At 36.9% G+C, this 144,179-nt stretch overlaps 1 protein-coding gene across 1 annotated transcript; it reads right to left on the reverse strand.

Moving 5' to 3' along the window:
- Window positions 1-565: 565 nt before the first annotated feature.
- RNF32 (ring finger protein 32) lies at window positions 566-59,741 on the reverse strand. Its single transcript, XM_036760538.1, has 9 exons — window positions 59,642-59,741; window positions 57,303-57,334; window positions 56,963-57,212; window positions 44,011-44,153; window positions 37,898-37,930; window positions 37,216-37,340; window positions 36,693-36,801; window positions 4,570-4,737; window positions 566-808 (listed from the first exon to the last, which is right to left on the reverse strand). The coding sequence occupies exons 1-9, from the start codon at window positions 59,739-59,741 to the stop codon at window positions 566-568; spliced, it is 1,203 nt and encodes a 400-aa protein (XP_036616433.1).
- Window positions 59,742-144,179: the final 84,438 nt, after the last annotated feature.

Here is a 144,179-nt window from a genome sequence, read left to right on the forward strand (position 1 = left end):
ATTAAGAAAATTTATGCCCAGATTTTCAGGAAATGTATTTCCTTGCAGAAAGCATGTTAGGCTTATTCTAATGTCCTAAAGATGAATTGAGATTTGACTTTTAAAAAAGCATGTTATTTGAAAACATTTAGCTCTCATAAAAAAGGAATCTCAGGTGGGATTTGATCTCAGGTCTTTTTGACTCTATGCCTGGCATGCTGTCTGCTGTGCCACCCAGCTGCTCCTGTAATAGCTATCTGGAATCTAATTTCTGAAAGGATGTTGACAATTTAATGACTGGAAATTTCCATTATCTAACTGCTCCTTTTTCTGTATTAAGTGACCCAGTCTTAAATTTGAACATAACTTTTAAGAAAACTGAGACAATTTGCTGGCAGATCCCATCATTTTTGAAATATGGTTTGAATTTCTAAGAAGAATGAATGCTGCCTTGTGCTTCTCTGGGGATGAGCGGTGTGTACTATTCAGTCTTAAGCAAAATCTCTGGCCATTCTTTTAAAATTAAGACAAACTTCTCAAAATTGTGTAACTTTTCTTGAGTAGAACCATATAATTTAATGTAAATCTAACATTCAAGAATTCTCTTTTGATAATAGGAGCGGCATAGGGGACAAGTATGTATTTCTCCCAAGGAAAAATCCTCCAAAGCCAGAAGACAAGTGTGATGAAACATGTGTGAACAAGACAAGAGAACAGTCTCTCGGGAACGTTGGTTATCAGTTTTTTCTGAGGGTGTAAACTGAAGATGATTGCTCAAAGAGAGGGGTGTAAGGCAAATGGAACAGTCAAATATCTCTTGATGAAATGCCTGCAACACAAGAAAATTTTTAAAGGTCTGTTACTTGGGCAAAGATTCAAACAACAGTAGTCAAACATGTCAAAAAATAGCCTATGTGGTAAGATCCATAGAGCATTCTTCTCCACTGCACAGTATTAGACACTTAACAATTTACAAAATACTTTCCTTAAAACAAACCTGTAAGGTTAGACAATTTACTGACTGGAAATTTCCATTGTCTATTTCTGTACGAAGTAACCCAGTCTTAAAATTGAATACAACTTTTAAGAGAACTGAGAATAAAATTTGTGGGCAGATCCCATCATTTTTCAAAAATAAACACTGCTTATTAGATCTCACTGGTCATGAGCAGTGTATACAATACACACAATACAAACTTAAGCAAAATCTCTGGCCATTCTTTTAAAATTGGGATAATCTTTTCTCAAAATGATGTGTATAATTTTGGGTGTGTGGGTGTGACTAATGGTCAGACCCTGTGGTTTTACTGGTGTAAAAGATCGCAGGCTCATAGATCTAGAGTTGGTAGAGATCTCAGAGGCCATCTAGTCCAACTTCTCCCTCCCCCATTTTATAGATGAGGAAACTGAGGTTCGGAATGATAAAGTCATGGTGACTCCAAGCCTATTGTTATTTCTACTATACTTTCTTGCTAGGTGGTGCAGTGGGGACAGAATGTTGGGATTGGAATCAGAAAGACTTGAGATCAAGTCACTTAACTGCTATTTACCTCAGTTTCCTCATTTGTAAAATGGGGATAATCATAGAACCCATCTCCCAGGGGTGTTGAGGATCAAATGAGATGACAATATTTGTGAAGTGCCTTATCAACCTTAAAGTGCTATATAAATGTTAGCCATTATGTCTATAATAATAATAATGAAGAAAAATAGACTTAAACAGTCTTAAAAATAGACTCATCCTATCTGGGGTTATTTTTTATGAGAAGCTTAAATAGTCTACCACAAAGTTGTGATAAGTTGCTGTGAAAAAGCAAACTGCTTCATACATTCTGAATATTTCTTTTTTTTAATATTTTTTTGAGGGGAGAAGGTGGGGCAACTGGGGTTAAGTGACTTGCCCAAGGTCACACAGCTAGTAAGTGCATCATGTGTCTGAGGCCAGATTTGAACTCAGGTCCTCCTGACTCCAGGGCCAGTGCTCTACTGACTGCACCACCTAGCACCACCCTATTCTGAATATTTCTAATAGATGATTCCTTTTTACTAAGTAGCAAGAAGTAATTTATTCATGAACATAATGGAAAAAAAACCACTTGGTTATAATGTGTCTACTAGCTGGTAATTACCAGCTTCTTTTGACATCTTCACATTTCAAGGTTCTCTGTGCTTGATGCTTTTTTCCAGTCCAGTTCCTCGTAATCTTCCTCCTTGTTTGTCTTTCCCTGTGCTTTCTGTCAGCTTCCAGGGTTGTTTTTAGAGTTGTCAGAGTTGAAGATGTGCAGGACTTTGCACAAAAATAAAACTGTATGGCTAGTCTTCCCTTTCACATTTCCATTTTTTAAGTAATGAGGAATCTTTGAGAGCTAGAAGTTGATTTTAAAAATCATCTATGTTAACCCACACATTTTATGGGTGAGAAGATGAAGGCCCAGGGTGACAATCAGTCTCAGAGTTGAGAGGTTGGGATTCTGACTCTGAATCCCTGAGCTAGAAGTAATTTTGTCTTTGTTGTCATTGTTATCATCATCATCGTCATCATCAATAAACATTGATTTATTAAGCATTTACTATATGCGAGGCACTGTTATAAAGAAAAGTAAAAAGCAATTTCTTTCCTCGAGAAGCTCACAGTATAATGGGGGAGATAGCACACACAAAAAAATATGTACAAAAACACTATACATGGGAAGAATTGGAAATAATCAACAAAAGGAAGGCACTAGAATCAAGAGGAACTTGGAAAGCCTTCTGTAGAAGATGAGATGTTAGCTGGGACTTGAAGGAAGCCAAGAGGTAGGATGAGGAGGAAGATTGGATTGAGGAGGGTGGGCTGGGAGGGGGGCTGCCAGTGAAACTGCTGGTAGTTGGGAGATGAAATTTATTTCAGAAAAAAAGGCCAGTGCCACTAGTTTGAAGATTAACTGTGGGGGAGGAGACATAAGGAACTGCGATAGTTGTGGGTTAGGAAAGACCAACTGGTCCAAGGACACTTTTCCTTTGGATGTGCTGGCTGAGCAACTGGCTTCTAAGAGTAGAGGCTGAGACTTCTGTGGGGTTGGATGGATCATTCCCAACCTTTCCAAGGATGGGAAGCATTGAGGAGACTCATTTGCATATGAGTAATCTAGATTAGGAAAGCAGCTAAACAAGGGGAAGAGACAATGAACTTGTCTTCAGAGCATGTATTATTTTGGTACCTTTCTCTGCTAATTTGCATGGATTCATAGGAGAAACAGTTTTAAAGAAACAAAAACTAAACAACCAAACAAACGGGTCATCCAGAATCCCAGAGTTGTTTGGCCATTTGGTCAATGGCTATTGTCTGGTGGTAGCATAGCCTACAGAGATGAAGATTTAGAATAATGTACTAGATAATCACCGTAAGTTAATATGCAGTCTCTCAAGAGGAAGAATTGTTGAAGAAAAAAATCTAAGCCAAAAAGGCATGCAGTCCCAAGGGAGCAGAACAGGGAAAATTTCTGATAGTCCCTTAGGACTAAGGGTTTTGATCTTTTTGAATGAGCACAGCAGTATCTCAGCTCAGAATTGAAGGTGATTCTACACCTAGTGAAGGTGGGGGATCAAGAAAGTGGGTGGAACCTGGAGAGTGGAAATTCAGATAGAGAAAGCTGCCTGAAGGGTGGGACTGGCCTGGAAATCCTCAAGACTGTAATAGGATATCTCCATCTTCTCCTTGGACTTTCTAATGGGAGCCTGAACCTAAATCCCTTAAGCCTGGGAAAAGTTTGTTTACATTTCTTTGTTTTAAAGTTTATATTGTCTTTATAAAGTTGTCCACAAGCATTTGCTAGTTTAGGTGAGAATGCAGTTGAGAAGAGGTAACTGAAGGGAAAGAAGAAAGAAGAGATTTTACACTAAGATGTTTTGTTAGAATACTAGCTTTGGCTAGGGGTTTGAAGAGAGGGAGAGACAGAGTGAATTATAGATCCTTTTTGTCACAACTCCTGTTGTTTAGTCGTGTCTGACTCTTCATGACTCCATTTGGGGTTTTCTTGGCAAAGATACTGGAGTGGTTTGCCATTTCCTTCTCCAGCTCATTTTACAGAGGAGGAAACTGAGGCAAACAGGTTTAAGTGACTTACCCAGGGTCATATTGCTACTAAGTTAGTGTCTGAGGCCAGATTTGAACTCAGAGAGATAAATTTTCCTGACTCCAGGCCTTGCACTCTACTTTCTGAGCCACCCAGCTGACCTACAACTTCCTAGAGAGTTTTTATAACAGGAAGCCTATTTAGGAAATGAATTAGTAGACTGGAGAGGAGAGCAAATATGAACGGCTTACCACCCCGCCTCACCACTCCAAGAATGAGGTCAGGTCCTTAAGAGAGAAGATTAGGAGAAAAGGGTGCCATGAGAATCTGGAGAGAAGAAAAGATTTGGAACAAATATTTTGATGAATACAAGTGATAAAGGAGAAAAGGGTGCCATGGGAAAACTTACCCTCTTCTCCCCTGCAGAAATGTGTTGCTTTCTTACTGGTAGTCAGTACAGCTAGAGTTTACTTCAATAAAACAAAACAAACCAAACAAACAAACAAACAAAAAAATAGCAACTTTCTAAGCCAACCTGCATTTGTATTTTCTCCCAGTCATCTTCTGTAATTTCCTGATCATGCCTTTTTTCAAACTGCCGAAGAATGCTTCTATTTGCAGCTATGCAGTAATCAATTTCTGAAAAGAGCTCTTCTATGTGTGTATCATATGAAGACAAGATCCTGTTGCTGATTTCTGTGAACTAAGAAAGGAGGAAAACTTATTTATTAATTTTGAAATTTCTGATTAGTTTAAAGCAAACAAAATGTTGAATTTGGTTTAGGTAAGAAACAAACAATTCTGTGAGCTCAGCTGCCCTAATGGCTGTGGGACATTTTAGTAGTATATACTATGTGCCAGGCATTGTGCTAATAAGCACTGGGGATACAAATACAATAGAAATAATAAAAATTTCATCAAAGAAAGTGACACTTTTAAGGCATTGTGCCAAAGCTTATGGGGTGCAGCTAAAGCAGTCCTAAGGGGGAAATTTATATCTTTAAATGCTTTCATCAACAAAAGAGAAATGAATCAATGAATTCGTTCTGCAATTAAAAAACACTTGAACAAATAAAAAAGTCCCCAACTAGAAAATAAAGAAGTAGAAATTTTGGAAGTCAAAAAAGAGTGTAATAAAATTGAAAGCAAAAAAAAGCCACTGAATTGATCAATAAAGCTAAGAATTAGGGTTTTTTTTTGAGGGGGAAACTAATAAAGAGTTAGAAAACATGATTAGAAAATGAGAGAGAAAAACCACAATGTTCACATTAAAATGAAAAAAGGAAAACAACAAAGAAAATAAAGGAAATTATTAAAAATTATCTTGTTCATTTATGTATTAACAAAACTGAACTTGGAGGAAATATATAAATAGACAAAAATATGAAATACTCAGATTAGGAAAGAAGTATGTTACTTAAATAATCCAATACCAATGAAAGAAAATGAATGAATGAATCAGTGAATTCCAAAAGAAAAAACTCTAGGACCAGATGGATTCACAGTGAAATATATTAAACATTTGAAGAACAACTAATTCCAATGATAGTAAACTATTTACCCTAATAATTGAAGGCACCTGTTAATTCTCTTGCTATGATACAAATATGCTTTTGATACACAAAGTAGGGAGAGAAAGCAGACAAAGGAGATTACAGATTTCTAAAGAATATTGATACAAAAATTTCAAGTAAAATATTAGTAACTAGGTTACAGTAACATATTAAAAAGATCATTCAATATGACCAACTTGGGTTTATACCAAGATTTCAAGTCTGGTTCAAAATAAAGAAGATGACAAGTCATGTTAATGATATAAATAATAAAGCTAATATGATGATGTCAATAGGTGCTAAAAAAGCTTTTGGCAAAATCCAATACTTATTTCTATTGAAAACTCTGGAAATCATAGGAACAAATGGACCTTTCTTTAATACAGTACATAGTATTTTATTTAAATCCAAGAGATGTAATGGAGAAAAGTTAGAGGCCTTTCCAGTAAGATCAGGGGTAAAGCAAGGGTGCCTATTATCTCTACTATTTAACATAGTGCTAGAAATACCAATGATAGCTAAAAGAAAACAAAGAAATCAGAAGGATAAGCATAAGCAATGAGGAAACAGAATTATTGATTTTTGCAGATGATATGGTGTGCTTAAAGAACCATAAAGAATCAACTAAAATTAATTGAAAATAATGCACTCAGTGCATATAATGAATGCTGTGAAATGGGTACTTATATTTGAATTGGCACTATTAAGTTATAATTACGTAAAATATAGTAATTGATTCTAGCCCAATGCTAATATGCAGTACAAATTTGAACAATGCAAACACTGTGGAATTAATTATTTGCCCTAATTGGGACTTACTTATATAGCATTTCTTGGCTTATACCCCTAAAGAAATCAAAGAAAGAGGAAGAAGATCTATATGTACAAAAATATTTAAAGCAGCTCTTTTCACAGTAGCCCAAATTTGGAAACTAAGGGAGTATCTTTCTAATGGGAAGTGCCTAAACAAATTTAGTATATGAATGCAATGGAATATTATTGTGCCATAAGAAATGATCAAATAGAAAATATGAGAAGAAACTGAGAAAACTTCAATGAAGTGAAGCAGTGTGAAGTGAAAACCAGAACAATTCAACGATAACCTTACAGAGAAAATTAACTTTGAGAAACTTTAGAATTATGATCAATGTAATGATAAATTATGTGTTCAAAAGAATGAAGATGAAATACTCCACTCACTTCCTGCCGTAATGAACTTAAAATGCAGAAAGAGACATACATTTTCAGACATGGCTAATGTGGGAATTTATTTTGCAAGACTATGCAACTATGTATTAAGGGATTTGTTTTTTATTTGCTCAGTGGGGGAAGGGTAGATGAATGTTACTTGAAAAAAAAGAAAAGGAGATGAGATTAAGGGACATATAAAGGGGATGGCCTTGCCAAAGAGAAGGGCTGCTTCTTAATCAGAGATCTGAAAGAGGAGATAGTGGAGATGATGTCATGGATGTAAGATGAGAAAAACTGAAGGAGAAGGAGGTCAAGGTGAATGCTTGCGCTCTCTCTCTCTCTCTCTGAATGTCTGAAATAGGGGGAGGGGACAAAGCAGTTATATGGTACCTACTATGTGCCAGGCACAGTGCAAAGTGATTTTTACAAATATATGTTATTTGATCCTCACAATACCCCTGGGATGTAGGTGCTTTTATTATCCTCATTTTGCAGTTGAAGAAACTGAAGCAAAGAGAGGTTAAATGACTTGCCCAGGGACACACAGCCAGTAAGGCTGAGGCTGGATTTGAACTCAGCACTTACTGACTCCAGGGCCCATACTCTAGCTACTGTGCCACCAGCAGCCTCCAAGTATGAAGTCAGGTCCTTAAGAGAGAAGATTAGGAGGAAAGGGTGCCATGGGAATCTGGAGAGAAGAAAAGATTTGGAACAAATACTTTGATAAATGCAAGCGATAAAGGAGTAGGATTGCCTTGCTTCAGAGAGAGCCTATTTGAGATTACACATTTGTAGTGGATCAGTTGGCATGGTTTTGTGACTTCTTCCAGACCCACTGAGCATTATGTGAATAGGAGTGGAGGAAGGAGATGGTGGGAGTAATACAAGGTTGGGGTTTAGAAAGGCTTGATCAACAATATGACAAGTGTCCAGGGGATATGAGAGCAGAACATAATATAGACTGCACTGATGCACCAAGAGGTCAAGACTGGGGAGAAGAGGGTAGCCAGAGCATGCATGATGGCTTGGGAAAGCAAAGAGTGTGTTTGTGAGAGGGAATAAGACAAAAAGAAAGATGGAATAATAAAAGATTATGGACAGATAAAGGAATTTTGGAGTTGTTGAACACAGAGGTGGAATCCTTTTGGGTGACGGCAAGATCAAAGGGTATGACCATCCCTGTGTGTAGGTCACGGCATGTTGAACAGACTGAAGAACTGAGAAATTAGGGCATTTGATGGAACATCAAATATGTTGAATCTCCTAGTACAAGGGCAGAAGATGGAGAGGAGAGAGAGACTTTGAACAAGTCTATGGACTCAATGAGGAAGAAAGAATGTTCTGGAAATTGGTCAATAACTGCCACCAGGATCTGGATTGGGCGATATATTTGGATGGTATACGTGTCAAAAGAGGAGGCATTGCTAAGTGATGATGGCAGTTTTACAGATGAGGAAACTGAGATTCAGAGAGGTTAAGTGAATTGCTCATAGTCACATAGCTAGGTAGAATTTGAACCCACAACATGCTATCTACTACTCCACACTGCCTCTCAGCAGATACCTGGCTAAAGATCTAGCAAGCAGTTTTTAGTTGCAAAAATCACCTAAACATTAATTGGTGAATCACCAAGTTAACTATGGTGTGTCAGTGCAATGAAGCACAATGGGGATGTGTAAAGTGAGCTCATCAGTCTGAGTGCTCCATGGTTCCCTAGGTACAGATGCACAACTTCTCATTCCCTATGATTCCTATGTCCAAATATCCTCTAGTGAGGATCCACCCAACTTGCTAAAGACCTTCCCCTGGGTGTTTTAATATTCCATAGACAACATTGATATGTGGTTCAGCTTCTCTCATAGCATGTCAACTGTCTGGTTGTTGGACAGATGGAGTACACACAGTTAATGTTTGTAGATTATGTGAAAATTGTGCGCTTCTTAATTATTCTCTGCTGCCTTTTTGGTGGCCACTCTGTCAGCACTATAGCAGTAGAATATTGCTCAGGAATGACAGTTATTTAGAATTTTTATCTGTTTCAAGAATTGACAGAGGCAAATTGAAAATAACAGGAATATAAAGATTTTTTGAAAGATGTGTATGAAATGATATAAGACAAAGAAAATAAAATGTGCAGAACAGTACATGTACTGACTGACTACATAAAAGGAAAAATGTGTACATATTGAACTGAGTAGACACAGAATGGTAAAGGAATAGAGAGGAATAACTAATTAGATGCTTTGGATTTACCATATGTAAAATGAATTACACACACACACACAAACATACACACACATAAATATCTGTTTTATTTAAAAATAAGTGCATGATAAATTTGTGTTTAAAGTTCTATGAGATGGATGGGAGAAATGCAGATAAGTATAATAAATTTTTTTTCCAGTTCACTCATCCATTATGATGCTGTGTGTTGTGCCCTTGGATCTCTAATTTCAGGAAGGAGGTTCTCCAAGGGGCATTAAAAACTTAATCATTCTAGTAGGCATAATGCTGGAGGGAAAAAAAAAACTAAGAAAGAGGAATTCGAGAGGCACCATGTTGCAAAAGAATGAACACTGGACTTGGAGTCAGAAAATGGGAGTGGGAGTTGAAGTTGGCTTTGGCCATTTCCCAGACAGACCATGGCCAATGTCACTAAGTTTCAGTTTCCTTATTATATGGGGATTATACCTGTGGTTGTGAATATCCACTGAGATTATAAATGTAAAGCTTCAATGGTAATCAAGGTGGTGCTTTTTGCAGTTCTTCTCTTAAGTGCCTTTAATGATTCTGGCTTTTGTTTGAATGGGGCTGGTAAAGTGGGATCTTTTTGTCTTGGCCTGTTTCTCAGCCCTAAGACAATGTAATGGTAATCAGGGCAGGACTTTTTGTTGCCTTCTCCTTTGGAATGCTAAGGTAATCAAGTACCTTTGATGAGTCTTGCCTTTCAAATGTAATGGCCAGCAAAATGGGAATGTTCACTGTTCTTTGTTTGAGTGCTTCTCAGCACTGAGGTAATCAAGTGCCTCAGGACACTGAGACTGGTATATAAGATCCAAGGTTGGTGTTTGACCTTTGGGGCAGACTCATGGAAGTAGCATTGAGACTCTGGGCAAACCATATCTTCCCCCCCATCCCCCCACCTTTGTAACCCTGATAGATGTTGGTGATTCTCTGGTAACTATGAATTGTGATTTGAATCAGACAAGGTCTGCCTGTTGATGTTTGTAATTTGTTTGTATTTGCTCTGAAGTTCAGGTTGCTTGCTTTCCTTAGAAAAGCAGATCAAAGAACTTGTATTATGTTAGCAGCCCTTCCGTATGCTGGTCTTGTTGTGTTTTACACCCCACAACAGCTGCTAGCCAAAATGTTGTTACAAAAGCACTCTGTAAAACTGTGTAAAACTCTAAAGTCCTAGGAAATTATTAGAACCCAATGTGAAATAAGCTACTTGGGTTTTGATGCCAAACGATGTCTCTGGAGAAGGGGAGTCTTGTGCATGTCTTTTTTTTTTTAAATATCAAAGGCCTTCAACAGTAAAGAATGGGAATGGTAATAGTTATGTGGATAGTGAGAAAAGACGTCAGAGAGCTGCTGTTTTTAAATTTTGCTCATAAATTATTACAGTTTAATTTTTCTGTATTTAAAAATTTTTTGTTTATCTTTTTATATGACTCATATTTCACTTCTCATAGAGCCAGAACTCAAGGTATCTTGGAGGCCATCTAGTCTAACATCCTCATTTTACATGTCCCAGAGATCCATCCTTCAGATCAAGGGGGAAAAAGCCAGTTTAGCAAAACCAACTTCTAAGTCTGACTATAATTATAGACTGTGTTCAGTCCCCCACCATCCCCCAACTCTCTACAAAGAAGGGGGAGGGGTGCACGCTCATATCTCTTCTTTGTGGTCTAGCTTTCTAATTATAGTTTCACAACATCCAGTTTGGATTGTTTTGGTATTGTTCTTTCCATTTGTTGCCGTTGTCTTTGTGTACACTGTTTTCTGGGTCCTTTTTCCTTCATTTTGCAAAGTTTTCCTGTGCTTCTCCATACTCATAATTTCTTACCAAGAGATAATAGTCCATTACATTCATGTGCCACAATTTGTTAGCCATTCCCCAATCTGGGGGTATCCACTTTGCCTCCCAATTTTTACTATTACACTAAGTGCTTCCATATTTTGGTGTATACAGGGATCTTTTTCTTTATCACTAAACTCCTTGGGTTATATACCTAGCAACGGGATCTGCTAAATATTCCAAAAAGGCATGTTTCCCATGTATGTTTTAAGAGACTTTTTTTTTTTCGAAAAAGATTTAGAAAACCATGCTAATCTCTTTTCTTAAACATTGACTCAAGATTTACTTTTTGAAGTATATGGCTGTAACACACAACTTCAACTTGGTGGCAAATTACCTAAAATTGTAGGGAAAACTTTTTTTAAGAGGAGTCAATACATCCATAAAGGAAATGAATCTTTAAAAACTAGGCTTATAAAGTGACACATTGTCACAAAGTATTGTCCAAAGTATTAGAACTATATGAACAGAGACAAATGGATATATATATAGGAGATGTTATGATGGCAGAAATGACAAGATTTGGCAACTGATTGGCTATGTGGGGTGATTACCAATAAGAGTTCAAGGATGGTATTGATGTTTAGAGTCTGAGTGACTGGAAGGATTGTGGTGCCCTCAACTATAATGGGGAAATTCAGAAAGCAAGAGAATCTGGGGAGAAAGACAGTGAGTTCTGTTTGGAGTATGTTGAGTTTGAGATGTTTATGGAACTTCCAGGACAAGATATCTAAAAGATATCTTCATGGCTAGCTTGGGAGAGAGGCTGGGACTGGACATGTAAGTCTGGGAGTCACCTGCTGTTGCAACAATTCGGCTAGCAGCTGCTGTGGGGTGAAAGACCCACACAAGCCCAACAACAAGAATGCTGCCAGCACAGGTTCTTTTGATCTGCTTTACTAAGGGGTTAACTAACTTTAAGGGGTTAACAGTCTTATTTCAATCCAAACAAATATCACTCACTTAGTTCAGGGGAAAAAGCCAGCACCCTGAACTTCAGAGCAAATACAAATTACAAACATACATTATAAACAGACCAAATACAATTCATATTTACCAAGAAACCAACGTCTGAGTTCAGTAGCTGGGGAGCTCATAACAACAGCTGGCCCAGAGTCATGCACCACTCCTCCTGTGGCTCAGAGCCCCAAGGGAGAACACCAACTTCTGGGTTTATATATCTTGTTCAGGGTCCAAGGTGAGTCACACATGTGACTCACCCACATGACCTAAAAGCACCACAAAAATGTGACTTAAACCCATGTGGTCTAAAAGCCTCTGATGTCACAAGTGTGTCACTCAAACCCATGTAAACTAGGCTTTCCCTTGAGGCAAGGAGGTCATCAAGGACTCCTAATTTAATCAAGGAAACAAAGGCCAAACTCTTCAAAGGCACCTGACTGAATAAGTGTTAAAAGCCCATCTTAATTACCAATGCACCTGCATAGAAATAATAACTGAACCCAAATGAGATAGTATAGAGGGAGGAAAGAAGAAGGCTCAGTACAGGACTCTGGAGGACACCAAGTTAGTGATCATAACCTGTGGGAAGAATGAGCAAAGAAGCTGAGACAGAGCAGTCAGATAGGGAGGAGGAGAACCAGAGAGAGCAGTGTCTAGAGAGTGTCTCCAGGAGGAGGCAGAGGTGACTGACAGAGAGGCCAAGGAGGAGGAGGATAGAGAAAAGGCCACAGAACTCTCATTGCACTGACTATAATTTCACTTGGCATTTTTTGCCTGGCATTGTTATGATGTCCTGTATCTTTGTCTCATCTTCCCAAGCAGACAGTAAGTAGACAACTAGAGGGTTAAAGTCAACTTTCGGCTCCACTCTGTGCTCTTAAGAATTGTCATTATGCTTCACACATAGTAAGTACTCAATTGTTATTGATTTGAAGAGGAAACTGATTTAAATTGCAGACGACTTCTTGGCTATATAGGTGGTAAGATTTTGGAAGATGTCAACATGAGTTCTGAATTTTCTCTTTTAAGGTTTTAGGGTAGAATAGGGTAGAACACTACAAAGTCCAAAGCATCAAGATTTCAAGTAGCCTAAAGGGTAATGCAAAAGTCACATAGTAGGTCTAAGTAGGTATAGCATATTATTGATGATAACTTGCAAGTAACAAATGACATGAAAATATTAATCAGATTTGATGAGCAAAAAAATGTGGGCCAGTTATTTAGTGAAAATAAGAGTTAATAAATGGGCAGCTAGAATACTTCACTGCTGTCCATGGAATGTTAGAAGACTTAAGAGGAAGGTCCATAGAATGCCTTTCCTGAGGGCAGAGATTTTCTTTTTGTATCCCTAGAACCTGTTGCCCAGTGGGTGCTTAAATGCTTATTTGGGTGTAAATGGACTGATTGAAAAAATGTGACTAACATATTAAGTAAATCTTCTAAGGAGAACTGATGGGTAGCAATGGACAATAATTAGGTAGGATAAGAAGACATGAGTGAAATTGTGAATTGCACCATTTGAGATCATAGATTCATTGAAGTATTTAAAGAACAGGGTAAAGAGCTTTATTTTCATGATTCTTAGGGTATATTACCTCTACTGCAAATTTTTACCACACATTATCTAACGTGTATAATGATATTTCTGATTGAAAAGTAAATTAACTTGACTTATTTTAAAGTATTAGAGGAAGATTCACAAAACACTATACATTTTTTATCTCATTGGTCCTCACAAGGACCTTAGAGAGAAGGTGCTATTATCACACCCATTTTATAGTTGAGGAAACTAAGGCTAACAGAGGCAAGATGACTTGCACAGGGTCCCACAGTTACTCTCTGAGGAAGAATTTGAATTAAGGTCTTCTGCTCTAGTGCTTTTACCTAGCACTCCCCTAACCTCCCAACCCCAGTTGCATTTCAGCATATATTTATTTCATCCTGCTTGTATGCACCATATTAGGCATTATTGGGTATGGGGGCTAAGGGTGGTGAGAGGGGTTGTGGTAAAAGTGGGAAGGGAGCAGGGCCAAGAAGAATCAGTCTTATGTTAGCTGTCAAATCCTGATGTTTAATTTTTTTCCTTCCTTATTCTGTTACTTCACTAAATATTGTATTTAGATTATCTCTGGTAATTTGAGAAGCAGAATTCGGTAAAAAGAAAAAAAAATTCTAATTGATTTTAGTAAAGAGTAATGCTTAAAACAATTCAACTCAGCAGAAACATCCCAATCAAAGGAAAATAAAAGTTTGAAAAAAGAGAATTCCTGTTTTAAGTATGTGTTTTTCTTCATGTACATAAAAATATCCTATATATTTGAAATATATGATTTAGCTAAGTAACCAAGACATTGCACTATTAATACATGAAGCAATTATCAGTCATTTACAAGTAACATACCAGATATACGTTAAAAAAAAATTATCCTAACAAAAGTACCCAGGTGAACTTTGTCTACCAAGGAGACCTTTTAAAGTGATCCATCTTAATGTCAGCAAATTGCTTACTAATGTGTTGACTTATGGAAACTCTCAAAAGCAAAATGAAAAGGCTGGAATTTACAGCATATCAATGCATCAGTTGATAAGCTTTTACTGGTTTAATATCCTCCAAGTCTTGGCTGCTTGGAGCCACTTCAAGTTAGCAACAGAATGTTTGCCATCTCCGGGTGATAAAGGAAGTCAAAGGACTAAACAAACTTCGAGACCATTACTCTGTTTGGTGAGATTTAAATGAAAATTGTCTAAGAAATCACATGCAGGCGGTGTGGGGAAGAGGAGGGAGCCTAAAGTCCACCACATCATCTTACAAATTACTTACCTAACTTCTTAAACAATGGTCAGGACTTTTAGCTAAGGTGGAGATAATGTAATGTGTTTGAAAAGATTTAATTGCAGCAATAAAAGACCATACCTCAATCAAATGACATATGCAAGCAAGGTTTCTAGATAAGGATCAAAGAAATTCAAGGACCAAACACACTACATTCTAGGCAACACTTGGGGGTTTCTGTACACACTGGTGACAGATATTAGCATAACATGGTTTCAGTGACCTTTCCAAGCTGCTTTGATCTAAATTGAATGAATTAGTACTACTGTATCAGACAACTTAGCTCAACATTTGACCTCTGCTGTATTGCCACAATTTTTTGTTATTATTATTATTATCTTGCCACAAGATTTCAATATATTCTGAAGGAACCAACACTATTTCTTTGTGAGTCGGTTTTCACAAGTATTGTGAATTGGTTTTGACCAACTCTATTTCTTTGTGAGTCGGTTTTCACAAGTATTGTGAATTGGTTTTGTTAGGACTAGAGCGGTAACATTTGAAAGCACAGCAAATTTTGTACCACTAGTTATGAAAAACAATTCTTTTTTACTATTGTGCATGTTCTTCAAGGAGATAAAAGTAAGTTCCCATACAGAACAAAATATTCACAGTCCTTTCAGTGGTATCAGAAGACTGGAAACAAACCGGATGCCATTCATTGGAGAATGGCTGAAAAATTGTGGTTTGTTAATGGAATGGAATGTTGTTGTGTTAAAAGAAGGATAAATATGAGGAATTCAGAGAAACATTGGGAACACTTGAGTGGCCTGGTGCAGAATGAAGTAAGCAGAACCAGGAGAACAATAAACAATGACTATAATAATGTAAGAAAATAACACTAAAAGGCATCTGAAATCAGATTAATTGCAATGACTAATCTTGGTCCCAGAGAACAGATGATGGAACAGACATCTCTTCCCTCAATAAGAAGGTGGGGGTACTGCAGGTGCAAAATACTGCTTATTCTACCAGAAATGATAGTTTTGACAGATTTCTTTAACTGTTTTTCTAGGTTGTAAGGAAAGATTTAATGGATGAAGAGTATATCAGGAAATTACTGTGGTTGTGAAGCCAAAACGCATCAATAAAAAAGAGCAAAAATAAAAACAAAGCAACTCTTACTGTCCAGAACATTTCTATTTGTGGAAATGTAACACATATGAAAACTAAAAGTGAAGAAAAACTTCAAGTACAGAGAGCAATAAAAACTTAAGCCTATAGGAAGCTAAGTTCATTTATAAGAACTCTACATTTTGAACTAGTCCAAAGGACACACACATAAACATTTTGGTCAGAGCCTGAAACTTTAAATAGTCAAGGAATATTCCCTAAAAGATTTAATATGCTTAAAATACTAAATCTCCATCTATCCTTCATTCCCTATCTCTTAGAATCACAGAATTTGAGAATTTAACTTGTTGGGGATACGACTGATAGGATTCTTCAGAAAGCACATTTTGGATTGGATAGCCCCTAAGGTCTGTTCTAGTTCTAGAGTCTGTGATAAACCCCTTGAGGACAGGGAGTATTTCATCTCTTTCGTTGTATTCCAATGGGGCCATCTGCAGTTGTCCTGATCTATATCTTGCCACTGGATCCAGATGGCTCTGGAGGAGAGAGAGAAGCTCATGGCTTTGCACAGTCTTGCCTCACTTAAATCCAGTTCACTTGTAAGTCATGACATCACCTTCCCAATGTCATAGTCTTCTTGGAGAATGAAGTACAAACAACAAACAACAACTGTATCCCAGTGCCTAGCATAGTGTGTGGCAAATAGCAGGCTCTTAATAAATGCTTGTTGATTGATCTAGTCTAACTGCCTCAATTTACCCATCAGTACACTGAAGCCCAGAGCTAAGTATCTTATCTTAGGTCACAATGGTAGGTAAGTAGTCAAGTTAGGGTTTGAACCTAGATTCTCTGACTCCAGTTACAATATTCTTTCCAGTATAACATTCTACCTCCTTTATCCTTCCTTATCAAAGGGACCATATTTTATGTAAACTCCTGTTATGTTATTTTACTTTGATAATTGTTAAGCCATGTATGGAAAATCTCTAAAAACTCTATAAAGTATTAGGCATGTTTTAAAAGTTGGAGACTGGTGGTGGTGAATACATGCTGTCAAAAGGCCAAATTGGAAGGGGCCAATAAAGAAAAAAAGAGTCATTTTTGGAATGCTGGTAACTACCTAATCACAAGTGAAATTTAAAGGGACTCATGGCATGATGAAGTTATTTTCCTTTTAGCTTTCAACCTAGTTTTAAAAATGAATGGGCCACTGGGAAAGCAATTTTCTATCTATTAAGCCTAGTTTTAGTCTCAGGGGCTGTGCTCTGTGCTTTATGCTCTAATTTTATACTTTTATTTAGTGCAAATTTTCAATTCAGAAAACCTTTTTGTAATGTATACATTAAAATGAAATGAGCAGCTGAATTCTGAGTTGGAATTGACAGTCTATATTTAATTCAACAAAAATTTATTAAGGCTTACTATAGGCAAGACACTGTGCTAAGCAATGGGAGTAAGGGGGTAGGGAATCCAGAGAAGACAGGGTCTCTTCCCCTTAGGTGTTAACAATGTAATTGAGGAGATGAGGGAGGTATACGTAAAACTACAATGTAATATAATCATCATTATTATTATCACCATTATTCACATAGTGCCTAAAATGGGTTAGGCACTGTCCAAAGTGCTTTACAAATAAAATCTTATTTGATCCTCACAACAATCCTGGGAGGACAGTGCTATTATTATCCTATTTTTACAGTTGAGGAAACTGAGGCAAAGAGGTTGAATGATTTGCACAAGATTAAATGGCTAGTAATATATTTTATTGGTAATAAACAGGAATACTGATGATTTGTATAGATTTGTTAGATATTCTGCAAGTTTGCTAAAGTTTTTGTTTCAATTAATTTTTTAATTGACTCTTTAGGATTCTTTAAGTATACTATCACATCACCTGCAAAAGTTATAACTTTGCTTCTTCATTAATTATGTTATTCCCTCAATTTCTTTTTTCTTCTCTTATTGCTATAGTTAGCTTTTCTAGTAATTTGTCAAATGGAAATTATGATAGTGGTCATCCTTGTTTCACTTCTGATTCTATTAGAAAGGATTCTAGTTTATTTCCATTACATATAATGGTATCTCTTGGTTTTAGAGAAATACTATTTATTAGTCTAAGGACCATTTACTCCTATGTTTTTTAGTGTTTTTGAACAGAAATGGATATTGTATTTGTCAAAGGCTTTTTCTATTGATGTGATCATATGATTTTTTATTTTGTTATTAATGTGATTTAATATGATTAAGTTTATAGTATTCCTAATATTAAACCAATCTGGCATTCTTTTTATAAATACAACCTGGCCATAGTGTAGAATCTTTGCGATATGCATATTTTATTTAAAATTTTTGCATCAATGTTCATTAAGGACATATATATATATATACATATATATATATATATGTATATATATATATATCTATGGATACACACACACACACACATACACATATATATCTAGATATGTAATCTAGACCATATCTGTGTAATTGAAGGAATTTTGTAGGATCCCTTGTTTGGTATGTAACTGCCAACAGTTTATTGGAGTTTTTCTTTTAATTATTTATTTAATTTAATTATTGTTCCTTTAATGCTTGATAGAATTCTCTTGTGAGTCAATCTGGTGGTGGAGTTTTTTTCTTCAGGTGCATTTAAGATTTATTCACTTTCTCTCTTTAAAATTGTGTTGTTTATTCTCTATTGTTATGTTTATGTAGATATTTATACTTATTGTAAATATTCATTTATTTTATTTGTCAGGTTTTTTTGGTCATCGAGTTGGACAAAATAATTTGGAATAATATCCTTATTTATTATTCATTTGTTTTGAGTTCTTTCTTATTTTTCATACTAGTAATTTAGTTTTCATCTTTCTTCTTTTTAATCAAATCAACTAATGGTTCATCTATTTTATTTTTTGAAGTCATCTTCTAATGCAATGGTTTTGTTGTTGTTGTTTGTTTTCAATATTGTTAATCATGTCTTTGATTTTCAGATATATATCCTAAATCTCTAATCCTCTAATCCAAATTATACATTTTTGGTATTTAATTGGCTTTTTAAAAAAGGGCTGTTTTTGTAGTATTTTTAGTTGTATTCCCAATTCACTGATCTGTTTTTTCTCTATTTTGTTTATAAAAAGGTTGGGACACATTTTTTTTAAATAAAATGAATATAAAATAAAATATTTTTTATAAAATATAAATCTTTTAAAAGATTGCTTTGGCTGCTTCCCCAAAATTTTGGTATGTTGTCTCTTGTTGTCATTATCTTTATTGAAATTACTTGTCATTTTTATGATCTGTTCTTTGATCCATCAATTTTTTAGGATTAAGTTATTTAGTCAAGTTGATTTTTAATACTTTTTCATTAGTTTCATTATTTCATATAGTTTTTATTGCATTATGGTCAGTGAAGGAAGTGTATAATTTTTCCTGCACTTATTTAGGAGGTTTTCATGTCCCAAGACATGATTAGTTTTTATAAAGGTACAGCTGAGAAATATGGATATTCTTTTCCATTTCTATTCAGTAATTCCCAGAGGTCTAGCATGACTAATTTTTCTGAAATTCTATTCAGGTTTCTAACTTCTATCTTGTTTATATTTTGGTTAGTTTTTTTTTAGGACTGCCTGATAGTGGTAAATTGAGTTCCCCCACTATTGTAGTTTTACTGTTTATTTTTCTTCATAATTGATTTAGTTTTTCCTTTAAGTACACAGAAGCTCTTTCAAGTATGTCTCTTGTGAACAACATTTTGTTGGCGTTTGCTTTCCAATTCTTTTTGCAAATCTTCTTTGTTTTATGGGTGAATTGATCCCATTCACATTCATAATTGTAATAGTTCCCATTCACTAGTATTTATTTTCCTCTATCCTATTATGTTTCTTTTCTTTTCTTTCTTTCTTTCTTTTTTTTTACTGTTTACTCCCTATTTCAAGTTGTTACTCTTTCCTTCCCCTGCCCCCTCCCCCCCCATTTAACCTCTCCACTGTCCTTTCTCAAAGCTTAGGGTTTATTTTGCTCATGACTAATCAATCACTTCATGAGCCTACCCTCCCTTTTATGTTCCCTTTTCCTCACTTCCAATTTCTATTTATATCTCTGTTAAAGGGAAATATATTCTTATGCTAAACTCATGTGCGTGTGTGTGTGTGTGTTCTGACTCCTTTTGGTCAGTTTAGATGAAAGTGAAGTTCAAATGCTGCCTGTTCCCTCTACTCCTTTAATTTTTTTATATAGTTCTACTTGCACAACTCAATTATGTGTGTTAATAAATTTCTTCATCTTTTGTCCCATTCTTCCCTAATGCATCTTTTCCCTTTCCCCTCCATTTCCCCCCTACATATTTGTTGGTGGATTTAACCAATGGATACAACCATTCTGGAAAGCAATTTAGAATCATACACAAAATACTATTAAACAGTAGATGCCCTTTGACTCAACTATACCAGTGCTAGGCCTATAGCTCCCCCTGCCCCCAAGATAAAAGGAATATAAAAAGGTACTAGATATATAATGATATTTATATCAGCTGTTTTTGTGGTGACAAAAACTGGAAACTAAAGGAATACCCATCAATTGAGGAATGACTGAATAAGTTGTGGCATGTGAATGTGATGGAATATTATTGTAATATAAAAATGAGGAAATAGATGATTTCAAAGAGACATGGCAAGACTTATATGAACTGATAGAGAGTGAAGTAAATAGAACTAGAAGAAAAATTAACACCAGAACATCAATGTTTTTAAAAAGGAATAATTTCGAAGACTTATAAAAACTGATGAAGAATGAAATGACGAGCCAGGAGAACAATTTGCACAATAATAACACTGCTGTAAAGACAAATAACTTTGAAAGTTATAAGAACTATGATTTATATGATCTATATGAACTATAAAGCTGTAAGAACTATGATCTATGTGAACTATGCAGAACATAACATATACATTTTTGTATGTAGTCAAGAAAGGAATTTCAATTTGGTTGGAGAGTTGGAGAGAGAGAAAATAAATTTTTGTTAATTAAATTTTTTTTTTTAAATAGAGAGGTAGAAGTTGCTACAGATAGGGAGTGTTGCATGCACTTTTCTATGAAGTCACCACATTACTAGTTTTGTTATCCCTCTCTAGCTCCTCTATATGAATCATCTCTCTTCTCCCTGTAAGCTCTCCAGGGCAGGGGACTGTCTTGCTTCCTTGTATTTGTATTCTCAGCTCTTAGCTCAGTGCCTGGCACATAGTCAAGTGTTTAAAATGCTTTGTCTATCTGTCTACATTAGGAAGCCAAGCAAGATAGGAATAAATGTATTTTAAATCCTTTGTGAGCATTGGACAGGTAAGAAACCCATGAGAAAAATGCTACTTTAGCCAATGGGCTGGATTTCAGTAGTGGAAGTGATGGTAGGAAGAAAGGGAAATTGATTTGAGGAAAATTGCAGGTAAAGAAATTATACAGGAACTTATAACTCAATGAATGTGGTTGATGAGGATAAGAGAAGTTCAAAAAGATCTGAAGTTTTGGACCTGGGTAAGTGGGGAGGATAATATGTCATCAGCAGATATAGGTAAATAAGGAAGGAGGGGTGGAGTTTTAGGACAGGTTTAGCTGAGTTCCATTTTGGGCATATTGAGCTTGAGATGCTAATGAGATATTCATGTTGAGATGTCAAGGCTATCTTGATTATCAAATTTTTAAAAATTGCTGGCCTCTTAAATAAAAAAATGTATATCTATCTATATCTGTATCTATATCTATATCTATAGACATCTAAAGGAAAACAGCTAATGCAAACATGCTATTCATATTGATCCTCACATAGATTTAGTTTGGTATTAGTGCTAAAATACTACAGTTCTCCTTAAAATAATTATCTTCTAAGTAGTTGATAAATTTATAACCTAAGACATAATTTTAAGTAAAGCTGGAAAGTGAAAGACTTTTGTAGAAGCTCACATGTGTGGATGATGGCTAATTCCTGTATTTACTGACCTAGTCATGGTACTTGGTCACTTTTCCTACAGGCAGCTAGTGGCAGCACTGGCCTAGAGTTGGGAAGATGTCAGTTCAAATTTGGCTTGCCCCTGGGCAAGTCACTGAACATCTTTTGTCTCAGTTTCTTCATCAGTAAGATGGAAATAATAATAGCACCTACTTCCCAGGGTTGTTGTGAGGATCAGATAATATAATAATTGTAAAGCCCTTAGCACAGTAGTTATTATTTATAGCCATGATTGTTGTTGTCATTGTTAAATTACCAGTTTTTGTTGTTAGGCTGATCTAGTTTTTAAATATTACTTGATACATATTTCATTCCCTCATGACTAAACTGAAATAACTTTACCCTTTCCATAAATCAAAACACAAGAAAATGTACCACCACGACATGAAAATTTTGATATAGGTATTAGCAAACATACTTGCTACTGGTTATTACCAACAGGAATTTAGAATACCCTTTTGCTTTGTCAACAAAGACAATATAAAATAACCTTTATTTTTTCTAAAAACTAGCCCTTTAAATTACGTTGCAATCAACGCCATTAAATGGCTCCTACACAATACAGTTAGGTCCTGATTATTGTGAATAAAAAAAATCCCCTGAAGAGGTTGTATGCATTAGAATTCATACTATTTGAAGTTATAATTATGTAAAATATCTTAATTGGAAATATCCCATGGAAATATGCAGTGCCAATTGGAATAATGCAACCACTTTCAAGAGATTCATTATTTGCACTAATCAGGACTTGCCTGTATTTTCAAGGTCTAATAATATGGAGGTTGAGTCAATAGTAGCTTTCACTACCTTCCATCTAACCGAACCTACTTCCTATGCTATATTTTGTATAGTATCAATTTTTTATAGTGTCAAACATGAGTTATTTAGTACACACAAAGTGAATAGTATTACTGTACACATTCAAAGGCTACAAAGTAAAGGTTAGGCTGGCTTTCTGCCCTGAAAAAGGTGAATTAACTAATGGTAGATGAAAACTACCACTAATATAGATCAGGAATATGTTAGGAGTCCCAAAGTAGATCAGAAATGATATCCTGAGTTTGAGAATAGTGTTAGTTGTTAATGATTAGAAGTTCTGGAGGCAGTGGTCCTAAACTACAGTTTAAAAGAAGTGGGGGCTTGTTTGATGGATGGGAAAAAGACTTTATTTTATGAATATGGTTAAATCAAAAACTCCAAGGTAGAAAAGTCTCAAGGAGAGGAGTAAGTAAGATGGCAAGTTTCAATGGAAACTGGACAACTCAAGAAATATTTATTAAAAGCCTACTATAGGGGTGGAGCCAAGAGGGTGGCTGGAAAGCAGGGACTTGTTTAAGCTCTCCCCCAAATCCCTCCAAACACTTGTAAAAAATGGCTCTGAACAAATTCTAGAGCTGCAGAACCCACAAAATAGCAGAGGGAAGCAGGTCTCCAGCCCAGGACAGCCTGGATGGTCACTGGGAAGGGTCTATCTCACGGTGCTGGGAGCAGAGTACAGCCCAGTGTGGGCTGCACCAGGACAGACCAGACCGGGAGTAGGTTGGAGCAGGCCTTAGGGCCATGAATCATTGAGCTGTGGCAGTTACCAGACTTCTCAACTCACAAATGCCAAAGTTCATGCAGCAGGTTAGAGAGCTGTCCGGCCTCAGCCCTGGGGGTGGCGGAGGTGGCATGCTGGTAGCAGCAGCATCAGCAGGAAGCTCCTGCGGCTGCTTCCAGAGCTCCAGCAGAGGCTGCTTCTGGAGTCCCTGACTCACAAGATGGGCAGAATCAAGCAGTGGATCAGAGTGGGAGTGCAGAGCTTGCTTTGCCCTACTTGGATCTGGGTCGCAATCCTGGTTGGCGGTTCTTGGGGGAGGAGGAGCACTGCTGTGGCAGAGTTTGCAGTGACAGTGGGGTAGAAGTAGCTCTGAAAACAGCAGTGCAGCCCCTAAAGCTTGGGACAAAGTACTCTCTACTCTACAAGCAGTCATACCCTGACAAAAAGCTCAAAGGTCAAGTAGTTGGCTGGGAACATGGCCAGGCAGCAAAAAAGGACACAGACTCAGATTCAGACTCTAGAATCTTTTTTTGGTGACAAAAAAGATCAAAACATATAGCCAGAAGTCAACAAAATCAAAGAGCCCACATCAAAAGCCTCCACGAAAAATATGAATTGGTCTCAGGCTATGGAAGAGATCAAAAAGGATTTGGAAAAGAGAAGTAGAGGAAAAATTGGGAAGAGAAATGAGAGTGATACAAAAACACCATGAAAAACAAGTCAATAACTTGCTAAAGGAGACCCCAAAAATACTGAAGAAAATAACACCTTAAAAAATAGACTAAACAAAATGGCAAAAGAGCTCCAAAAAGCCAATGAGGAGAAGAATGCCTTGAAAGGCAGAATTAGCCAAATGGAAAAGGAGGTCCAAAAGATACTGAAGAAAATACCACCTTAAAAATTAGATTGGAGCAAGTGGAAGCTAATGACTTTATGAGAAATCAAGATATTCTAAAACAGAAACAAAGGAATGAAAAAATGGAAGACAATGTGAAATATCTCATTGGGAAAACCACTGACCTGGAAAATAGATCCAGGAGAGATGATTTAAAAATTATTGGACTACCTGAAAGCCATGATCAAAAAAGGAGCCTAGACATCATCTTTCAAGAAATTATCAAGGAAAACTGCCCTGATATTCTGGAGCCAGAGGGTCAAACAGAAATTGAAAGAATCCACTGATTGCCTCTTGAAAAAGATCCCAAAAAGAAAACTCCAAGGAATATTGTCACCAAATTCCAGAGTTCCCAGGTCAAGGAGAAAATACTGCAAGCAGCCAGAAAGAAACAATTTCAGTATTGTGGAAACACAATCTGGATAACACAAGATCTAGCAGCTTCCACATTAAGGGATGGAAGGGCTTGGAATATGATATTCTGGAGGTCAAAGGAGCTAGGATTAAAACCAAGAATCACCCTCCCAGCAAAACTGAGTATCATGCTCCAAGGCAAATTATGGATTTTCAATAAAATAGAGGACTTTCAAGCTTTCTCAATGAAAAGATCAGAGCTGAATAGAAAATTTGATTTTCAAACACAAGAATCAAGAGAAGCATGAAAAGGTAAACAAGAAAGAGAAATCATAAGGGACTTACTAAAGTTGAACTGTTTTGTTTACATTCCTACATGGAAAGATGATGTGTTTAATTCATGAGACCTTTCTCAGTATTAGGATAGTTGAAGGGAATATACGTATATATAGACAGAGGGCACAGGATGAGTTGAATATGAAGGGATGATATCTAAAAAAATGAAATAAAATTAAGGGGTAAGAGAAGAATATATTAAGAAAGGGAGAAAGAGAGAGATAGAATGGGGTAAATTATCTCACATAAAAGTGGCAAGAAAAAGCAGTTCTTTTGGAAGGGAAGAGGGAACAGGTGAGGGTGAATGAGTGAATCTCACTCTCATCAGATTTGACCTGAGGAGGGAATAACATATACACTCAATTGGGTATCTTACCCCACAGGAAAGTAGGGGGAAGGGGATAAAAAAGGGGGGAGGATAGAAGGGAGGTCAGATAGGGGGAGGAAGTAATCAAAAGCAAACACTTTTGAAAAGAGACAGGGTCAAGGGAGAAAACTGAATAAAGGGGGACAGGATAAGATGGAGGGAAATATAGTCTTTTACAACAAGAGTATTGCAGAAGTGTTTTACATAATGATACATGTGTGGCCTATGTTGAATTGTTTGCCTTCTTAGGGAGGGTGGGTGGGAAGGGAAGACAGAAGAGAACTTGGAACTCAAAGTTTTAAAAGCAGATGCTCAAAAAAAAAGTTATTTTTCCATGCAACTGAGAACTCAGATATATAGGGAATGGGGCATAGAAATCTATCCTGCCGTACAAGAAAGTAAGGGGAAAGGGGATGAGGGGGGAGTGGGGTGACAAAATGGAGGGCTGATGGGAATGGGGCAATCAGAATATATGCCATCTTGGAGTGGGGGGGAGGGTAGAAATGGGGAGAAAATTTGTAATTCAAACTCTTGGGAAAATCAATGCTGAAAACTAAAAATATTAAATAATAAAATAATTGTTAAGGAACCCCCCCCCCCCCAAATAAAAGCCTACTGTGTACAAAGTATTGTGCTAGCCACTGGGGATAAAGACAAAATAAAATAAAGCCATCTCTTGGCTTAAGAAGCTCACTTCTCCTGTTGCTGATAACACACAGACAAGTAAATAGAAAGTATAGACAAAGTAACAGCAATTTCTAGGGATAAAGACTGTTAACCACCAGAAAGTGGTAGGTATGCTGGTAAACAAAGCTGGCTAGGTTTTGAGGGAGCCGGGGAAGTGGGGGCCACGGTGGCTCTCTTTTGGAGTCCACAGTCAGAATGGTTTTGAGGAGGGAGCAGGTGGGAAGTCACCAGGAAGATGACAGTAGTTAATTTATAAGGTAACAGAGAAGACAGAAATGAAAGGGGCACCATTTTGCATGATGTAGCAGCTAGAACTTCTCAACTTTGCCCTGAGGTTTTATCACCCGTAATGGGTGTCAACAGGCAATCGCAATGTCACAAGACATGTGAAAACCAGGTTTATTACAAGAGAAATGCACATGCGCATGGAACCCACAGGGTTCGCAGTCTTTACACAAATTTACATTTTTCTAATAGCAGGACAAAGAGAGGAAGGGGTACCAGGAAGGAGTGTCACATAGGAGGGGAAAAGGTGCAGCAAAGGTGGGGAAAAAAGACAAGACCACTCCCCTTTGGGGAGGAGCAAGGAGATGCTAAAAGCCAGGAAGATAAGAGGGTCTGCTTATTTGCAAAGGATTCCAGCTGCATAAGCATTATCCCAGCGTGGCACGGACTGACTGGTTCCTATCTTGCCTCCCAAAGACACACAGAGAGTCCAGCTTGGGGTGCAACAACAAATTATGTCAGCGCAAAGGGAGCTTCGTCCTTGATGCATCCAGGGCCTCCTTCATGCTCTGGGTCCAATGTTTCTGGGAGATATGGCAACTCAAAAAGACACGTTCAGGGGACTGTTTAACATGGGGTGGTGGAAAGAGTAATGACTTTGGAGTAAGAGGGGACCCGGGTTGGAATTCCAGCTGGGACATTGCCTACTTGTGTGACTTTGAGCAGGTCATATCCCTATCTATAAAATGAGTAGGTAGGATTAGATAACTCCGAAGTTCCTTTCCATCTCAAAATCCTTTGACATGAAGCTCAGTGAGGTAGTAAATGCCCACAGTAACTGGGAAGTACTATGATTAGGAAGTTATTGCAAAAGGAGTTTTATTTTTACCATACTGAATCTGAGGTGACAGTCAGATATGTAACTTCTAAGTTTAATGTCAATTATGGTTGATTTTCATGAGGAAGGTACAAAACCATTTGCCCTCTTCTGATTGCCATTTATTCCATTAAAATCCATAAACACAGACACAATCTGTCCTTAAATAATGGTTCTATTGACACCTACTGGGCTCCAAGGGTCTTGCAATTAATTTTTAGAGGAGCAAGTTGGGGTGTTTTTTTTTTTATTTTAAAGAAAGTATGAGACTCACAAAATTATATCTTAGCATGCAACATTTATTATAAGAATTTTAAATACTATTCATTATGTAATAAGATTCAGAATGGCCTGTGCAGAGAAATGGAGTTTTAAGTTTTCTAATTATATGTCTCCTTAATGGTGTATGTGGTCACTAAGGTGACACCATCTTGGGCAGATCACTTAACTCCTCCAGGCCTGTCATCTGTAAGAAGAGGGATTGAACTAGATGGCCTCTGAGGTCCCTCTCAGTTCAAAAGCTATGATCCAATGATTATTAACTTTAAAAAATCACACAGGACAATAAATCCCACTAAAAAAGAAGTTTCCAGCTGTCTGAAGGCTTCAGGTTACTTTTATTATTACGTTGATTAATACATTGTCTATGTTAAATATAAATGAGTATATTAAAAGAAAAAACATTTATACATTCCCTTTTCAATGGAGGGGGAAAAAGAGGATTTACCTTAAACTCAAATTGTGCCTTTACAACCAATCTTTTTTTTTTTTTAATCCATGTTGAAGTACACATTCTCATGGTTCATATCATGGTGCCTCAGAGGTTAATGTAGCTTAGCCCCTCATTTTACAGACCAGACCCATGGAGATGTTAAGTCCACCTAGAGGCAGCTAGAGCTAGGCAGCTCAGTGGATGCTGTGCTGAGTCAAGAGGCAGACCAAATCCACTGGCCACTCATCTTTGAATTATTCAAGATACTGATATTGTAAAATATGTTACGGGGGAAGTAAAGAGACAATAAAATAAATATAAAAAACACTTGGTTGCGACAATATTTAAGGTACTTGAATTCTTTGATTTTAATATTAGTGAATTTCTTAAGACTACTGATAGATTTGGGGTGAAATACGTCTGAATATAAACTGGCCAATCAGTTGCTATGGGCATATCGATTTTTATTGGTTTGCCTGGAGTCTCTTGGAAGTCAGTTGACATGTGCAGTATATGAAGAATGGTCTGTACATGGATAGGAGATGAAATTGTGAGAGGTAGTCTATTGTATATTTTCCTCTGGAACTAGCTGAGGGAAGATTTTTAAAGTTTTATTCTTATTTTTTTGCACATATTTATAGAATGTGATAGATTTTTAGAACTTTAGACCATTTCAAGAATCACACTGTGCTGTGGATTGCAGTCAAGACTGGAGATACATGTGTATGCATCACAATTGAAAATTAGCTGTTGTGGATGAGCTTCTCACATTCAGCATATGAGCTTTATTAGATTGGGAAGTTCAGACTTCATCAAACTGTAGCAGCATAGTGACGTAATACAAAGACATCAAGTACAGGGCTTTGAAATCTTATTTAAATGTACAATTGCAACTGGATGTATCAGCGAAGGTATTGTTTCCCTATTGCTACTTGTATAACATAATAAATATAGGTTTCATTTGAATTTATTTCAAACTGGCATATATATTTTTAATCTATATTGAAGTATGCATTCTCATGGGTCGTATCATGGCGCCTCAGAGGTTATGTAGATTAGCCCCTTATTTTATATGTGCGTATATATAGACATATATGTGTGTATATATATATATATGTATATGTAGTATAGATTTATGTGTGCATAGGGTAGATAGGAATAGTAAGGCAGAAGCAGGATGCTATACCAGGAAAGCTTTAGGCTGTGGACATGGGCTCTAAGGACAGCTAGTAGTTACTGAAACACAGGAGCTACATCACTTCTAAGGCCTCTTTTAACTCAGAGATTCTAATGAATCTATATGGAAAACCAAGGCAATTAGAAACTTTTACATTTGTATCACATATAAATAAATATAACTTCATGGACTTAAGTTGATTGCAGAAAACCCAATGTAAATGAAGGAAATATTATAAAATGAAGTTTATTATTTTAAGTATAATAAATCAAACTAGGCTAACAAAGTGTTGCCTAGAAGAGGTCATTTAGGAACCTGCTTTAGCAAATACATAAAAGTGCTTTGTTCAAAAGCATCTGATAAATAACTTGTTCTCTTAAGTCATTAAATATACTTCATTTTGGGATATTATTCTGCCTTCAAGTCAAGAGGCTTACATTCTACTGGGAAAGATAACATGTACACATATGTACGTACATACACACACACAAAAGAAATACAATGTAATTTTTTGAGGGGAGAAGGCACAAAGAGCTGTGGGAATCAGTAAAAGTCTTATATACAGGACTTGTACTTTTCCCTACCCCTCATCCTTTCTAGCTTCCCCTTTTGTTATCTTTTCCTAATAGAATGTAGGCACCTTGAGAGTAGGGAATATCTCATTTGCTTATAGTTGTATTTCCTCTGCATAGCACAAAAACTAGTATATAGTAGAGCTTTAAAAAGGTGTTTTCTTTCTCTCTCATGTCATATACAAGGTGAACTTTGTTGTTGTTTCTTTCTTACAGGGGGGAAGGCAGGGCCAATTGGGGTTAAGTGACTTGCCCAAAGTCACACAGCTAGTACATGTGTCAAGTGTCTGAACCTGGATTTGAACTCAGGTCCTCCTGGCTCCAAGGCCGGTGCTTTACTCACTGAGCCATCTAGCTGCCCCTGAGCTGAACTTTGAAGGAAATCAGGGATTCAAAGATATAGAGAAAAGAATGGAGTGAAGTCCAGGCAAGGGGGAAAGCTTATACAAAGGCCTGGAGGATCCTGTTGAAAGAGCCACAGGAGCAGGAATCAGGCTGCATAGCTACACTCCCACAGAGAGTCTTCAGCAAAACCCTGAAGTTTGCACCAGACCAAATAATGATCAAGGAATCCAATGAGAAATGACAGCAACTTAAATCTTCCACCTCAGAACCACATGAAAAGTTAGCCAGAAGCCCAAGAGCAATTGGAAAGGGGCTCCTCCAGCAAAGATAATATAAAAGTAAAGAACATGCCAAATAAAATGTAGACTGCAATGGTTTTGAAACTTTCTAAAGAAAAATAAGTCTACAAAGGGTTAAACACAATTTCTAAACTTCTCTATTCATAATTTGTATAGCAGAGTAAACTTTTTTACAATGATATAGTGCTTTAAATATATATTATTTGATTCTCAGAATAACCCTACTAAGTAGAAATAACATATATTATTATTTCTACTTAAAGATAAGAAAACTGAGCAAGTCACTTAACCACTCTATACTTTGAAAACACATAGCTAGTTAGCGATAGAGTCAAGACTAGAATCCAGGCTTCCTGATTCTCAGTTTTTATATATAAATAGAATTATATGTAAGTTTTAACCTAAGTATCTCATTTTCAGAGGTTTCTATTTGATAACTTAATTCTTATTACTAAATGGAGTATAGTTAAAGTCTGAATTTAGACTCAGAAAGTAAAGCTATTTATAAAAGTATCTATAAAAAAAGTATCTATAAAAGTAAAGTAAAGCTATTTTTAAAAAAAGTAATAAAATTATTTAAAAGGAAGAAGAATGAATAAGGTGTATTTCTTTCTTTCTTTCTTTCTTTTGAATAAGGTATATTTCTGATGTGACAGTCAGCATAATTTAGAACTTACTGAGCATGGTTCAGAGAACGAGTGAATAACAGAAGAGAATTTATCAAGAAACTCTAGAGAATATAAATATAAAAGTATGAAAAACTGAAGTCTCTTTAGTGGACGGTCATTTCTTGAAAACAGAATAAATTAGCATGGATACTGATTAACTACTTGCAGGGGAAGGTGAAAGATATTGTTAAGAAAGTGATAAATTAGCCAAGAGAATTATGGATGTCATGATGAGGGAGTGTAGAGTTACAGAGAGAGTATGGATCAGGTTGAGGCTATTGTCTTTAGTAGGTGCTTAATAAACTATCTTTTCACTGGAAAAAATAAATTGAAAAGATTTAAGAATTAAAACTAGCTTTTGAGAAATAGTGTGTTTACTTTCCAATCAGGGAAGACTTACAAGTCTCAGAGGAATGAGAAAAAAAACTAATTTCCTTTTTTCTAGGGAAATTACCATGTATGTTTGAAAATGGATTAGGAACAATCTGTTTTTAGATACAGACTGTTCCCCCAAACAGGAACCTGATTCTGGAATGACCTGGATATGGGAGCAGGGACAGAAATATATAGGAAGTTCAGGGTCACTTTCCATGTACTCTGTCTGCATCTTGTAGGTATTTATTCCCATATGTTGTTGTCTCCTCATTAGAATGTGAACTCTTTGAGGGCAGGGACTGTTTTTGCATCCCAACAATAAGCCCAGTGCCTGGCACATATTAAGACCCAAGTGAGTTGATTGCTGCTTGATTATATGACTTCCTTCACTACTTGTGCCGTCTTGGGCAAGATACAACATTTTAGGCCTTCATTTCCTCAACTGTAAAAAGATAGGCTTTTGACTAAATGACCTGTTAAGTACCTTCTGACTCCAAGTCTTATGAATCCATGACCTAGTCCAACTCTGTCATTTCACAGACTAGGAAATGGGTTCAGAAAGGTAACTTGTTCAAGGTCACACAAATATTTAGCAGCAACACAGGGACAATACTGGGAGCTGCTGTATTTGAAATCCCAGGAATTGGGTTCCAATTGTGCTTTGCTCCTGGAGGTCTCAGGCAAGGTATCTAGGCTCTGGGGACATGAGGAGTGGGCTTCGATAACCTTCCAGCTCAAAATCAAAGAGTTCATGAACTCAGGTTTGTCACCTCACTACCTTCCTTTCACTAACTCCTTTCTCCTTTCCCAGAGACATGGAGCTTTCCTAGGGCTGACATGCCTTGTAAGCAAGGTCACAGGGACACTTTTAGGGGCTACTTATTTATCTCAGGGATTCAAAAGTATTTTTGTTACTTCCCAATATGCTAATGTCACTATTAGACAGTTTGAGGATGTAGATTCTTGATTATAATTGAACTGTAATGTGATCCCAGTAAACCAGAATTTTGATTATGTTCTGTACCTAATAAACACTTATGACACTTGGAAAAATTACTGATTAAATGCTCTAGACAAGCATTAGGGGAAAAAAAGAACACATGAACATTTATCATGTGTTTTTGTTATCTGTGTACACATCTTATGTTTTCTAGAAAATAGTAAGTTTCTTGAGGGTGGAGGGCATGTCTTTATATATCTACCTCAGTGCCCAGCATAGCATTTTACACAATGTTTGCTGATCTAAATTCACTTTAAAATCATTCGAATCTGACACTGGGTTTTCTTTGTGAAGGTAATATTGTTCTTCTGCAAAAATAACATTAATATCTAAAATTTTATATGGCTTGTACAAATCATGGTTCATCTTTGCCTACCTTGAATGAAATGTCTGGTTGTGGGTAATATATCTCAGCAAACATGTAATAGAGAAGGTGCAGAAAACAAAATTATATAATCATTCTAGAAAGCAATGTGGAATTACGCAAATAAAATGTCTAAAATCACTGAATGGGCTTTGCCTTAGACAAACTGAGACCTGGGAAAGACCTTACCTTCAAAAGGTCAAGGTCTCCACTGCAACCAGGGCCATTTCCATTTATCCTGATTTATATCTTATCTCTAGATACAGATGGCTCCAGAGAGTGGGGCTGGTGACTTTGCACAGCTCTGCCTCACTTAAATCCAATTCACTTTCAAGTCATGACATCACCTTCCAGATGCCACCATTCTCTTTGAGAAAGAAGGACAAACAACAACAGTCTAAAATGTCCAAAGTCTTTGATTTTTATATACTCCTGTTAAAAATATACTCCAAGGAGATTATTGATAAAGAAAGGCCTAGTATACACCAAAATATTTCGAGCCATTTGTCATAGCAAAGAACTGTAAACTAAATATATACCCGTTGATAGATGAATGACTAAACAGATTGTGGTACATGAATGTAAAGGAATATTACTGTGCTATAAGAAAAAATATGATGAATAGAGAAAAGCATGGACTTATATGAACTGATGTAGAGTGAAGTGGTGGAGCCAAGAAAACAATATGCATGTTAACTACAGCAATCACGGTCACCAAACAATATTGAAAACAAAGGTTGCAAAATTACAAAGAATGAGTTTGGCCCCAAAGAAGAGCTATGAAAAGATACTTCTCTCTACTCCTATCCAGGGGTGGGAGGGTAGTCTAGAGGTGGGGAATATTGAATATATTATCAGATTTCCTCATTGTGTTTGTTGGTTTCACTGATTTTTTCTCTTCTTGCTCTTTTTTACAAAATTCTTTGGGTAGCTCTCTGAGATGGTGTCAAGCAGAGGGAAACTTGAGTGATTTGAAACAAACGACATCAATAATATTTATTTTAAAAAATTAAATTACCAAGGGTAAAGGAAACTATTATATAAGTACAGACTATAATGATTACTTAAGTCTGTAAAAATTATTAAGGATAGGATTAGGATGAACATGTACTTATTCACCAAATAATGGAATTAAATTCATTTTATGAAGCCGAGGAGACAAATTTAAGACAAATAAAAGAAATAATTATTTTACATAATGGGAAGTAAATATATGGAATAATTCATTCTTAAAGTTTTAAAGGCTGAAAAACTGAGTAGATTCAGGTAAACTAATGAATGATAGCTAAAGAAAAATTTAGGGGTACCACCCAAAATTTTTGAAATTGATATTATGGAGGACAACAATTCATGTCCTTGGTGCTATTGTAAGAGACCTAATATTGGGCTAGGTGAATCATGAATCTGACCAAATAGTGTAGAATGAACATTATGTACTTAAACAAACAGTATATTAATTATCATGGGAAAAGTAGGAGACATTTAATATATTATTAGATAGTTAAACTAGACTAAAATATAATAATAATAATAATAATAATAATTCAAGAGTGAGAATAACAACCAGTTTTTAAAAGAGTGAGAACTAAAATTATTTACTTGAGGCAGCTAGGTGGCACAAAGGAAAGAAAGCTAGGCTGGGAGTCATGAAGACCTGAGTTCAAATTTGACCTCAGACACTTACTAGCTGTGTTACTTGGTTGTAACACTTCTGTTTGCCTCAGTCTCCTTGTTTGTAAAACGGGTATAATAATAATATCTAGCTCCCTGGGTTACAGGGAGGATCAGATGTGATATTTCTAAAGTGCTTAGCATAGTGTCTGGTATATAGTAAGCACTTAATAAATACTTATTAGATCGAAGATCCTTTTTCTTCATTTTTCTTGGATTTTTTTATGTCTGTGTTTCCTTTCACAGAATGACTCACGTGGCAATGTGTTTTGCATGATTGCACACGTGTAACCTATTTCAAGTTGCTTGCCTTTTCAATGGAGGAGGGAGAGAATTTGGAACTCAAAATTTAAAAAAAAGAATGTTAAAATCTTTTTTACATCTAATAGGGAAAAATAAAATATCGAATTAAAATAGAAAAAATATTATTCCTTCTGTGTTGGTAACCAAAAATGGGCTCCTTAGCACTTAGTCAACAAGTGCCCTTGAATAGTTTGGCTTTTCCCCCTGAACTAACTGAATGCTGTTTGTATGTTGTATTGGAGTAAGCTTGTCGGCCCCTTCACCTTGCTTCCCTTGCTTAAGCAGATCGAAAGAACCTGTGCTTTCCCGGTCAACCCCTTCACCTTGCTTAAGCAGAACGAAAGAACCTGTGCTTTCCCTGGCGTACCTTACACCCCTGCAGAAGCCAGATGGTTAAAAACAGCTTCCATTGGAGCCAGAGGCTGCTACAGCTACAGCCACAGCCGAAGCTGAAGCAGGAGCTGCCGGTAGCAGAGCTGACCTATGGGAGGAAGCTGAACAAGGACTTGAGGCCAGTGGGTAATCTTTTTACCATAGAGGGGAAGCATGTATATGATTTTGCTTTACACCATCATGCTTCTCTGTGGCCTCCTGGTTACTCTTGTGAGGTGGACTTATTGGGCCTGGAAGCTTTTGATCAATATATCAAAATGGGGATGCTGGTTCATGGGTTGGTTACTGTGGAGCCTGAATCTATGCTTTGATTCTTCTGCCTCCTACTTTGAGAGTTTCTTATATCTGGCGGTTCCGAACCTTTCAGACATATATATGATCCTCTTTGAAATTATAAACTCTGCCCTCCTAATACACCTTCTTTCCTTTCTTAATGTGTTACTGTTAAATCAACTGCATATTAGTGAGGCCAAGAGTTCCTAGTATGGTATCCTATACATCTTAGGCCCTTGAGATTTACTGTTTATGATGATGACGGTGAGGACTTACAATTGTGATTCTCTGCTTTCTCTTTCAATTTTTACCATATGATATACAAAAACCAGATCATTAATTTTTCCCCAAAAGAATATTACTTGCACAAAGATGTATCTGAACAATTTCAGGGTAAATTCAATTCAAAAGCCACTTGTACAAAATACTGTTCTAGAGATAGACAAAGCTAACGTGTGTCTCCCTCAAGTCTTTCCACAGTGTTTTGTACAAATATTTGTTCATGCATAAAGCTAAATAAGACATAGTTCTCCCCTCAAGGAACTTATGATTTCATAGGGGAGATAAGATATGCACAGTGGTAACTACAGCACAAAATAGGACAATAACCATGCTGTGCACTGAGTCTTGAGAGAGAGAGAAAGTATAGTAGGGGAAGAAAACAGAATGGTAGCCAATGTCTCTATGTAGAGGTTGGAGTAAGAAGAGGCATGAGCAAAGGAGAGAGAAACAGTGGTTAGTTAGAAATGTAAAATGGAGATCATGGTGCCAAAGAAGCCAAGGGAAGAGAGAGACAGTGATTGATGTCAACTGCTGCAGACAACTTGGAGGAATAGTATAAATTTAGGTTCTTTCAGCACAGAATTATTGGTTCAACTAGGTCAAATGAAATTGGTCAATCAATTCAAACAATTAATTTCAATTTACTGAATCAGCTGTAGTTTATTCAAATTGTCCTAGATATAATCTTATTTTAAGTGTTAAGAAAAACTTTAATGAAATATTTTATGAAGGACTATCATGAAATTGTCAAAAAATTAATTTTAATTCAATTTAATTTGCTTAAAAATCATACAGCCCTTTTTAGTAGGGCACAGAAGTGAAATGAAATAAATATAAAGTACTGAAAGCTAAAAAGCTGAAGAATCACTACTTCAATACAAAATGAACTGGAAAATATTATAAAGAAAATGTGGCATGCTTTTAAGAGCCAGTGGTATGGGGTAGAAATGGAAAAAAGTCACTAGGAAATATCTTTCATTTTTACCTTAATAACAGCTTAAAGAAGAAACCCAATAGGTTCTTCTACATTAGTTTGTCTTCCTCAAGAGAAAATAACAACTGGAAAACTTGTCTAACTGGACAGAATTGAAAAAAAATTAAACTCTGAATGAGATATGACTAATAGTTTGAGTGTTTATGTAGGTTAAAAGACTCTAATGCCAAGCCAATGTGGTATAGTTAATAATTCTAAGCACAGATCCCTAAGAGAATGTAGGAACCTTATTTATAAAATTCATATCTACCTTTTCTTCAAAGAATTTTCTTCTTAATTTGGGATCTTTGGGAGGTATGGTTTGCCTCAGTTTTCTGTACCATTTTTGAACAATATATCCTCTCCAATAGGCCTGTATCCTAAGAACAGAGATATTTTATTGAAGAGATTTATAATGATCAAAAAGTTCCTGTTAAAGCATATATGTAAGTCATGAACCAGTAATCTCGTCAGTGCAGGATGATACAGACTGCAAACCCTTCTCATGCTACATAGTCTTTTAGAGTAGATGTGGAAGAAAAATTCATCACCCTGAGGCCCAGCTGGTGATGTGGTTCTCTGGATTAAATTAGGCTGGTGCTTGAAAAACGTAGAATCACTTTGTCACTTGATCATACTACAAAGCCTTTCCAGATTGTTCAGACCACGCACATATTTTAAAATTATTTCTAATTACATAGATCACAATGCTTCACATTTGAGTTTACTATGGATTTATTTTAAATTGGGTATTGGAATGATTTATGTTATGATTAATTTAAAATAGTTCTTACCTTGTTGCACATTTTATTTTAAAAAGCCGAGCTCCATCATGTATCACTCTTGTCTGATACTGCTGCTTTCTACACAGAGGGCAAGTTTTTTTACCTGTGAACTTTTCAAAAGCCTGGAGACATGCCTGAGGAAAAAGTTCATTTAAGATTTTGTGAGTAATTACTTATAAACAACACATTTACTTCTAATGTAATTACAGTGTTCTTTTCTCTCATAATTATGAGAATGTCTAATTTAGATTATGATGTAAAAAAGTTTCATCAGATATTAACACCTTCTTCATGAATCTTGTTCCAAAAATCATATTTTACAGGAATAAACATGAAGACATCAAAAACTTCTGGAAATCAACTACTGTAAAGGTATATTGTTATGTGTGAGACTAACATGAAGTTAAATCATGTGAATAAAGCTATCATTCACTTTGATGTACATTATTAATAACAATCTGTTATACAAACATTTGTGGTTCTTTTGTCACATAAAATTCACCATTTTAAAAACAGGATGAATTGTATTGTAGCCTTAAGTCATGTTTCCAACTATAAATGGTGATTAAGGATAAAATAAATGGCTCTTTTTGGAAGACTTTAAATTGAGTAAGGCTAGGCTAGATTCTTTAAGTTACAAGAATGATGTATTGCATACTTTATTGTAAGAGTTAAAACAGGATTTACTTACTTTGTGAAATACATGAGAACATGAAAGCAGCACCTGTTGTTCACAGGAAAACAAAAAGTTGTTTGAAGTTTAAATTAGTTTAAAAGGGATGCACCACAAACATATTAATTAAAAGAAAAGTTCTGAATACACGAAAGGTTAACTATGTTGTTGCTTCTTTTGGAAAAAAAAACCCCAAACTAATCTCTGCTTCATAAGTTCAAAAACTGTGATGTTAAAATTTAATAGAGAGCACAAAATAATGTGTAACGATTGGGTATCTCAAAATTGAACGCATACATATGAAATCAGGATGAATAAGCTAAATTTACCATCACTCACTAATTTTAACCTGATTATTCAGATAGCCTATATTTGAAAGTAAAGCAATTAAGGAGTAGGTATATTTCCTAGACAGATAATAAGAGTGATTGTATGTATGTAAAGGGCAGTGGTCAGAATAGGGATTTGGGGGATGGTGAGGGAAGGAAGCAGAGAAATGTTAAGTAAATACTATTTTGGGTGCTTTACTCCACCAAATCACACTCAAATTTAAGAAGCAATATATCATGAAAACATATGAATGACTATTTTTCAGAAAAATGCAGAGAAAGTATGCTCACAAGCTTCATGAAAACTTCACCTTTCTCTGACCCAAATTCCCACCAAATGGTGGTTATCTATGCCATGACAAAAGATAGAGCATTAGACCAAAAAGAGAAAAAGAAAAAGGAAAAAAAAAGGCAGTTGGTTATTAGTGGAAGGAAGAACTGGCAAAGGGGTGAAACTAGAACAACGAGTCTGCACCATTGAGCTGGCAAACACAAAAGGATTAGTGGCTAACAGCCAGCTGAAGGGAAAGCTTTCAGATTCAGTGGCTTTTTTTCCCCCCTTCAGGGAAAAAAGTTAAGGAAACATGTAGGACAAAAAAAAAAAAAAAAAAAAAAAAAAAAAAAAAAAGCCAAAGGCATTTCCCTTTTTTTGTGCTGAATCTGAAGTAACCTTTAATGAGCGCATTCTTTAACACTCCCTGGTTAAGACTCGGCACAGCCAGACAGCCTGAATTTAGGAACACTGCACTGTTTTCACAAGAATTATCCTACCTGCCTTTGTGCAATCTATACTTTCCCTTAAAGGAGGAAAAGATGGGGAAAAATATAGCTCAGAATGTTCTAAATAAGTCCCTTGAAACAGCTTTTGCCTTCAGTCCTTCCCCACCCCCCAAAAAATTTAAAATGAATGAATCCAGTAATCTAGGTCTTTTCTGAATAATTACCATTTAATCTGTCTAATAGTAATCATATATGTAGGCAATTACTCATCCTTTATTAAAAGAATCTTTTCAAGTATTTCATCAACAGATGCTTGAAGATATTTTTTAATACAGTTAGAATTCAGTATATATAAGAACATGATAAAACATAGTAAGGTCTTTGTAAATACCTGCTACAGGGCATATATTCTCTCAGATAACTAAAATAAATCAGTAAGTGGCAGTTAATGTGCCACAAAAGGTTGTAGCAACAGGGATGCTAATGAGAACTAAATTCTAATCTAGCTGTGTCATAACTTCTTGGGTGGCCTCAAATGCATTACTTGAACTGTTTAATCTATTTCCTCATCTGTAAAATGGGAATAACATTTTTCCATCTCAGAGTTGTATGGGGTTCATTTAATCTTTTATTTGTCATGTGGGTGGGTCTGAAATGTAAAAAAATTAAAAAAGAAACTAGATATGCTAGACAAATGAAGTTAATAATGAATTTATAAACAACCACATAAAATGACAGGATGTAATGGAATAAACAAATGTGCATATCCTTTCTCAACTCATCTACTGCATGAGACACTTCACTGTCTTCTCCTGCCTCTCCTCAGGGTTTTCATGACGCTCTTCTCCCCACCCACCTATATGAATACTCCTCAGTATCTTTTGCTGGTTCACCAACCACATCATGTCCCTTAACTGTGGGTGTTCCCTAATATTCTGGCCTAGGTCCTTTTTTTTCCTCCTCTACACTCTTTCTTGATAACCTCAGAAGCTCCCATGGTTTTCACCTTTCTACAGATGATTCCCAGATTTACAGAGCCAGCTAGAGTCTCCCCCAAGTTTCAGTCCTGTATCACCAGTTGCCTATTGGAGATTTCAAATTGGATATCTTGGAGATATTTCAAACTCAACATGTCTAAAACTGAACTTTTAATTCTTTTCTCTAAACCCTGCCTTCTTTCAAACTTCCCCATTTCTATATAAGGTACTAACATACTTCTAGTCTTCCAGATTTGTGACCTCAGCAACATCCTGAATTTTTTACTCTCCCACATCAGACATATCTAATCAGTTGCCAAATCTTACCGTTACTCCTTTCATAACATCTCTCTCATCTTATCCCTTCTCTCAATTCACGTAGCTACCACCTTAATTCAGGCTCTTATCACCTCTCAACTAGATCATGCAACAGCGTTCTCCTAATTGGGTCTGTCTCAAGTCTTTCCCCACTTCTGTCAATCTCACACTGCCACTCTAGACATTTTCCTTAAGCACAAATCTGATCGTGTGAATCCCTGCCCCTACCAACTCCAGTGGCTTCCTATTGCCTCTAGAATCACATATAAACTTCTCAGTTTATCTTGGAAAAATGCTTTACAAGCTGGCCCCAATCTAGCTTTCCAGTTTCATTGTATGTGACTCCTCCTCCTGCACTCTGAAGGTCAGCCAAACCGGCCTTCTCTCTGTTCCTTACATAGCACACTCTGTACCCCATTTTAGTGCCTGCCCTGGTCTAGCCACAGCTGGCGATGTTCTCTCTCCTTTCCTCTGCTTCACAGACTCTCTTCCTTTAAAATGCAGCTCAAGCACTATCTTCTTCATGAAACCAACCTTTCCTGATTCCCCCATCTGCTGGTGCCTTCCTTCCCAAACTATCTTGTATTTAACTACTTTGCGTATATTTGTATTTACTAACTTTATATTTCTACTGTATTTGTTTTTATATGTACTTGTTTCCCCTATTAGAATGTAAACTCCTTCTGAGTAGGGATTATTTCATTCTTTGTATGTATATCCCTAACACCTAAACCCAGTGCCTGGCACATAGTAGGAACTTAACAAATATTTGCTGGTTGATTGACTGAAACTGTAGAGAATGAAAAGAAGTGAACAAACAGGGTTCTATCCTGATACTTTCCTATCCTAATACTTCCCTCCATCAAATCTTCCTTTCAGACCAAATAATTAATAAGTAGTTCTTACCCTATGTTACAGGCGATCTGAATTAACTCATGTTACTATCGTATCACTCATTCCTAAATTAGGTTTAGTGTTCTAGTCCTAAAGGGTAACTATGCAGTTGTTTTTCAAATTAAAATACATTCCAAAGTATCTAACTTCTGAGCAATCAAGATCTGGCTGGTCTTTAAAAAATTTCACAAATAATCTTAATTTGAAAATAGCATGAGAATTTGAACCTGAAAAATATCAAATAATTTATGGTTGTGGATATATTCATTAGTTCAAACTTCTATGGCTCTCACTACTATGTGTGAAAATGTGTATGAATCAGTGAAGTTTGAGGTTTAGATGGCTCTGGATTCTAGGCTTCTGACCCTAAAGTCTGTAAGAGAGCATTTATTAAGCACTTACTGTGTGCCAGTCACTGTGCTAAGCACAGAGAATATGAGAAAGGCAAAACCAGCCTCTCCCCTCAAGGAGCATTTATTCAAAATGTAAAGACAACTTGTAAAGATATACACGGAGCAGATGTAAGGTAATATGAGAGGGGATGACATTAGCAGCTGGGGAGGCATTTTATAGAAAATGGGATTTGGAGCTGAGTCTTAAAGGAAGCCAAGGAAGCTAAGAGGCAGAGAGGAGAGAGCGCAAAGCATTCCAAGTATGGGGGCCAAGAAACCAAGGCAAGAGATGGAGGATTAGGTTTGAGGAATTGCAATTAGGTCAGTGTACACAAAATAACATTGTATACAACAATGAATGCTCTCCCATTTGAATTTTTCATCTTCCCCAAATGCCATCTGATCTAACTTAATACATATATAGGAACCCCATCTATCTCCCAAGAAATAATTATTTAGCCCTATTTGATAATCTCTGGTGGAGGGAGAGTCTGTTACCTTCCAAGGTAGGCCATTGCACTTTCAGAGAATTCTAACCATTAAGAAGTTTTTTATTCCACAGAATGGAAATTTGCTTTTCTTAACTGCCATTCTTTGTACTAGTTCTCTTGCCAAATCTAGAATCATAAGGCCATAGACTCAGAGATGGAAGGTATCTTCAGGGTCATTAGTACAACTTTCTCATTTTATAGCTGAGGAAGCTGAGGTCCACAGACTTGCCCAAGGTCACCCAGGTGGTAAGTGGAAGAGCCAGGATCAGAACCCAAGTCTACTTGTCTTCACATCCATGTTCCTTCTACTGAAGCACACTGCCTCCTAAGCAGAACAAATCTCTTCTGCCTGACAGCTTTCAAATAATTGTAGACAACTGTCATGTCCCTCAAAAGTCTGCTCCTAAATATCCCCAGCCTTCAAGTGATCCATGTATGGCATGATCTTAAGGCCACTCACCATACTCTGAGCCACCCTCTAGGTTCCTAACATGTGGCACCCAAGAAGTGCACACAGTCCATTTGGTTAATTCATTCACTAAATAAGCATGTAGTCTAAGGTTATAGTGTTAATGGGGGAATACAGAGAAGTCTAAAGCAGTCCTCTGTCCTACAGAAGTTTATAATCTAGTTGGGGGGGGCAAGGATAAGACATGTAAAAAGTGCAGTACAAGGTAGTACGTAATCTCTATAAACACGTTCTATGTCACGTATCTTATTGTGGTGATAGGAAGCTTAATGTATGATGATTATTAAGAATATTTAGTTCCTGTAATTCAGAGAGATTTTTCCCATGTACATTCATTATAAAGTATATTTTCTTCTTGCATGATCATGATCCATAAAGTTATTTATTTTCTTTAAAAATAGAAATATCTTATGAGTAAACTCCATTAAACTGTAGGCTTCTTGAGGGCATCTCTCTCATTCATCAAAGTGCCTTACACAACAAGTAGGAAGTCAATAAATGTTTGTTGAACTCAACTCTGGTTTGACAATATGTTGTTAACACTCTATGTCCATAAGTACATTTGGTTATTGTAATTGTTGAAGCCCCACAGAAACCTCAAGATCTCTTTATAGGGAGGAGCCCTAGTGAGGCCAGGAACTCATCACATGGAGATGGGAAAGTGAGCATCCACCAAGTCTCTGTCTTTCAACTTAGTTTAGCCAGTAATAGTGATCGAGGGACAGGGCCAGTTGGGATCTGGAGTACAAAATTAGATGGGAAATTGCTCTAGATGAAAGAATCATGCAATAAGGGTACACTGAGCCAAGTTTCAGCTAGTAGTTGGTGAGGAACAGGTGATTACCACGAAAGGCTCAAGTGATATGGCTGGCAGAATTTACTTCAGGCTAGCAAGGAAAGAGATAGGGCAAAACAAGAGAGAAACAGAGACTTCAAGATAAGAGACCAAGGAGATACCAGGGTCCAAAATTTAGGGAGAGATAGCTTTGGGGCCCACAAAAGAAAGAATCCTATATTTTAATAAATTTTGGGAGAGGAAGGGCAGGAACACTTCCTGGCTACAGTTAGGGGTCAGGGTGAAATATATCTCCATGATATTCTTAAGCAGATTCCAGAATGCTGAGAAACAATTCCCCAAAGATAAATGCATAGCAAGGGAACTAGAACTGAGTTACTAACAAATATTATGAAGGACTGGGGATATTTAGAAGGAGAAAACATGACACCTGTCCATAATTATTTGAGGCTATGCCAAAGGAAGTTAGGTAGAAGGGAATATTGTAGTTGGTGCTGAGGATGAGAACCGAACTCTAAGAACCTGTGGGACTTGGACAACCATTACTTTTTTTATCTATTACTGATCTACCTCCTTCTCCCTTGTCTCTCACCATTACATTACATTTACTATGATGTAACATGTAGTGAAGGGGAGCTGTGGAAGACGTTAACGTATGTCAATTAAATAGCTTAAAGATGCAGAGTAATCTATGTTAATTTTGATAGAGAGATAGCTAAATTCAAATGCTCTTTCTGTATATTACTTGTGACTGAAGCTCAAATTCTTCTCTACATATTGAACATGGATGCATAGAATCCCCTTGTTTTATGGACCTCTCCTTTACTTTTGCCCATTCTTCGGCTGATAGAGGCAATGAAGGAGGTTCAATCAAACCCAACTTCTGTGCTAAAGTTAAAAAAAACACAAAATCTCAATTAAAATATATTTTAGAATATTGAACTTAACATTTAATAATTGTAAGAGGTATTTCTCTAAGCACATTACAGTCATATTTAATATATCTTATAATTACTTTTGTGTTATTTCACATTTATACAGCTGGCCTTTTTCTCTAAGGGAAGAGAAAATAATATCATAGGAAAAAGGAATATTAATTCTTATACTTTTTATTATATGATAGTCAATCAACCAACTAATTTAATGAGTACATACTATGTGCCCAGTACTAGGCAAGGCATTAGAGGAGAAGGGAAATAAGTGTAAGACAGATAGTGTCATCAAGGGCCCACCAAATTTGTCTGGAAAGTTAAGATTTAAAGAAGAAACAATTGGAAAAATGAGTTCACCTTTTCATTGTTAAGACTTGGGGGTGGGGAACAGAGAAAATAAAAACCAGAAAGGTACCAAGGAGAAAAAAAATCTTTCATGGCTGTGAATTTACCGAGAAAACAACCCAAACTGACCACTGGATCTTTAGATATGTAAACATACTATTATTATGCCATTCTTGCACCCAAATTATGACACATTGAGGAGTACCCAGATACTTTTGCCAAAAAAAGTAACTAGGTTCTATTATATTATTATGGACTGTTAAGACTTCTTCCCCACACTGGCTAAAAGTTGTGTGCAAATAAAATTTTGCAAATTCAATCATATATAAATGTCCTCTATTAAAGCCATATTCTAAAGTTTTCTTGTGGCTTAGAGGTGAACCTGGATTCTCAGACTCCTCCCAGTGGAGCAGTAACAGATTATATCTGTCTTTCAAGGATCAGCCTGAGAGCAGAGATGCCTTTTTTTTTTCTTTTCCCTCTCAACTTTAATATAGTCTTCTATGCAACTTTATGCTCAGGAAATTGGTCATTATGTTATGAATTGTTTTGGCTCTAGTAACTCATGAAGACCATCTCCTGAGGGAGTAATTACACTGATGAAATCACAGGTCTTTGAAATATCAAAATATAGTCAATGTTCTAAAAAAGCTTGCTACTGAAAGCAATCCTGCAGTGAATCCAATCCCTTGTAGACTCCTTTTTGTAAAAAGTCTCTCCCTAAATTTTTAAAAAATCTGAATTCTCACATATTCAGTTTGCTTGAAGTGGAATTATGCCTGTATAAGTATATTCACTAAGATATTGATTATTAAAAAACATAAAATCCCTAGTTTATGAACTGGATTTAAGAACAACCTTTCCCATCAATTATCAATCCTTGTCCTTTTCTGTCTCTAGTGGCTGGTTAATATTTAAGAGACAAAGATAAATTTGCTAGCTGGTAAAGAGCTTTGCATAGGAAAAGTGTTGTGAAGATAACTTATCTATCTGCAATTGAGCTATTTATTCAACAACTTCAGTTGTATAAGCAAAGACCAGGAAGTAGGCAAAAAAAAAAGGGTCTGCTACTAAAATAGATGTTATAAATTCTAGGAACATATTCATTTTAAGCACAAAAGACACAGTCAGGCCTCGACTCAAAGATTATATACTCTTAGTTGGCACACAATTCTAACAAGTAAAATGATCTAGTTTCTTATCACTACAGGGATTGGAATAGACAATTAGGTGAAGTAGATACACTGTGGGACCTGTAGACACATAAGAAGTAACTAATAACAGCAAAGTTGGGGATAGAAAATTTGTAAAAAGAAAACATGAATAAAAAAATCATATTAACCTTGGCTCATATCTTCAATTAGTTTTGAGGACACAACTATACCTTTCAGCACAATAGAGTGATGTTTATGATAAATGTGTTAAAGACAGTTAATATCATCTTTAGAATATCATGTTTAAGAAGGCAAGGTGGGGCGGCTAGGTGGCACAATAGATAGAGCTCTGGGTCTGGAGTCGGGAAGACTCCTTTCCCTCAGTTCAAATCTGGCCTGAGACACTTACTATCTGTGTGACCCTGGGAAAGTCACTCAACTCTGACTGCCTCAAAAAAAGCAAGGCAATGTATAATAAAATTTCTATTCAAAATTTAAAAATCATAAGTTTGGGTACATAAACCCCTGGCTGTCTGGAAAATGTGGTTTTTTAAGATAACATTTCCTGTGAGTTCTAGATAGTCAGTTTTACTATAGAGTAATATTTTAAAATGCCCTAGAGATGAAGATTTAAAATTATTTAAATCTGAGCATGGTAATGCACACTCGTAGACACCCATGCTGGTGGATTTGGGACTATGGGAGTACTGAACTGCAGTAAAGCTAAAGCTGATTGGATGTTCACAGTAAGTCTGGCACCAATAGTATGAGTCTTCAGGAATAAAGGGCCACTATGCTTCCAAAGAAGGGGTGAACTAGTCCAGGTAATAAAGCTGGGGTGGGTTCAACCTACTCTGCCTATCAGTATTAGGGATATAGCCCAAGAGTGGACTCTGCATTTCCAGTGTAGATGAGATGAGACCCAATTTAACAAAAACAACAACAAAAGATTATGATTTATGTTTAACTCTATAAATTTTGAAACATTATTTTAATGGACATCTCTTTAATAAGATCACCATATTGATCCAAATGGAGCTCATATATCCTAAAATGAGATCTTTGAAAGGAAACAATATTTCATAAGCATTGAAAAATAATTACCAAAAATACTCTATTAAAAATAACACTGATCTATTTCAGATTAGAAATTTTTCCTTAAAAATAATTTTTGCTACGCGAAAGTGTTAGGCAGCTTGGGACCTTACATGGAATACAAGTAAATGGGAATATTTGGAAAATCAGTTAAGTATGGAGCTTTTTGAGAAGACGACTAATAAGTCACCTCTCACTTGCTGTCCATCCCCCATTCCTTCTCCCTCTCACCTCACTCTTCCTAAACTGCAAATATTGGAAACCCACTCTTCTTGGCTCCCCCATACTTTTCTATCCTGCCTTTGAGCTCTACTGACTCCTTTGCATCTCCAACCAGCCTGGGTGTGGAGAAGGGCTGAAGGGACAAAGGACAAACTCCTTGGAGAATTCTTTTTCGTGGCTCACCTCCAACCGGCCTCTCCCAGCATCCCTTTCAGCTTGAGGATGTTTGAGGAAGGAGGGGAGACTTGATGAGGTTTTACAGTGAGATCTCTATCTCCAAGGCATACAGGCAGTTGTGTTCAGACTTTACAAGGGGAAGAGATCTATACCAAGAGCATAATAAATAATAGGCTGCATTCGAGTGGCCTTCTAGGTCCTTGGCTATAGACTTTTGACTAAGTCCAAGTATTACAGAACAAATCCTTTTATCAAGGGGATTTGTTCTGTGAAGTTTGGATTCAATGAAGGGGCCACACTTGAGGGCCTAGAGGGCCACATGTGACCTCGAGGCAGCAGGTTCCCCACCCCTGGTACTCTTTACCATTTTGAGACTTGTGCTAAAGTGTTTTGGATGGACCATACATTTTTCATCATCAGACTAAGAAGATGATACCCTAGGCCACAATTTTCCCCTACTGTTTGACTAGGTTTGTATTCTAGGTACAAGTACCATTAACAATTGCATCTTTAAAATCATAAAAAGATTGGTTAGTCCCATATAATGTCAATATTATGGCTTGAAAAGCTATAAAAATGTTTTGTAGCACCATGCTTGCTAGTTCTTTTTCACTGATTCTATATCATTTTGAAATGTAACAGTCACCTCCATCAGAAATAAACAGGGCTCACTCAACCACACTTGCTCATTGCAATCTTTTGTCTTTTCCATGAATTTCAGGCCAGAAATTAAAATACACTCTGACCTTTGCCCAACTTCCATTCTGTTGCTTGTGCATACACTACCATACAGGCTGGAGTGTTATGGTTTAACTTGTTAGTATAAAGTGATAGCCTCAGACATTACTGAAAGGGATAGAAAGTAACTTTTCCTTTCATAATACCGGCAGTAATTCAAAGAACCAAGATTCAAATTCAAGTTCTTGATTACTAATACTGGGTTCTTCATATATCATCTCTAGGGCACTTCTGAGCTTGTATATTTTGAGACTTGAATGCAAGTCTTATTTATGTATCTAATCCCGTAATTATCTTCATGTCTCTGAAGAAAAGGCCACAGAGCAGCAGATTGGAATCAAGAACTCAGCTCTCCTGACTCCAGTGCAGCGTGTACCACTGCTTCACTTTTACTAATTCCTTCCATCTTCTGGAGGACTCTCTTATAGCCGATGTGTCTTTAATTGGGTACAGTGAGAATCAAAACAGGTTTCTGAGACCTGAGTCATCGTTTATCTTCCTAACTGGGGAGCTGTCCTATGCCTATAATGCAGCACTGGCATATCTTTAGAGGCTATTGAGTTCTAAATTAAGGCTTTCCAACTCTTTTTTGGTCACTGTACCCACTATTTGCCACATGTGGGGTCATGAAGAGTTGGACTGAACAACATTCTATTCAATATGAAAGGAAATAGATTCCAGAGTTTATCATGCAAATGCACATAAGAAAATAAAATAGAAAAAAAGAAAATAGGTTTTAAAGCATAATAGTTATTTATCAAATAGTCTATACATGCTCTTGACAATGACCCCTGATTTAAATGTCTTTTTATCCCCTAAGACTCTAGAGCTGTCTAAAGCTTGCTGTCATTATAACCTCTTCTAACTATTGCCTGGTTCTTAACTATATTTTGTGTGAAGCTTTCTGGTAACCACACCTTTCCCTTCTCTTTTATATTCTTTCCTTGTCACTTCTACATTTTTAGCTTTTATGCAAGCAATTGAGTTTTTATAGCTACTGCTAGCCAATGAGATTGTTCTTTTCCTCCAGTATGGTGAACCAACCGATCATAGTGTGTCACCTTGTAATCTCTGGACGTCGAGCTCTTCCCAGTGTTCTCATCATTGTTCGTGACTCTGGGGCTGCTTCTTGAAAATTTCCTACTGGATGTCCCAGAAACATCTCAAACTCAACATGTCCAAACCAGAACTCATTACCTTCCCCCAAACTCTCCTCTGTTTTGAACTTCTCTATTACTGTTAAGGGTACCACCATCCTTCCAGTCGTTCAGGTTTACAACCTTGGTGTCATCCCTAACTCTCCCTCACACCACATATCTAATCAGTTGCCAGATCTTCCTATTTCTATTTATAAAACATCTCTTTACTCCTACAGTCATCATTTGAGTTCAGGCCCTTATCACCTCTCAGTAGGACTATTGCAATTGCCTTCTAATTGGTCTTCCTGTCTTAGGTCTCTCCCAACTCCAATTCATCCTTCACATAGCTGCCAAGATTTTCCCAAAGTGTAGATCTGAACATTTCAGCCCTCTAGTCAATAAACTCCGGTGTTCCCTATTATATCCAAGATCAAAGAGAAAGTTCTCTATTTGACATTTAGGGTTCTTTACAAAGATGGCACCTTCCAACTTTTCTAGTCTTCTTTCACATTAATCCCCTTCACTTACTCTACAATTCAGGGATACCGGCTTATGTGCTGTTCTCTGTATACAACCTTCCATCACACATCTCTATGCTTTTGCCCTGTCCCTCAAGCCTGAAATGCTTGCCTTCCTCAATTCCAGTTTTTGATATCCTCTGGCTACCTTTAAGACTCCGGTAAAATGCCTCCTTCCACAGACAACCTTTTCTAATAAGCTCATCCACTTGAGCTTTCCTTTTTGGGTTCCATTCTTTTTGATTCTGTATGTATATTGTATGTCTCCATTTATGACACATGTTGTCTCTGCCAATAGGATGTAAGCTCTTTGAAGAAAGAGCTTTTATATTTTTATATTTTATATTCTTAACTTTTTTCTCTCATTTTTTGGGAAACTAACTCTACAGCTTTAATTTAATGCTTTTTCCTCTGTTCAGTATTCTGAAGGCACCAGAGAATAAGAACACTTGTCTTTCTTCCATTCTTTCAATCCTCAGTGCTTACTTAGCACAGTGCCTGGCACATAATAAGTGCTTAATAAATGCTTGTTTATTGATTCATTTTCTTCTTATTGTTCTTGTTCTTTTAACATTTCAGTTTCAGAAGCATTTCAAATATTTGAACTTCCTAGAAATCTAAATTCTAGATAACTAAATGTCACTATATATAGGAAATCTAACCAACTCCCAAATATTTCTCATTATTTGTATTTATAGTGAATGTGCCATTCATCATCTATGGGATTTCCAATCCCTTCTTTGCCTGCCCCATCCCCTTTCTAGCTACATTTTTCTCTTCTTTCATCCATCACTCTAGTCAGCCATTCATAGCTGCCTTCACTCACACAAACACTTCTTGACCCTTTGAACTTCTGTGATGATAACTTCTGATGCCATATCATTTTTACCGTCTGTTTTCTCCAGTTTGGTTCCAGAGTCACAGATCACTGTGAGTAGATGGGGTGAGCCACAAATCTAACTTCACCTTGGCCCTTGATCCTGCACTGTATAAAATTTTTAGAGTGCCTCCCATAGTGACTGTTTCATACCTTCTCCATATTCCTTAAGTCCCTAGATTCTGTCCTCTGCTCTGCCCACTGTTGGCACATCAGGTCACCTCTAATTTTACTTTAAAAATGAGAAACTACTCATGAGCTGCTTCCTCTTCCCACCTCTCACAAGGATGTATCTATATCCTTACTTCTCCCTTTATTATTTAAAGGTTTACATTTATCCAAGGCAAAATATGGACTTTCAATAAAATAGAGGACTTTCAAGCTTTCTCAGTGAAAAGACCAGAGCTGAATGGAAAATTTGACTTTCAAACACAAGAATCAAGAGAAGGATGAAAAGGTAATCAAGAAAAAAGAACAAGAAAAAGAAACTGCAAGGGACTTACTAAAGTTGAACTGTTTTGTTGACCTTCCTACATGGAAAGATGATGTGTATGATTCATGAGACCTCAGTATTAGGGTAGCTGAAGGGAATATGCATATATATATATTTATGTATATATATAAGTGAATATGTATGTATGTATATATGTATGTGTGTGTATATATATATATATATATATATATATATATATATAGAGAGAGAGAGAGAGAGAGAGAGAGAGAGTGGACACAGGGTGAGTTGAAGATGAAGGGAAGATATCTAAAAGAAATAAAATCAAATTAAGGGATGAGAGAGGAATATATTGAGAGAGGGAGATAGGGAGAGATAGAATGGGGTGGATTATCTCACATAAAGGTGGCAAGAGGAAGCAGTTCAGTGGGAGGAGGGGAGAGGGCAGGTGAGGGGGGAATGAGTGAATCTTGCTCTCACCAGATCTGGCCTGAGAAGGAAATACCATACATACTCAATTGGGTATCTTACCCCACAGGAAAGAAGAGGGAAGAAGATAAAAAAAGGGAGGATGATGGAGGACAGATGGGGGTGGAGGTAATCAAAAACAAACACTTTGGAAAGGGGACAGGGTCAAGGGAGAAGATTCAATAAAGGGGGATGGTTTGGGAAGGAGCAAAATATAGTTAGTCTTTCACAACATGAGTATTGTGGAAGGGTAATACATAATGATACACATATGGCCTATGTTGAATTGCTCGACTTCTTAGGGCGGGTGGGTGGGAAGGGAAGAGGGGAGAGAATTTGGAACTCAAAGTTTTAAAAACAGATGTTCAAAAACAAAAAAAAGTTTTTGCATGCAACTAGAAAATAAGATACACAGGCAATGGGGCGTAGAAGAATTTATCTTGCCCTACAAGAAAGGAAGGGAAAAGGGGGTGGGAGGGAAGTGGGGTGGCAGAAGGGAGGGCTGATTGGGGAAAAGGCAACCAGAATATACACCCATCTTGGAGTGGGGGGGAGGGTAGAAATGGGGAGAAAATTTGTAATTCAAACTCTTGTGAAAATCAATGCTGAAAACTAAATATATTAAATTGATAAATTAAAAAAAAAAGGTTTACATTTATACCTGTGCTCTCAATTCCATCTTCTTTCCATTTCTTCTAGGACTACGGTCCATGAGTTATCCTCCTTTTGCCAACATTATTAATCAATCTCTCCTCCCTCTCTCCTGATTCTTTCCCCTGGGGAAATAGGTCTCCCCATCCTAAAACAGGATGGCTCTATGGCTCTAATAAAACTATAATTTTTATTTCTTTCTTTCCTCTATATTGCTACCTTTCCCTCTATTCCTTGCACAACTTATTAAAACTAAATTCTTAACTGTTACAAATGATCTCGTATTAAAATCAATAGCTTTTTCTTAGCTTCTGCAGCATCTGGTCTCTGCTTTTTCCTTAACTTTTATGAAACTGTAATAGTCTGGTTCTCCTCCTGTCTCTCTACCTCTGCCTCTATCTCTCCCTAGTGCTCTTCTTTCCTTCTATTCCTTAGAATGAACTGCCACTTAGATGATCCATAATCAACTCAAAAACAACATGTTTAAACAAAATTTCCCATTGTCCCCCAAATCAATTCTCCCTCCATACAACTGCTATTTCTTTTAGGGTGCCATCAATTTTCCAGGTCATCTTTGCTTCTCTACTTTCCTACCCAATATACTGAGCTCTGTAATTTTTTCTGACTTTCAAATTTTTCCCTTCCTTTCTGTTTCCTTTGTTCTCAATTTCAAACATGTCGTTACCACCTCATCCACCTACACCCTTAGTACTTCGACTATGCATTGTTGCAATGGTCTCCTAAATAGTTTCTCTGCCTCCAGTTTCTCCCTACACTAACCTATTTGCACCATATTATTCACACCACTTCTCGTATTGTACCCTGCATAAAAATATTCAACTGCCTCCCATGACAAATGGGATAAAATCTAAGCACCTTACCTGGCCCTTAAGTCCCTCTATAAAGGTCCCAAGTAGAACTCAGGATCTCTATAAACCTGTCCTCCAAACTACATTTTTTTTGTTAAGGACAACCCCTGTCCTTCCAGTCACCCAGATTTCACAAACTATGAATCATCCTTCTTTAGTTTCCTTCACACTTACCCTCCTCCTCCCACATCTAATAGGTCACCAAGGTTTATCCATTCTATCCCCATGTCTCTCCCATGTGATCCTTATTGCCACTTGCATGGCTAACACTTATTCACTTCTTTTCTAGACTATTGGAATAGTCTTGTAATTGATTTCCCTGTTTTCAGTCTTTTACCCTCCAGGCCATTCTCCACAAGGATGCTAAAATAATCTTCCCAAGTCACAGGTTTGACAACAGCATCCTTGGCGCAACAATCTTCAGTTATACTCCCTTTTACCTCTAAGATAAAAAAAGCTCCTCAGCTTGACATTTCAAATTCCTCACAATCTGGTCTCTAGCCTTATTTTATATGGCAACCTAAGAATACATTCAGCATCCAGGTATCTGGCCTCCTCACCGCTCTTCCAATCAGTTTTCCCTCCTCATCTTTATGCTTTTGCGCAGGCTCTCTACCCCTCATGTCTGGAATACTCTCCCTCATCTTTGCCTCTTAGAATCCCTAACTCCTTTCAAGAGTTCAGCTCATGTGCCATCTCCTATGGGAAACATTGCACGATCTTCTTACGTGTTGATGCTCTCCTCTCTCAGATACTGTATTTACTTATCTGTTTACATGTTATAGCCCTGGACAGAATAAAGGCTACCTGAAGAACTGTTTCTCATTTCTGTCATTGTATTTCAATTACCTAATACAGTGCTTGGCATAGAAAAGCTGCTTAATTTGGGTCTGTTGGATGGAACCTTACTTTACAACCTTATTCTTGCTACTTTCTAACAAGAACATTTCATTGAAAGACAGCTTGGTCTATTCAATGTCCTTGGAAATCACTTTGTCTCTTTCTCTCCTTGGAGCTTTCCTCCACTTTGTACTTCTCTCCAAACTTTATTGAGCCTTCAAGGCCCAGTTTAAACGCAAAATCTTCCTTGAAGCCTTCCCTAACTACTTCAAGAAACTTTTGTTGTTATTGAGTTGTTTTTAGTAGTTTTGACTCTCTGTGATCCTATCTGGGGTTTCTTGGCAAGATACTGAAATGTTCTGTCATTTCCTTCTCCAGCTCACTTTACAGATGGGGAAACCTGAGGTAAAAGGGTGAAGTGACTTGCCCATGGTCACATGGCTAGGACGCATCTAAAGCCAGATTTGAACTCAAGAAGATGAGTCTTCCTGACCCCAGGCTTGTCTAGCTATGCCACCACTGGGCACTGCCACCCAACTGCGCTACTTTAACCAACAGTCACCTTTTAGTTATGTCATTCACACAGACACTTAATCATATTTCTTGGATTGTTGTTCTCTTAGTAAATGGATATTATTATGATCCATATGCAAAACAACATAAATTAGATAATAGATTAGAGCATAGTCTAACCTCCTAAATTTATAGCCAAGAAACTGAAGCTGAGAGAGGTTAGGTACCTTTCCCAAGGTCACACGGGTAAATGAATGATAGTGGTAGGCTTTGAACCCAGGTGTTCTGACTCCAAAGCTGATGTCTTTTCTCCTGTACCATGCTAACCTTGCAATTTGAATTTGCTGCATTATAAAAAGAAATATGTCTTTAGCCAAAAAAATGATGTCATAGTTCTCCTTACCTTAAAAGTTTCTCTTAAAACTTCAAATGCATTTTGATTTTTAAAAATTAATTTATATAATTCAGCAAGGTGAAACATACTTGTATGTTTCATACTTTAAAATTGAAAAGATCACTGATTTTCTCAGTGTATATTCTTGCTAATCTATTCATAGATCACAAACCTCTCCATTCCTTAATGACTTACTACAGTCAACAAAATTTACCACTTATTGGACACCTTTTGGTTATGTGCCTCCCTGAACTTACTGTAACCCAGATGGTTCATGTCTGGACAGACACAGAGGTCGCTGATGGTTCTGAGTACAAAGCCTCTCCAGCTTGATCATACCTGCTAAAGCCTATATTCCCCTTGTATGCCAGGGTCACCTCTAATCCATGTCAAAGACATTGGAGTAGAATTAATGAAGATTGTTTTCTGTTATTTGTAAAAACAAGATAGATTTTTCTTGCAGACAAGTAAAAAAACTCTTAAAAAGGATTTAACTTAGAATTTACCTATAAATTAATTTCTGGAGTATTGTCAAACATAGGAGATTTTCCTCTTTCCCCAAAGAAAATCCAAGAAAAGCCATTGTAATCTTAAGTTCAATGTTACTACTATAATACTATAATTAATAAAAGTACATTTTCTGAGTTTGCTCGCCAGAAATATCTTTCTATGTTTCCACATCTCTGGCTTTTATCTTTCTGCTGTATGTTTCTTTCTTCTGTTCAATTAAGTGTCCAAGTACAGGTGTTAATTCTTTATGGCTTTTGCCCCAGGATCAACTTGAGAACAAACCTTTTAAGTCTAAATATGGGCAAATGTTATTGAAGTACAGATTTTTTATGCCTAAGGTATCAGCTATCTTTTGCTAAATAAACTGAAGAAAAATTACATAATCTATCAAATTATTTTCACTGTACTAAACTGAAAACATAGCATAGAATTTTCTTGGTAAACTTTCATAGCATTATTTAACATCATTATAACACAACCCACAACCAGATTTCTATAATATTTTTCCTTTATGCCAAATATCACATTGTTCTACAGTATAGTTAAGTGATTTTAAATGTATTTTCTGCTAAAATTCAAGCATTTTTAAAAAATGGAACATCAGGTCAACCAGGATCTGTAGAAGCCATTTCTAGTGCCTTCCCTGTAGGGTTACACTTAATAGCCTCATAGAAGCATATATTCTGTTTGTTAAGATATCCCAGGAAAATGTCTATCTTACTTTGTAGCCTGTTCCCACACTTTGTGTTATGAGGGACTGGTACACATGCAGAGTATGCTGGCATGCTCCACTGATGCAATTCTCTGTGTGGAAGGACTGGGGAGCTGGCTTTCAGGAGAGCTGGGGTGGCCTGTAACTGAAGTGCTGTGGAGGGTCTGGGAGGACACAGAGATATTCTATAGCTAGTCCCAGTCTGTTAGCTTGGTGATCAACACAGGGCAGCCTCTCTGGCTGCACTTCAGTCTGTCTAAAACCAGGAGGCACCTTCCAATGGCCTTTATCAGCCTCGGGCTATTTCTTGGTGGCTCTTTGCTTTTGGTTTGACTCCTTTGCTAACACTATCTGGTGAGAGACGATGCTATAAGCCTGGGAATAGCATCTGGCCCATGATTACAGCCTCAGTTCTTAGAGCTCTCTGCTTGACTTGGTGGGTTTTTTTCATTTTAGGTGAGAGAATTTGGAAAGATATGACTTTCTGAATTTCAAAATATCAGGGAGAGAACCAGCTGATGTCCAAACACCCAGGATTCTGGAAGTCGGGAAACTGGGAGTTGAGTAGATGCTGGTGTTGCAGCCAGCCCAGCATCAATGCCTGAGGAATGAGGAATGACCTTTGGATCTTTGAATTTGGAATGTAAACCTGGAGGGACCAATACTTTGAGTTCCCAAGTCTGCTCTCTCTGACCTGCTGGGTTAAATGTCATCAAGACTGTCCTACAGGCTCCAAAGCCTCTTCCATGTGGTGAATTGTATCAGCTGAATCCTCTCTTCTTAGTACTTAATTTGATTCTTCAAACTAGACTTTTCCTGACTTCTAACCTCAATGTTTGCTACTATCTATAAGCAGAGTGTGATCATCATGGTACAGAGCAAGCTTTATACAAAAATATTCCAAGCCTCTAACTGGGACTTGGGTAAAGACAACTTAGGCTAATATCCCTGAACCTCCATGGATGGCAAGGAATTCCATTGAAATCATTTGTTAACTTTGATGTACACATGTTTCTGACTGCATATTGTATATTCCAATAAACAAAGAATTAGATTAATTGGCACAAAGAAGCCCTTGCCAGCCCATCTTACCTAGAGTGAGTTGGGGAGGATGTGGATCGAGAACATATTCTTTCTCTGGCTCTTCTCCTCTAGGGATTTGTGTAGCTGTCTTTTTCAGTCCAGTATCCACTATTGCTTTTATATTTTTTTTTGGAGGCTTGTATCCCCTATCTTTATGTTGTTTCTTTGTGTTACAAACTGAAAGAGTTTGGATTTGAAGATCATGTAAAATGTGATCTTGTAAAGCAACTGCAGTAATAGCTAAATTTTTAGCACGGTCCTAAAGAAGTTGGAAAAATATGAACAAAAATTCATATGAATACTATACATAAATTATCAATTAACAGAAAAGTAAGGCTTTATCTCTCACTTTTGACAGTACTCGATACTCAAATTTTGTCACTAGTTAAAATAAAAAATAAACATACTAAATTGAAGAATGTTTGACCCGCTGTTACCTTAACTTTTTTTAAAGTCAGAACTTGGCTTCATCATTTATATCAACTACATAGTAGCAATTTTTCATTTAATTGCTAAAGCCATAATTATAATATGCAATAAACTCATTATGAATTATAAAACTTTTACATGCCTAAACATATGTTGCAGCACTATAATTAAATTAGACCTCAGGCTAATCTTGCCTTCTAGTACACCAAAAAGAAATGCACATGTATTATTAATTTTTGGTAAACTAAATAGGTTTCCTACATAGAATAAAACTACCAGGCAACTAAGAGGCACCTTAAGCAAATGCTAGAGTAGAAGTTGCCTGCAGCACCCATGCCACACCCATGGGACTGCTTAGCTACTCTCCATCCTGCTAACATCTCCTGGCTGGTACCTGGTGAGCAAATTATTTTCTTTATTTCTGCCTATGTTAGTTAAAATAGAAAATTATGGGCAATCTTACTGCAGTATTTTTTAAAAATCAAGGATGCACCTTAGAAGAATTTCTTTTCATGTCGAATCAGAAGTTATCCTCTTTTCCTCTAAAAACAGAATTATGTTGCTTCTTTATAATAGAAGTCATCATTTATATTCCTTTAAATTCCTATACAGGAAACAGAATTACATTAACACATCAACTGATCAAATTAAGTCTTGTAGAGCACAAAAATTTGATCCTAAGTCTATATTTCTGAAGAAAGTGGTATTAAGTTTTACATAGATGTTTAAATGAATCAGCAAATACCTGTTGAATAATTTACTAAATACTCTTAAATACAAAAGAAATATAAATTATGATCCTTGCCTTTAAGTAGCTTACAACCTGACTTCAGGTGTAGTAGGATTCATAAAAGGAAGAATAAGTTAAAAAATTGGAGAGTTCAAAGAAGCTTCATGGAGGATGTGGGCTTAAAACTGAAACAACCACTCAGTGCTTTAGGTAACTCTCTAAGATCATAAGCTTTTGAGAAGGTGCCAACTTGCGTTGACAGAACACTTTCCTCATCCAGGAGTTCCCTGTATCGATGAAATGTCTGGACTGGGGACCAATCCTTTTAGACTTGAATAAGGAGAGGAAAGAGGATAGTGGGTATAGGGCTGGGACTTAGAGGTGGTGAAAAGACTAAGATGGAAGGTAGTTATTGGGAGACTAGGTAGGCAGACAATTAGGCCACAGAGGATCTTAGGAAGCTACACAGAAGAGTTTGAAAGAATTTGAGGCAGTTAAGAGACAGAGTGAATTGAGTGCTGAGCCTAGAGGTAGGAAGAGCTCAGTTCAGATCTGGTCTCAGACACCTGCTGTGTGGCCCTGGGCAAGTCACTTAACTTTCTGCCGCAGTTTAGCACCTATTTCTTGGGTTGTTTGTGAAGAATAATGAGATAATATTTGTAAAAACCACTTAGCACAGTGCCTGGTCCATATTAAGTACTATATGAATGTTAGCTATTGTTATTAAATTGATGCAGTAGGCCAGGGCTGTCCAACCTTAGGTTTTTATTGAAACAATAGACAATATATTTTGATTTGCTATTTTAGTGAGAGCTCTGTGGTAGCTCGGTATCGTTTACTAAAGCATTTATGTAAATTTCTATGCTTGTAGGTGGGCCGCATCGCACTGCGGGCCATATTTTGGACAGCCCTGCAGTAGGCAATAGAGAAATACTATGGATTCTTGAACAGAGGACTATGGTGTATTATCATGATAGTGATATTTTAGAAAGATAAATCTGACAACACAATTCAGTAGGGCTTATATGTGAGAAGAGACTAGAGGCAGCAGAGAGATCCCGCCAGTTGCAATAATCTAATTATCAGATGATGACGCCTCAACTACAACAGCAGTTTGATACAAAAATTTCTTCATAAAACAAAATAGTAAATCTAATCTGAGAGACAATAATTCTTAATTAGTTAGCCTATTTCCAGTGTTACAAAACTGACACAATGATTTCCTGTCTGTCAAATAAATAAACAAATATGTAACCTTTTCATAGGGCTTAGTGAAAGGATAGATATGGAGGTAATAGAAATAGATAAATTGAAGTTAAATACAAGGTCTGCTGGGAGTAGAGAGACTGAAGAATGGTAGTTGGTTGGTTGCTGAAGAGGACCAAAATGACATCACTATGTTGGGGTCAAGGTACAGTGTGTCCAACTGTGGCTGATCAGACTAATACAAGCTCCAAAGGTTCTACCACAGGTCAGGCACAAATGGTTCACATTTGGAATGGAGATGTTTCTAAATTTGTGCATCTCACATCTCTTTTGAGCTACGGCAGGTCTGCTTTGCTCATAGAGCGTAGAACCTTCTTTGACGTGGGCACACCATGCTGCATGATCCTGGTCAGTGTCTCCCATGTCTCACAATTGATTCCAAAGTTCCTCAGAGAGAACTTGAGAGTGTCCTTGTATCACTTCCATGTGAGTACTTGCCTCTTCTAGGTAAATATATTTTTGGCATTTGGACAACATGGCCAGCCCATTGGAGTTGCTGTGTGCAACAGAGTTTGAATGTTTGGCAGTTCAGCTCAGGAAGACCTTAGTTATCTAGTATGTTATCTTGCCAGATCATCTTCAGAATCTCCTAAGACAATTCAGATGGAAGGATTCAGTTTCCTGGCATGGCACTGGTATACTGTCCAGGTTTCATAGGCATACAGCAATGAAGTCAGCACAGTGGCTCCATAGACCTTCAGCTTAGTAGGCAGCCAGTACCTCTTCTCTCTCCCACACTTTTCTTTAGAGCCTCCCAAACACTGGGCTAGTTCTGGAAATATGTGATCATCTTCATCATCTATATGAACGTCTCCGGAAAGTATAATGCCAAAGCAAGTGAACTTATTCACAGCATTCAAAATTTCTCCATTTGCTGTAATCAGTGGTTCCATGTATAGCTGTTGAGATGTTGATTGGCAAAGAAATTTTATTTTCTTGTTATTGTTAGGCCCAAATTAGCACAAAGAATAACAACCTCCAAAAAATTCCTGCTTTAGTGTCTCATTATGGCATGTAGGTACCCCAGGATTCTTTAAAGTGATGCCAATGGAGAGCACATTCTACCGTACTAGAAAGGTTTCAAGTACAATCCTAGGGACAAGAATGAATCTACTCTTTAAGATGGCAGGGGGATACTAAGAATCACATAATTCTTAGACCATCTACAAATATTTCACAATTGGTACTTTTAATTTGTGAGTTTTATCTAGTAACCAATGAGTTGACAAGCTACTAGAAGAATTGTAGCTCATTTATATTAACATTTTCACTATATATATCAAATGAAAAGACATAAAGCAGTTGCTGCTAAATGTGAAGATATTTTCCTCAGATAGGAAATTAATGAGTTAGTATAGTTGGTTGCATCATGGACCCAAATGTAATCTGAAATATCATAGGATCATAGATTTAGAATTGGAAGGGATCTTGGAGGCCATCAATTCCAATTCCCTTAATTTTACAGATGAGGAAATTCAGACACAGAGAAGTTAATTGACTGGACTAGGGTAATGCAACCAATACATGTCAGAGGTGGGATATGAATGAGGTATTCCCGACTCCAAGGCCATCTCTCTGTGCACTTTGTCGCACTACCTCATTTCATAGGATATCTGATTATTTCACCTCAAAATTCACACAATGAATGTAAGCAAATAGATTATCATTAAAATAATTTGAGTTTGTAGATGAATACCTGTTGCAGAATATAAAGAGGTAGAAAAATAGTTATCAAATACTTTACAAGTTTCCCTAATAAAAGTCAATATATAGCTTGGTAATTTCAACATATCGTGGGCAATGGAAGATAGAGAAAAATACATTTAAAATACAGTTTTGCATAATGAAAGGAAAGAAGTGGAAACCTTGTAAATTATTCATAAACCTTATATGCCTGAATATCATGAATACTTTCTTCAAAAAGTATCAGAAGACACTGAAAATAATAAATGTCAAATAATATAAAAAAGGATATTAACTGTTTCTTAACAGACCAGAAACAACTGGATACTGCTGCAGAAGTCATTAAAAAAACAGTAGTCACATCGGCAAGTTAGAGCAAAGGAAAAATATCAAAATCAAATTAGAAGAAAGCATAATTCTGAGAATGTCCTTGTGAAGACATAGTAACTCCAATCTGACATGTTTAAACAAGCTGTCCACTCTCTAAAACGGAAAATGGACAGAAGACATTGCCTATCATCATTTTTCAGAAGAGTTCAACTAATGTAAAGATTACCACAGTCAGAAGACCTCGGGAGCCCCTAAACTGTTCTGACTAGCCACTATTTGATTTCCATGTCAAATAATGAGGAGCCCAAGCCAAGGCTGATTCTCTAGAGTCAAAGCTAATTTTCAAGATGTTACATGATGGAATAATGGAAGATTAGAAGCTGTTTCACCTCATGATACAATGAAAACCACAAATATTTCATGTATTCAAGTATAAAATCTTTTGAAAATGGTCTATACTCATGCACAAGGATGAAATACACAGATACATTTTGAATTCAGTTCAACAAATATTAATCACTCTGCAAGGAACAATGCTAAGTATCACAGACAATTTTCTACAGCAGTCCACACCATCACATTCATACAAGTGGCTTGGAAATAGATAGATTATAAGATCGCATGGTATCTGCTGTGTAATGATTGCCAAAAAAAAGTAAAATGCAGCTTTACAGGTGCTCCTCAAACAACATATCTCCCTTACATATGTGATAGTAGCACAGAATTCCATCACAGATGCAGCCACAGCATTAACTTTGTTCAGCAATCTGCCAAGTAATAACATCAAAAGAGGCATCAATCAGGGAGATGTGCTTACTGAAGATATCCCTAGGTTTCAAAGACGTCCTATACAAAGTCCAAAAAGTAGAAAGAATCACCTATTAATGTTTAGTCATTATAGAGATTTCTGTTTGCAAAAGACATTGTAATGAATGCATGGAGTTCCCAAACACTACAGGGCCTTCTCAGCGAGGGTCACTAGCCATCTACAAAGGAAAAGCTAAGTGTCTAGAAATGTATATTGCTCATATGGTGATATTTTGTTGGACCAGGAGCACACTGGGATAGTCCACAAGTATTTATATCTTGCAGATAACCAATTATCTGGGCTTAGAACTGAGTATCAGAAGGAGATCCAGGCTTGGATAAAATTTGGAAAAATACAAGTATTGTCAATGGTCCCAAACTTAATTCTGTAAAAGTTTTTTTAAATAGTAATACTTTCCAGGGCAGGCTATCTAGCTGCATATCAGAGAACACCACAGCCTTAGAAGAATCAAAATTGCAAATGACCCCAATAGCAAAAGAAAGATTTGTGGTCCTTGTAAATAGACTGAAGTTTATCATCAATGATGATGCAAGAAGTGGCATAAAAGGACACTATCAAGGAAATGTATGATTGGTAATGGAGGTGGGACTGGTAGATAAAGTAGCAAGAGGGAAGGGTAACAGGGAGATAGCTCAAGTGTTGATTTTATCTGTGTATCAGAGAAAGGCTTGCTTACTTTTGGTGGATATGGTCATGAACCACACTAAGTGTGGGAAAGGTGTGATCTGCAGTGTGAAGTCACATTTTCATTAAGGACTGAAACATTACAAAGAAGAAGTATCATGACTATGACCGTGGTTAAACTTGCACTCTTTACTACTATACATTTCTGAAAGTTAAATTTATACAAAGTATATGTCATGTGAACAAGGGACTAGAAAGGCTGACACTGAAATCCATGTCAATTTTACGATCCCTTTTCAGACACATTTTGTTTGCCAAACTTTAATCCCCTCTTGTCTCTGCTTTCCACTGTTGCTCAGCCGCCCTTTAACCCTTCTCTGTGCCTGGGGTCTCCTCACCCTGGAACATCCATCCATCTAATCCTGTGGCCTTCTAGCCCATGCTGGCCCATTTCTCTAATTAGCGAGTTCTTTCTTTTTGGGGAGGGGACCAGCCTAGCTTTCTGGACTTTAACACCATGCCCCCCATGGCTGCTTCCCTCTTCCCCTTTTCATCTTCCTTCCAGGTGCTGTCTTTCCCCATTGCCCCCACTGAGGGCAGGGGCTATCTTTCTTTTTGTTTGTATTTGTATCCCAGTGTTTACCCTAGTGGTAAACATAGTAAGTTTTTAATACATAGTAAGTAATTAATAAATGTTTGTTGCTTTGCCTTACTAGGACAAATTTTATTTAAATATACCGAATCTGCATATGAAAGTACAATTATCCACTTCTATACCCATCTAGTCACTTTCAATAATCACTGTGGCTAATGGCCACCACTGTGTTTCGATTTCTTTCTAATGCATCATAAATGTGTGAATCTGCTCTATTCCAACAACTTCAGGATTTTTTTTTAGTTTCAAGTCCATTGAAAACAGAGAACTGGAAGGGTCATTACCTTCCACTGATGTCAGCCTTTTAATAACTAGAAGGAAACTCCAGAGAGGCAGAGATTTGTTTCCCAATAATTAGGGCTAACCAAAATAATATGATGAGTCACCTTGGTAGAGAGTAGATTTGCCCTCATTGGATCTCTTCAAGCACAGGCCATTTGACCACTTGTTGGAGGATATGACAGAAGAGATTTTATAGGAAGGTTCTGCTCTAACTCTAAGATTCTGTGATAAGTTCCTCAGGGGCTATTTCATTTTTTGTCTTTGTATCACTTTGTTTGGCCAAGTAACTTCTCTGGCCTCAATTTCCTTTTTCTGTAAAATGGGGGTATTGGCTAGGTGACTTCTAAGATCTATTCTAGTTTTAAATCTATGGTAAAATTTAGAAATGATTAAATGCAGAAATAAATTCAATGACAGTTTCTTCCACTGTTAATGAACAGAAGTTTGACACAGATACCACCTGAATGATTTTTGTTTAATATAAAATGTCCAGAGAAACACTACTATGAAATATTACTTGGAGTGGAAAAGATGTTCTTCAAAATAAGTTACCCTAAGTCACAGAACCTTAGTTGGAATAGCTGCTAGATGCTATCCAGTCCAACTTGTACCTAAGAATTCCTTATATAACACCCCCTCACAAGTTCTATCTAGCCTTTTCTGGACCCTTTCTAATGAAGGGGAAGTAACTACCTCCCAAAGCAGCTCATTCCTTTTCTGAACAGTTCTAATTATGGGATGTTTGTTCTTATGTCAAGTCTAAGTTTCTTTCTCTTGATCTTAGAACAACCATTGTCCCTAGTTCTGTCCTCAAGTCAAATAGAACAAACTGAATTAATTTTCACCATGTAGTCCTTCAAATACCTGAAGGCAGCTACCATACCATCCATCCCTAAGACTTCTCTTTTCAGGTGTAGCTCCTCTTTTCCTTCAACTGTTCCCTGTAGGACATTATTTTAGATACCACTCACCCTTTCCCCAACTTCTGTTTGCTCTCTTCTGGGCTTGTTAATGTTTTTCCAAAAATGTGGCTACCAAAACTTAATACTCCAGATGTGAGTTGACCAAAGCAAAATACAGAAGGATTGTTACCCAAAGCTGTAACAAAGGTAGAGCAGGGCACTGAAATTTGGAGGGCATCAACAATTAAAGTTTTGAAAAGGTTGCTCAACTTAAAATTTTTCCATGTTTACACTTAATTTTGGTACCTTATTTGCTGGTTCTCTTGTTCTGAAAATGAAAATCAAATCGGTGTTACTGTCGCTATAGGAAAGGGTATGTAAGTCTTCCAACTAATGGCTCCATTCACAATCCTTACACTAAAACCCCTTTCCTTAGGCCACCATCCTCTTATATGTGTTGTATGCCCTACTAGAATTGTAAGCTCCTTGTGGGCAGGGGATATCTCATTTCTGTATTTATATGCCTAACATTAGTGCTTGGCCCCTTGCTAGATGCTTAATAAATGCTTGTTGCTGTTTTATCTCTCCATCTCCCTTTGGGTCACCTGCAACTTTGATTCTTTAGAGGCTGCGGTTATCTATGATTGGCAGCAATAAATCATCATTCAAATATTGCCATTAAAATGATTTTTGTTTCATGGAGTAGCTGGGGGGTCATTGAAAATGTGGAACAATTTCTCAAATAAAATTCAGGCTACTCTTACCTTTGTAATAAATAATAAAAAGTCCATTTAGTTGCCCTCCTGAAGTACCTGTCCAAGAGATATATCATGATTTGGACAACAGGTATTCTTCAGTGACTTACTTTTTCCTGGGGGGATTTTTAGGTCAATTTCTTTTGAGTGGTCACGGATCTGAGGGGGCCTTGTATTGCTCTGGGGGTTTGATGCAGTTTGTACAAAGATCCACAAACAAGAGCAGCTGGAGGACCCGATTGTTTATAGGTGCTCTCTTATTTGGATTCTGAGCAGAATAGTCTCCATGATAGTGGCAAACATCTTTTGCAAGCAAATATTTCCTTATTTTATGCCTTGATCTTGGTAATTAGAAGGTTGTTGAACAAAATTATCTCTTCTGTGGTTGCACCAATGATGGAATTATGTGTTACTTAAATCTATTCCTGGGAAACACCTTATTTGATGAAAGTCATTTTTTAAAAATAAATTTTTATTTCCCCCCCATTACACGTTAAAACAATATTTTTTTTTAAAGTTTTGAGTTTGAAATTGTATCTCCCTTCTCCTCTCTCTCTTCCCTGAGACAGTAAAGTCTAATATAGGTTATACATGTGCAATGATGTAAAACATTTCCATATTAGTGATTTTGTGCAAGAAAACTAAAAGAAAGAAAGAAAGTGAAAAATAGTAAGCTTTGGTCTGTATTCAGACAACACCAGTTTTTTCTCTGGAGGCAGATAGCATTTCTTCATCATGAGTACTTTGGGATTGTCTTGGATCACTATATTACGAGAATAGGTAAGTCATTCATAGTTCTCCATCAAACAATATTTCTGTTACTATGTATAATGTTCTCCTGGTTCTGCTCACTTCACTCTGTATCAGTTCATGTAAGGCTTTTCAGTCTTTTCTGAAACATCCCACTTGTTATTTTTTATAGAACAATAATATTCCATTACAACCATATACCACAACTTGTTTAGCCATCCCCAATTGATAGGCATCCCCTCAATTTCCACTTGTTAGCCACTACAAAAAGAGCTACTATAAACATTTTTGAATAAAAAGGTTCTTCCCCCCCACCCCTTTTTAAAAAAATTCTCTTTGGATACAGACCTAGTAGTGGTATTGCTGGATCAAAGGGTATGCAAAACTTTATAGCCCTTTGGACACAGTTCCAAATTACTCTCCAGAATGGCTGGATCAGTTCACAATTCCACCAACAGTGCATTAGTGTCCCGGTTTTCCCACATCCCCTCCAACATTAATCATTCTTTTTGGTCATATTAGCCAATTTGATGGGTGTGGGTAGAATCTCGGAGTTTGTTTAATGTGCATTTCTCTAATCAATTGTGATTTAGAGCATTTTTTTTCATATGACTATAGATAGTTGTGATTTCTTTGAAAACTGCCTGTTAATATCCATTAACCATTTATTAATTGGGAAATGACCTTTATTCTTATAAATATGTTTACTTACATATGTATATGTATATGTATATGTATATGTATATGTATATGTATATGTATATGTATATGTATATGTATATGTGTATATATATATATATATATATATATATATATATATATATATATATATATTATATATATAATGTATATATAGCATTCTTACAAATGTCCATGATTTTTCTCCACTTTTGGTATCTTCCCCTCTTTGAAATATGTCGAACATCAATTTGCCAGAGGTTCAAAACTATTTTGCTTTTGGCGCAGATTTCTTTTGCAGGTCTAGTTCAGCTACTCTTTTCAACCTCAACTTTTTAGGTACCATTTTGGTACCAAATTCCTCATATGGGACATCAAGGACTGAAGCGTTGATTCCAAATTTGGTGGTTCCAGTACTAGTGTTGATGAGAATAGATTGTTACAGCAAAAACAGCACTTTTTTTTTTACTATTTTGTGTCTGCTTATTGTATACAATATATCTTATTCTCTTGTTTAAAAACCACACCAACGCCTAGCTAGAGTTTGAACTAATCTGCCCTATGAATTCTCCAGCACCTTCCCTGACTCATGGGTTTGGATGATATACATCTATAAATGTTATTTGACATACTCTGGCTTAAGTTGAATTTCACTCCAAAACTTTGGTAGGAAGCTCTTTACAACTTTCCAACATTTTGTGAAATGGTACAGCTTCTAATCTCTGATTGTCTTCTTTACTATTTAGGAAGTGAGTGTGAACTATCAATTATCATTGCCAAGCCTCACCATTGGCAAGGAGAGCAACTGTTCATCTAGAGCCTTCTAATTCCCTTTTTGAGGAAAGTACTCAGGCATGCTCATGAGACTTCTGAATGGCCTACAATGTTTTGACTTCTTTCCATTTCTTGATTTTGAACATATTTTCCAACAGATTCTTCTTTGTCCTCTTTTATCCATCTTCACCAGATCAAAGATCGAAGGCTGGAATCTAGTCTACCCTCCTCATTTTACAAACGAGGGAATATATGTCTGGTTAAATGACCTGTTACACAGGGAGTAGTGGTAGGATGTGAACTCAGGTCTTTTGATTTTTAATCCAGTGCTCTTTCCTTTGTACCATGTATGGTTTTCCTCTTCTTTCCCCCTCTAAACAGACGCTTGTTCAAAAGCTATAATTATCTCCATAGTGGTGTTTTTGCTTATGTTCAACCAGAAATTAAATTTTTATTTCCTTCAGGTAGGTCACACAATAGATATTTATAAATGCTTATTTACTTGACTTGATAAGACCAACTTCAGCAACTCCTTGGTTGAATATCTGTTGAAAAGTGTGTGCTATTCTTCTAACTAGCTGCTATTTCTTCATGTCTTTGGGTTTCATTTTAACAAATTAAATGTTTTATTACAAACAACACTAAACACCAATATAAACAACTATATCTGTTGAGGTTGCAGCTAGGCAGCACAGTTGATAAGAGTACTGGGCCTGGAGTCATGAAGACCTGAATTCAAATCAGGTCTCAGACACTTACTAGCTGTGTGACCCTGGGCAAGTCACTTAACCCTGACTCTCTCAGTTTCCTCATCTGTAAATGAGGTGGGGAAAGAAATGGAAAACCACTCCAGTATCTTTGCCAAGAAAACCCCAAATGGAGCCACAAAGAGTTGGACATGACTGAAATGACTGTACAACAAAAATATTTGTTTAGCAACTATTTCCACTTAAATTAATTTCAATGCATAAAGCATAACTTTCAATTTTTCTGGTTTCATTTATACTGAATGTCAATACTAATGTGGCTCAGGTCTTCTAGTGGTTTATAAATTCATTGGTCACTAGACAAAGATCTTATCTTAGCATTTATAGTTGGTCTAAGAACTGTCTATTATACACCACTATCACTGTGGAAACAAAATTGTTTTGTATTTTTGTATTTTGTATTTTTCTTTGTTGAATGAATGAAAGAGCATTTATGTACCCACTGTATGCTAGACATTGGGAATAAAATACAGTAGTGACACAGTTCTATGCCCTCAAGGAGCTTATATCCCATGAGGCAGATATAACATAGATGGAGGAATGGTGGGTAAGGGAAAATAATTTTGGTTTGGGGAATCATAGGGATTACTGAATGGAATCATAGCACATTTGACTATGATGGACTTTGCAGTAACAATGGTAATATTGATTTGATTACTGTTTCCAGGGCGTGACAAGAATGGCGATTTCCAGGGTTGAAGAATTTATCATCAGTGTTCAACTTGCTGTTGACAAGGTTTACTGTAAGAGGGCAGGCTGGTTCTCAGACACCAGGGAGACTGTCCTCAGAACTTTAAAAAAACCCCAACAACTTTCAGCTTGGCACATACTCTGCAACCATAGCTTTTGACAAATCAGGGTCATCACTATACCATAAGAGGCACCAGTGTAGGACTTTTGTGGAAGGTTCATAATGACTTGCTTTTGTAAACAAATTAAACAAACAAATCAGCCCCAAATGTTTCAGGAATGAAAAAATGCACTTAAAATTTTTTTCCATTGGATAATATGTAAAATTAAGACTCCAAGGTGAACACTCATGTACAATCTTGAAATCAGTAGGTTAAATCATTAATATTTAAATATTGATAAAACCATAGGAAAGGCATGCTATAATATTTCCTTAAATATGAGCGTTAACCAAGTAGTTGGATGACAGTGGGTAGGATATGAATCTTGGCTTATCTTTTCCTCAAGAACAAATATATCATTCTTGTCTCAAAACATTACTTAAAAGAAGGGGGCCAGAGACTAGGAAATATTTGTTATATATTAAATATTAATATATATATTAAATATATATTAAATATTTGTTATATAGATTGTTTGTAGTAAAGAAATGTGACCTGTCCAACAGAAGTTTTGGCAGTTTTTTAACTTGGAATTTGACTGAAATTCTGTATTCTTCTTTAGAAAAAAAGTTATTAGCAGAGAACAGGCCTTTCAAAAAATTATAATAGAGGCAGATCCTTTGACTCCAAATCTACAGCTCTTTCAGGGAAATCAAGGCACAGCAGCAATAGACTTGATTCAATCATTGCATAACTCTAAGCAACTAAAATCCTGAAATGTGTTGGGACATGACCCCTTTCACCAACTTCCCCACTTAAAAGTGTTACCTGCGGGGCACCTCGGCATAACAGAAAGTGATGGGCTTTTCCAACTCTGGTCCGGAAGACTTGGGTTTAAATCCTGATTCATACACTTACTAGCTAGCTATAGGACTGGCTCTGGCTAAATCACTTACCCTACCTAAGCCTCAGTTTCTTCATCTGTTAAGTGGGGATAATAATAGCACATACCTCACACTGTTGTAAGGACCAAATGAAAAAAAAAAAGCATTAGTGCCGTTTTAGGAGTTAAAACGGCACTAAGACTTTTGGGACACCCTGCAGAACGCCAGTAAGGTCTCATCCTCAATTGCCCCGCCTCCCTCAGGCCTCTTTCCTCATTTACACCAAATCCTTGATCCGCTTTTATCTCTTCCCATCAAAGCTCCCCTCCCTTTCCCCCGAACACCCCCAGCACCAGCACCTTAGGTTCCCCACCCCCGCCCCATCACTCATCTCCACAACCTCCTCTCCCCCCCGGCCTTTCCTTGCTCCCGTGTTTATCCAGAACGCAGCTATCAGCCCACTCCCCTCAACCCCTGGGAATCTGGGCTAGAAGCAGAAGAATCCCTCAGACTTCAGCTTTCATACCAATTTCTGGCTCCCAGGCCCCGCCAGCAACACGTCTTAGAACAGCTCCGCCGTTGCTGTGGCAACCAGTCCAGGAGGCGTAACGGTTGCTCGCGTCACCCAAAGCGCATGCGCACTTCTGCCACTAGCCTCTTCTCCCTCCCCCCCGCCCAAACCCTTCTTCGCAATAGGCGCGTGCCTAGGCAGAGTCCTAATACAAGCTGGCGGAAGCGAGCGCGAGACCGTTCGTGTGCGCATGCGCTTGGGCACATGGCGGTTCCTCCCCGAGAGCATCTACCTGTGGAGATTTGAGGCAAGATTCCCCTCACCTTCCAGAGTCCAAATCCCCCCACAAACAACACCGAACTGAAGCTCTGTAGGACTGAGGGGGAGTGGTTGCGGAAGGGCGTGATGAATCGTGGAGAAATCAATGTACCCTTGTCAATCTATAAGTGTCGTCAGCCTTCGTGTAGCCCTTTCAAGGGTTTCAAAGCGCTTTCTGAAGCTTACTCTCTTCCTCTTATGCTTGGTTTTCTTTTCTTTTCTTTTCTTTTTTCTTTTTTTCTTTTCTTTCCTTTCCTTTTCTTTTCTCCTTCCTTCCTCCTTCCTTCCATCCTCATGTTGGTGCAGAGGACTCACCAATGAGGAAACTCCCAGTTACCTCCATAGGTAAGTTCTTAGATGGTTCCGTCGAGCACGGAGAAGAGAATTTCAGTGACTTTCCCGGGGTCGGGATGGGTCGGAAGGCAGAGCTTCCTGACAGGAGGCGTTATCCTCTGCCCCTCGTTCTCACCCCACACGTGCAGCCAGCTGCCAAATCTTCTCTTTCTACCTTAACAGCTTTTCTCATCCACTTCCCCGTCTCCATCCATAGGGTCACTGCCACCTCGCTTTCAGGCCCTTTAGCCTGGGCTACTGCGGTGGCCTTTTAAAGAGCCCACCCTCAACTTAAAAAAAAAAAATCCACCTCCCTCCAGCCTCTCCTCCTCTCCCGTTCATTGTCAGCTCAGCCGCTTAGGCGATCTTTCTGAAGCACACCTATCTATGGCACCTCCCCGCAGTGCGCTCCCGTAGCTCTCTCTCTCACCTATTAAACTCCTCTGACATTTAAAGCTGCTCATAACCCGGTCCCTTACTGCTCTTGCAAGCCTTCTTGCATCTCTACTCCGCAAACTCTATATTCAAGCTACGTTGGTCTACTCACTTGAATACTTCCTCTATCATCATCTACACACCTTTGCTGTCCTACATTCCTGGAACGCTCTGCCGCCTCACTTTTGTCTCTTAATTTTTCTGCTTTCCTTCAGGACTCAGCCCAAACTCTACCTTCTCCATCGAGCCTTTCTGGTTCCCTCCCTTACTTACTAATGCCTTCCCTTCTCAGATTTTCTTCCATTTACTCTATGTGTCCACAATGTGTAACCCCAGCCCCAAAGTTCATTGGTATGGGACTCTCTCCTTATTGGTGGAGGTCACTGCCCCAAGTTGGCTAGGGCAAGAGAGAGAGAGAGGAGACCTCTATGAGTCTTTGGCCCTGCTTCAAGTCTTTCTGCTTAGCTTTAGGCTTCCCGCCCTTCTGGCTTCCAGTTTTGAGAGAGGCATGGATAATGCCAACTCCCCTTCAGACTGATGAAGGGAAAGACTCTGGGAACTGGCAGTATCCCTCATGTTCTTATCCCCCAGCTTGCTACACTAGAGACTTTGAGAAACTTCCCCTCGGGTGAGATCTAGGACACTTTCATGGTTGAGCTGAGTTATTTCACTCCCAATGGGAGAGCTCCTTCTTTCTGTACTGTCTGATATATAGTGCCCTATGTATATTTTCTTTGATTTTTTGGATCAATGGGTTTCTTTGCTAATCACTTGGGCAAATCACTTCAGCTCTGCAGTCCTGGGAAACTGTATGATTGCAAAAATTTGCAAGTGCAAAATATTTGTAGATCCACATGGTAGAGGGGGTTATCTTACCTAGAATTCTCTACGCTAATGAAATCACATGTCTGGACCAAAAAAAAAAAAGCCTCAGACTGTGCTAGGCGAGTGTACTTGCCCTCACAACATTTACATTCTATTGAAAAAAAAAGCACACAAAAAGGTAAATATAATGTGTATACCAAATAAAAAGTGCTAGAGGCAATTGACTAGAAAGATAGGAACAAGTCTGGTGCAGAGCTGAAAAGAAGCCTGGTAGAAGTCAGTTTGCTGGATCACCTTACCAGCAATGACATTTATTAGCTGTGTGAGCATTAACAACTCACTTAACGTCTCTGGACTTTAGTTTCCTTGTTCGTTAAAGGATACCTGCTACCTTGAAGTCAGTCAACAAGTATTTATTAAGCACTTACCATGTACTATGTGCTGGGCATACAAAGAAAGGCAAAATAAATAAAATAGGCTCTATCTTCAAGAGCTTACGTTTTAATGGGGGACAGACATGTAAATAACTAGACAAATGTGTGAGGTCTCACCCAGTCTTTCTTGAGTGTGGCACAACTATGTTTTTGGAATTACAAACCCTTTGAGTAGCCATGGACCTTGTGGTTAGGAACCTTTTATTAACCAAAATATAAAGGTTCTGCTTTTTTAGTTTCGTATCATTATATCCCTGTGAGCTAAGTAAATGACATAGTTTTTCCTCATTTTACCAACAAGCACATTAAGGAGGGAGAAAGTGACTTGTGTAAAGTGATTGCCTAATGGAATTAGTTTTGAACAAAACTGATGGTTTATGTTCTATTGCTGGAGAAAAAAATGTAACTCCAGTCACTGTCCCCAGAAACACTTAAGCTTCCGTTTAATAATCGCTTTTCCTCTTGATACCCACTTATAGTCTCAAACAAAATCAAAGCTTTACAACAGGAAAATGAAAAACAATATAAATGTCAAACTTGGTGATCTATAATTGATTTTGCAGTATTTCCCTTTATAGCCCATTACCCCCAGAATATCTTTGCTATGCTCCTCTTAGAGTAGAAGTCTTCCTTCTGTGGACCTTCAAGGATTGTAGGATCTGCTTGGTGAGTATTGGACAGTGGTTATATTATACAGGAAACAGAGTGAATACAGTGCTGGGCCTAAAGTCAGGGATATTCGAATTCAAATGAAGCCTTAGATTTTTAATTGTTCCTGTTATTTAACCACTATCAGTCTCAATTTTGTCATCTGTAAAATGGAGATATAGCACCTACCTGAGTTGTTGTGAGGATAAAATGAGATAACATTTTAAAAGTGCTTTATAAACTTAAAAGTGCTGTATAAATGCTAGCTATTATTACTAGGTGAAACAGTTTTGTGTGTATTTGTTGCTACCTGTCACCCAAGTTTTCATAAATATGAATTTTATGAATATGATTGGCTGAGAATTTATTATTCTCAGTGCCCCTAGACAAGTCTCTAAGACTACAATTGCACAGGAGTTGCTGATCAGTATCAGTGGAGGGAAGGAAGTTTCTACACTGGGAATTCATCACACTAATGGAATCAGAGCTCTTCTCTTTCATTACCACTCCCCATTCCCCCAGTATTGTATTGTACTATCATGTTAGAATATCAGCTTTTAAAATGCAGAGCTCTTGTATCTAAATTTTCTACAGTTTATTTAACAATTTGATTGCATGTCAAAATAAATAAATATCAAACAACAGTAAACAACTAATTTTGGCATATTAAGACTTGGTATAAAGGGGTAAGAAAGTGTAATTACAAATTACAAAACTAAATTACAAATCCTTTTAGAATCTCACTATTTGCCATTTCAGCCATCTTATATAACAATTAAAAATACAACAAAATAAATATTACTTGAAAAAATGTATGTGAAATATTAAAACATTTTCCTTCCAAACTAAAAAAAGAATAAAATCTACTCTGTTACAGCTTCATCTGGAATGACTAAATTCACAGTCTTGTGATGGTCCTCATTTGTTCTGAGGTATTTTGCTTTTATGGGAGACTTCTAGCTATAGGATTTTCAGAAACATTTCCTTACAATAAATAGCATAGATAATATAAGAACTTTCCTTTACTGTCAAACTGGATGAAATAGACTTTCAAAAACATTAACACCCTCACTTTTTAACAGCATAAAGTTTAAAGTTGTAATAAATGTACTACATGAAAGTGTTAAATGTGGACTTTCTTTTGTGGCTGGGTTTGTCTATGTGGCCTTTGAAAATAAAAACACACCAAAAGGAATCTCACATACAGTGTATATGGAAAAAATTTCATTATTAGCATTTTAAAAATTGCATAGGTGATTAAAACACTAATTTTGTTGGAACAGAATTACAAAAAAGTCATTACCTTCAAATCATTTAACTTCTTATTTATTGTATTTCTCAAATGTTTTTTCTCATAAAATATCATTTCTAATCTTGTCAATGCATATTTCCTTTCTTTGCTCCTTCCTCCCTTACCTCCAACCCTGGTGCTGAGAAAAAAAATCTAAGGAGTAAAAATCAGTGTTCCCTTTTACTTAACTCTCAATTTTAGTCTTCATTAAAACTTTCCCCACAATTTTCTATTTCCCTCAAATCCTTGGTATTACCCCAACTCTCTCTATCATATTATATACAGATTCATACTCAATCTCCACCCCTAATCCTATTCCCAGCAAAGTCCTTGTATTTCAAAGAGTTCAGTGTCCCTACCTGTATTTTGTCACAGCTGTGGGGCCCAGCAGCTGCTTGGAAATTTGCCAGTCTCTCCAGGGCTCTAGCAGCAGTAGTTTCTTTAAAAGCCTGGGGTGGGTAATCCAGTGGGAGCTTCCTAAAATGTTTTCTTTCTCACAGTTCCCTTGTAGCTGTTTTTTAAGGAGATGACTCGGTAAACTATGGCTTGGGACAGTTTCTAGCCCTCTGCCATAACAATTTTTTTTTCCTGTGGGAGTTAAGATATCAGTAAATTGTTTCCTCCAGCTTATGGAATAGTAGTAGGGTATCATTATAGAAGCTGTTCCAGTAGGAGGAGGAAGAGCAGTCTCAGCAAACTTTCAGTTACTCTTCTGTTTTAAAGTCTTGAATATAAAGACAAGAGGTGCTTTTAGAGTATGTTCTGAAGGGAAAAAAAAAGAAAGAATTCACCTTTTGTTATTTCAATCCAAGATCCTATGTAGTAAAATTGGCTTTGGCATACTGTTCCATGATAAGTGCTATATTCTGTGTACCAGGATGATTCAATGTGAGACCTGACGGTAGTCATACTGCAGATCATCAGAGTCTCCTATTACTCACTTAAAATGTCGCCAAAACTGATTATGCAGAAATTCTTTGAATCCAGTGAGTTTGATTTTGGTAACACGAGCCTTACTGAGATATTTATGACCTCCACAAATCCAGAGTTTTGGCAGCTATGTAAAAGAATTATAAGTGCCAGATTACCATGACATGCCCCAAATGACCTGGCAAATTCAGACCTGTCTATACCTATTAGACAGTTGCAGCTGAATTCCTCTGAAAGTTGGCTCATGTTGTTCTGCTCCTGTTAGTAAGGGTACAGAGATTGGCTCTTGATTTTTCGACATTCCCCTATGTGCTTCCAGGATAGTGGTTAATTTTTTTTTGTTGTTTTTTCCTTTCTTTCCTCTCCAACCTTAAGATACCTCCTTTTTCTTTTTCCTACTAATCAGACTTTGGTTAATTTCTCTTCAGGATCACAACCTTTCATTTTTCCAATTTTCACACCTCTAGGTTTTATTCATCTCCTCCCTCTGCACTCTATTGCCAGATATTTAATTGATTAAAAGTGAGTAAATTGATTTCACCCCTTTTCCCTTCTACCTGATCTTTGTTAATTATTAGCTTTAAGCACCCACCATCTTATGCAAGGTACTATGATAACCAATGAAAGCAACACAGAGCTATGGGATGCAGTTCTAACCTTGAAGGAGCTTACATTTGAGAGGGAGATGCAACATACGCTTAACAAAAAGTTTACCAATAACACAAAGCATTAAGTCATAGGCAACAAATAAGTGCTATACAGATAATTATTATAATCAGTAGATTTCAAAGGGTTCAAGAGAAAAGTTATATAGAATCTGACAGACTAAAATGCTTCAAGGAAAGTAAGTCTAAGGATAGGAAATGCTCAAGAATGAAATTCTGGAGACACAATGGGAAAACAATTTATATTTATCAAAAGAGACTAATGTGGATGCACAGAGAATTCACCAACCAACTAAGACTAAAAAAAAAGTTGTACAGACAATGGAAGTCAGGCTGTGGTGGGATTCAAATCAATTAACAACCGGTTCTCCGTGGACCTGAACTGAGGCCCTGCCCCCTGATAACTACTGGTTTGCTGAACTCAACCTAAAATTAGGTACTGGTTCTCCAGATCCAACCACTGAAGTCAGGCTGGGCTTAGAAGATGAATGTAATAGCATGGCACAGTCTTATAAAAATAGTATCAGGAACTCTCAAAATTAGAATGATCTGAAGTTGGCAAGGGAAGTTAAGGACAGCAATAAGATTTTGTTTTGTTTTTTAAGCTATGTTGGGAGGAAAAGAGGATCAAAGAAAGAACAGAACTTTTGTTTGGGATGGATGGGATGATGGCAACTAACAATTGAGAGAAGACAAAGCTGCTCAATTCTTACTTTGTTTTTGTTTTCTTTACAAAAAGGAGAACAACCTTTACACTGGAATAAAAGCATAAAAATTACTAATAAGGACTTAATACCCAAGATAAAGGAGCAGCTATTTGCCCTTGATGAATTTCAGTTACTCAGCCTTGATGACCTCCCTCCTCAAATCTTCAACGAACTCGGATTGCTGACCCACAATTGGTAATATTTGTTTTAATTCAAGTTAATTTTATTTTCAGTTACTAGTTCTCTCTCTTTTTCTCCGCCTTCCCCCAGTGAGAAAGCAAGAAAAACAAAACCCATTACAAATATGTATAGTCAAGCAAAACCACATTCACCTGGTCCAAAAAACAATATGCTTCAATCTGCACTGAATCCATCACCTTTCTATCTGGAGGTGGTTAGCATGTTTCAACATGACTCTTCTTGAATGGTGGTTGGTCATTGTGTTGTCAGCAATATTTGAAAGATCATGGAAAACAGGAGAGTTAACACAAGATCATATAAGGGTAAATGTCCCAATTAAAAAAAAGAACAGTCAACCAATCAAAAACCATCTATTAATTGCTTTCTCTGTGCCAGGCACTGTTAAGTGCTGGTGATACAACGAAAGATAGAAATAACTGCAATAATACTCTAGACTCCAGACTTGGTAAAATCCTTTTATTAAAGCGATTTGTTCTATGAAGTTTGGATTCAGTCAAAAGGCCACACTTGAGGACCTAGAGGGCCGCATGTGGCCTCAAGGCTGCAGGTTCCCCATCCCTATCATAGAGTTACTGTTTTGACTCTTACTTTCACAGACAGGTCCCAAAAGTATGGCTACTAATCGCTACCCCCCCCATACTCTATGGGTATCTCTGAGGGTTTGGAGAATGTTTTTCTGCAATGCTATAGCTCATGAGTCCCCACTAAAGTTCTTCTTCAATGATTATGAGTTGATATCAATTAGTTAACAGATTTAATTAGTTTTTAGAAATGGTTGTTTACTCCAGTGATGTAATTGGCATGAAACATCATCCCAAAGGTTTATAGCATATCTCCTGCCAGTATACAGAATTTAGGGGAAAGTGGTTTCAAGCTCAGAACATACACATAACAAAGGGAAAACCCACAGCTCTTAGCAGTTCTTTGCCTGGACTCCTCAAGAGGGTTCCCTTAGGTGTGGTATAACTTGTCTGCTGGGCTATGTACAGAGTTTTGAAGCTGTCTTTCTTCAGGGTATCCAGTTTGTCCTCAGAAACCAACCCAGACGATGCATCAGTTGTTCAGGGACACTGCTAATAGTAGGGCATTGATGGGAAAGTCTAAATCCTTAAGTCCTTGAATATTTGGGAGGTTCTTCATCAGTCAAGGGGTGGGAGAGGAGACTAAGGCTGAGGCCAAGGTGTTCTCCTATACACTAGTCAACTCCTTTTCAGGGATTTGGCCATAACTGCTTTCTCCTGGCTCTCTTGTTGTTCAGTCACTTCAGTCAAGTCAGATTCTTCATGACCCCATCTGGGATTTTCTTGGCAAAGATACTTAAGTGGGTTTGCCATTTCCTTCTCCATCTCATTTTACAGATGAGGAACTGAGGCAAATAAGGTTAAGTGACTTGCCCAGGGTCATGCAGCTAGGAAGTGCCAGACGAGTCTTCCTGACTTGAGAGCTGATACTCTATCTACTGTGCCACCTAGTTGTCTCTGGCTCTCAATTGCCTCTAATATCTAATTCTACCTAGCTTGATGGTGTTATACAGGCCATAGATGGCAGGTTAAAGTCCCTTAGTCAATCCAAACAGATTTTCTTTTATGTATAGGGAGATGTTTAGGCCTTGTTCATATCTAATGAGCAATCAAGGTATGTATTCTCATTTGACATATGTGTCAGGGCTAAGTAGACTGGGGTGATTTTAAACGTATTTTTGCATCTTCCTTGGCATCAAGGAGCTCATATAGGCAAGGGAACTTGATGGAAAGTATTGGAAAAATTGTAGAATGGATCATTGAAGAAATTGTTGGTATATATTTGGAAAAAGAGGTGGTGATTATAAAGAACCAGAATGGTTTCATCAAGACCAGATCTGTCAGACTAATCTCATATACTTTTTTGACAGGATTACTAAACTACTAGATGAGGAGAATGCTGGAGGATAGTTTACCTAGATTTTAACAAAACAATTGGTAAAATATCTCATACTATTTTTATGAAGAAGATGAAGAGATACGGATTAGATGATAATACAATGAGAACTGTTTGGATGGACAAACTCAAAAAGTAGTTATTTGGTGTCAGTGAGGCAGAGGTCACTAGTGGAATATCCCAAGGATCTGTGCTTGACTCTGTGCCGTTTAACATTTTTATCAATGACTTTGGTAAAGACATAGATGCTAGCTAGGGTCATCAAATTTGCAGATGGCAGTGGATGTTAGAATCAGGATTTGAAAAGATCTTGCTAGGCTAGAGGATTGGTCTAAATCTAATAAGATGAAATTCAGAAGGGATAGATATAAATTCTTGCACTTGGGACCAAAAACTTATTTTCACAAGTATAAGATGAGGAGGCATAGTTAGATAGCAGTTGTTATTAAAAATAGATCTGGGGGTTTTAGTGGTCTTCAAGTTCAATATGAATCAGCAAAGTGATGTGTCAGTCAAAAAAGCTAATGCAATCTTGGGCTGCATTAAAGGGGCTTAGCTTCTACAAATGAAGAGGTACATAAAACTGCCTTCAAGTATTTGAAGGGCTGTTACATAGAAGAGGGATTTGACTTCTTATGTTTTGCCTCAAAGGGCTGAACTAGCAGCAATGGGTACATGTCATAAAAAATAAAATTTAGGCTTGGTATAAGGAAAAACTTCCTGAGGATGAGTATTTTCAATAAATGGAATGGCCTGCCTTGAGAGGTGAGAGGTTCCTCCTCCTCGAAGGTCTTTAAGCAGAGCCTGGATGACCAATTGTTAGATATGTTATAATGAGGATTTCCTTTTGTATATCCATTGATCAGATTGTCACAGAGGTCCCTTCCAACACTGAATTCTGTGTTTCTGTGAAGTGCTTAGATACATTCAGAAGATGTGACATTTGAATTGTTATTTAGAGATGAAGTAGCATTTGATAGAGAAGAATGAAGAATAGTGCAAGCAAAGATGCAGAGTTGAGAAAGAAGGTGGCACATCCAAAAAGTAGTGAGTCAATTTGACTCTAGCAGAAAGTCTTGTTTAAGAACAGTGGCTGTCCTGACTCCTCACCTTCAGGGGTCCCTGAATGCTTTATGAACATGAACTACTTTTCATTTCCCAGAATGATCTGAGGCAGCACTAACAATAATTTACATTTTTGTAGCTGTAGAGAAGGGTGGGATGTAGTGGAGAAAGCAGTGTGATAGACAAGGGGCATGGCAATGTCAATTAGCTTAGAGAGCTGCTGGGTAAAAGCTTTAAGATCAATGAGGAAGCTATTTTTGTGGTTGAGGGTCCCTGATTTTAAAATTACAGTTGGACAGTGGAAAGAGTGCTTGGTTTATAGTTAGAGAATCTTGGTTCAACTCCTGTCAGTGCCATTCATTACTTTTGACCATGGGCAAGTCATTTAAACTCTAAGCCTCAATTTTCTTATTAGGATAAGATTCCTCATTCTCTCCCGCCAATATGTGCAATCCATTGCCAAATCTTTTCATTTCTCTCAACAATATTTTCTGTATATGTCTCCTTCTCTTTATGTACACAACCACTACCCCATTCCAGGCCTTCATCAGTGATAGGCTCTTCATTTATTTCCCTAAATGAAGCTTCTCCCTACTCTAATCCATCCTCCACTTAGCTGCCAAAATGATCTTTTAAAGTATAGGTCTGATCATGTTACCACCCTACTCAATAAACTCTAGTGCCTTCCCAATTTCATGGGTTTTTTGAGATGATCAACACTTTAGAGCTGGGAGAGGCCTTAGAAGCCATCCACTCCAAACTCCTATGAGTAAGAGAACCAGGATCTGTTTTATGGCTTTATGGTCGGACTCAGTATTCAGAAGAAGTCACCTGATAATTATATTCTCCTATTTATTGCTCTCCCTTTTTTTTGCAGAGCTGGGACTTTACGGGAGTGGAACAATGCAATTACTATGGTACTTAGTTGATGTGTTGGTTCATTTTGCTATATGCCTTTTTTTCTTCTTATAAAGGATGTTCCCTGGGTGGAGGGGAGGAAATGAAGGTGATATAAGAAAAGAATAATAAAAATGTTTTAAATTATATTCTCCTGATCTAATCCTCAGATTGCTTCATACAGCACTGAAGAAGAACCATAGATATTAAATGGACAGCACTAAACTCCATAAAAATAGAACTCAGCTTGTGGAGATTCTGATTTTAATTTACAAATATATTCCTAAATTGTTTCTAGCTATTAAAAAAGTTTCTTACTGGGAATAAGTCACTTTGTTTATAAATTCTATATTTGTCCATTTTATATCTGTACCTAATTGTTCCTCTATTAATCATATTTTGCTTTCCACTTTTAAAATACAAATTCTCCTATAATTAGTGGGTGAGTGACAGGAGGAATCATAGATAAAAAGGGAGTTTGTAGTGATACATGACTTTTTAAAAGAACCCTTAGTTTTCTCAGTTTCCTCTCTTTTTGTTAAGTAGTCAATATAACAAGTGACTCAGGGATGCCATGTTTGGAGGCATAGAGAAGCAGTGTGGCATGGGGATAGAGAGCTGGCCTTGAAACCAGGAGGACCTGGTTTCAGGTTCTGCCTTACACATACTGACTCTGTGATGCTGGGCAAATCCCTTAACCTCTCCTAACTCTAGGCCAGAGGTGTCAATAATTGGCTGCTTTGTGGCTGGGAACACCTCCTAATCTGGCAGGGACCAGATTAAAATGTAATTGAGAAATATTGAGCAAAATACACAAAAATACAATAAAACCTAAATAATGTCAATATATGGTTTTTCTAAGTCAATATATGCCCACAGGGATCTTTATGTATGGTTTAGTGGCTCTGTTTCTATTTGAGTCTGACACCACTGCAGGAGGCTACTCCTCTCTAAGACAAAAAGTTGTAGAGAAGGTGGCCCAGCATGCATTAGTAGAGGGAGTTCCCCTGCCTGGGAGTTACAGGTCCTATCATTATACAAGTCTGAGTGAATCAGGTACTATTTAGCTCTTTTCTCAGGTGTCTGGTGTATCTCTTTACCATATAGCAGGCCCTGTTAGCTGCTATAATTATGCTCAAATTTATTACTTCCTTTCCTTGAATGTATAATTATTTGTGTACCTACATAATTAATGATAAATGACATCAATAAACATATTGCTGCAACAATGAAAGAACCTAGTGTAAAAATCTGGACAAAGACATTAATTTAGACAATCAGTTTGTAGAAAATCAAATCTTTTTATGTATTTGGAGATTTGTAGGAGACCATAAGGCTGCCTATTAGCCTGAGAAACCAGGAAACAAATGATTTCTGCTTCATTGCTTTATAAGTATGGTTTTACTCCGTGTCAGTGCCACCCTTCCTTCTACTTCTTAAGTCAAGCTCAGTGTGCCATAATAATAGCATATTCACACATAGATGCCACACATTCGTACAGTGCTTTGTCTCTTAAAAAAACCCTTTTTTTTAACAAAAAATTTTCATATACTTCTCTGATCCTCATAACAAATGTGAGGTAGGGAGGAGCAGAGATTATTAACCTTATTTTAGAGGTGTGGAAAATGGAGGAATCTGGGTTTTTGACTCTTCTTCCAGGGCTTTCCCCCTACTGTAACTACACTGCTTTCTCCTTCATAAACATAAGTGAAGCTCTCCCACTGTTTACTCCCCAGTCTAGGCTGTGACACTAAAAGACTAACCTGACATTTCTAATACCGATGAATTTTGAAGTCATGTTTCTCTGCCACTAAATCTAGAGGAGTCTCTCCATAAACACATAAAGATGTTAGATCCCAAACCTCTTAACTCTAACTTTTTACTGATCTGAGCCATTGTTTGTTAAAACCAGAAAGGAACATGAAGGAACAAAAGCAATCCAAGTAAACAATTAATTTATCTCACAACATAATCAAATGACGACCAATAAAAAGAATCTGAAACCAAATGTTCAAGTTAAGATTGTATGTCTTTGTTTTACATTCAGATTTTATTGAGTTTAAACAAGGATTTTATTAAAGCCTTGACTTTTAAAAGGTCATATTGTGAAACATTTTTCTAAACCTTTGTCTGGTCTCACAAGGTGAGTTTTCCTAATACCACCACAAATCAGGTAAAAGGCATGCAGAGGTGAAAGTTAAATTTTAAAAAAAGCCATTTCAAATAGCATTCTTTTTTTTTAAAGACAAACATCAACCCTGGAAGTATTAAAAGCACGTTCCAAAATCCACTCTGATGACAGTTTAAAGAAAGCGGCTTTTATGTGCTACTGAGCCCAGCTCTGCAATGTCTTTTAAATGCAATTGTGTACCTAAAAATACAAGCAAGGGCCAGAATCTGGACTTGAAGAGGCACCCTTTGATTGCATACATTGAACTCAATCTTTAACTAATAAATTGTTCCACACCTTTGTCTGAACTAAGAAAGGCAAAGGTCTGTGTTTTCTCACAAGAATGTACAAGCCTCCTCAAAAGTAATATGATTTTCTTCTTTAAGTCTCTGTATTTGTTGACTTAAAGAGTTTCTGTGAGTGACAATGTGCATCACTTTTTTTTTACTTCTGTCATCTGTGCTACTGAGTATACCTTCACTCAGATCAAAGTTGAAAGCTTCTAAAAAGATACACAAACCACAATGTGACAAATAGCATGCTTTGTTTGACACAGCAAACAAGAAATTACTTTCATCAACCCAGGTAAGGAATCCCATGTTTTCAATGCTTAATTCTGAGGACTGAAATGATAGAACTTTACTTCATTCTCAAAGAATGATTAGCTTTCAGTAACAAGGAGAAGGAATAAACAAAACCTGTGCATTAAAGATATTAAGGATTTTATTGGTTCAAGAATTGTTGTTTCCTTTTGCCCTTGTCTAAAACAATTTGGAAGCTTTAACAAAATGACTTATCATAAAACATATCTTTCTATATCAATTGAAAAATAACTAATGTTGTAACTGGGACAGAGCTAGTGATTTTCCAAACCCGGGTTCATTCATAAAGAAATTCATAGTCAGAAATTGAATGATACAATTTTTACTTATTTCAATATTTCAGAGATGCATCATTTCATCTGGTTTGGCTTCTTTCACCTAGCAGTAGTTTACAACTGCTTTATACATTAGTAGATGATCCTTATTATTTAGAGGAGGTAGAAAACTTTCACCATCTGGTGGCTATCCTTCTGGTGATGAACCTCTCTGAACTTAGCTAAGCTACTCAGACATAAATAGCTGTGTTAGCCAGACAACAGACATACAGTCTGTCACAGAACCCATACTCTAAGCCTTTCCACCTTGGCAAGAACCTGCCAAAGCTTGCACTCTGCCTGTATGGCCTTAGACAACCCAAAGTCAGTTACTTTCACACTACCCTGAGACATTGCATGCCACTTTTAAGATACATGAAATGCAACTTTTCTTTGGCTTGGTTCTTGAGACAATAAAATTTAAACCTAAGAATATTACTAGGGTCAACCAAAATAAATATCTGCTGCTGTACTTAACAGAGACAGTGAAAATGGAGTGTATTAATTTTGAAATATATAGGAATTATAGGTCTCGCTAAGTATACTGAATTTTACATTTTTATTTGGCCCCTGTTAATTTTGTTTACTCAGCATCTACTTCTCTTAGATTAAAATATATTATCTAGCAAAAAGCTAATAGAAAAAAACACAACTCTTATGAATACTATCATTTTAATATCTATATTTGAAAATGCAGAGATTTTCATTTCAATTAGAGTAGTCAGATTTTCCTGTCTATTCCGGAACTGCATATTGAACCTATTGAAAGGAAAGAGATTGTTTTCACTAAATAGCAATGACCGTATAAAAGATGAGGAGATACATTCACATTGCTAATTCCATTCTTAACTTAATCAACTTGCTTCTCCTGGTTAAACATCTGACCAATTATTAAATGACTTACTATTTGTAATCCTTGAGTATCTAGTTTGTGATTAACTATAATAAGATTTTGATCACTCATTCTAAAAAATGGAATAAAACTTTTCCATTGTATACTGATTCTTGTATTCAGCAGTTTTATAACTTACAATTAACACTGAAAATTAAAGAGAAAATTCACATCACCCCACAGGATAAAAATCAGGTATCATAACTAACATAACTGCCTCTTAAAACAGGGTACATGTTAATTTTGTTAACTGGTTCAAAGTAGCTGTAGCTACCTATTGTATTTCCTGTGTAAGCTTTTACTACAAGGTGCCACTTTTAATAAGCAATGGCAATTAAAGAGTCATGTTATTTTACAGCATAAGTTTGCAGCAGGAACATTTATTTCTTCCAGGTTGTATGTTTTCTATTTCTACTCAAAACATTTTAGTTTATTCAACATGTGAATCACTGTGATGGTTAACATTCAGGCACTGTCCATTTTTTACTTTAGAATGCTTTCATGTTTAAAGTGAAAGATCCTTCTTATTTCATCTGAAGAATATCAGACCAATAAATATGGAGGATTTCTCCATGGGAAAGTACTGAAAGTTTTACATTTTGAATATCATTTTAGATCTTAGTTTTGGAATCCTGTCAACCATAAATGCAAAGACATTGGTTTCATTTCTCTTAAATTTGTTATGTTGGGTTTATCAGTAGATACATAATTTAAAAACAAACATACTATTTAGTTTCAATTCAACAAATTTAAGTGCAGAGTATTGTGTTAGATCCTGGGAGAAATGCAAAGCTTGGATAAGCCATGATCCCGGCCCTTAAAGAATTTATCTTTTAATTAGCGGCCATGATACAAATATAAATACATATAAAACAAAACATATATTAAATATATAAAATAAGCATAGAAAAATGTTAAAATCTGATGGGGGATCTTGGAAAGTTTCTTGGATAAAGTAGTAATTGTGTTTAGCTTTAAAATGAAAGAGTGAATAAATGAAAAAAGGATTATTAAGGCTTTATTATGTGTACTGTATTAAATTTAAATATATATGCATATATATATTTTGCTTATTTCCCTACTAGACTACAAATTCCTTGAGGGCAGAGATCATGTCTAATTTAAATTTTGCATGTCCTCTAAAGTACAGCAGAATTTTCTATAATGAGTAGGCTCTTGACAAATGCTTGTTGAAAGAAATTGAAATTGAATTAAAGATGAGTAAGAATTTATTTGGGGTTCATAGTGATCCATTCCACATAAATGAATGGATATTATGTAGCTTTTCAAATTATTATATTTCTACAATCTCATACTACATTTGAAACTATAATAGGATCATCAACTTAATAAATATTCTTAAGAACTATATTTGTTTTGTTGCAATGTTTTTCTTTTATTTAAAGAAACACTTTAAAGAGTAAGAAAGCATGTGAGGACATTTACAATAGGATGCTATCACTTGGGGCAGCTGGCAGCATTCAGCATTCAACTTCCTATATCATAGTATACACAAAGCCTGATGATAGCTTACAAAATGCACACACCTGTCATGAATTAGTGTTTAAATCTACTCAAACTGAAGCTCTTTATGATTCATTTTAAGAATAGAGAGATGGTGATAGTAATTTTTTTAGGATTTGATATTAATAGAAAGCATAACATATAAAAAAGCTTTTACTACAAAAGTCTTATAAGCAAGAAATTATGAGCACTCTGAAGGAAAGTTGAATAATCTATTCACTTCATCTTGGAAACTAAGGAGTTTGGATTCAGGTAGAAATATAAGATAATTGAAAAAGAGACAAAAGTGACACATGTGACAAATTCATAAAAGCATTTCTCCCCAATATACTACTGTTGTGCTCTGCAAAGACAAACAAGCACATGTATTTTAAAGAAAACATGCTTATTGACATGGTTTAAACATTTAATATATTAATAACCTGCTTTGTGGATTAATATCTAATTTTAAAAGTTAAAAATAACATGGTGTCCTTCATGTATGAAGATCATGGTACAATTATCAGTGTAGCTGTTTTCTCCATAGTGGTGATGGATTTGCACTGATCCATTCACTTTCTTTTGCCTGGCCTTCCTTGTGAACAATGACATGCATTTGCAACTCTATGGTTCAGAGTGAGCTAACTAGTTCATACAGGATTGAACACATAATTTTGACTTCTTTAACACCACATTCTAGCTAACTGCACTAAAACAGAGGACATCAAAAGAAGCCATAAGAAAATGTGTGATTACCCAAATATTGAAAGATCCAAAATTGGGAGATTATAAGAGTTTTATTCTTTCTGTGTGCCTTTGGAAATAAAGATCACTCTTTTGGTTGATTACTTCCTGTGGGCTTTAGCACAAAGTACTGTATCTGTCCAGTGATTGTTTAATTTTTTCCAACTATGCTTCTTTTTAATTTTTTAATCATTTTTATTTTTAGTTTACAACATTCAGTTCCACAGGTTTTTGGTTTCCAAAATTTCTCTCCCTCCTTCTTCTCCCCACTCCCCACCAAGATGGCATGTATTCCAATGTAGGTTCTATGTTTACCTTCACATTGAACTTATTTACATAATAGTCCAGTTGTAAAGAAGAATTATAACCAATGGGATGAATCATGAGAATGGAGAAATGAAACCAAAAAAGAAGGGGAATAAAGAGCAAATAGTTTGCCTTCCTCTGCATTCAGATTCCATAATTCTTTCTCTGGATGTGCATAGCTTTTTCCATCATGAGTCTTTTGGGGATGTCTTTGAATCTTGCATTGATGAGAGGAGTCAAGTCTATCAAAGTTAGTCCTTACTGTGTGTCTGTAATTGTGTATATTGATCTCCTGGTTCTGCTCACCTCAGCATCAGTTCATATAAGTCATTCCAGATTGTAATGAAGTCCATCTGCTCCTCATTTCTTATAGCATAGTAGTATTCCATTACATTCATTTACCACGATTTGTTTAACCATTCCTCAATTCATGGGAATCCCCTTGATTTCCAATTCTTTGCCACCACAAAAAGAGCTGCTGTAGATATTTTTGTACATACAGGTCCCTGTCCCACTTGTCTGATCTCTTTGGGATATCTAGAAGTGGTATTGCTGGGTCAAAGGGTATGCACATTTTTATAGCCCTTTGGGCATAGTTCCAAATTGCTCTCCAGAATGGCTGGATCAGTTCACAACTCCACCAACAATGTAGCAATGTTCCGATTTTCCCACATCCTTTCCAGAATTTATTTTTCCTGTCTTGTCATGTTAGCCAATCTGACAGGAGAGATGTGATACCTAAGAGTTGTTCTGATTTGCATTTCTCTAATCAATAGTGATTTAGAACATTTTTTCATATGACTATAGATATCTTTAATTTCTTCCTCTGAAAACTGCCTTTCATATCCTTTGACCATTTCTTGACTGGGGAATGGCTTACATTCCTATAAATTTGGTTTAGTTTGCTGTATATTTTATATATGAGGCCTTTATCAGAGATACTGGTTGTAAAGATTTTTTCCCAGTTTTCTGCTTCCCTCCTAATCTTTGTTGCATTGGCTTGCTTATACAAAAACTCTTCAGTTTAATGTAGTCATAATTTTGTAATGCTCTCTATCTCTTGTTTGGTCATGAATTCTTCCCTTTCTCATAAATCTGACAGGTAAACTATTTCTTGCTCTCCCAAATTGCTTATAGTATCAGCTTTTATTCCTAAATCATGAACCCATTTTGACTTTATTTTGGTATATGGTGTAAGATATTGGTCTATGCCCAGTTTCTGCCATAGTATTTTCCAATTTTCCCAGAAGTTTTTATGAAATAGTGAATTCTTAACCCAGAATCTGGATTCTTTGGGTTTATCAAAGAGTAGATTGCTATAGTCATTTGCTGATGCATCTTATATACCTAACCTATTCCACTGATCCACCACTCTGCTTCTTAGCCAATACCAAGTAGTTTTGATGACTGCTGCTTTATAATACAGTTTAATATCTGGTATGGCTAGTCCACCTTCCCTAGCATTTATTTTCATTAATTCCCTTGATATTCTGGACCTTTTGTTCTTCCAGACCAACTATATTTCTAAAGCGATACAGTTTTAAAATTTTCTGACTAGGATTTTAACAAAATTCTCTAAAATGAAGAAATACCTTATTAAAACATCACATATGTATGCATTTTAATAGGGAGTTTTTGCTCTTACTATTTAAAATTCTGGCATAATTGTTTTATCTCAAAAGAAATTATTCTTGTTTGTTATTAATAAGATAATAGATTTTGACCTTAAAAGGACACCTTGAGATGAACACTATTACAACTCATTTTACAGATGAGGAAACTAAGACCATTGCATGGTCACACACATGTAGTATGCAGGAAATTTGAACCCAGGTCTTATGTACTTATTCTATGACACTATGTGCTCTGTAATTTCAATGTAAAAATAAAAGACAATTGTAAATGTCCCCTACACAATAAATTGAGATTTATTTTTATTAGCTTAAATAACAAATTTGAACAAATATTATCTATGTCATATGGCTAAGATTATCTGTAGAAGATTTAATCACTAAAAATTCTGTTCTGACTATTTTGAGTACTGAAGTTTTAAAGTAAAAAACAAATCTCCAGATTTCAATGTTAATGGAAATATAATTCAAACCTATAGCATATGAAATATGTGCTTTCATTCTAAAGTTGCTTCATTATGTGCAAAGTGGCTATAAACCTCTTAATTTATTTGTTTTAGCATTCCTATCTATAAACCAGAAAGCTATTCGTTTAGTCATCAATTCAAGGCTATTTTGAAAGGATGACTTGAACAGTGCACCAAAAGTTAAGCCCTTTGAAATTTAGTAATGACAAAGCTCAAAATATTTTTATCTATTTTAGTTAACAATTTATCTTAAGGAAGAGAAAGCATCAGAAAGTATTTTTACTCATAAGGATGTAGTAATATTTCCTTGCAAAGAAGTAATTTTAAGGCTAGTGTTCTATGTAACTATTCTAGGTAGAAGTTTTATTCATCCAACTTAGAAATAATTACTGTAAATAAATTCAGTACTTAGGCACTAGTAAGATCTATTCATTTTGCATTGTGTTTGGCTCCTTGCTTTTCCTAAAGAAAACATCATCAGACAGAAACCCTTCATTTTACAAATAAGAAAACTAAGGCCCAAAGAGGTTAAATTTTGCCCAGCATTAAATAGATAATAAAGGTCATGGATGGAATTTGAACCCGGGTCCTCTAGCTAGTGTCAGAGGTGGGATCTAACTTCCTGACGTAAGTTCAGCCCTCTATCTACTACATAAAAATGATTTCATTGCCTCTAGGATCCAGTATAAACTCCTGTTTGACATCTAAAGCTATCCACACTCTTACCCTTTCCTCTATTTCCAGTCTTCTTATACACTACTTCCCTCTGTGTACCCTACAGTTCAGCCAAATTGACTTAATTGCTGTTTCTAATTCACGGAGTTCCATTCCCTCCCTCTGTGCCTTTGAGCTGGCTATCCCTTATGCCTGATATTCTCCCTCCTCACTTCTGTCTTTTAGAATGCCTGGCTTCTTTCAAGACTTGGTTCATATCCCTCCTTCTACAGGAGTCCTTTCCCATCCCCTCAGTTGTTAGTGCTTTCCCCCTTAGGTTACCTTGCATCTAACTCAGGATCTCATTAGATTGTGAGCTCCTTGAGGGATGGGACTTTTTTTCTCTCTTTTTGTATCCCTAGCACTTAGCAACAAGGTCTAGCACATAGTAGGTACTTAATACATGTTTATTGATTGATAATCATTGATTATTGATTGATATATGGCTTGCACATCCTTAGATATATGTTGTCTCTTCTATTAGAATGTTAGCTCCTCGAGGGCAGGGACCGTTCTTGTTTTTGCTTTGTACTTCAGCACTTGGGACACTACCTGGAACATAGTAGGTGCTTAATAAATGCTTGTGGATTGGCTGCTTGATTTGAAATTAGAGGAAGAAAGATTTCAGTTTAATAAAAGAAGTTTCCCAATGGAGCTCTCTCCAAGGGGCTGCCATGGGAATAGACTAAGTCAGGGATTTTTAAGCAAGTCATGCTTCAGGTAGAGTTAGGCTAGATAATCCAAAAGTTGCCTTCCAGTTCTGAGATTCTGTGACAGGGATAAAATCTTTATGAATATGTAGGGAGTGCAGTGACTTGGTTGCTGGGAAGAAAGTAGAGTAAAAGTTGCCAGCTCCACCTATCTCTGTACCAGCAACTAAATCTCTGCTCTCTCTACAAATTACTCTTCAAATGCATTGTAAATTTCTCAACAACATTATAAGCTCCTAGAGGGCAAAGACTCCACCTTATATGACTTTAGAAACCTCATTTGGGTACCTAGCACAATGCTAGCCGCATAATAGGCCCTCAGTAAATATTTATTAGTTTAAAGTTAAATGATTAGAAATTAATTGAATCTAGTAAAATTAAAGCTGTATAGCATTAGGATAATTGGGGCCTTGGAATGCTTATTATAACATGCTGCCATAACTGTTTATAGGGGCACACACTAATGAAGGACATGGCAATTCTTTTCCTGAGAACTATTAAAATAGAATAAATTCTCATCTGTTTGTGATAATTCAGGTGTGGGCTTGCCTAGGGGGATGGACCTACTGAATTTCCTTTTAGCTGTATGATTCTGTGTAGTATGACCAAGTAAGAACAAACCTTTCTCTAACAGAAACTTTTAACAAAATTCTGGGTTACCTTAAAGGATTACTGGTGTTTATAATTTATTTGGACTTTTAAAAGGCCCTTGATAAACTCCTCTCAGTTGCAGTTATTAAAGAAACAAGTTCTGTACTGTCATGGATTGAATATAGTCTGTAAGTAAGACAGAAGAAAACAAAATTAAAATATATAGACAACACTGTGACTGGGAAGAGGTTAATAGTGGGCTGCCTGAGAGAGCAGTATAGTGACGCTGTTCTTGCTCAAGTGTGTTTATTAACAACTTGGAGGGGAAAAAGCATCACCAGAGAAATGGCAATAATTTCTAGTGACATGAAAGTAATCGTTAAATCAGTCTTATAGTTAATCATGTTTCTTCCCATCCAGTTGAGGTGTTCTAAAATTGCATATAGCTGGGTCAGTGGTTGGGCCAATGAGAAGAGCAAGCCGAAGAGCTGTATTCAGTTAAATCTTTCAAACATTTATTTTGTTGTTGTTGTTTAGTTGTTTGTTTTTTTTTCAGTCATGTCTGATTCCTTGTGACCCCATTTGGGGTTTTCTTGGCAGAAATACTGGAGTGATTTGCCATTTCCTTCTCCAGCTCATTTTACAGATGAGGAAACTGAGGCAAAAGGGTGAAGTGACTTGCTCAGGGTCACACAGCAAGTAAGTGTCTGAGACCAGAGTTGAACTCAGGAAGATTACTCCAGGTTCGTCTATGCACTGTACCATCTAGCTGCCTCCTATAGGCCTCCTATAAGTATTTTCTATACTCTTGCACTGCAGATGCAAGATTAGATATGACAGAATCTACTCTCAAGGCAGTTACAATGTAATACAAAAAGACATTCACAATTAATTTTGTTCCCAGGAAGACTGAAGTAAACATAAAGGAAATATTCTATCAAAGTGCTATAAGAACTCTGAGGAGGGAGATAGCTATTCCTTATATCTGAAGAAGGTCAGGGGGAGCTTCATAGAGGAAACATTGAGTTGGGTCTTGAAAAGAATTTCGAACTCTTCATAACCTGGCCCTCTCCATTTTGCCCCTTCTGTTTTATAGTCTTTCATTGTATTCCCGTTTAAGCACTCTAATCCAGTTAGACTCACCCCCTTGCCAGGGTCAATGTGTTCCTTGCACCCAACACTCCATTTCCCATCCTTACCTAAGTACTTAATAAATGCTTGTTGTCTTACTGACTAACAAATTGAGTTGATATGAATCTGTTTTACAAAATGTGTGAAGAAGTCACCCAGCTGATACTTTTTAGATTGATTAGTTAGGAAAGGGGTGTTCAGTGTATCACCTATGCAAGAGGCAGAGTGGAGTACTGGGGAATCTGAACTCTTCTTAAGTTCTGTCATTATCTCTGTTATGCACTCTTGGTTATCTAACATTTCAGAGATCCAATTTTCCTATCCAGAAAATGGAATTTAGAATGATTATTTCTCTTCTCCCTTCCAGTTATTTACACCTTCTAAAGTTTGTCATCTGGGTGTTTGCTCCAAAAGTATTTAAATCAAGGTAGATCCCTATCTCATCATGATTAAACTATACACTTTGATGTTTAAAAAAAATGTGAAGATAAAGGATTTGTTCTGATCTATCCAAAGTCTCTTTTTTTGAGCATGGTACACATTTGTGATATGGGTAGCTATGGTTAAGTGCTGAGTGTGTGGCTATATATTAGAGCAAAGACAACTGGCATACAAGGGGATTGAACCCATACCCTTGGCCTCATTAGCACTATGCTCTAACCAACTGCATATAATACAGTACAATGCTTATAATGTGCACTCAGTAAATATTAATGGAGTGGGCTACTGCTGCTAATACAATGTAGCTATAATAAAAAACACATTCACAGGTAGCTGTACGTATATATCTTTGAAAGTATTGTAGGGCTTGTTTGAGGCCCGGGGGCATAATTTCAGAGGGGCATATAGTAAAATATTTATAAGATTTTCATTGACTTTAATGTTGTAATTCTAAGTCCACACATGTTGAAAATGTAGAGGCTAAATATTTTGTCACAGTACTACAACTTTTTATGAGATCTGAGGCAAACTTTCTCTTGCTTTTAAATTCTTGTCTTATTGGTCTGTATGAAAAGGATTGGAGGTATGGTCTTCATAGACTGTTTGAAGAGGGTAGGAATGAGGAGGGTTGGGTGTTAATTCTATTCTCTTGTTTAGGTGCTTTTTGAATTTCATGTTCTATCAAGGCCTTTTCACAGAATCAAGATGTCAGGAAGGGCAAAGAATATTAGTATTATGTAGTCCAACATCTATCTAGAGACAGGAATCCTTTTTATTACGTCTCTTACAGGAGATTCTATTCATTAATGCAGTTCAAATGATTTTCATTAAAACAAATCATTTCAGTAGAGGTCAAGTACATCTTTAAAAAATATATAAAGAGTCACATTTAATGGAAAATCATTTTCTTAGTTGATTAGCATCTTTAAAAAAGGAAATAGGGGAACATTGGTAGTAGATACTTGGAAATCACTAATCACCTCCTTAATGGGTGGTGGATTTCATTTTCTCATTTACTTTGTTTAAAAAACTTGATGTTCTTGGATGTGGCCCTTTGACTGAGTCCAAGTTTTACAGAACAAATCCATGGAGTTTGAATTCAGTCAAAATGCCACACTTGAGGACCTAGAGGGCCACATGGAGCCTCAAAGCCACAGGTTCTCCATCCCTCTTTTCTAATTCAATTAGAGAAACAATGTTTTCATATTTTGGAAAAGGCTGACAAATCTCTGTACTGCCTTAGCACACTAATGGGGCAACTAGGTGGCACAGTGATTAGAGTACTGGGCCCAGAGTCAGGAAGACTTCTTCCTTAGTTCAAATCTAGCTTCAGATACTTCCTAGCCATGTGACCCTGGGCAAGTCATTTCACCCTTTTTGCATCAGTTTCCTCATCTATAAATTGAACTGGAGAAAGAAATGGCAAACCACTCCGGTATCTTTGCCAATAAAATCCCAGATGGAGTCACGAAGAGTCAGACATGACTGAAATGACTCAACAATGACAAAAGCACACTATTAGCTCATTGCCAATTTTTCTTTCCTCCCTTATTTTCTGTGATGATATCAATGGAGGGGAGGAGACCAAATCATCATTTCTCCTATAGGAAATGTTAAATTTAGAAAAGCAAAATTTGTTAATGGAAACAGTGTGAGAAAGTCATATTTGAAATGATGCCAACTATTCTTATCCAAGAATGCTGACATGATGAAAAGCAAATATATAAGAAAAGCTAGCGTTTATTTGATACTTGAAGATTTGTAAAATGTTTTATATAATTTCATTTGATTATTGCAGCAACAGCTCGGAGGGGGGTGCTATTATCCCCATTTTACAGATGAGGAAACTGAGACAGAGAGGTTAAATGACTTGCCCACATTCTCATAGCCAGTGTATTCTTGAAATTATATACCTTTTTTTAAATCTTCATTTATTTATTTATTTTTTTAGCTAGTGTATTCTTGACTCCAAATCCAACATGCTATCCATTATACTATCTAGCTGTCTAATATGCCTAATATACTGGCCTATGACCAGTAATGTTTCCAAACTACATACAATAATAATAACTAAGATTTATGTACCATTTTAAGGTTTGCAAAACACTTAACAATATGTCATTTCATTTTATTCTCACAACAACCCTATAGGTCAGGTACTATTATTACTCCTATTTTAGAGATGAGAAAACCAAAGCTAAGAGAAGTTAGATAACTTGCCCAGCATCTTACAGCTAGTAAGTGTCTGAGGGAGGATTTGAATTCACACATTCCTGACTCCACATATACTTATGACTCTTTGTGTGTGGTTTTACAGGGAAAAGTAAACAGAGTCAGGAGAGACCTGGTTTCAAACCTTGCTTTGGATATGAGTTTTTTTATCTTAAGCAACTCATTTAATATCTCAAACCTCATTTTCCTCATCTGTAAAATGGATGCAATAATACCTGTACTTAGTTCATGTACAGGGCTTTGTGAAAATCATAACTATATTGATCAAAACAGAACCTTCCTACCTCAGATTGTGGTATGCTAAGGAGGTCTGTTTTCTTTGTTTGCTGTCATTTTGTAATTATGCCACATTGCTAAAAGTGTCATTTCATTGCATTTCAATAATATTCTACATCTTCTCTTTGTAATCATTTAAATTCAGCTTGACTTTAGATGCTATCTAGAAATCCTGCTAGTTATACCATTTAAGCCAAAAGCCCAGTATGTGGTCATAACAATAGAATTGGTTTGCTCAAAGCATTTTTTCTAATGGACTTTATTGCTGATTCAAATTCACCAAGTTTTAAAAGCACATGATTTACATAGAATGCTATGTTAAGAATGAAGGAGATATAATGAACAAAAAATATGAGCTATGCCTTCAGTGTTTACAGTGTAGCAGGGAGGGTTAAAAAATATAACAAAACACCAAACTATACACAAGTAACAACTGCCCATTGGTTCAAATATATATATATATATATATATATATATATATATATCCCTATCATAGCCTACATTCCTCTTTGAAAAAATATATGTATATTGGCATACACTGAAAAACGATACCGATTATAAACCTGGAAGTCAGATTTGGTGGGGTAGGAGTAGAAGGTATGGGAGTATGATCTATGTTTGAACCAATATTTTATGATACAAACATTTAAACATTGGCAACAGTAACAGCCAGAGTATAGTGACTGGAAAATATGTTTGGGTGATGGTTGGCTAGTAGCCTAGTTTGTCTGTAGTATGTGAAGGGGTAGGATATGAGATAAGACTGAAGAGATAGGTTTGGAACTGATTGTGAAAGCATGGTACCTCCAAGGGAAGTTTTTGGGCAGAACAGTATAGGATAAGATTTATGTATTAGGAAAATTAATCTGCTATTATTGTGAATGGATTGAAAAGGAAGAGAATGGAGGCAGGGGATATTTCAATGAGGTGAATATGGCTCCTTTTACACTGTCATTAACCTACTCAGGGTATAATCCCAGTAGTGAGACCTTTGGATAAAAGTGTTAAAACAATTTAGTAACCTTTCTTGCATAATTCCAAATTGTTTGCCAGAAGTGTTGAACCAATTCTCTGAAGCTATTAATTATCTCAATTATTTTTGTTGTTGATTCTCTAGATTTCTCCAAGTATACCATAATTTTGTTTGCAAATAGAAATAATTTTGCCTTCTCTTTGCTTTGCTTATTCCCTTGATTTTTTTTGTATAAGAAGTGTGTCCCATCCCCTCTCCTTTAACCACCCCCCCAAATGTAACATATACTCTATACTTTATGAAGTGAGAACTCCTCTTTGATTGAATTATAGAGTCAGGCAATTGAAAGTATAAATCTGGCTTGAAAGAGGCCTTAAATAGTAGAAATTAAGTTATTTGAGTGATTGAATGAAATCAGATGATGCTACATAGAAAACATATTGGGAATTGTTGAAAGAATTGGATAGACTTTAGGGCCTATGTGTATCAGAGAAGGGATTCCAGCGGAGAGGAGTCAAGCTTTGGAAGTACTTTGAGAAGGTAGCAGTGTGGCAGTGGGATAGGGTTAGGCCAGAGGTAGTAGAGCCTGAGATATATTTTGAGAGAAGAGAAGTCTATGATGTAGAGACAAGCAGGAAGTCCATTTCAGGCATGGGAGATGGCTCATGCAAAGGTATAGAGAGGGGAGATGGAGTACTGTGTGTAAGAAACAGAGAGAAGTCCAGTTTGTCTGGATCATTGATTATGGGAAGGGAATTAATACATAATGAGGCAAGGAAGATATGTAGGCGCCAGGTTGTAAATGTTTATTTAACATACTCCTCAGAACCATAGTTTTCTTCTTGTTTATCTTTCTTAGATTTGTCAAAGTCTGAAAGATGCATACTGAAGTCACCTTATGAGCTAAATCTTTTTGCAATAAGTTTTTTCTCAAGTATTAAGGCCATTTGGGGCCTATCTGTTTAATGTTGATTTTTTTTTCATTAAGAGGCAACATATCATAATGGATAGAGTGCTGGGCTTGGAATCAGGAATACCTTGTTTCACATTCTATCTATGATATTTCCTTGTGGTATTCCTAGGCAAGTCACTTTGGACAACTCTATATGCCTCAAAGAACTCTCTAGAACCTATCAAAGTCAAAACATGGATGAAATCACAGATCCTTTATGTATTTGGATATACATATCAAGAATTAATTGTTCACAATAAATAATTAATAATAGGTAATTGTAGTTTCTCTCTTGATTGTATTGCTTTTTATTGTAATCTTATGCAAAATTATCATTGCCATTCCTGACTTTTTGGATTCAGCTGAAGCATATAAGTTTTATAGCCACTCCATTTTAATTTTGTATGAGTTTTCATGTCATAAATGTATTTCTAGTATGTAGCAATTGCTTGGTTTTTCTGTTTTCTGAAAAATCTCCCAACTTTCATTATTTAGTTTGTTCACAATCAATCTCCTGTTTCCCCCTTATCAATGAACATTTCTAGTCATATATTTACAAATAATATGTAGAAGATTGAGGCAGCTAGGTGGCACAGTGGATAGAGCACTGGACCTGCAGTCAGGAAGACATGAGTTCAAATATTACCTCAGACATTTACTTAGCTGTGTGACCCTGGGGAAATCTCTTAACCCTGTTTGTCTCAGTTTCCTCATCTTAAAATAATCCGGAGAGGAAATGGCAAACCACTCCAGTATTTTTTGTCAAGAAAATACCAAATAGAGTCACAAAAAGTTAGACATGATTGAAACAACAACAGAATAGTAGCATGCTGTCTTCTGCAATAAAAAAAATACAGATGATACCTAATAGCATGGGGATGATGGCTATTTATCTTTGCTGTCGAGACACTAAAAGCATAGGATGGATTTGTAGCATCCTTTTGAGAGTATGACTTAGGAGTATGAAGGTTTATATGATAGTCAAAAGGATGTTAGGTGTAACATGAAGTTCAAATGATTTGTTCTTATTACAGATCATTTAAAAATTTAGCATTAATATCTTGTTCGTTGAAGATCTGCCATGGTTTGGGAGGGACTTCCTGGTGTTACATATTCTTGTTCTCCTATTCCATTTGGGGACAGGGTTCATTTGTGGTCTTCTTGCCTCCTCTAGGCTTTAAAGTCTTTGGGATACACAGAGTCAATCTCATCCAACAAGCAGTATAGAACAGGAGAAGAAGGAAATACCTGTTGCCCATTACTTATTTAACTTCCTAAACTGGATCCTACCTGTCTACTCACATCTATGATATCTTCATGACCATTCCCGCTTTCACTTTCTCTTCTGGACATTGTCTGATCTTTGGTAATACTCAGTCCACTCCATCTTTGCTAGGCTCTTGGTTCTGATGTCTCCTGACTAGCTCTCCACTTGCTACCACATATCCATGTATGACAATTTTGTCAGAACAAAATATCAGCATTTTATACATTAGTTATTGTTGGATAATTTGTCAACTTCTAACGGTGTGTTATGTAAGATGTAAAGAAGAGATTATTGTTTTTAACTTAAGGTGATTCAAGAATTCAAACTTTCAGATCTAAGAAGTGAGAATGTAGATAAATTTCAATAGCAAAATGTGGAGTTGTATTAATACTTATTCAGTTGGCAATTCATATTGAAATTGAGGTGGGAAAAAAAGCCTTGCAGTATTGTAAGGATTTCTAGGAGAACTGTATATACACAAAATGTTTAGTTCAAATATATAGGATTTTAGTGATTTGTCCACATATCTTAAAACAGCTGACAATATTTTCCCCCAGAGTATTGAGAGATAAGGAAGAGGATGTACCGCTCTTCTACGGCATAAATTACTACAGTATTTTTCTTTTGCAAAATTTAGCACCACTAAAATGGAGACGAAGGTTAAAACATTTTCAAGTAGTTTCAAATTACCAAAGAAAATAGTTAAGTTCACTGGAATCTCATTCCTTTTCGCTTTTAGGATGGATATTAGATCTAATAAATGATGCTTTTCCTTCACTATTTCTCTCTCTCTCTCATTCCACTTCATTACTTGTATCTCAATTATGTTATACTTAAAGTCAGTCAAATTGTTCTGTGTATTTGACCTAGGATTGGACCACAAAAGGTCCCTGCCCAAGCTTCCCTTAATGGTTGTATTTTGGGCCCTTCTGGCTTGGAGTGAATGTCAATGGTAACTGTTTCTCTTTGGAACAGCAACCCTGAAGGTCTTTCCCTCCCAGTTTGATTTTTTTCTTTTTTTCTAATTAAAGGAGCCATCCCTTGACTCACTTCTTAAAGAGGCCTTTTTACTGAATGGGCATTACCTCACTTTGAACATTACCTATCTTTGAACAGGTAGTTGAGGTCATGACAGCATGACCTATAACTCCAGATATCTTGAAACCTCTGGGAAGACAGAAGCCAACATGTTGATTCCTCTCCATAGTTGATATTCCATTAAGGTCTGGATGGAGATCACAGATTCCAGGCTCTTCAGGGAAATGCCAGATGAATGGTTCCCTTAACTATTTGAAGACTCCTTTACTATTCAACTTTGGCTCCCTCTGCCCTGAGTTGTCAGTGGATACAGTGTAAGAGTGAGTACATCAGACCCTGCAGTCTGTTTAGTTGTCAGGTGTTCTAATTTCTTACTCACCTGTTTTGGCATTGGTCTTATTTTCCTACATAGAAGTTGGGAAGTTGTCTATGCTTGTGTGCCTGGCAAATTGCCAGCAGCACAGTCTCTGAGCCTCCTAGAATGGGCCTCTCTATTTCAGAGGTGCCACAGAATTCATTTTATATGTTTCAGGAGCAGTGTTGGGTGCAAGATTTTGTCCCATCAACTTATTATTTGGATAAAGCAAATGACTTTCCTGGTGGTGGTTGGCAGTGAAGGCCCAGATCTGATGTTTCAGCGTGACATACTTAGAGGTTGTGAGACATGAGGGAAATTGATGGATGAGAGCGAGTAGAAAGAAATGAATAAAAGAAATGAGACAAAGTTAAAATGAAGATTGAAATCCATTTTCTAGCTTGCCCTACTCAGACAAGTTTAAAAACATCTTTATTGGTAAAGGGAATGGTATCCAATTTGTTTCCTCTCTACAGTAGCTTAAACAATTTTTTCCAGGCCTTTCACTCCTTAGTCAAAAAAAGAAAAGGAACAGGGAAAAAAGTCCTGTCTTCATCTTATTTCCTATTCACTATTGGCATCAAGAACTACACTTTTGTGATGCGCACATCTTTCTGAATTTGAAAAATGAAGAATATCTGAAGACCTTTCAGAAAAAGGAAGAACAAACATTATGGTCCTTGGAAGCTTTGAAAGATCTTAGGTTCAGTCTGTTGTATGCAGGGCACTCAAATACTGGAGCTCCCAGACTTGAAAGATTGAGGAGGAACCTTAAGGACATAGTTACTGACTTTTATGATCTGGAAATCACTGAAAGATAGGGTAGAAGGTTTGTTCCTCCTTTGTCCTTCAACTCAAGTATATCAGGTTGGGGGTCAGGTTATATAATTTAGCTACCTATTTTTTATCAGTCAAGGTAATAAGGAAATTGATAGAACTTTATTTTCTCTTTCAACACATTGAAAATGCCAGTCTATATCTTCCTGATACATGTCATAGATATATGCTTTTACTGTTGTTAACCAGGTTACTTTTAACTTTGATGGCTGTTTTATGTAAAATGCTTTATAATTCTGAAAATAAACAAGATATCTGTTTAAAAGTTGGAGATTTCTCTAAAACTGGCCCAATCACCTTATTTTTGAGCAATGACACCATTGGGAAAATTTCTGAATTCATTTTTGTATATTTTTTAATTAATAAACTTAATGGGACAAATCAGGTTGATTTGGGTCCACTTTTAAGTCATACCTAGTAGGAAAAGTCTTTGGGTTCTAAATGTAGTATCTATGCCAAGGAAAATTTATTTCATAAAGCTCTGTTTATTTAGGACTTAACCAAAAGCAACATTTGCCAAACATAATCTATTTGTTTTTCTTGCATTAGTGGCTAAAAAAGAAACACGCACATATGCGCACATAGACACATACCATTTTGAGTCATGCTGACATAGCAACATAGGATTAGTGTTTTCCTTAAATTCTTTTGATAGAGAATTTGGCCTTAAATGGTGGTTATTGTTCTACTGAGAATTTTAGAAAAGCCTTGCAAATTAGGAACTTGATTACTAAACTAGGGTGAATAATGCTCTTATTAGATGAGTGATAAAGAATCCTGGTGTCTTCCTCTTTTGTAAAGAAACTAAATGAAATTATATGTGTGCATTTTGGGAGAGCTTACAGGTTTACTACTTTCCACCCTTTTTTAAATTTGTATAGTGTATTGCCCCTCCATCCTCCCCCTACTTGGAACATGCTTGGTTGGAATTCTACTCAAGTGTCTGGAAGGTTGGGATGATAGAAATGTTGATAAAATTAACAATAGCTAACATTTATGTAGCACTTACTATGTGCCAGGCACTGTGCTAAGCACGTTCCAATTATTTTCTCATTTGATACCACGAAAACCCTGGGAGGTAGGTGCTATTATTTCCATTTTACAGAGGAGGAAACTAATGCAAGCAGAGGCTGACTTGCCAATGTTATACAACTGCTATTTGAGGCCAGATTTAAACTTAGGCCTTCTGGACTCCAGGCCCAGAGCTCTGCCCATTGCATCACCTAGCTACACCCTGATGTTGGCTGGATGATAGTAGAGTTAGGTAGATTTGGACTTGGTTGAATAACCTGACCTGAAAGAAGATGACACTAGATTAATGTGATCTTGGAAGGTCTACAGAACTACAGGGCCCAGTCATCTTTTCCTTTGCCTTTTTTTTTTGTTCAACATTTATGCTAATGACATGACAGTATAGATGGCATGATCATTAAATTTGCAGATAACACAAAAGTAGGAGGAAGAGCTAATATACTAGATGCTATTACGGGCGAAAAAGACTTCCAAAGGCTAAAACAATGAGTCAAATCCAGGAAGATAAATTTTCCAAGGACAGATATAAAGTCCTATACCTGGGTCCAAAAAGAAGTAGCTGCACAAAGACAGGAGTGGGAAAGATGTAGCTAAATAACAGATCATATAGAAAAGACCTGGGGCTTATTATGTCCTGCAAGTTTGGTATAAGCCACTGGTATAATATGGTAGACAAAAAAGCGAATGAAATCTTAGGCCACATTATTAAAAATATAATTTCCAGAATGAATGAGATGATAGTTCCCCTCTACTTTGATCTGATTATACCTATATCTAGAGTAGTGTGCTCAGTCTGGGCGTCATGCTTTGGAAGGAACATTGATAAGCTGGAGCATGTTCAGAGGAGGTCAAGCAAGGTGGAAAAACAAATGAGATCATTTGAAAGAAATGAGAATATTTAGTCAGGAAAAGAGAAGATTTAGGTAGGATCACCATAGCTGCATTCGTGTATAAAAGGCTCTAATATGAAAGTGAGATTAAAATTGTTTTTTATTGGCTTTTGAGTTTAAAACTAGGAGCAATAGGTGAAAGTTATGGAAAAATATAATTTGTCTGAGCAGAAGGAAGAGCTTCCTAAAAGTAGACCAGGCTGCCAAGGGAGGGATATGCCTCATCCCTGTAGGTCAGCAAGTGAAGGCTGGATAACTGCTTGTCAGGGTTACTGTAGGGGAATTCCTGTCTGAGAATGAGGTGGACTAGATGATTCCTGGGATTCTGTGAGGGTAACCTGGGTTTAGTAATACCAAGGATAAGATGTTCCCTTTACCTTCAAGGGACTAGCTGTCTAGATGGGGAGAGAAAATTATTATTCAAGTATTCTCTGATGAATGAGGAAAACCTTTATTATGCAAGGCATAGTTATAGTGTGCAATTAGTTTCATCTCAACAATAATCAATCAATAAGATATTGTTAAGTGTTTACTGTGTGCTAGGCCCTGGAGATACAACAACAAAATCCAAATAATCCCAGCCCTCAAAATGATCACCTGAGGTGGAGGGGTTGTGTGTATGTGTATGTAACATATACTCATGTAAGAAGATGTAAAATGTATACAAAGCAAATACAAAGTAATTTCAGGGTGGAAGGTAGTATTAACAGCTAAGGTGATCAGGAAAGGCTTGAGCTGAACTTTGAAAGAAGCTAGGGGCAGGCAACTGGGGAGCACATGGATAGAACACCAGGCCTAGAGTCAGGAAGACTCATCTTTGTGAGTTCAAATCCAGCCTCACACACTTGCTAGACCTTGGGGAAGTCACTTAACCCTGTTTACCTCGGTTTCCACACCTGTAAAATGAGCTGGAGAAGGTAATGGCAAACCGCCCCAGTGTCTTTGCCAAGAAAACCCCCAAACGTAGTCACAAAGAGTTGGAAACAGCTGAAAAAATGACTAAACAACAAAAGGGACTTTAAGAAGCAGAGGTAAAGAGAGTACACCCCAGTGATGGGGAACAGCCAGTGCGAAGGCCTGGAGAGAGGAGTTAGAATCTTGGCCAAGGGACCATCAGGAAGTAATGTGTAATGTGCTTGGAAAAATTGGTTAGAGTCAGGTTTTGAATGACTTTAAATGCCATTAGGAAGAGTTTGTATTTGATCTTTGAGGCAATGTTAAAAATAGTATAAATGTAATGATGTTATATCAAGGTTTTATGACTATACAGTGGGGATTGGTGATAATATATTAACTTTATTACAAAATGGCACTGGGCAGGGCAACTTAAGTGGGGGGATACTTGATTGTGGAAGAATTAGATGAAAGTCAAATGCTACTAACTATAAATATTATAGGGCATTCAGAGGAGGGAGAGATGAATTTGAACTGGAACACTTAGAGTATTGATCTTAGAATCCAAGAGTTGGAAAGGACCTCATGGTTCACCTAGTCCAACCTCTTGCTGGCCAGCAATTATCAAGCTTCTACTTGAAGACTTCCAGGGATAGGAAACCTGCTACCTGATATGGTAGGTCTTTCCGTTTTGGAGAATCAGAACTGTCAGGAAATTCTTTTTCATATTAATGGTTTTCCCATTGCACATTATTACACTTGAACTCCTAGATTTCATGATTCATATCTTTTGCTCAGTCACAAAACATGGAAGTTTTCAAATTTTAAAAAAGACATTTTCCCAAAGCCGAAACTAGTATAAAGCATTCTCTATGCTACAAAATTATACTCTCGTCATTCTGCAAGTGTGGTTTTCATTATACAGTAATGAACATTTGTCTGATGTAGTAGCCTTGATTTGTCAATTACATTTGTTGGCATACCCACTAATTCATAAAAGTCAGTAATTTCGCCTTATTCTGACATTTAAAAATTACAGTGTGTGTGTGTGTGTGTGTGTGTGTGTGTGTGTGTGTGTGTGTGTGTGTTTGTTTTCTTGTGTAGATCTGTTTGGTAGCAAAGACATTGACTGCTTGGTGCAGATTGGTCAATTTATTTATACCATTGATAAACAGTAAGAGTTCTCAGTAATATGAAGTTTCATGATTCGCAGATACTCATTTGCTTTCTTGACAGTTTCTGGGCTAATTTTAGGTGGTATTTTCCTGTCTTCCCTAAAGGTTGACTGCCAGTTTTGAAATGTCTCTGGAGATACTTTTGTTTCTTTTTGTCTCCACCAGAGAAACCACCATGATTTTAAATAATGTAATTGTAGATTGGTGTAGCAGAGAAGAACTTTGGCTTTGGATTTGGAGGCGCTGCACTGGCTTCGCCCCATACTAGCTTTTTGTCTCTTCTATGTATTACTTGTGTAGCTTTGAGTAAGTCACTTCACCTTTCAGGGCCTTGGTTTCTTTTACTGAAAATAGAAGGTTGGACTGGATCAGGCCTACATAACCTGCATCTGTGGGCCTGTAGGTGTGCCAAAGGATTTTGGGCAACCCACAAAAAATGTAGAGGATATTTTCCTCTATATTTTTCATGGGCCACAGGTTGTGCAGGCCTGGACTAGATAATCTCTAAGATACTTTCAAGGTCTAAATAAATACTCCTAATATATCTAGCTGTAATGATTACACTGGTGATCATAATAAAACATTAAATTATTCTTAGTAATAAATATTTTATTAAACTTCTTCCTGAATTTTTTTTGAAATTCTGTTTTCTACATTTCTTTCTACCTTCTGACTATATACTATATTTAATAGGTACCATGTAGTATATTTGCTAGCATAAAAAACTGCCTTGCTATAGACATATGCTATGATAAAGGGCTTATATTAAGTAGGATTTTATGAAATCTCATTAGATATCTATGGTTGTTTGTTTTTTTTCTTTGCCTAAAACTCTGTCTCTCAAAAGCAGAAATTTCTATAAGGGAAAAATAATTTAAGGTAGAGGGAGAGAATTTATTGTTAGGGGGTAGCCCTGTGTTTTTAAAGACAAAAAACATAATAATTTAACAAATATTTTTAAAGCAAGAATGATTTTAAGGGTTTCAGACAGCTAAGAACTATATAAGTGTGGTATAAAGTAGAACGTGAAAAGGGTAAAGGAGAAAGCTGGACAAAGTTCTATAAGAAGAGCAAGACTTTGGGCAAGATGGTAGTTAGGAAGACCTGGGCTCTGGACCTGCCTTTGACATATATTGGCTGTATAGTGGGGCAGCTAAGGGACTTAATGGATAGAGTATTAGGCCTGTAGATCAGAACACATGAGTTCATATCTGGTCTCAGACACTTTCTATCTATGTGACTTTGGGCAAGTCACTTAACGTGTGTTTCCCTTAATCCATTGGAGAAAGAAATGGCAAGACAGTTCAGTTTCTTTGCCAACAAAACCCCATGGATGATATGGTCCATGGGGTCATGAAGAATTGGACATGACTGAATAACTGAATAGCAAATCTATAAGTTGATATCTTTATCCCCTAGGCAATTCTCCAAAACTATGAGTTCCATACAAGTTGCTGAGCTGCATTAGTGGAAGGAGGTTCCACGTTGAAATCTGCTACACTCACTGGTGAAATCACAAGTCTATAATAAAAGAAAAGGAATTTTTTTGTTATTTTTTATAATTCTAAAAAAGTACTCTTTTAGTATTTTGATGAGTGTAGTTTTAAATCTGTAGACTAACTTGAGTAGTATTGTTATCTTTTGTATATTTGCATAGATCATTTATGAACACTGAATACCCCTCTAATTGGGAAAGATTACAGTTTTGTTAGGAACTGCTCCTTTCTTATATGAGTAGCTTGGTTTCTGGAAGGCCAATTAAAAGAACTTTTGTCTAAAGGAAAAAGATAACGTTAACTAGGGAAGGATGCAATGGACTTCCCATTTCTTTCTGGATAAGTTTGCTCATTTCAGGGCAAAAAAAGAAACTATGTGTAGGAAAAACTGATAACAATCCATATGTGAAGAAACACACTTTTCCTCTTAAAATGTGAGGAGAGACACGGATTTTTAAGAGGATTGGATAAAGAATTAATTGCCCTGGAGATTTATGGACTGAGAGAATCTTTTTGAGAGCAAAGAAATGATGGGGGCTGCAGGGCATTATGTTGTTCCTTAGGTAATTTCTATGTGATTGTTTTTTAGAATCTGAGAAGATAATATTCACAAGGTGGTAAATCAACTGTTAGGAGAAAAAGAGAAGATTAAATAAAGACCATTGGTTTCATAACTCACAGAAAGTTGATGTGAGTTTACTTTATAAGGGAAAGATTAGTCAGTGACCACCAGGAGGCTCTGATCTTTGTCATTAAAGGCAGTTAAGAAGGCAAAAGCAGAATCAGCTGATACGAAGTATGGGCTTTTGCCTGGAAGTTCATTGGAACAGAGTTGAACTCTGCTGCTTTTTGAGCTATTGTCCCCCAGCACCATTTATAGTTTGAGAGAAGGGAAACCTTTCAGATGTGCCAGGTTGTTTTCTACTGTCACTTCTTTGAGAGGGAAAAACAGAGAGAAAAAGAGATTTTACATCTGCTTTGCTGTGACGATAGGGTTGGCTAGCTGAGAGCTGAATGGACAATGTAGCCTGGTTTGTCTGGCCCATATTGCATATTGCTCATAGAGTCAACCGGAGGAGCTTTGCAGTAGTCTGACTTTTAGGGCCACTAGGTGGAACAGTGGAGTGAATGCTGGGCTTGGAATCAGAGAAGCCCAAGTTCCATTCCTGCCGTAGACGTGCTAGGTGACTCTAGGTAAGTCACTTAACCTCTCTCCACCATAGTTTCCTCATTTGTGAAATGTGAGAATATTGAACTTAATGTCCCATCTCTCTGTAAATCTATGATCCATAATCACAAGGGAACTGATTGTCATTATAATAATATAATACCTATTTTCTCGGTGCCTTTATAAGGGTGATAAAAGAACTTGTCACTGCTTCATGAGTTCAAGAGCAGAACAGGATTGGATTTGTATAGCAGGAAAATGGCAAAGAGCAAAAATGGATTAGCTAGGAGAGAAGCAGTTTTGTGTGGTGTAGATTGTTCTTGAAGGGACCAAGAACATCAAAGCCTAACAATTAAGAGATGACTCAAGCATATAAGTTTTCCTCAAAGCGTATGCTCACTATTCCCCCACATACTGTGTGAATTTGTGGGATAATGGAACCCAGATTTTGTGTACTGGGATGTGACTATTACTGATTATAATAATAATGTAATACTATTATATTGTTATAGTAATAATGTTTTATGTTGTATAGTTAGTTACATATAACCACAAATGATTGTATAGGATAATAATGTAATATGTATAATAGCAATAATATGATTATTTGATTGAATAATTGTGATGTTATAATTATTTTTGCTTTTTGTCTTATCATTAAGTCTTATGTTTAAGAGTTGATGGTGTCATGGTGATTGATTTTATAAATGGGAAGCATACCAATGAGGGCTTGGGAACTAAAGTGGCAAGTAGTTGGAGTGTTTCCCACAAAAGGGTTGCCCCAGGATCTTGATAGAGTTTGAGCTGTAGCTCTGTGGTACTAGTCCATCCATGAGAACCCCAAACTTGCCAATGTGAAGACAAATTGGAGGGAGCAAGCTGGCCTGGAGTGAGAGGTGGAGGCCACGTTCCACACCCTGGTTATATTTTATTTTCATAAAAATGTTTTATAGTTATATAAGCTCTATGTATATCTTGGTAGTTAATTTCCAGATATTTAATAATTTTGTTGTTCTCTTAAGTGCTATTTCTTTCTCTTTCTGGTTCTCATTTGCAGTATTTATGTATGTTGATGATTTTTGCAAATTTAATGTCCATCTTGCTTCTTTCCTGAATCCATTTACTACCATGTGAATTTTTTTATGTTTCCTAAGTTCTCAAATTAAGCATCATAGTCTAAGAAATAGAGACTTTTTGCTTCTTTGCTAATGCTTATTCTCTTAATTTTCCTTGCCATGTTGATACAACTAGCAATGTTATTACTATGTCAAACAATAGTGGTGACAGTAAGCATCTATGATTCACCCCTGATCTTACTAAGAAAGATTACAGTGTTTTTTCTCTTCCTTTCCTTTCTTTCCTTCCTTCCTTCCTTCCTTCCTTCCTTCCTTCCTTCCTTCCTTCCTTCCTTCTTTCCTTCCTTCCTACCTTCCTTCCTTCTTTCCTTCCTTCCTACTTTCCTTCCTTCCTTCCTTCCTTCCTTCCTTCCTTCCTTCCTTCCTTCCTTCTTTCCTACCTTTCTCTTTCTGTCTCTTTCTTTCTTTCTTTTCATAGATCACATTCAGGAATGATTCTTTCATTCCTATGCTTTTAAGTATGTTTTTAAAAAAACAAGTGCTGTATTTTATTAAATACTTTTCTGGCATCTATTAAAATTATCAAAAGTTCCAACTTTGTTATTTTGTGATAAATTTTTATATTTTCTTCGCTAACATTTTACTTATTATTTTCACATCAATAGTTATTGATAGTATAGGTACACAGTCAAGTACTGTGCTTATTAAATGTTTAACAATTGGCTCCCCAAAAAAAGTATGCATGACACACTTTTAAGTTTAATCTATGTTACTAACATCTTCATTACTTTCATAAGTCTAGGCAATCAATAACATAACAAATCAAGCTCTGATCTGTAGCATTTGCTGATTTCCAAGATGTAGATGCTCACCCTGAAAATTTAACAACTGATTTACATGAGGTAGTTTAAACTGGCTGCAGCATACTCCTGCTTCTACTCCTTGAAAGACCAAAATGTAATATATACCTCAGAAAACAGGAAAAAAAAACCCCAAAACAATATTATATGGGGAGGGGTAAGAGTTGTTCTTGATGGGGACCAAGAGTCTTCTTCCACAATGTGGACATTTAGATGGAGGCATCTGGTCATAGACAGTTAGTGAGACAAGGGCATGAACTTAAAGGTCAATTACTTATGGGTCATTTTGATTAGGCCATCTTCAATAGCTGGACAACATCTTCCTGGGTGTGGGGTGGGGGTAGAGATGGGGAAGGTAGAATACAAGCTTGAAATTAGAGAAGGGAGGTTGTCTGTGGTGGGCCTGGAACATGTGCTTCCTTGCTTCAAGCGTCATGCAAAGGAGAGTTTTAAAAGAGGATTACTTTGGCAAAGCAGTCTTCTACAGGTGCTCATATTTAGTATTGATAATTTTTCATTGCCTATGGTGCTTTTAAGCATAATATAGTTTACCTATTTGTATCTTGACAGTATATATTTTTATTGTTGACACCTGAAATATGATTGCTGTTGCTGCTTTTTGGGCTTGGCTAAAGCATGATAATATTTTTCCTGGTCCCTCACTTTAAATACGCATGTGTCCCTATGTTGCTATGTTTTAAGTGTTTACTGATATGATGCTGGATTGTGTTTTCTCATCAATCTTGCAACTTCCTTACTTTTTATAGTTTTGTTCAGTCCTTTGAAAGTTATAATTATGTTTATTTTTTAAAATTCATCATATCTTACATATGCCAGGTAGTGCAGTAGAGTTCCAGGCCTGGAGTCAGGAAGACCTGAGTTCAAATTCAGCCTGAGACACTAGCCTTGCTTTCAAGAGGCTTCTCTTCTGGTGGAGACTTGTACATATATAGGTATATACAGAACAAATACAAGGTAGTTAAGTAGAAGGTAGTTAGGGTATTATCAGTTGAAGGGATCAGGAAGAGTTCTTTGTCAAATTGACTGGGGAACCCATCAAATTGATCAGGGATTCCCCAAATTTACTCTGCCTCCCACCATACACTTAGGAAAAAACTATAATCAAAGCTATTCTTTGGTTACCATGAACTAGGACAATAACTCTAGGTCCTAAGCTTCATAAAAATGTTCATTGTGTGACTCAGGGAGAGAATAAAGTGAACCTATCAGCTGACTCTAAATAGCCTCAGTGCTCATAAACATATAAAATCAGCCCAGTGGGTAAGTCTTCCTTTTACCACTTTTTTAAACATACTCCCACCTTTTCTCTAGCTTCATCCTTCTTGACCTACAACAGCAGCAATCAACATTGTTGATTGCCTTGTCTTGAATATTCTCTTCTCTCGAGGTTTTTATGACACTGCTCTCTCCTGCTTATCTTCCTACATGTCTGAGCATTTCTCAGCCTTCTCTACTGGAACTTCATCCATGCTATGCCCCTTAATCATAGGTGTCTTTAAAAGTTGTCTTTTCTTTTATCTCTATACTATCTCACTTAGTGATCAGTTCCCATAAGTTCTGTTAGCATGTTTGTGTAGATGATTTCTAGATCTTTATATTTATTTCTGCTCCTTCTCCTGAATTCTATTCCAGCATTATCAACTGACTTTTAGATATCTTGAGCTAGATGTCCCTGGGTATCTTAAACGCAACACGTCCAAAACAAGTCAAGTCAAGTCAATAAGCATTTATTAAGCACCCACTATGTGCCAGGCACTGTGCTAAATGCCGAGGACACAAAGAAAGGAGAAATAGTACCTACCGCCAAGGAACTCAGACTTTAATGGGGTAGATAACATGCAAACAACTATATACATATAATACACACATACCTCTACGTGTGTAGGTAGATATGTATGTATATATGGGTATATATATATAGATTATGTATGTATGTATGTATGTATGTATGTATGTATATATCATATACATAGCACATACAAGTTGTATATTCAGGGTGAGAGTGAGGAGTCTAGGATGAAACTTAGATTGTGGTGATATATGGGTGACTAGGAATATGATGGTGACTTTAAAAAATCCTCCCCCCCAGTAGATAGTATTTTATTTTTTCCAATTACATGTAAAGACATTTTTTAACATTCATGTTTTTGAATTCCAAATTTTCTCCCTCCCTACTTTCCTTCCCCCTCCCTAAGATGGTAAGCAATTTGATATAGTTTATATATGCCAAAATCATGTAAAATATATATCCATATTAGTCATGTTGTGAAAAAAGAAACAGAACAAAAAGAAAAAAAACATTAAAAAAGAGTGAAAATAGTCTGTTTTGATCTGTATTCAGACTCTACCAGTTCTTTCTCTGGATGTGGATAGCATTTTCCATCATGAGTCTTTTGGGTTTCTCTTGGGTAATTATATTCCTGTGAACAACTAAGTCAGTCATAGTTGATAAAATGGTGACTTTGACAATAATAGGGAAGTTAGGAAGAGAGTAGAGTTTTGGGGAAAAGATCCTAAGTTCAGTCTTAGGTAAGTTGGGTTTAATCTATTTGCAGTATATCCAATTCGAGACATCCAAAAGGCAGTTGGAGATTTGAGAATGGAAGTCAAGCAAGAGGTTATGGCTGGATAAATATATCTGAGAATCATTAGCATAGAAATAATTGATTCCAGGATTGCTGATGAGATGTCCAATGAAAGACTACAGGGAGAAGAACCCAGGACAGAGGCATGGGGAACATCTGTGTTTAGCAGGTATGACCTGGATGAGGCTCAGCAAAGGCGACTGAGAAGAAGGAGTGAGACAAGTAGAAGATCAGGAGAGAGCAGTGTCATGAAAACCTAGAGAGAAGAAAGTATCAAGAAGGTGATCCACAGTGTCAAAAGCTGAAGGAAGGTTAACAGTGATGAAACCATTAGATTAGCAATTAAGAGATCACTGTTAACTTTGGAGAATACAATTTCAGTTTTGTGATGAAGTTAGAAGCCAGACAGCAGAGAGTTAAGAAGAGAGAGAGGAAAGGAGTGGAGGAACATACCATGGATAGAGCATTGGGTCTGGAGTCAGGAAGATCTGAGTTCAAATATGGCCTTAGACACTGACTGTCTGGATGACCTTGGACAAGTCACTTAATCTGTTTTCCTTAGTCTCCTCAACTGTAAAATGGGGATATTAATAAGAATCTATCTGTTAGGGTTGTTGTTAGGATCAAATGAAATAATATTTGTAAAAAGCTCTTAGCACAGTGCTTGGCACATAGTAGGTGCTACATAAATATTTAATCCCTTCCCTCCTCAAGGAGTTTAGCTGCAAAAGTAGAGAGAGCAGAATAAGGAAAGGGAATCCACTATCTTTTCCTTAAAATTCTCCCATCTTAAAAAAATGTTACTATTCCTATTAAGGATACTACTATCTCCCAGGTACACAGATTTGCAACCATATGGTTATCCACAACTCCTCACTCTGACTCATCCTACATGTCTAATTCATTGCCAAGTTTTGTTCCTACTTTCACATTGTGTATATGTGTGTGTGTATGTGTGTGTGTGCATACATATGTATACATACATATACACACATATATATTTGATATCTCTCTGTGTTTCTCTCTTTCTCCTGTTTTCTCCGTTTATATAGCCACAACCCTTGTTCACTCAGTTACATTAGCTTCCTAGTTCCTCTCTGTCTCAAGACTCCCTATTCCAATCTATCCTCTATTCAACTACCACTGTGATTTTCCTAAAGAGAAGATCTGTACATCTCTCCCTTTCAATAAACTCCAGAGGCTCCTTGTCATTCCATGATCAAATATAAAGTCTGCTGTTTGGCATTTAAAACATGACCTATCTTCTTTCTACCTCTCCTGCCTTCTAACACATTATTCCTCTCTATGTATTCTATGATACTTATCTTTGGTCTCTGTGTCTTTGTATAGGTTGTACCTCATTCCTGGAATATTTTCCTTATTACCTCTGCCTCTTTGTTTCTCTGGCTTCCTTTAAAAATCAGCAAAAATCCTATCTTATGCAGGAGGCCTTTCCTGGTCCCTTTCCCCAGTACTCTACCATCCCCCAGCTAGTGCCTTCTCTCTGAGATTATATTTTTCCACTGTGTTACATATCTTGTATGTACTGAGTCATTTATATGTTGTTGTTCAGTCATTTTTTCAGTTATATCCAACTCTTTGTGACCCCTTTTGGGATTTTCTTGGCAAAGATACTGGAGTGGTTTGCCATTTCCTTCTCCAGCTCATTTTATAGAAGAGAAAACTGAGGCAAATTAGGTTAAGTGACTTGTCCAGGATCACTCGGCTAGTAAGTGTCTGAGACCAGATTTGAACTCAGGAAGATGAGTGTTCCTAACTGCAGGCCCAGAAGCACTTTATCCCCTCTATCCACTGTAACACTTAGCTGCCCTCCTCCATTAAAATGTAAGCTCCTTGAGGGCATGGACTGTTTTTGGCTTTTTATGTATCCTGCTTAGGAGCAGTGCTTGGCACATAGTAAGCCCTTACTAGCTTTTGTCTGGCTGACTATTGCTTTCCCCCTTCTTTATGGCTGTTTTTATGTTCATCTTAACTTTTTTTCACCTGTTGATGTTCATATGTTGGGTTGGTTTGATCCTAGTCAATACTTTGGCAGCAAGGTGCCAGGCCCGAAGTCAGCAAGACTCAACTTTCTGAGTTCTAATTTGGCCTCAGACATTTACTAACTGTGTGACTTTGGGCAAGTCACTTAACCCTGTTTGCTTCAGTTTCTCATCTGTAAAATGAACTGGAAGAGGAAATGGCGAACCACTCCAGTATCTCTACCAAGAAAACCCCAAATGGGGTCATGGAGAGTTGGACATGACTGAAAAATGACTTAGCAATAAGTCCATACTTACCTAGGAATGAAATGATTACCCTGAATCTTAGGGTGATCTTGTCTTCAACATACATAGATTCATTCAATTAATTTTTATTAAGTGTCTCGTATGCATATTGCACTGTCCTAGGCACTATTGAGAATATTAAGAAGCATAGTACATAGCCTTTGCCTTTAGAATTCATAATCTAGTTGGGGAAATGAGACATACATAAATAGAATCATAGATTCACAAAATTCCAGAATTGTAATAAACTTCAGAAGCTTTATAGGTCAGTCTCCTAACAGGTGCATGAATCTTCTCTACTACATGCTAAGTCTATTGTGTTTAACTTTTCAACAATTTCATTTCACATAGGAGTCAAATAATAATATAGAGAAAGAGAATAACAGGCAGTATATAGTTTATCTCTTGCAATATGTATGGATATTATGGATTGAATAGATCTTTGTGGTCTTTTAGAATTGGTGCATATTGGTCTATTGTGTTTTCATAATAATTAAAAAAGGGTATGGATTTCATAATATTAAATATGCCATGTACTAATCAAGTTATGTGTAAAACCTTTGAATTGGTTGTCACATTTGGCATGGTCTTTGGGAATGAGCTAACCATGTTCAAACTTTTACATTGGTACCAGAGTTAAAATAGGTGAAGAAATGTCAGGCAGTGTGGAATAAAGGAGACCCAAAGAAAAACTGCTAGGCCACTGGATGAAAGTCTCAAAGATATCAAAGAAATCAGAATGGATTCAGTCTCAAACATAATTTTTAAAAGTCATTAGATCTCTAAGAATTGACCCATAGAATTTGCTCTCATCCCATTACTATCAACGTTCTTTTCCCCTTCTCTCACCTCCTACTGTTCTAGTTCCGATCTTTCATTTAGTCAAATACAAATATCAATCAGCAGCAAACACCTGTTGGATGTCATTCTCATCTGTTTATTTTCTTTTATTTCCTATTACCAATACAGTTCAGGCCCTTACTACCCTTATGATGGGATTATTATGGTCACCAAGTAACTTCTCTGTCTTTAGTCTTTTCCCCTAACAGCCATCCTGCACATTATAGCCAGGTGAAATTTCCTAAGACATCATTTTTGTCCTGTAACATCCTCTGATTAAAAACTTTAAATGACTCTTAATTGCCTGTAGGGTAAAGTCCAAATTCCTCAGGCCTCTTGAGTATTCAAGGTTCTTTACCATTTGTCCCAGACCTATCCTTCTAACCTTATCTCTTCCTACTTTCCAGCATTCCAGCCATTGTCTCCCAAACATAGACTGTCTCCCTGCTTTTGCTCCTAGTACTTCTGCCTCCTGGAATGCCCTTACCAACCCACCTCTTCTAAACCTATCTAAATCCTCCAAAGTCCCACCTCATTTGTGGAGCTTTTCCTTAGTAGCACAAGGAAGTTTTTCCTCCTTACAATTCTTATAGTTCTTATTGTTTATTTTACCTCAGAGAATTAGTGTGTGGTAATGGAAACAAAGCTAGCCTTGTAATCAGATGAGCTGGGTTGATTTGAGTCTTGGCCATGACAAGTATCAGCTGTGTGAGTGAGGGTAAATCACTTAACTTCTCTGCATCATGTTTCCTCACCTATAAAATATGGATGATGCTGTTTGCACTACTTAGGGATGTTGGGAAGAAAAGCAATTTATAAAACATAAAATATAGTAGAAATATGAGCTATCATTAATTACTACTCACCTTGCTGTGGAATACCTTGAACATACTACATACTTGATAAATGTTGGTTGAGATTACTTTAGACATCATCACAAACTGCCTTGAATTGTAACATTTTAAATGTGAACATATTGTTTTTCCAATTAGATGGCAAGCTCCCTAAGGAGAGGGCCTCCATCTTACCTTTCATGTGTCCTATAGCATCCAACAATGTCTTACATATAAAAGCACTAAAAAAAATTTTGTTTGATTGTTTTGGTTCCTCTAAAAACACAGATTCTCATGAAAATCAATCAGGTTGGTCCTAGACAGGAAAGGAAGGGGTTTATTAAGTACATTTTCAGTCTCATTCTGATTGTTTCCTCTGATTTAAGACCTTTAACATATGTAGTTGAATATATTCAGTCATTCCTCAATTGACGGGCATCCCCTCAGTTTCCAATTTTTAACCACCACAAAAGAGCTACTATTAATATTTTTGTACAAATAAGTCCTTTTCTCTTTTAAAAAATATCTCTTTTGCATACAGAACTAGTAGTGGTATTGCTGGATCAAAGGGTATGCACAGTTTTATAGCCCATTGTGTATGATTCCAAAATGCTTTTCAGAATGGTTGGATGAGTTCACAACTTCAGTACATTAGTGTCCCAGTTTTCTTATATCCCTTCCAACATTTATCATTTTTTCCTGTCATATTAGCCAATCAGATAGATATAAATTTTTTTTCATATGACTATAGATAGCTTTGACTTCTTTGAAAACTTCCTGTTTATATCCTTTGACCATTTATCAATTGGGGAATGACTTGTATTTTATAAATTTGACTCAGTTATCTATATATTTGATAAATGAGGCCTTCATCAGAGATACTTGCTATAAAAATTTTCTTCCAATTTTCTGCTTTCCTTCTAATTGTGGTTGCATTGATTTTGTTTGAATTGAATATAATAAAAATTATCCATTTTACATTTTGTAGTGCTCTCTATATCTTATTTAATCCTAAATTCTTCCCTTATCCATAAATCTGACAGGTAAACTATTCCATGCTTCTCTAATTTGCTTATGGTATCACCCATTATGTCTAAATCATGTACCCATTTTGACGTTACTTTGGCATACAATGTGAAATGTTGGTCTACACCTAGTTTCTGCCATACTGTTTTCCAGTTTTCCCAGAAGTTTTTGTCAAATACTGAGTTTCTGTTCCAAAAGCTTGGCTCTTTGGATTTATCAAACACTAAATTACTATGGTCATTTACTACTATGTACTATGTACTTAATCTATTCCACTGATCCACCACTCTATTTCTTAGTCAGCAACAGATTGTTTTGATGAGATCTGGTACAGCTAAGTCCCTTTCCTTCACATTTTTAATTAATTCCCTTGATATTCTTGATCTTTTATTCTTCCAGATAAATTTTATATTTTTTTTCTAGCTCTGTAAAATAATTTTTGGTAGTTTGATTGGTATGGCACTGAATAAATAGATTGATTTAGTTAGAAGTTGTCATTTTTATTATATTGGCTCAGCCTACTCATGAACAATTAATATTTCTCCACTTGTTTAGATCTGACTTTATTTGTGTGAAGAGCATTTTGTAACTGTGTTCATATAGTTCCTGGGTTTGTTTTGGCAGGTGGTAGAATCCTAAGTATTTTATATTGTCTTTGTTTTAAATGGAATTTCCCTTTCTATTTCTTGCTGCTGGACTTTGTTGGTAATATGTAGAAATGCTGATGATTTGTGTGGGTTTATTTTATATCCTACAACTTTGCTAAAGTTGTTAATTATTTCAACTAGTTTTTTGTTTGATTCTCTAGAATTCTCTAAGGTTAACATCATGTCATCTGCAAAGAGTGATAGTTTTGTTTCCTTATTGCCTATTCTAATTCCTTCAATTTATTTTCCCTCTCTTATTACTATAGCTAACTTTTCTAGTACAATATTGAACAATAGTGGTGATAATGGGCATCCTTGCTTCATCCCTGATCTTATCGGGAAGGCTTCTAGCTTATTCCCATTATAGATAATGCTTGCTGATGATTTTCAATAGATACTATTTATCATTTTAAGGAGAGCTCCATTTATTCCTATGCTCTCTAGTGGTTTTTAATAGAAATGGGTGCTATATTTTGTCAAAGACTTTTTCTGCATCTATTGAGATACTCATATGATTTTTGTTGGTTTTGTTATTAACATGGTCAATTATGCTTATAGTTTTTCTAATATTGAACCAGCCTTGCATTCCTGGCATAAATCCCAGCTGGTTATAGTTTATGATCCTTGTGATACGTTGCTGTGATCTTTGCTAGTGTTATAGTGAAAATTTTTGCATTAATATTTATTAGAGAAATGTCTGTAGTTTTCTTTCTGTTTTCACTGTTCTTGGTTTAGGTATCAGTTTCGTATTTCTGTTGTAAAAGGAATTTTGTAGGACTCCTTAACCTATTTTCCCAAATAGTTTATATTGGGATTAATTGTTCTTTAAATGTTTGGTAGAATTAGCTTGTGAATCTTGCTGGCCCTGGGGATTTTTTCTTATGGAGTTCATTCTTGCCTTATTCAATTTCTTTTACAAAGATGGAGTTATTTAAGTATTCTATTTCCTCTTCTATTAATCTGGGCAATTTATTGGGCAATTTATATTTTTTGTAAGTATTCCTCCATTTTGCCTAGATTGTCAGACTTATTGACACATAATTGGGCAAAATAGGTTCTAGTTATTGCTTTAGCTTTCTCTTCAACGGTGATAAATTCACTCCCTTTCATTTTTGATACTGGTAATTTGGTCTTCTTTTCTTCTTTAAATAAAATTAACTAATAGTTTATCTATTTATTATTTTTTCATAAAACCAGCTTCTAGTTTTATTTATTATAGTTCAATCATTTTCCTACTTTCAATTTTATTAATCTCTCCTTTGATTTTCAGGATTTCTAATTTGATATTTAATTGGAGATTTTTATTTTGTTCTTTATCTAGTTCTTTTAGTTGCATGCCCAATTTATTTATTTATTTTTAATTTATTTAATTTATTTAATATATTTAGTTTTCAGCATTGATTTTCACAAGAGTTTGAATTACAAATTTTCTCCCCATTTCTACCCTCCCACCCCCTCCAAGATGGTGTATATTCTGGTTGCCCTGTTCCCCAGTCAGCCCTCCCTTCTGTCACTCCACTCCCCTCCCATCCCCTTTTCCCTTCCTTTCTTGTAGGGCAAGATAAATTTCTACGCCCCATTGCTTGTGTATCTTATTTTCTAGTTGCATGCAAAAACTTTTTTTGTTTGTTTTTGAACATCTGTTTTTAAAACTTTGAGTTCCAAATTCTCTCCTCTCTTTCCTTCCCACCCACCCTCCCTAAGAAGTCAAGCAATTCAACATAGGCCACATGTGTATCATTATGTAAAACCCTTCCACAATACTCATGTTGTGAAAGACCAACTATATTTTGCTCCTTCCTAACCTATCCCCCTTTATTCAATTTTCTCCCTTGACCCTGTCCCTTTTCAAAAGTGTTTGTTTTTGATTACCTCCTCCCCCATCTGCCCTCCCTTCTATCATTCCCCCTTTTTTATCTTCTTCCTCCTTCTCTCCTTTGGGGTAAGATATCCAATTGAGTTCCCAATTGAGGTATTCCCTCCTCAGGTCAGATCTGATGAGAGCAAGATTCTCTCATTCTCCCTCATCTGCCTTCTCTTCCCTTCCTACATAACTACTTTTTCTTGCCACTTTTATGTGAGATAATTTACCCCATTCTATCTCTCCCTTTCTCCTCTTAATATATTCCTCTCTCATCCCTTAATTTGATTTTATTTCTTTTAGCCATCATCCCTTCTTCTTCTACTCACCCTGTGCCATCTCTCTCTCTCTCTCTACACACACACACACACACACACACACACATATATGTATGTATATATATGTATATATATATATATATACATACACATACACATACATATATGCATATTCCCTTCAGCTACCCTAATACTGAGGTCTCATGAATCATAGGCATCATCTTTCCATGTAGGAATGTAAACAAAACAGTTCAACTTTAGTAAGTCCCTTGCGATTTCTTTTTCTTGTTCTTCTTCTTGATTACCTTTTCATGCTTCTCTTGATTCTTGTGTTTGAAAGTCAAATTTTCTATTCAGTTCTGGTGTTTTCACTGAGAAAACTTGAAAGTCCTCTATTTTATTGAAAATCTGTATTTTGCCTTGGAAGATGATACTCAGTTTTGCTGGGTAGGTGATTCTTGGTTTTAATACTAGCTCCACTGACCTCCGGAATATCGTATTCCAAACCCTTCCATCTCTTAATGTAGAAGCTGCTAGATCTTGGGTTATTCTGATTATGTTTCCACAATACTGAAGTTGTTTCTTTCTGGCTGCTTGCAATATTTTCTCCTTGATCTGGGAGCTCTGGAATTTGGCGACAATATTCTTGAGTTTTCTTTTTGGGATCTATTTGAGAAGGCGATCTGTGGATTCTTTCAATTTCTGTTTTTCCCTGTGGCTCTAGAATATCAGGGCAGTTCTTGATAATTTCTTGAAAGATGATATCTAGGCTCTTTTTTTGATCATGGCTTTCAGGTAGTCCAATAATTTTTAAATTATCTCTCCTGGATCTATTTTCCAGGTCAGTGGTTTTTCTAATGAGGTATTTGACGTTGTCTTCTGCTTTTTCATTCCTTTGGTTATGTTTTATAATATCTTGATTTCTCATAAAGTCACTAGCTTCCACTTGCTCCGATCTAATTTTTAAGGTAGTATTTTCTTCAGTGGTCTTTTGGACCTCCTTTTCTATTTGGGTAATTCTGCCTTTCAAGGTATTCTTCTCCTCATTGGCTTTTTGGAGCTCTTTTGCTGTTTGAGTTAGTCTATTTTTTAAGGTGTTTTCTTCAGTGTATTTTTCAGTATTTTTTTGGGTCTCCTTTAGCAAGTCATTGACTTGTTTTTCATGGTTTTCTCGCATCCTTCTCATTTCTCTTCCCAATTTTTCCTCTACTTCTCTAATTTGCTTTTCCAAATCCTTTTTGAGCTCTTCCATGGCCTGAGACCAGTTCATGTTTTTCTTGGAGGCTTTTGTTGTAGGCTGTTTGCCTTTGTTGACTTCTTCTGGCTGTATGTTTTGGTCTTCTTTGTCACCAAAGAACGATTCCAAAGTCTGAGACTGTATCTGGGTGCATTTTTGCTGCCTGTCCATGTTCCCAGCCAACTTACTTGACCCTTGAGTTTTTCGTCGGGGTATGACTGCTTGTAGAGTAAAGAGTACTTTGTTCCAAGCTTGAGGGGATGTGCTGTTGTTTTCAGAGCTATTACAGCCAGCTGTGCCACACCAGCACTCCTCCTTCCCCAAGAACCCCCAACCTGGACTGGACTCAGATCTTCAGCAGGCTCTGCAGTCCTGCTCTGATCTGCTGCTTAATTCCTCCCACCAGGTGGGCCTGGGGCCAGAAGCAACTGCAGCTGTAGTTCTATAGCTGCCCCACCTCTGCTGCCTCTGGGGTGGTGGCTCAACCACAAACTCTATCACCCTGTCCCCAGCAGCTTTTCCCACTAACCTTCTCTGTTGTCTTTGGTGTTTGTGGGTTGAGAAGTCTGGTAACTGCCACAGCTCACTGATTCAGGGATCTAGGGCCCGCTCTGCCTGGCTCCTGGTCTGGTTGGTCCTGCCACCCCCGGGGCTGGGTTCTGCTCTGCTCCGCTCCAGCTCCGTGTGTGATAGACCTTACCCAGAGACCATCCGGGCTGTCCTGGGCTAGAGCCCTGCTTCCCTCTGCTATTTTGTGGGTTCTGCAGTTCTTCTCTGTTGTCTTTGGTGTTTGTGGGTTGAGAAGTCTGGTAACTGCCACAGCTCACTGATTCAGGGCGCTAGGGCTTGTTCTGCCCGGCTCCTGGTCTGGTTGGTCCACGTGGCCCATGCTGGGCTCTACTCTGCTCCACTCCCAGCTCCATGCATGATAGACCTCAACCGGCCACCATCCAGGCTGTCCTGGGCTGGAGCCCTGCTTCCCTCTGCTATTTTGTGGGTTCTGAAGTTCTAGAATTGGTGCAGTGCCATTTTTATAGGTTTTTGGAGGGACTTGATGGGGAGCTCATGCTAGTCCCTGCTTTCCAGCCGCCATCTTGGCTCTGCCCCATGCCCAATTTATTGATCTGCTCTTTCTCCATTTTATTGATGTAAGCATTTAGAGATATAAATTTTCCTCTAAGTACTACTTTGGCTGCATCACATATGTCTTGCCTTTTAAAATAAAGATTTCTATAGCCAAGATAAATTCACAGATTTTTCAATTCACAGGCTTTTCAATACATTGCTTGTATAACTCAACCAAACCTTTTTTAAAGTGATTACTATGTGCAAGGCACTTTGCTGATCCTGGAGATAGAATGATAAAAACAAACCCTTTCCTGTCCTCAGAGAGCTTGCATTTCACCAGAGGGATACACACACACACGTATATATGTATATGTGTGTGTGTGTTTGTGTTTGTGTGTGTGTGTGTGTGTGTGTGTACAGAGAAAAAAAATATGCTTTGATGGATCTGTGATCTCATCAATGTAGGCACTTCTTTTGATAGTTTAAATTGTATGGTATATACATGTCTCTTCATCCTATGTGATCCATAGCTATGTCTTCCCACAAATTCTCCAAAAGGTATTAGTCCATCCAGTATAAAGAGGTATTTCTCTAGATCCCTTGTCTGTGGACAATGCAGGTAGTCTATTAGTCATCTCTTGTTCCTCACCACATGACCTTTACCCATTTTCCTGGTCATATCTCTCTTTCTAATAACATCATTTATGCAGCTTCTCTTGCACAATTCTTTGTCAGTAGTTTGTCATTGTCTGGACAATATGCTTCCTTTGTCTACTTGGTTTTGTTTGGTGTGTTTTTTAGGCTAACCTCTTTTGAATGATAGATCTCATGTAGCAGATTCTGCAATTCTGGGGCTTGATATAGCCAGCACAATGTCATCCACAAATACCTGGGGGACTTCACCAGGTATGGAGAATTTCTTATCCCTTTGTTCTGTGTGCAGGACATTTTATATGTCAATGGCAAACACTTTTGGCAAACGTATACCTGCCCCTTAGTGCCTTGTTTAATATTAACAATTGAAAAGTTATCAAAGTTTTCTCTGTTGTTATTATATCTTTCAATGGATCACATATAATCTTGACATATTTGCAGGAATCACCTTGTTAGGAGAGGGTGTTTCAGATGGTATTTTTATTATTTAATCAAATGCTTCTTATGGTCAGTAGAAAATAAGCATTGCGAGATGTTATACTCTCTATATCTTTCAGTAAATTGTCTGCTATGAGACGAACCTTGTAAAAACTAGTCTGTTCTTTTCTCATACCTTCGTTAAGGATGCCCTCAATGTGTGTATGGATTATTCTCATGAAGATTTTGTAGGTATAGGAAAGCAAGTCGGTAGTTATTAATATTCTCTTCATCACCTTTTTTTGAGGGTGGAGGTAACAATAGGGTTAGAATTTTTTCTAAGCTTTTTGATCTTTTTGTTCTTTCAGATACCTTGAGTACTGTTTCCTTAGGGTCCTCAGTATTGTGCTACCTCCATTACAGTTCTCTGTATGATATTAGGTCTAATCTAGCTGTTGTTTCAACATTTCTTTTCTTTAGTGTTATTTCTGTGTTACAATGGGAAAAGCACCAGCTTCGGAAACAGAAGACTTGGGTTCAAATCCTGCCTCCATCACTTACTACCTGTATGATCTTGGGCAAGTCACACAACCTCTTTGGTCTTCAGTTTTTTCATCTGTAAAAAGAGAGTATTGGGTTGGATTTTCTCTAAGGTTCCATCTAATCCTAAAGCTTATTTGGGAACTATGAAAACCCAAACCTAGTGATTACATTGTTATTGATAAAGAAAAAGGTTTATCATGAAAATTGCCTTTGACTGGGTCAGACGTAAACAAATTATTTGAAACTAACCAATGAACACTTCCTCCACTTCAGTTTCTGGGTCAAACTTTAGAGATACCAGCAATAACCTGGCAGCTATATATGTCAACTTCTCTATTTAATCAAAGGTCTTAGGCAGGTGCAAATGAGGAAATGACTAAGGGGCTGGTGGTAGTGATGAGACGAAGTCCCTAAAAACAACCTTCTGAAGATAGTAGCAGCATCAGTAGCTCATAGTTGTGTCTCACTGCTACTTTTACCTTGCAACATAGAGCCAGGTCCTTTGAGTGAGCACTGATAAGCACTATCATGCTACATAGAGCTAGGAATAATGAAAAGCCAGTTAAGTTGAGTCTCTATTTGTCTCTTTCCTTTCCTCTTTTATTTCCTAGTCTTAGCTAAAACTATGAAGTACATGAAATTTGTTTTTCATATAATCTCACTTCCCTTTCTTAGTCATAAAGAACTATAGGTGAAAAGGGTCCTAAGTGATCAACTTCTCCAACCCACTTATTTTCCTTATAAATAAAAAGAAACTAAAGCTTAATTGACTTACTCAAGGTCACACAGCAAGTTAGTAACAGCCAAAATTCTCCTCTTTTAATTAACACCTTCTACTCATTGCCCTCATGTTGACTGTTAAAAGTCTCAAGATTGGTAACCCATCTAAGTCTATCCTCCATGGCCAATGCCTCATGCTCCAAACTTACCCTAGACACATTTTAACTCCCATTTCTCCAGTCTCTGTTCCCAGAGAAAAACATTTGATTAAACTAGAAATCTTGGAGAATTATGGTGGTTAAAAAATTCATCTTCCTGTGATCAACCTAGTGAGTCACATGTTGTCCATCAACAGGTTTATACTTTGAAGCCTTTCCAATATGATAGGTATGGCCATGGAGAGCCCTGGTCACTGTAGTGGTGCCATGATCAGGCATCAGAATAAGGCTTTAACAGAGGATGTGGGGAAAAAAGGATAATAAAAATGTAGTTACTGAAATACCACTTCTTATATATGGGACCCTAAAATAGCGACCTAAGATTTGAGGTATTTTGTGACTCAGTAGCCACTCAAAGCTATGGCTCGTAATCCATCAGTGATGTTTTTACTTTTACTGCCAGTTGGAAAACACATTGGTTCTGCATAAAAAGGATACTCTATTCCCACAGGTTGCTGACACCACCAGTGGGGAGGACATTCACGCAGAGAATAATTGTTACCAGTAAACATGAATGGAAGCCACATAGGTAGGGAATATGTGTGCCCAGGGAATCACACGCTGCAGAGCATACATGTGGCTATGGCACATTTATGTGTCATGGTGCATACATGGCTATGGCAACTCACCCCTTCAATGCTATAAGGCTGCTGTTGTGCTCTGACAGTAGCATCAGGCTACAATCTATTGTTTGCTGGGCATTGTACCTCTGCTTTCTGTTGCATGAATGCCTTTCATGGTTTCCCTGGTTATCATGGGGTATTGCTTCTAGGTTTCATTGCTTTGAGGCCATCTCCTGGCCATCTCAACTCCCTAGCTGCTAGGGTACAGTGCCTAGAAAGCCTCTTCCTGATAAAGGGAAGTCTGACAGCTATCTAATCATATCTAGAGCCTATGAACTACCATACCCAGCTAAGAGCTGCCAAACAAAAGCCAGGGGGAGTATCCCCAAGCCATAATTAAGCCTTTTTTAGAATTCCGTATATTAAAGACTAAGAGAGTAGTGAATTGATTATCCCAGACAACTATCTAACTGTTGGGTAAGAAATTCCCAAGATCCTTTCCATCTTGGCATGCAAATCAATTCAGGCCAGAACAAAATCTAAGTGAAGAAAGCAAGATCATTGCCCTTCTACTCTCCAATACATCTAGAGGCAGCTAGGTGGCGCAGTGCTTAGAGTACTAGACCTGGAATTAGGAAGACTGGAATTCAGATTCAGTCTCAGGCTCTTGCTAACTGTATGACCCTAGGTAAGTCACTTGACCTCTGTCTCAGTTTCCTCATTCGTGAAATGGGGATAATAACAGCACTTACCTCCCAGGGTGGTTGTGAGGATCAAATGAGGTAATATTTTAAGGTGCTTAGCACAGAGCCTGGTACTATATAAATATTTATCCCTTTCTCTTCCCCATTCCCTGTCTGTCTTTCCTGCCCTTACTGTGTATTATGCCAGCAGCAAAACCATATGTCTCTCGTAGTGCTTTGTGGCCAGAGATAAACTTTGCTGTCTACCTACAAAGTTAAATATGAGGGCTTGCCTTGTCTCCTGTAGGAATTGGAATCATAATGAAAGAGACAGAAGAGATCTTTGAAATCATCTAGTCTCATTTGGTAATTTCAGAGATGGGGAAATACATTTAGAGGGATGAAGCGATGTCATAATTTCATGGAATCATAGATTTACAGTTATAATGTGCCTTAGTGTCCAGTTCAACTTCCTTATTTTATAAATGCAAAAATTGAGTTTTAGAGAAGTGAATTGAGTTGATCTATAGGTAACACTAACGATTACCGGAGCCATGATTTGAACTCATGTCCTCTGGCATCAAATCTAGAACTCCTCTCACTCTTCCATACTGCCCCTGTTTAGGTTGTTTGTTGGGACAGGGAGACATGGGCTCCCTGGATGTGAGTTCTTTGTGTCCTCTACGAAACTAGAGATTATGGATTTCCTTTTGCCTCCCCCTCCAGTGCCTAGTACAGTACGCTGTGCCTTTGTTCAACAAATGCTACTTAAACCTGTTTTTTTCTATCCCTGATTTATTTTTAAGAGCAATACACAAATGTTAATAGATCATGCGCTGAAAAATTTCAGTTAGAAACAATTTCTTTTATCAATAATAGAAAAAACCCTGCTACTTTCTCTAGCTCATTTAGGGATATGCATCTTCTATATTCTAATAGTACTTAGAACTGTGGGGGTTCAATCAATATTAATTCAGTTAATCAGATCCAGAATGAGCCATTATGTGCCCAAGGGATAAAAATTCACACGCACAAAAGAGAGAGAAAGAGTGTGTGTGAGAGAGTGTGTGTATGTGTGTGTGTGGTGGTAGTGGAGGGGGGAGGAGAGGCAGGGGAGAAAGCAAATCTTGGAATTTTTAAAAAAGATGTTTTTAAAGTGAGCAAGCCATTTCTAAACCTAATGAAGAACAATTCTCCAAACAAGCCTGGACCCACTTTGGACTTCTATGACCAGACTGAGCAATGACAGGGCCATTTTTCATTAACATGTCATCACTAAGATCACAAAGCATTTGTTAAGCATCCGCAGGTGCACAGTCTTGTGATGGATTCTGTACAAATCAAGACAGACACAATCCTTGGTTTGTAGGAGCTTATAATCTATTAAGTCAATTACACTAGAATCTTGCTATAGCACTGCCCTCAGGGGGTCCATGCTGCAGGATTGTGTTATAAGAGAATCAGTGTCTTGGTACTCTTAGCAGTAAACCCCCTTTGTTCAAGGTCCAAAACAGACCCACCTCATAATGAATTCTGTGCTATAGTGGGTCATGTTATAGCAAAGCTTTGGTTTATTTCATTTATCTAAGTAGACTGCAATAATACTGTGTCTTTGGTGCTGTTTGTAATGCCAGTAACACCAGACTTCAGCAATCAAAAGCAAAGAGGAGAAAATGGATGGAACCCTTTTATTTTATCTAATCTTGCATTATTTAACATGACAGGATTTCTCCAACTTCAGGAGGTCAGCCCTGGGAGTCGGGCTATTGCACTAACATTTGTTCTATTAAGTGGGCATCTGTGCGCCTATAGCTTTCTTTTTGTTTATTCAGGGCAGAAAAGATTCAATAAAGGAAGGCATATCTGACTCTAGGCAAAATTATGAAGTAGGTGAAGTTTGTCTCAAGCACTCTTCTACCTTCCCTTTCAGTGTCTCCTATCCTTACTCATGGAACTTTCCCCACCCCCAGGCATCTCTAGATACCCAGGGCCCCTCCCTTACTCCAGCACAATTCTCCCTTGTCCCCCTCCCCCACACTGCCTTTTACTCTGAAACTCTTATTTCTATTGCAATCAAACCAGGCTCTGAATTAGCCATCAATTGCAAGACAGCTAATTCATACTAAGGTATTCATGAATGATAAGTGTATTATAACTCCCAGGGGTCTTTCTTTTTAAACCAGGGACATTATATAATCCAAAAGTATAAAATATTTGTGGTAGAATTTCAGGCATCAGTGATGAATAGAGGATGTTTGATTCTCAAATCACACCATATAAGCAACTGTATAGAAGATCATTGATTTTTAGCTAGAAAAGAACTCAAAGATAATTTTGTCCAATGCCCAACTATAACATACTATATACTCTATTCTCTCTCTCTCTCTCTCTCTCTCTCTCTCTCTCTCTCTCTCCCTCTCCCCCCTCTCTCTCCACGCACACACACACACACACACACACACACATATAGCATAGTATAGCTATATTTCTCAGAATAGTTGGATATATGTGTGTGTGTATTATAGTTGAACTATAATATAGTCCAATGAATAGTAGAGATTAAATGACATGTTCAGGGTCACCTAGGTAATAAATAATAGAATCAGGATTTGAACACAGATCATCCTATGACTCCAAATTCAACTCTTTCCACTGTACCATTCTCTTTCTACTTGTATCCTACTTATAAATTAAGGTAGTTCTATAGAAAAAGTATAACTATTGTATATTTAACAGAGAAAGCCTATAAGTGAAGGACGATGTCATGGAGGTTCTATAAGCCTAACTCTGGGAAGATTTGTACTGGAAAGAACATTCTTCCTTATATGGAAATGAAAGAATGAATTAAAATATAATGCATTAGGCAGAAACCCTATAAACACCTCAGTATCTTCCTGCTGTGTGCATTTCTAGCTTTTGTGCCTTTGGAAGTTGCTAAGTAAGAATCTTTGCATTTTTGTCAGTTATTTAACTTATGGCTAATTCAGTCAAATAAAATTCAATGGGAATTTATTAAAGTACTGGTACTGGTACTCTCCAAGGCACTATGGGGCTTACAAGAGTACTTGAAAGCTTATAGTCTTGTTGGTGAGATGACTGAAGATGAAACTGTGAAAGAGAAGAAGACAGAGTTAAGGACTTACTCAAGATATCTGAATTCTAGTATTAGCTCAATGAAATTAATTTAGGTTTCTTTTAGGAGGCAACTGGTAGATTCTTTCTATGTCCACTTTGCCCTCTTGTTCTAATAGAGGTAGGAAATTTTTATGATCTCTTTTTTAAAATTTTATATGATTTCTTAAAATATGGTATCTAGGCTATTTTTTGGAAAGTCATGATTTTCAGGTAGTTTTGTGATTCTTAGAATATCTCTCTTTGATCTGTTTTCTAGGTCAGTTGATTATGATAGTATACACTTTCTATTTTCTTCTTTTCCCCCCTAACCTTTGGATTTTGTTTTGTTATTTCTTGTTTTCCCATGGAATTGTTGCTCTATCTTTAGCACATTCTAATTTTCAGTGAGTTTAATTCTTGGGTAAGGTTTATCACCATCTGTTGTAAGCCTTAATTCTCCCTGTTATTCTTCTCTCCCTTGCTGTCATTTCTTTAACATCCTATTTTGCATATCTTGTTTCATTTCTTACAGGTATGTTTATAGTCTTTGTGGCCAGGATGTTCCTTTGATTTAAACTTTACTTGGACTTGTAGATTTAATCTTTTCTCTTGGGTTTACCGTGTGGTCTCCTCTCCTATTTCTTCATTGGGTTTTGTGTATTTTTCTGTCAACTCATATCTTGACTTTGCCTTCTCTTGGTCTTGCCATCTCTTTCTCCTTCTCCATCCAAACCCAGGAGTTGATTCTGAGCCAATTTAATTCAACACAATTCAATGATCATTATGTGCCAGGAATTAGGTAGATGCTAGGGAAAGAAAGGCAAAATAAATAAATGAATGGAGGTGCTTTTGTTAAGCTTTAGTGAAGGAATAATAATAATGATAACTCCCATATACAGTACTTTAAGGTTGACAAAGTGGTTTCCTCACATTCCTGTTAGGTAAGTAGTAAAGGGGAACTGGGTGGCGCAGTGAATGGCAAACCATTCCAGTATTTTTGCAAAGAAAATTCCAAATGGGGTCACAAAGAGTCAGACACAACTGAAATAACTGAACAACATGTAGTACAAATATTGATTTCCTTTTTAAAGATGAGACTTGGAGAAATTGAATGACTTGTCCATGGTCACACAGCTAGAAAATATCAATGGCAGGATTGAAACCCAAGCCTCCTGGGGTCAAGTCTAGCATATTTTCTACTAAATAAAATTGAAGTAATTTAGAAAAGATAATAGGGTCATAGATATAGAGTTGGAAAGTACCTTGAAGGTCATCTATTTCAACCCTTGTAGATTTATCATGAAGCCCTATAAGGACACAGCCACTGGAAATCTTAATACTTGGGCAGTTGATCATATATCACAGAGTCATTGGTGGCTGCATACTTGACAACATCTTCTGAGCCCTTTTCTAATCTCTCAGGCATTCTCATGACAGAGGTTATTGCACCCTTGTAGTTATAGTTTGTAGGACCCTAACTCTTAGGATCATGAGCAAATGGCTTTACCGGTATAAGCATGATTCTAAATCCAAATTCTCTTAGTTCAGGTTTGATGCTGGCACAAAGTACTTAAAAGTCACTGAATATTGAACAAATAAGGAGGTTTGCTTTGTCCTAACAGCAAGGATGCACAATAAGTATCAAGTGGAACTTAACTCCTCAGGATTAAGTGGTAAGGACAGCAGTCTCTCTGTTTCCGTCTGGATATACATCTGGTCAGCCAGTTATCAGGGTAGGAAGACTCACATGGAAGACTCACCCACCAAGTCTGAGGGGTGCCAACTATATGAGGTTGGACCTCTTATACTTCTAGACCAGGAAATTGTATCAGGGATGCTAGGGCCAATCAAGTTGCTTCAGGAGAAAAAGGTATGTCATGGCCAGGGGTCTGGAGACTGGAGATCCCATCAAAACTTGAAATTATGCCCCCTCTTTTCTGGGATTGGATGCCTCAGGCTATAAGTTTGTGTACCAAAATTAGAAACAAGGATATATTTAAATATTAACATATTATTACTCCCTTACATACCCAAACTGGGCAGGATAATTTTGACAAATCTAAGACATTTTTGAGCAGGATGCTTCTGTTTATTACTTCTCTAATTGTAGATAGCTATCCATTCTTGTCTTCATAAGGCTGATCTTTGAGCATACTTGCAAATCAGGGGCTAGGTTTCAGTTTTTGATCCTGGGGCAGTGAATCTTGATTCAACATTGCAACCAGCCTTAATTGTTCCATTAGACGTATATCTTTGGATCATAGCATTAGGGAAATGGGCCAGCTCATCAAATTCAATGAGTACTAAAAAAAGTTAAAAATCTAAAAAAGCTTTAAACTTGTTAGAGTTGTGTATATTCACTATTAAACATTCACTTGACATTTCTACTGCTTTTGCCAAGAACTAATATTCTGCTTTTTTAGACAGAAGTTTTGAGAAGTGCTTTCAGACATAGACATATGGCAGTAACTTCAAGTCTTTTGCCAATGAAAGAATGGTTTGTAAGGTAACTATTGAAAAATGACCTAAATTTTCTCAAAGAAGATTGACTTTCATGCTTTCACATTTTGATGCTGAGGAAATTGGAATATTTATGTTAGAAAGAAACATCTAGAAAATACTTATTTTTCTTCTGATTGTTTTATTTATGAATTGGCAATAAGCAATTTTAGAGGCTCTCTTCTTATGACATGTTATTCTTTTAAGGTAAAGTTAGACCCTTTGGGGAATGTATTAACCTTTTAGAGTGGCTTCCATCCTCTTCCCTAGAAAGCTAATCTTTCTAGACTTAACAAAATTAAACTGTCAGAATTGCAGATATCTGTATAATTTCACCTTAACTACCTTTTCTTATGACCTAAAAGATGCTTAATTTTAAGGTACCTTTTATTCAAGCTAGATAAAGTAACTTTTATGTTGCCCTGAAATTTCTTTAATGCCATCAGCACCTTTGCTTAGCACTTGGCTCTTTCCTTACTTGCTCTTAATTGAAAAAAACAAACAAACAAAAAAACCCCAAAACCAACATAACAAAACATTGGCCCAATACCAAGCCCCTGGCTTGTTGGCAAATGCAAAGTCAAACATCTGGCACCAGATAAAATGAGGTGGGAAATGCCCCTGCCTCCATGATGCATTGTTGCTTTTCAGGATTTGCCAACTGCAGTCAAATTTATGAACTTTTTCTTGTGGAGGGTGGAGGAGAGGTTGTTGACTCTAGCAATCTCCTCCCCTTCTCTATGAAAATTTCCACCTTTGGGCATTTGGATGTAAATTGGGAATTAGAAGTGACTTGATGATTAAAAATAATGTTACTGAACTTAGTTTTAATCTCTCTGAAATGTGAAATAAAATAGTCCAAATGTGATGTCGTTTCTCTATTTGGCCATAGAAAATACAACTTGAAATATTCATTTAACTTGACTATGACTGGTGAGAAGAGGTTTTGTTTTAGAGAGCAAAGAAAAGATATAAATGGAGTTGGTTTTTATCAGCAGTTGCTACTTTAGCAATGTAGGGGGAAAATACCCTCAACTGTGTAAACACATGTATTGAGAGATATCAAGCTCCATTCATTCAACAAGCATATTTTGTTAATTAACATCTGTCTATCTATCTATCTATCTATCTATCTATCTATCTATCTATCTATCTCTCTATCTCTCTACCTACCTATCTATCTATCTATCTATCGTTTCCCTAATCAAATTATAAACTTCGAGAAGTCAGAAAGTACCATCTATATCACGGGTGGGGAACCTGCAGCCTCAAGGCCACATGTGGCCCTTTAGGTCTTCAAGTGTGGCTCCCAATCTATACTCTTCCTCCTGCTTAGTCAGTATAAAATAATATCAATAGCTAGCATTTATATAGTTCTTTAAAGTTTTCAAAGCACTTTACAAATAGTTCATTTTCTCTCACAGTAACCCTAGGTTGTAGGTGCTATTATTATCCCCATTTTACTCATTCCCATTGGTGAAGAAACTGAGGTAGACAGAAAAGTTGACTTGGCTAGGATCCATACTACTATTAAGTGTGTGAGGCTGTATTTGAACTCAAGTCTTCTTAACTTCAAGTCCAGTGCTATCCAGTATGCCACCTATCTGCCTCTGACGGATACTCAAGAAAGATTTTTATCAGTTTAGTAGGATTTAATTAAGTTTCTTTTTGTGCAAGTAATTATGGTGGATGATAGAGTTACAAAGATAAAAACATACCCACAATGAGCTTACATTCTACTTGATGAATGAATGAATGAATTAATGAAACCTTAGGCTGAGGAAGTTTAGGACTGAGGAGCTGGAGTAAGTATGTCATTGTCTTGTCCATACTTACTGTAAGCAATGCTAAGATGATTAGGATGCTAGATATGGACGCCTACTGGTCCAGCAGAAATTTTCCATAGTCCCTCTCCCCCTTAACTCTCATCCCTAACTAATTTTGCCCTGTCCTTGGAATTGGTGGAAGTGTTGAGTTTGTGGAAAGAGGAAGAATAGAAGCCTTGGGAGCAGGAGAGGCAGAAGAGGTAAGAGATTCTTCTTTTGAGTAGTTAATGTAGGAAAGTTTCTAACACCTATGAGTCATATTCTGTGCTTATGAAATCCATCAGGGCTGCACCTAGGGGCTGGTGGTTCTTCATTCTTTCCTCCTTTCTTTGTCCTTTTTCTCACTAGGGCCGTGCCTGTTTGTAAATCTGTTGTTTTTCTGGGGAGCCATTATGCCTGTGTCTTAAAAGTTTGTTTACCCTTTTGTATTTGAAAGTTTCCTCTGCTTTTTAATCCCATAAATGTGATAAAGCTGATTAATAACCCAGTTGCCAAACTGTGTATGATATTGATTGAAAGAAACTTTGAGGAGGCATTGGGAGGAGAGAGAGAGTTTTAAAGTTGCTATATTTTGGCAGAGTGAGATTCTAGCTTGGGGCTCAGTTAACAAAGAGAGTTATTGATTAATTTTTACAAGTTCTCAAAGTATAGAGAACATGTGCATTCAAAGTTTTTTGCACAGATACTGAAGCAGGCATCTTCTATTACCACAGCCTGGAAAAACACTCCTCCACAGGGGGAAGGGTCAAGGGAGTAGCTAGAGAGAACATCATACCCAGCTGATTGTTAAATTTTTATTATGAGCATTTACACTTCTGAAATCTCTGCAAATCAGGACTTGAACTATTGATTATCTAGAGAGAAAATGTGAATAGTTCACATTAAACTTAAATGTGCCATGAAGCCAGTTGTTAAACATTTACCAGCATACCTCTGGTCATGCCCCAAGGGGCCACAAAAAAGGTCAATATGAGGGAGTGAAAATGATCATCTCTTCCTTCCAGGTTAGCAGCTCAGTACAGCAACTATCATTGCTACAGCAGCATTACTTCAAATATTAGGAGTTGGGGTAGAAAAATGATGAGTAGCTCCAGTTTCTGTGGTCCAAAATGCAGCTTTACTGCCAATGTAACTCTTTTGCTAAGACACCTGTGGCATGATGAGCCTTATTTATCTCATGAGGATTCATCATTTTCCCACGGAATCCTGGAAATCCACTGGAAATCCCAGCAGTTTACAGCCTACAAAGACTCTAGCTCATCATCAGAAATCTTTTTGTGTCCATGTTATATAACTCTGTGACCTTTCTGACAATAGTCTACCTGAAGAAAAATACTTTGGGGGTCAGGTCATGTGCAGCTGGCAGTGTGCTGGTAAATGTTTAACAACTGGCTCTCTCAAAAATACAAGACATACTTTTAAGTTTAACTTGCATTATTAACATTTTCTTTACTTTCTTTAGTCTAGACAAACAACAAACCAAGCTCTGATTTATAAAATTTTGCTTATTTCCAGAGTATAAATGCTGACACAGAAAATTTAACAATCAGTTTAACCAGTTCGATTTGGCTCCAGTACACACCTATGAGCCCAGACCAAGATCTGTTTCTAGTGATTTTGTTTTTTGATAGGGGGTATCACCAAGGCTACTACAAAACCTCTAAAGTCTCTTGAAAGGCTGCTCCTGTGCATCCTGGTCCATAATGTCACTCGCTGATGCTAGTTTTGACTGCTCTACTCTGCCGGTGTATGATTGGAGGAGATCTTGGCTGCACAGTTCCTAGGCTTTCTTAGCCACCTAGGACCTAGCTTGAAAATCATTTGCATCTTTTCAAGTTGAAGCTTTCTCTAAAGCAGCCCTGCACAACCTGCAGGCCACCAAAGGATTTCAGGTGGCTCGCAAAAAATGTAGAGGACATTTTTCATGTGCCACCTGAAATCTTTGGTGTACTGCAAGTAGCCCACAGGCCTCAGGTTGTACAGGCCTGATCTAAAGAGTGCCTGCAAGGTTTGTAAAGCACTTTACAAACCATAAAGCACTAAATAAAGCTAGTTATTGTTGTGATGATGATTATGATTAACATTTCTTACAAAACATGGTTCTCACTGTATTTCTTATTGGATTATCATTTCATTAGGAATGCAATTCACCATATGCAGAGTATATGGAATCACAGGACAAGAGTGGTAGCACGTCCTTCTACTTTAAAGCTTTTTCTTATGCTGCTACTGACTGGAAGTCATTGACTCTGACCCCCTACTCAGGAAAGATGACGCATGTAAGCCAGTCTTGTTGTCTTTCTAACCTGAGCCCCCTAAGGGCTACATATCACTCTCCAGGGTCCATCTGACCACCTTCATTGCTCTTCAGTTCATCCCTAAAAATACAAAAGGCACTGAAACATTATTTAAGGTAAGCACAGAGGAAAACAAAGGTCCTCTAATAATCATTATGGGTTATATTAGGAAAGAGTAGAATTTGACAATCCCGTTGGTTATTCTGTCATAGGAGATAGGGTAGATCATTTTGAGGCCTTTTCATCTTTCTTCTCTTTCTCCTTTTCTTCCCTTTCCCCTTCCCCCTTCCCTTCCTATCCCACATGTCTTAGTTTTTTAACCACATCATTTCCCATCTACTTCAGGCATGAGGTTGGAGACTGTTGGGAAGGGGGATATATGACTGCATCTCATAACATGCATCAGCTCAAGGGAAAAATAGGGTGAGAGGTGGGAACCTGCAGACAGTACTAGAATGTAAGAGAAAAAAGTCTCATAAGTCTACAAAATCATGAGCTAAAACAATTGGAGATGAATTCCTGGAGGGGAGAGAATGAGAGAGAGAGAAAGAGAGAGAGAGAGGAGGGAGGGAGATTATTTTGAATATGAGGGAGTGGATATTTACTAGCCAAATTTCAACAAAAACCTTTGTAAAATTAGTAGATAGGATTGAAAAATAAGTACCATGATAAGCATAGCCAATGATGTACTTTTTCCATTTGTACTTACATATTTTGGGGAGATAATTTTTTCATGTAAGGCAGTCATTAAAATCAAATATTAAAATAAACTGAATTTAGAATCAGATCTTCAAATTATTTTATCACAGTGTGATTAAAGTTAATGAAGATTTTCAAATTATGATAAAAAGCATATTTAATCACATTGCTATCATTACATTATTAATAATATTTTTATAAAAGAAAAGGTTTTTTGTAATTTTAACATGAAATAGATTTTTTGAAATCTAACATTTCATTTTATCTCGTTTTTAATTTCTATTTTGTGTATGTTTTATAATGTATGTAAAATAGTAATATGTATATATATTTTTATTTAAAAATTTTTATTATGAACTAGAAAATGAACAAAATTACCATTTCTTAAACAAATAAGGCAAGCAAAATAGAATTGTATGTTAAACCTTGAATCTATTAACATAGCTTATTAAATATATATGCATACGTGCATGTGTGCAGTCAATTTAAGATGAAAGTACCAATTTTGCCTTGCTTGCTATGTCCCACTCTGAAATTCTTTCTCTTTTCTTCTGTTTTTGAAATATTTCATTGACATTCTTTTCTTTCTTTCCTTCTGACTTTTATATTACTACCTTTACCTTCCTACTCCTCTCTCATAGTTCTCCCATCTCAAATAAAATCCTTCCTTTGTAAATATTTCATCTTTCCATCAAGAGGTGGAAAGTATACTTTATCAATAATCTTTTGCAGTGGTGATTGGCCATAGCATTGATCAGAGTTTTTAAGTCTTAAAAATTGTTTTCCTTTACAATGTTATGATCCATTGTATAAATAGTTCTTTTGATTTTGCTCACTTCATTCTGCATAAGTGCATGTAAGTCTTTTCAGGTTTTTCTGAATGCATCCTTCTTGTCATTCTGCAAGATATAATAACATTCCGTTACATTCATATGCCATAATTTATTCATTCCCCAATTGATAAGTACGTACCATTTTTATTTCTTTACTATAACAAAAATGCTACTATAAATATTTTTGTACACATGAGTGATTTCCCTGTTTTTGATCTCTTTCTGGGCACATGACGAGTAGTAGTATTTCTGGGTCAAGGGCTATATGCATAGTTTGGTGGCTTTTTGAGTATAGTTTCAAATTGCTTTGCCAACAATGCACTAGTGTGTCCTTCCTCCCATAGTCTCTTCAAAAGTTGTCTTTTTTCTTTTTTTGACATCTTTGACAATCTTACAGGTTTGAGGTAGAACTTGAGAATTGTTTTAAATGAGGATTTCCCTTATTATTAATGGTTTGCATTATGTTCATGTGGTTGTTGATAGCTTGGATTTCTTCCCTTGAGAACTTCCTGTTTGTATCCTGTGACCACTTTTCTTTTGGAGAATAGCTCTTGTCCTTATATATTTGAATGAATTATCTATACATCTTAGATATCAGAACTTTATCAGAGAAATTTGCTGCAGAGATTTTTACATTTTAAATTCATATATATACATCTATATATATATATATAATATGAATATATTATATATATATATATATATATATGTTGAGGGTACATACTCAAAATATTTTTACTTCTAGGGGTGTGTGGTCCAAAAATTTGGAGATCACTGCACTAAGGACTGTGTGTTCCACTTATTGAAGAAATTATTAAAGACTATTATAAAATATAATTATCTCAGTAGACTGAATTGGAACAGCAATCCACATGTACTTATTAAACATAAATATTGTGCTCCACACTGTATGAAGCTGTGGAAAATACAAAATTATGAGACATGATCCTTGTCCTCAAGGACCTTACAATTCTTGGTCAAGAAGCAACACTAGCACTCATGAAATAATTGGAGAATAATACAAGCTAGTATGTAATTGGGTGCAAATGGGTATGGTAGAGACTAGAAGAGCTACTGGAGTGTCCTAAGGCTATTACCTTTCAGATTTAACCTAAGATAGAGGCTTTCCTCAGAGGCAGAATGCTTTTTAAAAGTAGCACCTCATCAGGAGCTTCCTCTATGATCTATTAAGAGCTGTGCTTATAAATCCCTTAGTCCACAGAGTAGTGAATAACAGTTGTGTAATAAAGAGAAGAGTCTAGAACTGGTGGAAAGGGAAACATTGATCTCCCTCTTGACTGGTAGTTTGCTAAAGTGCCAACAAGGATATTTCACTTTATGAGTTCCATGGGGTAAGGTTGCAGTTCTACTCTTGCCTAAAGTTAAAATGCTGAGACACACCTTTCTCTCCAGCAATGCAGAGGACTTGCCTCTTGGCTCTACCATACTCCTGACATCTATGGCTAGTGGAATAGGGCGGGAATTCATTCTTAACAAGAGGCCTGTCAAGTCAAGGCTCAATGAGATGCATCCTTATCAGTACTCCATCTTTTAATTATAGTAATATTGAAGGAATAGTCACTCAACTAACAAAGACTGACTTTTCAGCTGCTATTTTATGGTGCTATTAACTCAGATACACCATTACTTTAATGTAATTTTTATTATTACAATTAAGGGTTGACTTGATTTTATTGGAGTTGCATTTTGATTTTATATGCAAGTTTCACAGTAAAATTCAACTTAAAACATTCCTCTGAATTTAAAGTGGAAAATCTGCAAATACTGTATTTAAGAAAAAAAATTATACTACTTGTTTCTTACAGATCTGATGTCAAATCATACATACAACTGATTACTTTGGTATAAGGGCAAATGTTTCCTGCTATAATAGCTACTTAACAACTAAAGAGAAACCAACTTGGCAGATGCCATCAGCAGTGTTACAAGCAATCGCTTGCTTATTAAGTTCATCAAGTCTAATTACTTTAGGTTCATTGTCCATTTTCTATGAACTGGTTTTACTATTGGGGAGGAAGGGATTAAATGTAAAAGTTGTTTTTCTTTTAGCTGAATCCCAGAGGAAGGAATTTCTTTGGATCAAAGTGAGCTTTTATTGTTTGTGCAATGCAAAGTTGTAAAAATTAAGACAAGCCACTCAGACAAGCCAGATTCTGTCCCTACCATTTTAGCCTATACAAAAGCAGGACGTTTAGGGGACTCATTGTGGTCTGTTTATACACTGAAGATACACATTAATATATCCAGATGATCCAAAGCCCACCTTTAGACTTTGGAAGTTTTCAGCCATGTAATTTTAAGGGTTTTTATTTTTATTTTTTTTGAGAGAGCAAAAGAATGTAAAAAACGTATTTGTACTAAATAGATTAAGCTGTTAGTAAACATGTCCCTTTTAAATTAAGTGATGGTGAAGACAAAGAAAGTGCTTTGTTGCTGTCAGCTGGATTTGTCTTAAGTCAAAGCGACAAACAAGTTAAGCAGCAGATCCTCTTTAAATCCTTAATGGGAAGGCAGATTAAATCTGAAAAGGTCTGTAAAATGAGTAAAAATTAAATTAGATTCTTCCTTCCATTTACTTGGGCTAAAGCCCTCTCTTCCCTTTCTCTTCTTTGGCTTTCTTGAGGCTGGTGGTGGGGTGGGGATAGGGGTAGGGGGTGGGGGTGGGTGAGAACCTGGTTTTTCAAAACCAAATTAACATAGGAACAAATATTACCCTGGAATGTGAGTTCTTTTCAAAGCTTGCCACTTGTGATGAATAAGTCCCTGCTTGGTAAGTGGCTGATGACACATCACTGTGGCAGCTCTAGAGTTTCAGCCCAGGGATAATTAATCTCACTATCAGCAGAGCTAAACAGAGGGAGCTTGTTCAACATTTATGTTCTAGTGCTGTTCAGTGTGCTGGGCCCCTTAAAACTGGCTGTCCCTGAATCAGGTACTCACTTCCTGTGATTACATTGCTTTAATCACTTGGGCCTTGACTCGTTTAAAAAAGAAAAAAGATACTTGGATTCACAGGGGTCTTTGATCTGGGTCTCTTAGATTTGTGAAGGGAATAGTCTTGAAAGTAAAACAACAGGTCCTCCATCCGGCCTTATTCCTCCAAACCCAAAGGAATCATAGACTCTTAAAGCTGAAATCTAAAAGAAGAAATTGGTATGGACATATAATGTGCATTTGAGTGACCTTCGGTGTCAACTTGAATGTTTTTTCATTTAAAAAATAATTGTGTGTCCATGCCTGAAGGTAGTCTGTGTCATAAGAATCCAAAGAAACTAAAATGGAAATTTTTAGGAACAAGTTCTGTGTCTCTTCTGTTTCAGCCAATAGAGCAAATTATAACTTAAAGGCAACAAGATAAATTATATTAGCACCAAGCCTCTGTAAGGTGAGTAAGGCAGCTTTATTTGTTGATCAGCATCAGTCTGATCTTAGGTAAATAATAATGGTTTAATAATAATGTAATAATAGTTGTTTACATTCCACAATCCTGTGGAAATAGATAGTATGTGACCATGCACCAGTATGCCCTGTGACCAGGGCCCTTGTCCAGTATGTGGAGCATGACAGAAGGAAGAAGAAGGTGATGGTGCCAAAGTCCCAAGCTTCTGAAGCATTAGGATGCCCTTTAGATACAGATCAGGAGGAAGTATCATCAGAAACAAGCAAGAACTCTCTAAATCCAAATTGTTGGTAATGCGGGGCTAGGCTAAGCATGTTGACTAGAACTGCTGCAGGCCAAAAGCTATCAGAGCACTCAGCAAGATGTCAGGGAATCTTCTGCTGTGTGCTTCCTCTGGCTGCAGGGTAATAATGATGATGATGATGACGATGATAGCATTTATATAGTGCTTGCTATATAATTATTATTATTTGTATACTACAGTTCCAGGGACTGTGCTAAGACCTTTACAAATGTAATTTTGTTCGATACTCACAACAACTTTTTACGTATGAGAAAACTGAGGCAAATAGAGGTTAAGTGACTTGCCCAGGATCACATATTTGTTTAGTGTCTGAGGTTGGATTTGAACGCAGATCTTCCTGACTCTAGGCCCGGCACTCTGTCCACTGGCCTTCTAGGTAATGATATTTTGCCAATCTACGATGCTAACCTGTAGAGTTCCTGGTTATCTTGGATCCTCGGGCTAAGAATATATGTCTATAGAAGGACGTTGAAGGTCAGTATCCACTGGCAGCTATGAAGTCCCAAATACTTGTTCACTCAAGCCTTTTGGAGCTATGAGACCGTAAGAGTGCCTCAAAAGAGTTTTTATTTCCCTCAGTCTTAGGAAAAGTGGAGAATTGAAATCTCTTGAGGGGCAAGAAGTGTGAGTAAGCATGTTGATGGATGATCAAGGACCCAAGAGCAGTGTTGTGGCAAGAACAGAGATTGTGGTTGAGACTGTATGTGAGAGCAGGAGAGCTGCTAATTGCTACCCTGCTATTGTCTCTTGGCCCAAATGTCTTTAATTACAGGGACTACCAGAGGCTGTATGGTGCTCTACTTCTCTGAAACACGACCAGAGAGAGATCATTGCTGCTGACATATTGGGGTACAATGTGGTTGCCATGAACTACCAGTGATGAAACTTCTTTCTCCCCTTGGGAAGACTGTATATCTGTTCCAAAGCTATTTTTGTTTCTTTAAAGTTGATATTTCACATTTATGTTCTCCTAGTCTCTAAAAGCCAATATTAAGTTAAAACTACAGTTAACTCATTGCATTATGGTCTGTATTTTGTTTGCTCAAGATTAGTTGAGAAGGAGATTATGGTCAGTTATACAGAGAGGAAACTATACATCACTGGGGTTTCTTTAACTGGGGCTCCAAAAGAATGAAATAGATTGTATTTATAACTTCTCCGAAGCAGGGAAAGATATAGTGAATTTGGACCATCATTGATTCTCCTGGGCACAACTGAATATTGGGCAAAAACAACTGTGCAGCAGTGTTGGGAGAAGGAGGCTTAGTAAGGAAAAGTTTTCTCCAAATTTCCTCTTAGCCTACTCATCTCCCTATCATTCCATTTTTCACTTAGCAAATTCAAGTTCAATCTTCTCCTCCCACTCATAGCTGAAGATGCCAACTGTAGAGAGGGAGAGTTACTCCAGAAGGGAGGAGTTGGGAAACTGGGCTCTCCCCAGATGAGAGTAGGGTCCAGATAAATAGCGTAGCTAATTCTTTTTAGCCAAACAACTCCAATCCCCAGACTATTATACCATTTCCTCCTTACTTTGCTATTAATGGCCAATTCATTCTGATTAATGGCATTCTTGCTTAGCCTTACTGCTTACTCTCTAATGACCTGGACCTATTCTGTTTTAAGACAAAGTAGCCACTGGCCAGATAGCCCAAGTACAACAATTTGGTCATTTCAGAGATACTAGGAAGACCCTAGTGTTTAATAAAAAATAAGTCCATCCCTACCAGCCTGTAATTCCACCACTGAAAGGCTAACCTTTCAATTAAAGTTTTGATCTCTGCCCACTCAAGTATAAATACTTGTTGGAGAGATCATACTTTAAATTATCATCAGTCAAATACTTTATTCATATTATATTATAAGGATGGTCAGACTTTGATATGAAGATGGCCGAGAGAGGAGGAAGATGCTGTTTATTTTGCATTTGTTTCCCTGTCCTCTGAATAGATGGTTAGAACAGAAGGATGACGGAGTATGTCAGACAGATGGAGGAAGAGGTATATAAGAGGGAGGCTAGGGACACCAAAGACAAACATTTCTGATCCCAGAATTTTTTGTGGCTTAAAACAAGAAATCTTTTTTAAAATACTTTTTTATTTATTTAATATTTTTAGTTTTTTAGTTTAGTTTTTAGTGTTGATTTCCACAAGATTTTGAGTTACAAATTTTCTCCCCATTTTTACCCTCCCCCCCACTCCAAGATGGCATACATTCTGAATGCCCCATTCCCTAGTCATCCCTCCCTTCTGTCACCCCACTCCCCCCATCCCCTTTTCCCTTTCTTGTAGGGCAAGATAGATTTCTATGCCCCATTGCCTGTACATCTTATTTCCTAGTTGCATGCAAAAAGAACTTTTTTTTTGAGCATCTGCTTTTAAAACTTTGAGTTCCAAATTCTCTCCCCTCTTTCCTCCCCACCCACCCTCCCTAAGAAGTCAAGCAATTCAACATAGGCCACACGTGTATCATTATGCAAAACCCTTCCACAATACTCATGTTGTGAAAGACTAACTATATTTTGCTCTTTCCTATCCTATCCCCCTTTATTCAATTTTCTCCCTTGATCCTGTCCCTTTTTGAAAGTGTTTTCTTTTGATTACCTCCTCCCCCATCTGCTCTCCCTTCTATCATTCCCCCTTTTTTATCTCCTTCCCCCTTCTTTCCTGTAGGGTAAGATACCCAATTGAGTGTATATGTTATTCCCTCCT

This window comes from Trichosurus vulpecula, chromosome 5 (genome assembly GCF_011100635.1).
Source record: "Trichosurus vulpecula isolate mTriVul1 chromosome 5, mTriVul1.pri, whole genome shotgun sequence".
Classification (NCBI taxonomy): Eukaryota; Metazoa; Chordata; class Mammalia; order Diprotodontia; family Phalangeridae; genus Trichosurus; species Trichosurus vulpecula.

Coding starts and splice junctions, on each gene's coding strand:
- RNF32 (XM_036760538.1), bottom strand. CDS start 59,741: ATGGGAGACACTGACCAGGATCATGCAGCATGGTGTGCCCACGTCAAA. Junction 44,154..56,962: donor TCCTCCCCAACTCACTCTAG/GTAAGATGGGCT, acceptor TTTTAACTTTAG/CACAGAAGTTGGGTTTGATT. Junction 37,931..44,010: donor AATTTGAGCTTCAGTCACAA/GTAATATACAGA, acceptor TGTGAACAACAG/GTGCTGCTTTCATGTTCTCA.